This window comes from Erythrolamprus reginae, chromosome 1 (assembly GCF_031021105.1).
Source record: "Erythrolamprus reginae isolate rEryReg1 chromosome 1, rEryReg1.hap1, whole genome shotgun sequence".
Taxonomy (NCBI): domain Eukaryota; kingdom Metazoa; phylum Chordata; class Lepidosauria; order Squamata; family Dipsadidae; genus Erythrolamprus; species Erythrolamprus reginae.
Window position 1 is genome coordinate 140,226,477 of NC_091950.1, and position 102,704 is coordinate 140,329,180.

Here is a 102,704-nt window from a genome sequence, read left to right on the forward strand (position 1 = left end):
TAAGGGAAGGCTTGTGATACTGTTCATAGCCAAAAATAGTGTATTTATTTCCGCATCTCTACTTCACGGAAATTCGACTTTTGCGGGCGGTCTCGGAACACATCCCCTGCGAAAATCGAGGGAACACTGTAATTATTTCCCTTTTACGTGGACTTAATTTTTGTCGTGAATATCATGAGGCATATTACATTGACTGTTAGGTTGCTCACACGGTTAGGTGAACCCTAGGAGATAGGATCAGCAGGGAATCTATTGGCTACTTTAGACAGACTCTTTGCTCTCTAAGCCCGCTCTAGTTTTGGAAGACAAGAGTTTGCATCTTTCAAGCAAAGCTCCACAACTGTACTTACAAGCAGGTCGATCAGCAGTGATGGTCATAAGCAAAAATCTCTGTGACTTGCTGGTTGTTCTTTAGATGGCTTTTGAGCATGAGTTTAATGTTCTTCAGGAATAGAACTAAGTCCATGTCCAAATTAATCTCCCTCCACAAGCATCAGTTGATGTTAGCTAACTACATGTTAGCTGCCTTTAACTACATCCATAAACAGCACTGGCACAAAGTTTGACAGATGACTAAATTTGATAAACAACAGCTTTTGGTAGCTATCAAAATGTGCCTCTTTGAAAATTTGGGATTTAGAATAAGTAATATCTATTTGAAAATATATTTGATGATGATGATTAATATTGATATTGCTAATGAATAAGTTTTAATTTAAGAATTTAAATCTAATACAGTTATTTAAAAGCAATTATTTATTTATTTATTTATTTATTTATTTATTTATTTATTTACTTACTTACTTACTTACTTACTTACTTACTTATTTATTTATTTATTTATTTATTTATTTATTTATTTATTTATTTATTTATTTATTTATTTATTTATTTATTCAATTTTTATGTCACCCTTCTCCTTAGACTCAGGGTGGCTTACAACATGTTAGCAATAGCACTTTTTAACAGAGCTAGGCTATTGCCCCCACAATCCGGGTCCTCATTTTACCCACCTCGGAAGGATGGAAGGCTGAGTCAACCTTGAGCCGGTGATGAGATTTGAACCACTGACCTTCAGATCTATAGTCAGCTTCAGTGGCCTGCAGTACAGCACTCTACCTGCTGCGCCACCCCGGCTCATTATACAAATAAGTGAAAATTCTGGGAAAAGACAATTATATTATAGATTGGTATAAATTGGATTTGTTGAAACAAATTTGAAATAATATAATTGTAACATTAGAGGGAAAGACACAGTTTAGTGAATAATGAATGAAAGAAATTAGTGTCTGAGTTTTTGAATTTGAATGATACCTTCTTCCCCCTGTATTGTAAAAGATATCAGCCAGATATAAGATATAAAATACGTAATATTAATTGATACTTTATTTTTGAAAATGAGTAAATGTGGGCTTTTTTAGGGGCATTTAGTTACAAGTAAATAGGGGTTAAGAAAAACGAATGATGAATAAGGAAGTAAGGAAATGAATGAAGCACAATGGCTTAGAATTATTAAGCAAGGGAGAACAAGCAACAGAGGAAGTAAGCAATAGCTTTAAATTTTGATTGGAAAATGAAATAATTGGTGTAATCTGGGTGACAAAATTAGATAAAGGAGGTAGCATGCTGTAAATTGTTGATGTGGAGAAAAAAAATTATTATTTTTTACAAAAACGTGCCTCCTGGCCAATCCATATTAAAGAAAGTGACTGATGGGCATTTTCCTCTGGTGGCAGATAAATTTGGAGAAGGAATAAAACTGGAAGAATCAACGAGTTCCTATCCTCAGCAAATTCCTACACACCGTGAATAAGTAAAGCACTCTTTGCCAGCATTGTTTTGGGACTGAATAGGAGTGAGAGGAACTTGTATCTCACTGGTAGAGCTTTCTGCTGGGTCAGGTATTGATGGGTAGAGCTTTGAGAAGATTCCTAGGCAAGATAGTCTACTTAAGATAAATGCAGAGAGTGCCATATTCTATCCCACATAATAGAACTGAGGGGGAGCTTGTTGGGCTGAATGGAAGTTTCTATTTTTGCAGTCTGACAAAACAGCATTGTGTGGCCAGGCATTGAAGAAAAGAGTGAACCGTTTCTGCAAAGCATAAAAGGGAGGGGGTTTTTTTCCTGCTCCAGATGAAATTCTGTTGTAGTTTGTGCTTTGTTGTAGTTTGTGCTTTGCTGTATTAAATAGGATAGTTATTCTGCTGCTCTAGCTGGTATGATGAGAGGAGTTGGAATGTATTTATTTGCAATTTCCAGTATCAGAACAGTACAGCAAAAATGTTTCCATTTATTAAAGCTGTAATCCAATGCAATTTAACCCTCTTAGGAAGGGTGATTTAAAGATGTGTCAACAATTAGTAAAAATGTTACAGGTTGCAGGCTCTATCTTATTAAAACCAATGCATAGCATAGCTATTTTTCAATCAGAGTAGATATATTACCGTAGCTGGAAAAAATAGTTTTCCAAAGGCTAAATATTGTGGTTTGAGGTATTGTTTCTATATAATATCTACCATGACACAATAAATCATTGTGGGGGCCAGGATATTGTATTTCCTTCCTGAGTATCAAAATCAGTAATGGCAAAAAAACCCCCAAAATTTATTGAAGATTACATAGAAACAGAGACAGATTATGAACAGACCTATAACAATAAGGAAGTTTCTAAAGCTATAAAAAAGATTAAACCAGGAAAAGTGCCTGGAGCAGATGAATTTTCAGGTTTTTATTATAAGTGTTTTGAGGATGCACTTTTGCAACCTTTACAAAACACAGTGAATTCTATCTTACAGGGAGGAAAGAATGCGAGAGGGTTGGAAAGAGGCCAACATAGCACTAATACCTAAACATGAACAAGATTTGACTTTAAAAAGAAACGGTAAGCCAACATCATTTTTGAATATGACTAGAAGTTGTTCACAATGATTCTAGCTGATAGACTGAAATAATTTTGCAAGAATTCTTGAGGACCAATATGGGATTTTATCTAAAAGATTGTTCAAGGACAATATTAGAAATGTACTGGACATGAGCAACATAATGGAAAACGAGCCACATGAATTGTCTTAGATGGAAAGATGACCTTTGACAGCTTTAACTGGGCTTTGTTCAAATTTATGTTACAATTGTGAACAACAAGAAGGGACATTTTATCATATCTGGTGGACATTTAAAAAGAGCTAGAAAATTCTGTTTCTGACTATTTTAATATACAATTTAGTCCACATGTGTTTCTTTTGGGATTGATAAACAGTTGAGAAAAAAATCATGAAACATTATTCTTATACACTGTAACTACAGTATGATTATTGTATGAATAATTTTCTTGCCTACGTGTGTAAAACCTTACACTTTTTACAGAATACATAAAAAATTAAGAATTTATTATTTTGATACTTAAACAGGAGAGATTATGGAAGGGAGAGATTATGTTATAACCATAAAATAAGAGGCAAATTTATAATTGTGCTTATACTTACTGTAAAGAAGATAGGAAGCTACTTCTTTGTATCTTTTTTCTTTTCTATTTTTGTTTTACATTCTTGCACTTTTAGCTTTCTATTTGATATTTTTTTCTTTTTCTTTCCTTTTTAAAAACTTTATATTAGGTTATTTTTCCCATATGCTTCTTTCATATAGTTTTAAACACATGCATACACAAATGGATATAAAAACTAATATGAAGTAACAAAAAGGGAAAAATACATAGATAAACACATACATACATCTACATCTATCTATCTTCCCATGCATGCAGTGGTTTGCAATGATATGGGTGGTGTCTCTTTTTAATAACTGGATGTGCAAAGATAGTGAAAGCTGCTGAACTGACTGAAATGGTTGTGGTGTCAGTTTCTCATACTTTATTGTCAGCACAATTCTTCTGACAACCAATCATGTCATCTCCCCTCCCATCCTCCAGTGTAACTTGGGGTTAGTGAAGTAGGTCCAGCAATAGCAGCGGCATCTGCAGAGCAACTTTTATTATATGCGGAGTTGGCCAAAGAGCAAAATTATGGTGGAGTGAAATCTGCATCCAGCTCTATACAGTACTTGTGTAGCCTTGACCACTAGATGGCAATGAGCTGCAGGACATCTGGTTATAGGTAGAAGGACCTTTGAAGGCAGATGGTTTTGACCCTTCTTCTGCTGAAAGATGCAGGGAATTCTTTTAACTTTCACCCATTTCATGAACTGTTTTCATGGTAATAAAACATCATGAGAAATGCTAGAAGATGTGTGTATGGAAGACAGAAATCCTTTTCAACTTTATGGTTTAGATAGAACACTGCAAAATCATTAAAATCATTAAGCATTGCCCACAAGATCATATGCTGCAACATCTTGCCTGTCAACGACTACTTCAGCTTCAACTGCAATAACACAAGAGCACGCAACAGGTTTAAACTTAATATCAACCACTCCAAACTTGACTGTAAAAAATATGACTTTAGCAATTGAGTTGTCGAAGCGTGGAACTCATTACCGGACTCCGTGGTGTCAACCCCCAACATTTCTCCCTTAGATTACCCATGTTTGACCTCACCAGGTTCCTTAGAGGTCAGTAAGGGGCGAGCATAAGTGCACTAGTGTGCCTTCTGTCCCCTGTCCAATTGTCTCTCCTATATTTTATATATCTTTTCTCCCATTCATATATCATTTCCTCTACTCTGCATTGACGTATTCTATTCTCATATCTTTCTTCTATCCTTTCCCTGATATTTACTACTACATGTTTTTATTCTCCTTAACTTTCAATTTGTATTGGACAAAATAAATAAATAAATAAAAATAAATAAATAATCAAAGTGCCTTCTGGAAATCTCACATAGTCTCTTTCCTTTTTTTCTACTAATGGGCAAAGAAATTCTAGCATTGGTCCAAATCTCAGAATTCCATTATGTTCCCCTTAAATATTGTTTGCAGGGTTCACATTGATTTAAGATTTTTTATTTTCCTAAGTGTAGTAATTATGTTGGTGACTATACAACTCTGTATATGCATATTGAATTTATAGCAGTTGTGCAATTATAGCTTTTATCTTAATTTTAATAGCGGCTAGTTCATGCCCTGATTTTGGAAGGGGGGGAGAGACATGTTGCAAATTTTTAAAAAAAGTTTTTAGGATACTGCCACAAGAATCCCCATTCTGTGACCAATGACTGTAAGCTTCAATTTTCTATTTCAATACCTTCACATTCAGAGGTAGCATAATACCAATCATCAAACAGAAAGCTCACTGCATCTTTTCCTGTGAGGGTTTAGTTTATGTTTGAGCAGGCTCTTGTCTGATCTATCAAAGTTATTCTCATGAGTCAAAGTAGGATAAATGGATATGGCAAAGGTTGACCTACTGTAGCTTTGTGCTTCCTACTGTGCCTTTTGTGGAAGATCAGAAGCAGATAACGCTCAAATAATACCTCTGTAGTTGAGTGCCCTACAGCAACAGAGATTTAGAGAAATTGCGGAATGTCTTGGAAAGGAGGAGGAGGGACATGCATCCATTAAGACTATTTAATTATTAATACTCTTTTTTGTTCATTTGTCTGGCATGCAGTACTTTTTAAAAGGATCTTATGAAAACAAATTCTATAGTTTTATTATGTCAGGAAGCCCTTCCTTCTATGCCGGCTGAATCTCCCATCAATTAATTCATCTCAAGCAAAAAGGACATTGTTCATTTATTTTATTTTATTTATTTAAAGAACCGATGCAGCTGCCCAATTCACACGGTAATCCTCAGCAGCTCAGAGCAACCAATATAAACAATATCATTATCTCCATCCATTTGTTTCAAAGCATTATGCACATTATACATTCTTTGCTCCTGCCCATGTCTCTGGCTGTTATTTTTTTTGAAGATTGATCAGTGGAGCAGGGCTGCGTAGCAGTTTGGAAGCAATTGGGAAAAGTTGTTTTGGCGCACACAAGGGAAGATGAACAAAGCATTCTTCTAAAGCTGTTTAGTGCAGTCATCTCCATCCTCAGTAAAGGGCCCCTTCCAGTACGAATGGGATCGGTGATCCGTTAGGACTTTTTAGTGGGCTCTTGAGTTCTGTGCGGGTGGGCACTTGCCCAACATGTGTGCACGCACCCTCATGCCAAATTTTGCTTCTACACATGCGCCTGAAGCAAAATCTCACGTGAGGACATTTGTGTGGGCGAAATTTTGGCATTTTTTGATCTTTTACTGTTTCTGCGCATGTCCCGTACTGGTAGGAAAAGGGAAGTAGAGCCCTTCACTGCCCAGTATTGGTTTGTTTTCTTCACCAAGGTACCTTTTGTCCCCAAATCGAAAACACCAAAGAAGCCAACAAAATAGACCCTGAATTTCTTCAAGGTGGAATTGTTCCAAGTACACTAAATTGGCATGCGAGAGCCATGTCTAAAATCCTAAATTGCCAACACGATCTACCTCCCTCTGTGGGGATTGTTAAACTCTAGACAGGGGAGAACTGTTTTGAGCCCCAAAGACTGTTTTGTTCAGTTTTCTCCATTGAATTATTGTACAATGTTCAAATTGGTTTCCTCTGAATTGTACAAATCTTTTTAAGGTATCAATTCAAAGGGCTTAACTGGTAGAGATTCTTTTTCTCTCTGTAGAGGGAAAAGGTGACTTTCAATATAAATAAGTTGCAGTTGAGAGGTGATGTGCATATTATTATTCTGCACGAGACCACAGTATTTCTGCTGGGTGGTAAAATATGCAGTTCCCTTTTGGGCGTAGGTATTGAAAAACTATATAGATCTCTACTGACTCAATATTCACTCCCTGTCTTCAGAGTTCCCAATCTTCTGGTGTTGCTGAACATTCCTTTCCTTTGAAGTAACTCTTCCTGCCAATCATTTTAAATCCCTTATCATTTATATTGGGGGGAAAAACAGGAAAAAGATGACTGGGTCAGATCAAAGGCTACTATCCTGTCTCCCACAGCAGCCTCTAAGAAGACCACAAGGAAGACATCAGAGCACTTCATCCATCCCAGATTGGACTAATATTTTTGGGGCTGGTGGACAGTTTGTCAGCATGCAGGGGATGGACACACAAAATGGCTGCCATAAGAGGTTTGTCTGGATGTAAAATGGCTTCCCTGAAGGAGATGGCCAATCCTAAACTACCTCTTTCCCCAGAAATTGACTTTGCAGACAGAATTTGGGGAGTGCTAAAGGTATTGATGGAAATATTATGTCAGTACAGTACTTTGTTTTGTCCAATACATATATGTGTGTGTTTGTTTACAGTGGTCCCTCTATCTAAGAACACCTCTACTTATGAATTTTTCTAGATAAGAACCGGGTGTTCAAGATTTTTTTGCCTCTTCTCAAGAACCATTTTCAACTTACAAACCCGAGCCTCCGAAACTGTAACTGGAAAAGGCAGGGAGAAGCCTCCGTGGGGCCTCTCTAGGAATCTCCTGGGAGGAAACAGGGTGATAAAAGGCATGGAAAAGCCTCTGTGGGGCCTCTCTAGGAATCTCCTGGGAGGAAACAGGGCTGGAAAAGGCAGGGAGAAGCCTCTGTGGGGCCTCTGTGTAAATCTCCTGGGAGGAAACAGGGCCTCTACCCTCCCTGTGGTTTCCCCAATTGCACACATTATATGCTTTTACATTGATTCCTTTGGGAAAAATGCTTCTTCTTACAAACTTTTCTACTTAAGAACCTGGTCACGGAACGAATTAAGATTGTAAGTAGAAGCACCACTATATATATATTTGAATATTATTTGGTGCATGGAGCACCAGGACTACTTGGAGATCATTTTGTTTGTCTGACCTTTATTTTGTTTATGGTCTGTTCTCATGCAATTGATCTTGAAAAGAATACTGCTGTACTAATGCATAGCCCAGACTTTAAAGAAACAGTATGGAAACATCATTGACACTTTTGAACTAGGTATTGAAAATGATTCTTGAAAACAGCTAAGGAAACCAACAATTGGATAATTTAGCAAACCAGTCTATAGTTCTCATTTAAGGCACAAATGAGCAGGCTCAAATTATCTAACTTTGGACACTTGATGCAGAAACCCAGTTCTTTGAAAAAAGGCTGGGAATCCTGGGAAAGGTGGAATGGAAAAGAAAAGAATGACGAGCAGTAATATGGATGGATTTAGTTAAATTGGGGATGGGTACACTGATGGAAGACCTGAAGCACCAGCTTAGAGACAGATTATCATGAAGAAAATCTGCCTATGTTGGTGCTAAAAGTCAATGCCAACTTTATAGTGCATAATCAACATGCATAGGCATCTTATTCCAGGGGTGTTCAGATCAGTCCAATGAAGAAAACCATGCTTTGTGAGTGGGATCAGGAAGTATGGCATTAGGGATGAGCAAATGGAATGAATCCAGGTGCCAATCATATTGCAACATTCTATTTGAGGTCTCGGTGTCTTTTCCACTTGCAAAATCTGCCAAAGAACATTAAAAAAAAAAGATGTCTAACCCAAGGTAAAGCTTTGTCTCTTCCTTTCTTATCAGATAATTACACAAATGCAGCGGCCCTACACATACTCTGAGAATGACTAATAAGACTACATACAGTTTCCTTTAGATATATATTATGCTTATATTGTTAGAGTCTTCCTGTTCTAGCAACAGTGTACCTTACTCTGATCTGAGAAGCTTCACACTTGGCATTCAAACAAATGTTTTTTGAACAGTGTTTTGTCCTACTTCCAGCTCATGAAATCACAAAGCTGCACACATTCCCGAGGAAAACAATGATCTTGCTATGAAGGGGCTGAACATCACTACTCACACAAGAGCAAAAAGAAACTTTTCCATACTATAATTACTTTGGCATGACATACCAAATCATAATTAATCTAAATCAGTGGAGGATTCTAACTTACCTCGTTGCCGGTTTGCTTCCTCGACACATGGCTGTGCCTAGTGGCTGTGCGCATGGTTTGTGCATGCACAGTGGCAAAAAAATTAAAAAATTATTTTAAAAAGCCGAAAACAAGATGGAGATCACATACACAGCGCCAAAAAATCAGTTTATGCACATGTGCAGAAAGGGGGAAAGGGAAAAAAAATAAAAAAAAAATTCAAAAAGAAATTTGAAAAAAATTCAAAAGAAATCTAGAAAAAAAATTCAAAAAATTCAAAAAAAGAAAAAGGACCGATGGACCAGCACTGACCAAACCAGTTCTGTGGCATCATTGTGATTTCACCAGTAGGTTGCTACTGGTTCAGGCAAACTGGTCCAAACCGGGAGGAACCGACCTCTGGTTTAAATATGGCTTACTGAATTAACCAAGGTAGGCTAGTTCTTGCAGTACATAAAACCATAAACCATCCTTTCCAATCCATAATGGCAAAGGTTACACAGCAGATAAGTTACTAGGCTAAAGCCAGACAAATTACATTTTGTCAACAATAGTGTCCATATGACACTAAAATGGTAGCAAAGAAACATAAAGCTCTGTCTCTTTGCTGTCATTTAGTGGTTTTCTAGATTTTGTAGATGATACATTTGTTTGTAGATGATACATTTTGTTTGATGGCTCACTTAGGACATTTCCAAGTCGAGAGGAGTTACCAATAAAAAGAGATGGCCTAAATAACCTATGTTGTCTTTTTAGTAGAACAAAAGGTGGGGAAACATAGGAGAGCTGGATCCCTCCCTTACAATTTTATATACAGTGTTCCCTCGATTTCCGCAGGGGATGCGTAGAGATGCGGAAGTAAATACACCATTTTTGGTTATGGACAGTATTACAAGCCTTCCCTTAACACTTTAAACCCCTAAATTACCATTTCCCATTCCCTTAACAACCATTTACTCACCATTATTACTGGTACTCACCATTGAATAAGGCACTTAGTGATCCTGATATTTATAAACATAATTATTTATTAACAATAATTTTTTATTTATTTATTTGCAAAAATTATTAGTTTGGCTATGACGTATGACGTCATCGGATGGGAAAAACCGTGGTATAGGAAAAAAACCCGTGAAGTATTTTTTAATTAATATTTTTTGAAAAACCGTGGTATAGGTTATTCGCGAAGTTCAAACCCGCGAAAATCGAGGGAACACTGTATAGGGAAACCTAGTGACACACTTACTCTACCTCTCTCACAGATGCACAAACCCGATTTGAAAAATATACTAGATCAGTAATGGCAAAACGTTTTTTGCTCGGGTGCCAAAAGAATGTGTGTGCATGCAATAGTGTGCACGTGTGTGCTCACACCTATAATGCAATTCCTGCACATTGCGCACAACCCTCCTCCTGCATTCCCTTCACACGTTTGGGTGAAAATATCACTAAAGCCTCTGGACTTCCAGTGGGCTCATTGGGCTATTTTTCACCATCCACAGGCTCCGGAGACTTTCCTGAAGCCTGGGAAGGATGAAAACAGCCTCCCTCACCCTCCAGAAGACCGAAAATCAGATGGCCAGCATGCACATGCACCCTGGAGCTGACGTAGGGCCACGCCTTACGTGCCCTCAGATATAACTCTGCATGCTACCTGTGGCACTGTATGTGGTATTGTTTAGTTGACGGGACCCGGAGAAGACCCACTCTGTGGGACCTAACTGGTCGCTGGGATTTGTGCGGCAGAAGGCGGTCCCTGAGATAATCTGGTCCGGTGCCATGAGCGGCTTTATAGGTCATAACCAACACTTTGAATTGTGACCGGAAACTGATCGGCAACCAATGCAGACTGCGGAATGTTGGTGTAACATGGGCATATTTAGGGAAGCCCATGATTACTCTAGCAGCTGCATTCTGCACGATCTGAAGTTTCAGAACATTTTTCAAAGGTAGCCCCATGTAGAGAGCATTATAGTAGTCGAGCCTCGAGGTGATGAGGGCATGAGTGACTGTGAGCACTCCCGGTCCAAATAGGGCCGCAACTGGTGCACCAGGCGAACCTAGGCAAACACCCCCCTCGCCACAGCTGAAAGATGGTTCTCTAATGTGAGCTGTGGATCGAGGAGGACGCCCAAGTTGCGGACCCTCTCTGAGGGGGTCAATGATTCTCCCCCCAGGGTAATGGACGGACAGATGGAATTGTCCTTGGGAGGCAAGACCCACAGCCACTCCGTCTTGTCTGGGTTCAGTTTGAGTTTGTTGACACCCATCCAGGCCCCAACAGCCTCCAGGCACCAGCACATCACTTCCACTGCTTCGTTGACTGGACATGGGGTGGAGATGTATAACTGGGTATCATCGGCATATTGATGATACCTCACCCCATGCCCTTGAATGTGTGTGTGTGTTTGTGTGTGTGATTAGAACATTGCAAAATGTGGGAAGATAACAACCCAAACATAGTCAATATCTTATACAAGGCAGTGCAGTTCTGCATGCACACATGCACATACTTTGAATGGCTGACAGTTTCTGCCACACATTTGGCATCATAGCATAGCTACTCCAGGGCTTCAATCTAAAAACCTATCCCTTCCTTTCAGAATCTTTTAAGAGACAGCCAAACTTTCTTCAAGAGAAGCAGCATTGGCATCTAATTTCATCCATGAGAGAATCCCCAAAATCTTTTAGCAGTCTCAGGTCTTAAAGCTAACAAATTCATCAAAGACAAAACTGGCTTCTTGGTTCCTGGAAGACAGGTCCTGAAAAGGTGGCAGCAACATCCTAAGAAAGTGACGTGGATGGAACATTCTGCTCGTTTGGCTTATCTAGTATTTTGATGTTGCATCTTGGTTTGACGGTACTTCACTCTGTGTCAAAACAAAATCAAATGAGGAGAATCAAATCCAGAGTTTAGTGCGAATCCCAATCCCCCACAAGGTTCTCCCATGGTGGGGCAAGATAGAAATATGTGTCTTTATAATGGTGGGATGTTTCCCATTGAACAAGGGAGGAAAATGGTCATTGATGTTGCTGAAGCTCCTGAAATTTTCTGTTCTATTTCTTCAACGTTGAATCCTCAAAGTTGACAATGTGGAAAATTGTCTCTCTCAGTTCTCAGGTTATTGTTGCCAATGTTGGTCATCTTTCTAGGAAAGGCCAGGTATGAAGCTGCCTCCCTTCAGTAGCCCAGGTCCTTAGGATCACATGTGATGATGTTCACTACTGTCAGATGAATCATTTCCAGAGCCGGTCAAACCGTTTGACCAAGGTTTGGCAAAAACTGTTAAGCCTGAAGCCAAAAAATGAGAAGAATGATCAACTCCAGAACCAAGAAACAAAAGGCAACATCACAGAAGAAAAAGGTTAGGAGATTAGCTGAGAAATCTGGTGACCTAATTATCCAGCCACGTAATCTTTTGGAATGCATGGGAGAAAAGTATTGATATGAGAGATAAATGCTCTGACAAGCCCTTCCTGAACATCCTTTCCCATTGAACTAGAATTCTAGGAATTCTAGCCCCAACACATCTGGAGGGAAAGAAAAGGGCAAAGTTGCTTTAAATGATATTTCACCCAGCTGTGGCTATGTCACATGCAGAGGGCTGCAACATAAAGGACCTCTGCTTAGATGAGGATGACAACAACAGATTTTGTCTGAATTTTAATATATAGGAAAAAAATGATCCAATTTAGAGCTTCTTTGCTCTGCAAAAATCTGGACAATGGCTAGATAGAAACAAAGTGTTTGATGAACAATACACTAATTGACTAATGAAAGGCTGTGCACCTGCTTTTGAGACACCTGTTCTTCACCTGCAAAGGAAGGTTCATCTCCTTGTTGCTCCATGTGTTGCTGTGGTTTGTGGATATTCTCGTACCAGTCTGCCTCTCCAGAAGAGGTGCTATCACTGTCTTCAGCTGTTGGAGAAAACCATGAGTCTTTGAATGGAATCACAGAGCTACAATTTTTGCCCTTCTGAAGCACCCATGCAGTGTCCTATGAGTGCTGTCCACTGGCTGCTAAAGAACTCAGTGATTTTGAGCTGGATAATAGGAGATTGCAAAACAAAACAAAACCAACAAACTCTAAAGTGTGCAATAGGGTTCATATTCCTGGAGGCATCTGTAATATGGTAAATGATTTAGCTTTACTAGATAAATGGTCAAAGCAATGGAAACTGCAGTTTAATGTTTCCAAATGTAAAATAATGCACTTGGGGAAAAGGAATCCTCAATCTGAGTATTGTATTGGCAGTTCTGTGTTAGCAAAAACTTCAGAAGAAAAGGATTTAGGGGTAGTGATTTCTGACAGTCTCAAAATGAGTGAACAGTGCAGTCAGGAGGTAGGGAAAGCAAGTAGGATGCTTGGCTGCATAGCTAGAGGTATAACAAGCAGGAAGAGGGAGATTATGATCCCGCTATATAGAGTGCTGGTGAGACCACATTTGGAATGCTGTGTTCAGTTCTGGAGACCTCACCTACAAAAAGATATTGACAAAATTGAACGGGTCCAAAGACGGGCTACAAGAATGGTGAAAGATCTTAAGCATAAAACGTATCAGGAAAGACTTAATGAACTCAATCTGTATAGTCTGGAGGACAGAAGGAAAAGGGGGGACATAATCGAAACATTTAAATATATTAAAGGGTTTAATAAGGTCCAGGAGGGAAGTGTTTTTAATAGGAAAGTGAACACAAGAACAAGAGGACACAATCTGAAATTAGTTGGGGGAAAGATCAAAAGCAACATGAGAAAATATTATTTTACTGAAAGAGCAGTAGATCCTTGGAACAAACTTCCAGCAGACGTGGTAGATAAATCCACAGTAACTGAATTTAAACATGCCTGGGATAAACATATATCCATCCTAAGATAAAATACAGAAAATAGTATAAGGGCAGACTAGATGGACCAGGAGGTCTTTTTCTGCCGTCAGACTTCTATGTTTCTATGTTTCTATAACAACCTGTGATCTGACCAGCATTCTTCACTAGAGCCCATTAATTGGTAGCAAGAAAAATAATGACCGTTATGTGGGAGGAGCTATAAAACTATTCCTCAGATACATCTGAGAGAGTAGAATAAGAGCAGCAAAGAGATGCTGTCCCTTGATTTCAGGAGGGAGGGGAAAAAAATCAGGATCCATAATGCAAGAAAGAAAAATAAAGAAGTGCCCATAAACTCCAGTTCAGAGAAAATGATACAATGTACATTATCATTGTACGAGCTTGCCTAAAATTAAGACTCATCTGGGAATACAGGAGTGTGATGTCACTCCTAAATCAGCATAGACCATTTGTGTGTGTGGCGGGGGTGATTATTAATTTCTTTGTCTTCCTTTACACCCTTGTCCCAAACTGGTTTTCTCCTGATATATTGGACTTCATTTTCCATCATTTCAATTCTACATGGCAGCTGAAGTCCCAAAACACTGAGAGGACTTGAACTTCAAGAAGGCCGTTGCACATTCATCTTCCTAGACCTTGCTCACATTTTTTATAGTCCTAGAAATAGGGAAGTGAATGTAGAGGTGATTGACTATAATATGAAGGCAGGATGGAAAACAGCAGCTATTCTAGTCATGGTCATTCTCTTGATAATTTCTATTGAGAGGTATACTTCCTCAGATATTGATGCAATAAATAATCACCGTGATTAATATCTGAGAGTTGCATCTAACATCTAATACTTATTTCATCAAATGAGGATTTTATTTGATAGGGGAAATTAGCTGAATGGAGCCTGACTATGCTCAATAGTAAGAGAATAATGACTGATTATTGTTCTGAAGACATAAAAATGGAGTGAGGCAGGGAGGTCCAAATAATACGCATAGATTTCTACTAGTTGTCTAGGAAAAAGTATTAGGTTGATCCTGGTTCTGACTGGTTCTTAGAACCAATAGTGCTGGTGGTGGGATGCTCCACCCACCTACCCTGGATGCTCCGCCCACCTACCCTGGAAGCGTCGTACTAGCGAATCAGTGCTAAAATATTTTACAACCCACCACTACCCTGCTTAGCTTGTTATTTGTCTTTACATGTCTTCTCTAGCACCTTTTTGGCTCAGGTTATTCCTTCATAGTTAAAATTGAAAAACCATCTCCTCCCCTCCCCTACAATAAACCTGAAACCCAAAATAATGAAGTCAGGGCTTTAGCAATATTTGGACATTTAAAAAAAAATTCTCCCTAAAACATTTAAGTATTGCATGTGAGTAGTGATGGGCGAACCCAATGGTGTTTGGGTTTGGCAAGTTCGGATGAACTTTATGCAAAATTCAGCTGAACCCGAACCGAACCCGAACTCAAACCCGAATGGGGAATCCCTCCCAAGAAGAGATTCCAGGGGCGGAGCTTTGACATGTTTATTTTTACGTGAAAAGACCACCCTTTGCTTGCAGCGCCATTGCGGCGTCCTTTTTCGTAAAAATAACAATGTTTATTTTTACATGAAGACCTCCCTTTGAAGGAGCTGGGGAATCCCTCCCACGAAGATATTCTGGGGGTGGAGCTTTGACGTCACCGGCAGGTTGCTAAGGATGCCAAGGTGATCACTTCCTGGATTCCAGGAAGTGATCACCTTGGCATCCTTAGCAACCTGCCGGTGATGTCAAAGCTCCGAACGCCGAACATGGCCCCGAACTTTGCCCAAAGTTTGAAAAAAAATTGGGTTCAGGTTTGGCATACCAAACACCGCAAAATTTGGTACAGACCCGAATTGTGCGGGTTCAGTTCGCCCATCACTACATGTGAGATCTGATTTTATTTTAAAACAATGTGCTAGACAGAAGGTAGGAGATGGGAAAATCTGTATCAGTGTTCCTAAACTTGTGTCTTTCAGATACATATTTGGATTGTGTAGACTGCAGTTTCAGGCAATAGGTTAAAAGCTGGGAAATCAGTGAGCTCCAGTGTCCTAATGTATCTGAACGGCAAAGACTGGGAAACACAGAAAACAGTATATGGTAGTTATAACAGCATAGATACCAATTAGAAAGTAATTTATGAGGACTTTCCCTCCCCACTTCTGCCCATTTGAAATGACAAATACAAGGGATGAAAATCAGTGCTTCATCTCAAGGTGCTATGGTTTGGAAAAACATTTTCCTACCAAAACTTCCTACATCAGAGAAAGGAAAAAGAATAAAAAAATAATAATTGAGGAATTTGGAATTAGTTAAACTGGCCTGGTGCTGAAAAATAACCAATGGATTCTCTCCTCATCCATCCCAGAGGGAATATAATGTGGAAAGATATCTGGATATAGTAACAGTCAAGAAAAACTGGATATGGTACAAAAAGATAAAAATCAGCTCTCACCTTGTCGATAATCCTTGGGACATTTGGTCTCCTGGCGCATTGTCAGTTTGGGGAAATTGTGGGGTGGTGAAACCTGGTCATCAGTTGTTTGATAGTGAAAGGAAGCTGAAAACAAAGCAATAGTCCATTAAACTCTTAGAAATAGACCTTGAATTGGGTTGTCACAACCTTGCTTATTTCCTTAAAAGTTTTAGAGCTGGCAGATAATATCCCTTTCAGGAAATGAGCTATTGACCAAGCCTTATGATTGTATAGTTAAAACCAGTGATGGGCTAACAATTTTTTTACTACCACACTGTGGGCATGGCTTATGCATTTTTTTTCAACATCTCTCAGTGCAAATTGGGTGCTCTTGGGTGGAGTTCCAAATTTTGCTACTGTGTACCTGCCCATACCCGTAGGAGCCCATCACTGGTTAAAACCCTATTTAACATCACGCTACTGTAGTTCTCTAAATATATCAGATTTCTGATCATACTTGTCAACCTGCAGCATTTGCAGGGAATCACTGGTCCATCAGAATTGTCCTTGAGATGGAATGGATATTGTTTGCTAAGGGAGATGTTGTGATGGACTACAATAAAGTAACAATTTCCCAGAAATTAAGGAGGATATTCCAAAAAGAAGAACAAGATAAAGGACAACACAGCCAGAAGTGGGATTGGAGAGAAAGAAAAATATTTAATACAGTCTCTTTTTAGAATCTTCTAGGACAGTGATGGCAAACCTATGGCACGGGTGCTACAGGTGGCACACAGAGCCATATCTGCTGGCACGTGAGCCATGGCCCTAGCTCAGCTCCAGCACACATGTGCGCATCGGCCAGCTGATTTTTGGCTCAGATGGAGGCTCTGGGAGAGCATTTTCATCTTCCGTAGGGCCTCTGGAGCCTGGGGAGCATGAAAAACAGCCTATTGGGCCCACCAGAAGTTGTGAAATGGGCTGTTTCTGGTCTACAGAGGGCCTCTGGGGGGGGGCATGGAAGGTAATTTTCACCCTCCTCAGGCATTGAATTATGGGTGTGGGCACTTGCCTAGGCACTATAGTGTGTGCACATGCACTTTCAGCACCCAAGGGAAAAAAGGTTTGCCATCACTGTTCTAGGACCTAGAGTACATCCATTAGTGTCAGAGTAGGATAGATTTAGTCTGGCAAGCTTTTGTCTATTTGGTGTGAATAAATAAATAAAGAACTGAATTTGACCAGACCTAGGTCCAAATTCTAGGTCACTTTGGACAATGAAGGTTAAGCCTAAGTATTGAAGAAAAAGGGTCTCAATCTTTGGAACAACACAATATTCAGGTTCATATAAGTGGAGAGAAAGATAGCCATGGAGGATTGCTCACTATAGAAATTAGAGAGAGGCACAGGGGGCTTCTTGCTGAAATCATAGTCTTCATAATCAGAGTCAGAGTCTTCATGGGCTGCTGAAGGGGTCACATCTGTTTATGGAAGAGAGAAGAGAAACAATTGTCTGAGGAAACCAGCAGAGTTTAGAAAAAGTGGTACCTGATATACTCTGCTATGGTATAGGATTGGCTCTTTAAAAGACTGGAGTCACAATTTCAAAACAAATCTTCATGATACAGGTAGTCTTCGACTTATGACCACAATTGAACCTAAAAAACACCCTTCCAATACCCCTGGAGGCTCTCTGGAAGCCAAAAACTCCCTTGCAGAGCCTCTGTGTGAGCCAAAAATCAGCTGGCTGGCACACACATGCATGTTGGATCTGAGCTAGGGCAACGGCTCGCGTGCCAGCAGACATGGCTCTGTGTGCCACCTGTGAAGAAGCTTTTTAAAATAAATTCTTGATCTGAAGAGCAGTGATGGGCGAACCGAACCCACACAATTCGGGTCTGTGCCGAATTTTGCGGTGTTTGGTATGCCGAACACAAACCCGAAATTTTTTGAAACTTCGGGCAAAGTTCGGGGTCGCGTTCGGCATTGGGAGTTTTGATGTCGCTGACAGGTTGCTAAGGACGCCAAGGTGATCACTTCCTGGATTCCATGGAATCCAGGAAATGATCACCGTGGCGTCCTTAGCAACCTGCCGGTATACGTGACGTCAAAGCTCCGCCCCCGGAATCTCTTGGTGGGATTTCCCATTCAGGTTCGGGTTCGGTTCAGGTTCGACTGAATTTTGCGTAAAGTAAACGTGCCGAACCCGAACACCGTTGGGTTCACCCATCACTACTGAAGAGGCCCAGTGCTATTGCATCTTCTTTTAAATAGCAGAGAATACTTCCAGGAAGCCACATCAATTTTAAAGTTCTATAAATGTATAATCTGAAATGTAACAGTGTCCTGTTTTAGTATTAAGATAAGGCAGCTGAGTTAAACCCTGACTTAGTCATGTTTGGAGTAGATCTATTTAAATAATTGTGAGGAATTAATGTGACTATATTTAAGAAAAATTTCTGGCATTAATATACGGCCATAATGTACATTTCTCCAATTCTTTGTTATTTCTATGGCTCAGACATACATGCACAGAAATACACAGCAAACAGTGTATATCATCTGTACTGTTTGTTGTTTGCTCTTTGCTGGGAGGCAAACTGATGGGAGGCAGGGGTCTTTTTTCCTTGTTTTCCTCCCCCAAAACTAAGGTGCATCTTATACTCTGGTGCGTCTGTTACTCCAAATAAATGGTAGTTGGATTATCAAGGAATTTCTTTTTAGTGTTAAGTACTTTTTCAATTTTTATGATGGCTGGGATTTTATCTATGTTTATTGTTATTGATTGCTTTATCAGATGCTGTTTAAATTCACATCAAGGCTTGTCATTTAACACTTTTTGTTTGCTACTGTATTATGAACTGTCGTAGGCTGTCAAGACAATGCAAATATACATTTGACATTAGTTAAATATCCAGAGGTATTAGATCTCCTATTTTTTCTTCTTCTTAGCATTTATCCTGAAGATGCTGGGTGCCCTTTATCAAATCAACCAAGTGGTGGTTCATTGATTGTGACAGGAATTGACCAAGCAGCTTGTCATCTGAGTGTGATATTATCTTGCTAATATGTTGAAACAAAAGGAGACTTGTGGCATATTAACATTTAATCCAACTGAATCCAGTGAAACTCAGTGGATAGCAAAGCACACATTTTCATGAACATTTCTTGTTCATATTTTTTTTGTCCATCAGTAATTTCAGCAGGTTATTTTGGCCATTACTTATGCCTGTACTAGTGCTGTAATCACAAGAATTTCCTCAAATACATTCTAAATTTTGTGTATGCATATGCACAGCTATGCATGTGTGCCTCTGAGATAGTGTTGGTTCCTGGGGAACACCTGGACAAATCCTTGCATTTTTCTTGGCAAGATTTCAGAACAGGTTTGCTTTTGCCGGCTTCCTAGGGCTGAAAGAATGGTTTCCCAGTTGGCTTTGTGCATAAGGCAGCATTAAAACTCACACTCTCTCAATTTCTAGGCTAGTGTCTTAACAATTATCATAAACTGGATCTCATTCTGCATGATATAACTCTGCAGTATTCACTTAATAGGTTAGCCATGTTGTGAGCCTCCTAGAGTCACTGTGTGAGATAGATAAACATATAAATCCTGTAAATAAACAAATGGAATTGTTAGTTAATATTTATGTAACTGAGGTTGATTAAGAAAAGTTCACAGAACCTGCCTATATCAATTTATTTGCTGTTGGGTAAATATTTTTTTACATGACATTGAATTTATATTTGGTCTCAGTTGTTTTGCTTATATTAATGAAGTTATTCCTTATATATTTCCTCTATTTTTTAAAAAAAATTATCCTTGGATACAGCATTGAAAATAGAAAATTAAAAGGGTGCATGTTTAAGATTAAATATGTACCTTTCTGTATACAGTGATACCTCATCTTACAAACGCCTCGTCATACAAACTTTTCGAGATACAAACCCAGGGTTTAAGATTTTTTTGCCTCTTCTTACAAACTATTTTCACCTTACAAACCCACCGCCACCACTGGGATGCCCCACCTCCGGACTTCTGTTGCCAGGGAAGTGCTTGTTTTTGCGATGCTGGGATTCCTCTACTGGGATTCCCCTGCAGCATCGCAAAAACACAGAAGTCCGGAGGTGGGGTTTCCCATGGAGGGGAGCCTCAGGGGAATACCAGCAGTGCAAAAACGGGTGCTTCGGCTGGCAAAAGGGGTGAATTTTGGCCTTGTACGAATTAATCGCTTTTCCATTGATTCCTATGGGAAACATTGTTTCATCTTACAAACTTTTCACCTTAAGAACCTCATCCCGGAACCAATTAAGTTTGTAAGACAAGGTATCACTATACCTCCCATTTGCACCAATGCCTCTTTTTCTGAGTTTTTGGATCAGAATAGACACAGTTACCAATCAAATGGATTTTAATATATTTTACTTTTAACTGCTATTTTATTGCCTGAGTTAGTTTTTAAAGGTCCTTGTTTTTTCCTTTATATTTATTGATTCTTATATTTTTATATTTGCTCTCCAGAATCATGTTGCTTATGTTAGGCACCCATATCAATGCCTCAAAAGAGGAGATACTGATTTTAATAACATTTTAATCTGTGCAATTTTAATGTTTTAATATCTTAATTATTTTTCACTTTGTTTTGTAACTTACAAGCTGCACAGAGACAGCTTGTGAAGGGAGATGGGCAGCATACAAATGTAAGAAATAAACTAAAAATGGATCTGCTGATTGTTTTTTCCCCCTACCAAACATGCATTAAGCCAAGTGCTCTAACAGAAAGGAATGTTAAGCATTCTTTAACAGATGATGGTGGTTGAGAGTTGGGGAATAGAGTTGAACAGTGGAGATTTTCTACCCATACAAATGCTAACTTAAAAGGACAGATTTTCCCTAAGAACTGAAAAAATTGTTTGTTGGCTTGTTTGCCTGTCATTGTCCTGTAGCCCACTATGGTAAAGTGACCAGATCATGAGTTAGGTACAGCGGGACACCATTGGTGGTGGTGGAGGGGGGGCAGGATGGACGACTGACAAAACTCAAAATGCTCAAAAAAGCTTGTCTGTTCTTCCCCATGAAAACATAGCTGGCGGAGGGTGGTGGCTTCAATGGCGTCTGCAGGGCCCCTGTCTTGTAGGCATCGCTGGAGCGCTGGATGGAGACTGCAGTGGGAGTTGTGGGTCCCACAGCGTCAGGATAGGTTTGGCCTGTCGGTTTGGGCCTGGAAGCGGCTTGGCGGCTTGCAGCAAGCCCAGCACCAGGAGGGATGGAAGGACAAGAGCTGGAGTGAGTGAGCACGCTTCTGCAAACTGGCCACCCAAAAAAAGTGGGACTTTTTGAAAACAACGCACGACGTGGGAAAAAATCCTAAAAAGCGGGACTGTCCCACTAAAAGCAGGATGTCTGGTCACCTTACACTATGGACAACCAGGTCTGATTAAATTTTAGTCTAATTGGTCATAGCCGGGAGGGGGGAATTAATTGTCAGGAGGCAAACAGCAGGGGGAAAAGTGAGAAGAAATGTAGTAAAGAGAAGAAGAGAACCAGTTGAGGCAGGTAAGAGCTTTTGATACCTTCTGTTTTATGGAGGTTTAGGGACACCTCCCCTCCAGTGGTTAACTTCTGCACTCTGTGATTCATAAGGACGGGAACAGATACTGGAGCAGAAGAAATAACACAATCTGCAAATCAAATGCTTGCTATATAAGATTACTGGAAAAAGGGCCCCCGTCTCTTCTTTTACCCACAGGTTTTCTTGCTATCAGAGGCCCCATCCATAGTAAGATCATATTCATCATATACATGTGTCACAGATCTGTGTATTCCACTTCAACCTTGCTTTCTACTATACTAGTAACGTATCTGCCTACTTCAACTGAAAAGCACACAGCGAGAGATGCCAGACACTAGTAGGCGATTACAGCTAAACAGCACTTTGATTTTTATTTCCAACTGGAGCTTTGGAGCAGAAATGGAGCACATGATAGTTTGCAAGATGCTGAAGACACTGCAGCGTTTCCTGGAATATTGGAGCTATGTCCCAGGTGGTCTGCATGGGTGCATTTACTTTCCTATAAGATCTAAAGCAGCTTTTTGGCAATTAAATCTAAAGTGTTGCACAACCTTAAGCAGTACTGTCTTAAATAAAAACAAACACCTCTTTTATCTCTGTCTTCCAATGTAAATAAATCTGATCATGCAGATATGATAAATAGGAAAATGTAAAGCACCCTGAGAAAATTTATATCCCATGACAATCAGTAAGTGTGGTACCTCATGATTCTTGAGAAATGTATCTTTTCTTTTATGTAAACTGAAAGCATGGGCACCAAGACAAATTCCTTGTGTGTCTAATTATACTTGGCCAATAAAATATTCCATTCCATTCCATTCTATTCTATTAATAATAATAATAATAATAATAATAATAATAATAATAATAATTTATTGGATTTGTATGCCTCCCCTCTCCGTAGACTCGGGGCGTCTATTCTATTCTATTCTATTAATAATAATAATAATAATAATAATAATAATAATAATAATAATATATTGGATTGGTATGCCGCCCCTCTCCGTAGACTCGGGGCATCTATTCTATTCTATTCTATTCCATTCTATTCTATTCTATTCTATTCTATAAAAATAGTGGTTGCATTAAGTAGATCTGTAGAAAGGCTCTCAGCCTCTTGTCTAATCAATCCATATGCACATTCTTTCAGCAGATTGAAATTTCAGAAACTTACAACAGCACTGAGCTTACTTTGTTGCTTGTTATCTGTAGAAATTCTTAGCACAATTACTTTGTTCCTACAAAAGGTTTTGTGTTTCAAATCACAGTTCACCCCTGTGCAATGCCCTCTAAATAAGAGGCATTTAAAAAAGCCGTCCCACTATACCTGTAGTTCTGGCCACATTTTAATGTGCTTTTTAATCTCAATATTAATACTTTTAATTTCTTTATTTTTATATTACTGTTCTATAGCATTTTTAAAAAAATATAAGATGTCCAGGATTATATTTTGTGAGATGTACAGCTATATATAAACATGACCAATGAATGAATGAATAAACAAAATATTTCTTCTAAGCCGCTTCTGTCACTCCCCCAGCACTTATGATCCCCACTACAAAAAATATACCATTTTTATTCTGTCTTTTCAGCAGAAGGATAATAATAATCACAATGCTCAGAAAAAGGAGAAAACCCAGAATGATGCAGGTTATCCGCAGGTTCCGATCTGGTGATGTTGCTTTGGGGTCTTCAGGAGTTGTAAAAACTGCAAATGGAAAAGTTGATAGAAATGAGAAAAGGAGAGGGGGGGGGGGAAATCCCTGCTTTTTTAACCAGTGTACAGGTAGTCCTGGACTCATGGCCACAACTGAGCCAAGAATTTATGTTGCCAAGTGAAAAATTTGTTAAGTGAGTTTTGTCCCATTTTATGACTTTTCTTGCCACAGTTGTTAAGTGGATCACTGCATTTGATAAGTTAGTAAGCTGCTTGTTAAATGAATGTACCTTCCCCATTGACTTTGCCTGTCAGAAGGTTGTAAATCACATGACCACGGAGATCCTGCAACAGCCCAAAGTGCTCTTAATGATCATAAATCATTTTTTTCAGTGCCATTCCTACTTCAAACCATCAGTAAAAGAACTTCAGATCGTGCAGAATGCAGCCGCGAGAGCCATCGTGGGGCTTCCTAGATTCGCCCACGTTTCTGCAACATTCCGCGGCCTGCACTGGCTGCGATCGGTTTCCGGTCACAATTCAAAGTGTTGGTAATGACCTTTAAAGCTCTACATGGCATTGGGCCAGAATACATCTGGAACCGCCTTCTACAGCACGAATCCCAGCGGCCAATAAGGTCCCACAGAGTTGGCCTTCTCCGGGTCCCGTCAACCAAACAATGTCGTTTGGCGGGCCCCAGGGGAAGAGCCTTCTCTGTGGCGGCCCCGGCCCTCTTGAATCAACTCCCCCCCAGAGATTAGAATGGCCCCCACCCTCCTTGTCTTTCGCAAATTACTCAAGACCCACCTTTGTCGCCAGGCATGGGGGAGTTAGGATATTCCTTCCCCTAGGCCATTACAAGTTATGTATGGTATGTTTGTGTGTATGTTTGGTTTTTATAATAAGGGTTTTTAGTTGTTTTATTAAATTGGATTGTTACATGTTGTTTTTTATCACTGTTGTTAGCCGCCCCGAGTCTGCGGAGAGGGGCGGCATACAGATCCAATAAATAATAAATAATAATAATAATAACTACTGTAAATTGAGGACTACCTGCGTGTGGGGGGGAGGGGGGAGGTTTGGTGCAAATCTCTGCACATGTGCACAACCCTCCCTGCCCCTGCTCATATGTACAGGCCTCATTGAAGCCTGGGATGGTGAATAAACGGCCCAACGGGCAAACTGGAAGTTTGAAAAAATGCATTTCCAGTTTGCCCATTGTGCTATTTTTCACACTCCAGGGCTTAAGGAAGCTTCCAAAGCCTCTGGAGTGAAAAAAACAACACAATGAGCAAACTGGAAGTCCATTTTTCCAAACTTCCAGTTTTCTTGTAGGGCCATTTTTCACACTCCGGGGCTTCAGGGAAGGTTCTCTGAAGCCTCCGGAGGGCAAAACGGCCTTCCCCAAGGCTGAAAATCAGCTGGTTAGTACACACATGACACTGGAGCTTACATAGAGCAATGCCTTGCATGCCCTCCAATATGGCTCCACGGGCCACTTGAAAGCACGCATGCCATAGGTTCACCATCACTGCACTAGACCAAACCAGATCTCTTTTACTTTATTTTCTATTACCATTTAATACAATTATTACTCTCTTTCACCTCATATATAAAGTTAGTGTAGGACTCTTCACTCATGAGAATGTCTACAAATACAGTGATACCTCATCTTACAAACGCCTCGTCATACAAACTTTTCGAGATACAAACCCGGGGTTTAAGATTTTTTTGCGTCTTCTTACAAACTATTTTCACCTTACAAACCCACCGCCGCTGCTGGGATGCCCCGCCTCCGGACTTCTGTTGCCAGCGAACCACCCATTTTTGCCCTGCTGGGATTCCCCTGCAGCATCATAAAAACACGGAAGTCCGGAGGTGGGGTTTCCCAGTGAGGGGCGCCTCAGTGAAATCGCAGCATCGCAAAAATACAGAGGTCTGGAGGTGGGGTTTTGAGGACTTCGGTGCTTTTGTGATGCTGAGATTTCACTGATGCTCCCTTCACTGGGAAACCCCACCCCTGGACTTCCGTTGCCAGCGAAGTGCTCATTTTTGCGATGCTGGGATTCCCCTGCTGGGATTCCCCTGCAGCATCACAAAAACACAGAAGTCCGGAGGTGGGGTTTCCCATGGAGGGGAGCCTTAGGGGAATCCCAGCAACACAAAAACGGGTGCTTCGGCTGGCAAAAGGGGTGAATTTTGGGCTTGCATGCATTAATCGCTTTTCCATTGATTCCTATAGGAAACATTGTTTCGTCTTACAAACTTTTCACCTTAAGAACCTCATCCCAGAACCAATTAAGTTTGTAAGACAAGGTATCACTGTATTTCCTTTATTTAAAAAGAAAATTGAAAACAATTTCTTTAACAGAGAAATGAGAATCCAGGGAACAGAAAATCCAGAAGGAATCTCTAGTACAGTGTCAAAGAAGATGCCCATAAAATGTTGTGGCACTGTTTTTAGTATAACATACCCAACCAAGCACACAAACTTGGTCTGTAAGTACCAATGTCACCTTGAGGACATAGACTAAGTATGGGATTAGGTAAAGGATGCTTCGAGAGAAGTCTAGTCAAGAAGTAGCAATAACTTATATCCAGTGAAGGGCTACCAAAATTTTTACTACCACACTGTGGCCGTGGCTTATGCATTTTCTTTCAACATCTTTCTGTGCAAATTGGGTGATCTGGGGTGGAGCTCCATTTTCGCTACCCCACTACGTTTCCCCCCATCCAGGCAGTAGCCCACCCCTGCTTATATCTGAAAAATAATATGGAATACTACAGAAAAAACCAGAGGATTATTAAGTAAGATTGATTTTATCAGGATCCCCTGAAAGAACCCATGAATAAGACCAGACAATTTCACAATTGAGCAATGCAAGTGTTTTCCCCTGCAGCACCCAAAGAAAGCCATGATGAGACCAACATGGTAGGCACACAATGAAATCACATGCACATATGACACCTCTGCATTCTGATATCTGATGCAAGTATGCTAAACTGTGGCATTTATATGTTCCCATGCATGGGCCATCATATGCTTTGCCTGCAAACTATGCTGAAAACACTTTCAACAGCTGGAAACAGACAAGCCAAACCACAGCAGCCGAAGAGACACAAGTTGTTTATCCTACTCGTTTCTCAGTTTATCTTGGTTTAGAAAGGTGTCTATTACCACTGAAACCCTATATGGGAGGATAATACAAGATCAAAAGGTCAGATTCTCCTACTAGACTGTTGGGCAACATACATCCCACACTGTAAGTTCATTGTTGTTCCTCAAAAATTGTTCATTTTTTAATTTTATCTTACATTGTGCTTGTTTGGACATGGATTAATAAAAACTACGGTATTTGGTAGAAAAAGTAACATTAATAGGTTGAAGAATTTCTCCTTATTCACTTATTGCATTAACATATCGCTAAATATCTTTAGCCAGATATTCAGCTGCTGCCTTCAGATTAATATATGAACTATACAATAAGATATATGATTGTAAGCTACCCAGAGATACCCTGAGTAAGATGGGTGGCCAACACATTTAACTTTCCCCAACTTTGAAGTTCTTCTCTTTTCCCCTTTCCTTTTTTCTCCTCTTGTGAGGAGATGTCTGTACGCGTGAGATTTTGGTGTTTTTTTGCTTCTGTGCATGTGTAGAAGCAAAAAAACCACCAAAATCTCACACACTTGTGTGCCCCCTCACAAGATTTTGCTTCCTGAGATGCAAAACTTTGCGCATAGCATACTGGTAGCAGCAGGAGTGGCAACCAACGCCTGGTATAGCTATTAAGAGAATCTGGACTCACACATTAACTTTGCTTATCAGAAGATTGTCATAGCAGATCACATAACCTGAAGATACTGCAACCTTCACAAAGATGAACAGTTGCTAAGGCACCTAATGTTCATCACATGATCATGCTGCAATGGTTGTGTGACAGATGGTCATAAGTCATTTTTTTCAGGCTATTGTAACTTTAAATGGTCTTAAAAAGCACTGATGAAACTCAAGGACTACCTGACTATTGATTCAGGGAGTTGTTCACATGCCTTTATTATTCTAGGGATCATTATAATGCAGTACTTTTATGAAGTACCAATTCAGTCTACTGCCAAATGTCAATCTGATTGGAATTTAGCTTCTGGCTGTTTATACCACTAAGATGAATTGGGACTAAGCCAAAAGATACAGTTGAAAAATATTATGGCAGAAATGGGAAATATTTTTTTAAAAATAGTGTATGGGGATGTTGTAAGCTGCATAAAAATTTTGACTAGAGCGATACTCTGTTCAGAGAAACTATATTGTTTGTATGTTTTGTGAGTGTGTCTTAAAAAATAAAAAAAAATCTTTTAAAAATGATATAGTTGAGAAAGAGAGAAAAAATCACTGCTGAAAATGAATTAGCAAGTAGTAAGCTCTTAGTAAGTGGACAATCTACAACGACTTTGTTTAAGCAATTGCACAGGGTAGAATTGAAGTACTGTACTTTAAAAAGATTTTACTTACTGAGACTGGGTAGGTGGGAGGTTGAAGTTACAGTTTCTCTTTCTGTTGTATCTGTAGGAGTCTGGATACCCACTGAGCCTGAAATTATAAAAGGAGACAAAAAGCTAAAAAACCAAAATCAATTAACACCTGAGAAGTCAATCAGTGACAGATTTTTATTGAATTTTTTTTCAGTGAGCATAAAAATTAACACAAACTAATAACAGGTAAAGGCACACAAGAGAAAAAGAAAGGAACAAAGTCAAAATGCAAAAAGAAAGAAATAGGCAGCAGGATTTTCTGATTTCTCTTGCAGCAAACATAAGTACAAATTATAAAGTTATGTCTTACTCCCTGATTATAAAAGAAAGTTCACTCTTTTCTATTATTCATATTTGTTTTTTAGTCACTGAACCACAAATCATAAGTGATCCCCCCCCCTGATTTTATTCAAAAAGTCTCTAAGGGGTTTCTAGTCAATCATAAATGTAGACAGAGTTTACTTTCCCTGATTAAAGAAGTTAATTTGGCAGTCTCTACAAGTTCCATCATCTTCACCAACCAGTTTCAAATTTAGACAAATACAGATAAGTCGAGATTAAGCTTGCCCAGACTGTATAGTCTAAGACTCTAAGATAATTGCGTGCATCAAGAAGAAACAGAATTCTCCTGGGGAAAGCAAACCTTAACCCCAGTCCATAGAGGCTCAGCGGCTCAGAAATTACAGCACATATATGGGCTTTGCACCATGAACATTGTTGTATGGTTCAATAGATCAGAATCAATAAAGGAATGAAGCACATCAGAGATTTGGAGCAAAACAACCTTTCCAATCAAAGCCGGCTGAAACCTCCTACGGAGCGCAATAGCTAATATCATAGCAGGTTTCTCATTTTCCAAAAAAACTACTTTGGTTACCTTTGGCATAGTTAAGACTATGCATAGTTAAGTGTCCTTTCCAGAAAAACCAAACAACTTCATGGTATGAGTTATATATTGTAGCAAAAAAATATATAATCATTATCTTCATACAGAACTGATAAGCAAGCAGGCAGAAGAGATGGCATTGATGCCTCTGCCTTTTAATTTACAGTAATCCTTGCCATTTGCCAGTATCTATCTATCTATCTATCTATCTATCTATCTATCTATCTATCTATCTATCTATCTATCTATCTATCTATCTATCTATCTATCTACTTCTATTAATCTTCCCTGCTTTTGTGTTCTTCTCTTCTCTTTTTCATTTCTTTTCTTTTCAGTTTTAAAGGCACAGCCACGCGTCCTCTGTTTCCCTATGTGTTTAATTCTGCTAACTTGAAGTGTGGAAACAAAGAACAAGAATGTGCATGGATACTCACAGGTCTTGCAAAAAAAACCCAAAACCCTCCGCCCCACTTCATATTATAGGCAAAGAAAATTATGATAATTAGAATTAAAATAATGTTAGCCAGATGGCAAAGATAAGAATTGGTGGTAACTCTATATAATGATATGACACAAATTTAGTTATTGATAAGAATTTAAATATATAAATTTTTCCAGTATAGTTTATGTGATATACTTATGAGAAGTTTTCTTTCTGTTTTAGATATATATAGAACCTCTAGTAATTATATGAAAAGTTGATATTGGATTAATTAGTTTAATGGAGAAATGAAAGTTTGAATTAAAATTTACATAAAAGAGAGTTTAATATTGTTTATACTGATGTAATGCAATTTTTTAGTGTAAGATTGGAAAAATAGATCGTTATTTAGAGGTTTTTGATTTGATAATGTTGTATAAGTTTTATAGAATGTTTTTTAAGGGAGGAAAGACAAGAGCCTCCAATGAATGATTAACAGAAAAATAATTTTTTTATATATGTTTTATTATAAGCATGTTTTTTGTGTTTGTACTTATGTATTGTTTTTATTCTATGTTGGAGAAAAATAAAAATTTGTACTGGGGGAAAAAAAAGAAAATTATTTACCTGTACTCCTCTAGCTCTATTACTTCACATTTCATTTGTCTGACTGTCTGCCAAAAAACCATGGCAGCTCCTCTGAGGACTTAAGAACTGTCAAGCCACCTGTCCTCTTGACAGACCCGCTAGCATGGCTGTAGCATAAGTGCCAAGTAGCGGGGTGAGGAAGGAGCTCTGTAAGCAAGGAAAGGTTACTCCATAAGCCCTGCAGAGCAGCAATGTGGCTCAAAAGCAAACCAGATTCCTGGCTGGGCTCCTCCCTTTCCAAGACATTCAAATTTCAAATACTGAACACTAATGCTAATACACAGCCAGAGGTGGGTTCCTCCCAGTTCGCATTGGTTCTATAGAATCGATAGCAAACCATGATGTCACAGAGCCGGTTTGGTTGGTACCAGTCCGTGGATGCTTTCATCTTTTTAAAAAATGTTTGGGGTTTTTTTTGGGGGGGGGTGGATTTTTTTTTTACTGATTTGTTTTCTTTTGTGCATATGCAAAAGCCAGATTTCCTGCATTGTGCATGCCCTACCATTTTATTTTTAGCTTTTTTGGAGGGGGATTTTTGGTACTGCACATGCACACATATACAAAGTATGCACACACCTGCATGGGAGGAAGTGAACCGGTGGTGAGGTAAGTTATAACCCACTCCTGTACTCAGCGTTAATCAGCTCAGCTACTGAACTGGAATGATGCCACAGGGATACAAAGCCAATACGTAGAACAATGCAGGTATTATGTGAAAAAACACCTTAAGTGGAGGATGGACAATATTCCTGTTAGCAAGAGAGATAGTTGTATGAATCTCCATTATCCCCGAATGCTCAATACATGCCTTAGCTTGAATCGCTCAATAAATATCAGCTTGTATCAATGCAAGTAGAATGCCAAAGATCTGTCTTAGGTTTTGTGCTATATTTGGACTTGAAATAAAGCAACCTGGGGACATTTATCAAATATGAATATGACACAGAACTAAGTGACTAACGGTACAAAAGGCAGGATCAAAGACAGAATTCAAAACAATTCCGACAGATGGAACCCTGGGCCCAAAGCTATCCAGATGAAATTCAAGAGAGAAACATAGAGTTCTACAACCTGAATAGTAAACTATCCCAACCCTAAGGCCAGCTAGGATACAATAAATGTAAAAAAGAATTTAATTTTCCTAGAGGCTCAAGTTGAACCTGATCCCTTTCAGTCAGGGTTGAAACCCGAACATGGAAAGTTGGGAACTGAACCCGCATTGTCACTCTTGCAGGTTACTGATGATGAGGTTTTAAAAGGGGAAGAGTGACCCTGTACTGCCTTTAATACCATTGTCCATAGTATATGATTGCTTTTTATATTAAGGATTTTTAAACTGTTTTAATCAATTGGATTTGTACTGTTTTATTGTTGTGAGCTGCTCCGAGTCTTTGGAGAGGAGTGGCATACAAATCTAATAAATGAATGAATGAATGAATGAATGGAATGAATGAATGAATGAATAAATAAATAAATAAATAAATATTCCTCTGTGTTGAGGTGGGGGTGGGAACTAGATAAGCTGTAGAGCTCTTCTAATGCATTAAGAGACCTGGAAGGGAAGCAAATATTCAGAAACCATCACATAAACAAAAAAAGAAAGAAGCATTCTTTACATCCTGGGAAGGGAGAGAGTATTTAGCAGAGGCTTACTACTTCCCTGATTCACTAGAGCTGTGATAACGAACCTATGGCATGTGTGGCTGAAGTGGCACATGGAGCCATTTTGCCTGACATGGATGGTGTCGGACGTTCCTCTTCTGGGTCTCTGGTGTACATGCACACAGAATGATCAGCTGGCCTTTGTGGGTGTGGCAGTGCCAGAAACAAGAAGAGCTAGTCCCTTTATTTTTCCACTGTGGGCATGCACCACAGCCAGCTGATTGGTGTGTGTGTGTGTGTGGCAGTAACTGGAAGACTTCCTGGCTGGCACGCATGCACACACCGGAAACCAGAAGTTAATTTTTCGTGGCACACATGCCCCTTGGGCAACTCCTCTTTTTGATCGTGGCCCAGATGAGCGCGTTTTTCCTTTTTGATATTCGGTGCTGTGCCCGCACACTCCCTTTTTGGCACTCAGTGCTGAAAAGGTTAGCTACCCCTTCACTAGAGCAGTGTTTCCCAACCTTGGCAACTTGAAGATATCTGGACTTCAACTCCCAGAATTCCCCAGCCAGCATTTGCTGGCTGGGGAATTCTGGGAGTTGAAGTCCAAATATTTTCAAGTTGCCAAGGTTGGGAAACACTGTACTAGAGTATAAGGGGAAGGGGAGAAAAAACACAGCCAGCCTCTCAAGATTTTGTTACTGTAGCCTGTCTTAATAAAGTATAGTTCCAGTCCTTTTGTGGTGTTACTTTCATGCCTTGGTTTACCTTGTGATGGGCCAGTAATGAGATGCCACAGGCTCTCTCCTATCTTATGTAACATAAAACCACAAAAAAGTTGTTTAAGAATTTAGAGTAAGGTATAGAGATAATCTTGGAGAAACTAAGCTGAGATGATGGTTGCAACAGCATGTTGCCTGAGAAGCAGAGAAAGTATGAGAAAGAAACCGAGACTGACTACTCACCAATTCACTAGTATAAAAGGGAGGGACAGGAAAACCCAGTCAGGGTTTCAAGATTCTGTTGCTACAACCTATCTCAATAAAGTCTAGTTTCAGTCATTCGTGGAGTCTTTTTTTTCTGTCCTAACTTACCTCAGAGATATCATCAATATGCAGATGATACTCAGTCTTACTTCAGAATGTGTGGGTGGTGCAATAAAATTCTTGACCTGTGTCTGGAGACTGGACTGGTCTCAATGGAGAGAAACAGGTTTAAAGTTATGTTAATAAGATAAGGCAGTTGTGGTTTCAGAAGCAATTTTATTCTGAGGAGAGAGTGTGCCATCTTTTGCTCTAGACAAAGATTTGTGGTGAAATATTGCCGCTTAAAATGGTAATGCATTTGGCTGTGTTGGTAGAAACACAGGTCTTAAGAAGTAATTATTTACTTCTCTTCTGCACTGGTCAGGCTGCAGAGAGATTACCAAATCCAGTTTTAACATTACATTTAAAGAAGGATTTGAAGAATCTGGAAACCAAATTTTACAAGTAATGGTCCAAAGACCAACATATTTTAATCTGTATACTGAAAGAAGACATGATAGCCTAGATATGTATTTATTTAGAAAAAATATATGGCCACTGAATTCGTTCATGCTAGTTTATAAAATTAAAAAATAAAACCTGCAATATAAAAGCTAATTTAAAATCTAAAGTATTAAATTAAGCAGAGGACAGATCAACTGCATCTATTATTGCTTTAGAAAGCAAGATTAAAAGCATTACAAAGGAAACAGAAGATATTCCCTAAGCATTAGCGGAAACTTCCAGATAATAAAATATATCCAGCCTATTTCAGAAAATGAGGGTTTTTCTTCATTGGACAATCTACTGTTTTCCCCCAATAAATAAAACAAATTCACAAAAACCTTTTGTAATAATTCATATCCAACCTGGCACAAATCTTACTCTAACTTTTAACTGAAATAGCTACAAATCTAATTTAAATAATTTAAACAATCTTCTGACTGCTAGTTGGTGTTCATGGACAACCTTCTGCCTGCCTGCCATATTTAGTGTTTGTTTGTCCTTTAACTCTATGTTACAAATAACTCCTGGTTTTTTATGTTTGGGCTAGAGGGTCTTTTGGTTTACTTGAGATATTTTGGAGTCTTTACTTAGTGTGCTATAGTAAGCTGTATGTCTATTGGTTGTTTCTGAGATATTTTTGACGTGACAGTGTTACCATTTTTATAGCTTGTGTTAACTATGTTGCAAAGAGTGATCAGACACCTTTTGATAAAGTTGTATGTGTATCAATTTTGTTGGTAGATGTTGTATTGATGGTCTGTTTCCTTTTTCTGGCAATCTGGATTGCTCCACTGAGTTTATGTTCATCTGAATAAAGTTCTTATGCAGGAGGGTGAGTTGTTACTTTGATAGTGAAGCACCTGGTTACCGTGGGTGAATTTTTGATAGAGATCTGTTTTTAATTTGCTGCCATTTCCTGTGTTGATGAGGACATCCAGGAAGGGAAAGTGTTGTTTTCTTGTTCCCTTGTGAAATTAATCCTTTGAAGACCATGCTGATTGTTTCATGTGTCTTCTCTAATTATTTCTTTTTTTATTACAACAAAGGTGTCATCTGCATACTAGAGCCATACTTTGGGTGGTATGTGTGGGAATGCCATCATTTCTGAACTCTGCATTACTGCCTCTGCTAGGCATCCTGAGAGTGGGAGCCCGAGGGTGATCCTTTAACTTATTACTGTAGTTGTCTATCAAATTGGAAATAGCTAGGCAAAAGTTGATGAGATCCATGATTCTGGGTTTTCAATCTTAGTATATTTGGTTAGATTGGATATATTGTGTAATACAACTGCCAAATATTTTTTTTTGCTAGTTCTTGGTCTAAGGATGTAGAGAGTGCTGTAACATTGAATGATACCATACTCTCATCTTCTCCTATTAGTAGTTCTACATCTTTTCTGAAGAAGCTTCAGTGGGGAATTGATATCAATATTTATCTTCTGATTGACATAACAAAGAATCTTATCTGTCTCTGTTTGGAATTTTCATGCCATCCAGACACTAAAAGCCTCCAGCCACTGGGGCAGGCCCTTCTCAGTATCCCCTGTTTATCTCAGGATGGAGATATTGATGATGCTTCACTCAATGCCAAAGAATGGTCTTCCCTATCACTTTCATGTAGTTGTTAAATAATTTGGATATGAGGGTAGAGCCCTTTGGACCGACAATACAAAGCCTCTACTCTTCACTTTCATCCATTCATGAGTGAAGTGGTTCTCAACCTGTGGTCTGCAGACCTCTAGGGGCTACAAAGGCTTGAAGAAATACAGTACTGTATTATGATTTAAATCTTGAGTTGAGTCTTTGTGATCTTGGCCATGGTCTTTGGCCACAAAAGGTATTTAAAGGGTTCTGTGGTGAAGAATTGGTTGAGAACCATGGCATTAGTGCAAGTAATGAAACAACTGCTCAGGGGAGAAAAGAATCCATGTAGAACAACAGTGCCCTCCACCACTTATCCCCCCTGTTGTGGTTAGCTCTGGCCCAGCTCCTGCCCCAAGGACTGTGGATGTGGGGGAGACATCCACATGCTGCAGGCCTGTTTTTCCCCCCTGGTGGAATCTGATGATGAAGGCTCCTCTGACCAAGAAGACATGAGTGACAGGGAGGAGGAGAGTGTGGCAGACAACTCAGAAGGAGATCAATTATCTAGCTCCTCCTTGGATTCAGAATAAGAGTTAATGATACAGCCACACATGCGGAGAGCGATGCATAGGCAACAACAACTGAGAAATTATTATCCAAGAAAATGAGGCCACCTGTGGTTGGATGGGGCTGTGGTAATTAGTGAGGCTGCTATAAATAGCAGCCTGTGGGTTTGGCCATTGTGGAGGATTATCTGATTGTTGTGTTTCGTGCCTGCCTTACTGACTTTGACTTTTTGTGTGCTGATTTTCCCCCGCTTTGAAACTAAACCAGAGCAAAGTGTGTTTCACTTTGTGAAAGAAGGACTGTGAATTGCCTCACAGCTGCAAGCTAAGTATCACAGAACTGATAAGGGACTTGTACAAATTACCAGTTTGTATGGAGATGAGTGCTCTTTGCTATACCAAAAGAGGGCTTAGTTTAAGTGAATTTTCATTATAAAGAACATTGTTTTGAATTTACAAACGTGTGTGTCTTAAATTTGTACCTGTGAATTTTTGGGAGGAGTCTACCAGAGAGCCCGACAGAACACCCTCCATAGGCAATTCAAAAGGATATTATGACCTATAGTCTTGGATGTTGCGCAAATGGTGGAGAAGGTTACACTTCTATCCTGTCTTGCCATAGGTCACCAACATAAGCAATCTGTGCTATCTGGATCCCATATTTAAGCCTGAACCCCAATGAACATTAATTAAACATGAACACAAACAAAGGAAATTTAGTTAAGTTCCATTCACAAACCTGAACAAATCACACCGGCAATTTCCTTGTATTCACAACCATGGCTGCTCTTGGACAGACAGTCCCATAGATGCAATTTGTTCCCCAAGCATTTCACTTCAATCATTTGGATGCGTCCTGTCTCATTTTGGAAATGCAAACTATTGAGAGACCGAGAGGCTGAACCACAACCAAGTTGTCGACACACAACTTCAGCATTAGCCAGGTCCCAGTTGTCACCACATGCTGTGCCCCAGATACCCATAGCTTTCAACTCGACTCTGCCTGAACAGTTGCTTCCTCCATCCATCAGACGTAATATTTGAATTTCTGCAAGATAAGAAGTTGAGATATTAAAAAGACAATTAGAAGTCGTGCAACTTGAATTGCAATGTAACAGTCTTAACAGCGTCAATCAAAAAACACCTAGTGCAGCTATTCTGATTTTTTTCCTTTGACAGATTTTTGGAGACAGGGAAGGACGGAAGAGCTGTGGGATAGTTAGAAATACATGAAAACGTCTTATTTTAATAAGACAATTGTATTAGTAGGGATATGATTTAAGAGTTACATTAGAATTAGTTAATGTATGAAGATTTACTATATAAGGTAAAACAAATTTCTTCTTTTCATTTAAAGTAATAAGCTGATTTTAAGTATTTTTGAATGTATTCTTTTTTCTGTATTGAAATTTTACTTCTAGAATAAGCGGGGAAGATACAACCCCACTTTTATGTTTAAATGTGTGTTTGTCAGTTTTGTCTATTTTAAGAAAATTAATAAAATATATTGAAAAAAAAGAAAAAATAAATACATGAAAACGTCATGATGAAACTTCCACCTGGATCCATCTCAAACTGGTGTGACACGTGTAATATTTTGAGGATTTCTGAAATAAATGGATGAATGCCTAAGAACAGAAAATTTATTTATGAGTCTGTGGTTTTTTTCCCCCCTTACTACTATTTGAAGCTATCAATCCTGGCAAGAGTGGAGAACAACAAAGGGATGACATTTGCTGCCCCTGTTATTGATCTCTGTCCTGCCTGTACTACTTTTGTTTCATGTCACTGTCAGTCATTTGCCTTACCACTAAGGCAGTAGGGCACATTTATTTATTTATTTATTTTGTCCAATACACAATAATACACAATGAAGGTTATAGAGGATATACTCGAGTGAGATGTATTAGAGAAAGAATAGAAGAGAAAATATAGGAATAAAATGTATCTATGAGAGAATAGTAGACAGGATAGAAGAGAAGATATAGGAGATATAGGAGAGACTATAGGACAGGGGACGGAAGGCACTCTAGTGCGCTTATGCACTCCCCTTACTGATCTCTTAGGAATTTGGAGAGGTCAACCGTGGATAGTCTAAGGGTAAAGTGTTGGGAGTTAGGGGATGATACTACGGAGTCCGGTAATGAGTTCCACGCTTCGACAACTCGATTACTTAAAAAAAAAAAAAAATTATTTACAAATATACAATGAATACATATAATTGCGATTGACAATAAAAACATTTCGAATTACAGAAAACAATAATCATGTCGGATTGTAGTCTAAACAATATACTTTGACATTAGACCAAGACAAATAAACAAAAAAAGTCGGTAGACGTACAAACATACAGAAAGAAAGAAAGAAAGAAAGGAAAGAAAGGGAAAGAGAAGAGTAGAGGGAAGAAAAGAGTGGGCGGGTGTACGGTAGATCTGTATTGAGATTATGAACTAGATATGTTTTCAGCAGCTCATTTCCTTATATTTAATATTTGAAATTATAGATAAGTAAAAGAAAGCATTGAATAAATCAAGATAAAGAGGTTTTAAGAAAGCCAGTCCAGTTTTAGAGTACATATCAATGTCTCATACATCTATTGAGAAAGAAGGAAAGATTTAATACCAGATTTGTGTCTGTTTGAATATATACAGTTCTTGTCATTTGTTAGGCAAGTTGTTCTTTTTTTTCTAACCAACAGTAGAAAGGATCCCAACAGTTGTTAAATGAGGACTCAGTATTGTTTCTAACTGCCATAGTTAACTTAGTCATTTCTGCACAATATTTGATTTTCCCTACTATTAAGTCATCTTGGGGTATATCTTCGTTTTTCCACCATTGCTGAATGCTAATCTGGCTGCTGTAGTTATATGAATAATTAGGTGAACTTGATTTTTAGAAAGATTTTGTCTTAGAATGCCTAAAAGAAAGCATTCCGGGGTTTTATCGATTTTCAAATTTAAAATTTCATCTATCCAAATTCCTATTTTTTTCCAGTAGGTCTGCGATTTTTTACATTGCCACCATAGATGGAAGTAAGTACCTTGTTCTTGATGACATCTCCAGCAGTTGGATGATAATTTATTGTTTAACTTAGCTCATTTTATTGCAGTAATATGCCATCTATAGAACATTTTACATAGCCTAATGTAGTTCATACCTTCTTGATGGTGTAGGAATAAGGGAGGAAAACACAATGTTGGTAACAATACTGCTAAGGAGACTTTACATGTGCCCCACTCATGACCTGGGGACAAGATGGAAGCTCTATCATAAAAAGAACATGTTGCAAGAGTATATTTGTGCCACAGTTAAGTACAAGTGGAAGTAAACTCTAAATGCCTATCGAAAGAAGATAGTAGATCATCTTTATTTCTCTTAATATTATCTTATAACCATTCAATGCATGATGAATGATCCATAAGGTATATTTGTGTATTGAATCTGAATGAATGGTTTTTAATGTTTTAGTCTTTTTAGAATGGTTTTAGATTAGTTATTTATATTAATTGGATTTCAGATATCTTATTGTATATTGGGTTTTTTAAATATGTTGTGAGCCGCTCCAAGTCTGCAGAGAGGGGCAGCATACAAGTCCAATAAGTAAATAAATAAAATATTTATTGATTGATTGATTGATTGATTGATTGATTGAGACTTTCCTTTTCTAATTTCCTATTTGCAGGCAATTACTTGATAGTGAAAGTCCAATTTATGCAACGATGTTCTACTGCTCATCCCAGTAGTAACAGCATGGTACTACATTTATCCCATGCAACAACAGAGGTTGAATATTCATTAATCAATAGAACAGAACAAAATAGAATAGAATTTTTTATTGGCCAAGTGTGATTGGACACACAAGGAATTTGTCATTGGTGCTTATGCTCTCAGTGTACATTTTTAAAAGATACATTTGTTAAGAATCATAAGATGCAACGCTTAATGATTGTCATATGGTACAAATAAGCAATTGGGAAACAATCAATATTAATATAAATTATAAAGATACAAGCAACATGTTACTGTCATAAGTGGGAGGAGATGGGTGATCAGTGTCTGCACATAACAGCAGAATGAAGTAAATATCAGATGATAAACAGTTGACTCTATCATGTACCAAAGTTCCTGCTAATAAAAAAATCCTACCCATTAGAAAAACAATTATTTAAAGTTGATTAACACCCCCAAAAATGTCCAAAGATATTTCACCAGAAGAGCCCTTCACTCCTCCACTCGAAACAGAATACCCTACGAAACTAAACTTACAATCCTGGGTCTAGAAAGCTTAGAACTATGATGCCTTAAACATGATCTAAGTGTTGCCCACAAGATCATATGCTGCAATGTCCTGCCTATCAAAGACTATTTCAGCTTCAACCACAACAACACAAGACCACACAAAAGATTCAAACTTAATATTAACTGCTTCAAACTTGACTGTAAAAAATACGACTTTGGTAATCAAGTTGTCGAAGCATGGAACTCATTACTGGACTCCATAGTGTCATCCCCTAACCCCCAACATTTTACCCTTAGACTTTCCATAGTTGACCTCTCCCAATTCCTAAGAGGTCAGTAAGGGGCGTGCATAAGTGCACTAGTGTGCCTTCTGTCCCCTGTCCTATTGTCTCTCCTATATCTTTTCTTCTATTCCTATATCCTTTCTCTATTCTTTAGTTGATATATTTTATCCCTATATCTTGTCTTCTCTTCTTTTTCTGATATATTTTACTACGAGTATATCCTCTATAACCTTCATTGTGTATTGGACAAAATAAATAAATAAAATAAATAAAATAAGTTTTTAAAAGTTGCCGAGGTGGAAAAACACTGCTCTATTATTATTATTATTTTATTTTTTCAAAAATAGTTTATTTATTTATTAATTAATAAAAAGGGGGAAGGGAAGTATAAACAGGAAGAGAAAAAAGGTAAGGGGAAAGGATACAAAATCAAGGGGTTTGGAAAAGTGATAGTACTATACATAGTAATACATAAAATTCTTTGAATCGATAATATATTTCTCAAACTATGTAAGTAAAAAATATCCTTACTGTTACCATTTATATCATATATTATATTTGTAATTCAAACATTTAATTTCCAATTTCTAATACGTATATATATATATATATATATATATATATATATATATATATATATATATATATTTGTTTTCGTAAATTTTCACGGGTATATGTATGTAGATTGTTCTGAGTTCGGGTTTTGCCCTGTGTAATATTTTGCATGTTTATGCGACGTTTTGGTGAAATCACATCCATTTTACAACAGCACAAAGCTTGGAAACTTCAGCCTGATGATGGTGGATAAATGATATAATTAAGGAAGTTTAGAATTTAGAAAATATTGAGGGGGTGGATCTGTGTATAGCGCAGACATTTTTAGGTGATACAACATTATGTAAAAAAATAATAAGGGGTGTATATGTATAGTATAATACATGTATTCTTGTGTGTAAAAAAGAAGAATGTGAGAATTGATATGAAAATTAGTAAGTATGATTATTTTTTTAAAAGACAAGAAAGTGTGAAGAATGTGAAATGCTATAGCCCATTGTTTCTTTCAGATATCATCATCCACTTCATTGTGTGTTGATTGCCGCCCCGAGTCTTCGGAGAGGGGCGGCATACAAATCTAAGTAATAAATAAATAAATAAATAAATCAAGCCATCTAAAGTACAAAGAAATCAATTGCTTTAACCGCACAAGGTGATCCATCTAAAATAAGTTCTGATAGCAGCAGAATCCAATTGTCGGAAAATCTCTCCAACCTGAATTTTAACTGAGAGACATTCTCATGACAATGTGGTGCTGTTGCTGTTGTCAAAATGTCTTGAGGATTTGAGAGGGTTTTGTCTGCTGCTCCACTTAAGAGCAATATTCAGACGCATTCCTCCTCCCTTTCCAAAGAAGTAAACAATTGTTTAAATGCTTAAAAAAAATACTTTCCCTTATAATAGATGGGACTTGAGCACAAAGCAGCAAGTGACAATCAATTCTGCTTTCTACCAAAGCTTTTAATAGCTAATCCAAGTATGAAAGGACTGTGGAGAAAAGGCATATGTGGAAATTGTATATTATGATTCACTGCCCTTCTATCACACATATGCACACTTCGGTTGGATTGGCAAAATGAATGCTCCCAGGTAGATTAACTATTAGCCAGTTCACAATATAGGGTGTCCTCGACCAACAGCAATTTGCTTAGTGACTGCCCAAAGTTACAACAGCACTGAAAAAAGGTGACTTATAACCATTTTTCACACAACCATTATCACATCCACGTGATCGCATGCTCCAAATTGAGACCCTTGGCAACTGACTCATATTTACCATGGTTGCAATGTCCCGGGCTCATGTAATCACCTTTCGTGACCTTCTAGGGAGCAAAGTCAATGGGGAAAGCAGTATCAGTTATCAATTGTGTTACTAAGTTAACAACTGTAGTGATTCACTTAACAACTGTGGCAAAGAAGTTCATAAAATGGGCCAAAACTCACTTAACAAATGTCTCACTTAGCAACTGAAATTTTGGGTTCGATTTTGGTCATAAGTCAAGGACTACCTCTATCTCAAAATGAGAACTTCCAAGGACCACTTTAGCTTAAGTTGTGTTAGAAATCTCCAGCACCACCCAATGAGTCCACAGAAAGGTCACTAAAAAAGAAATAAAAACCACTCTCCCTCTCCACCCAGCCCCAGTCCTCTTATCGGTGAGGTTGGGTAAACACAAACTACCACCCACACAGCTTCCTGCCTCTTTGATAAAAATGTCAGTGAGGTGAGTATGTATAGAGCACAGGTAACCTCAAATACCACTGCTGAGGTAGACGCCTCTGCCTGGGAAGAATCCTAGTGGGGTATTTTTAGCTATTTTTGTCCAGCAGATTCCCAGGTGCACACCGAGCACTACTGCACAACTGAAAATAGGGGTTGCATTCCTGGAAAATGCCGCCATCATTTCTCATTCAGCAGTTCATTTTTCAAACAGGAAAACAGCTTATATTCCTTGACAGTCAGGAACAGATGGGGTGGATGTAGTCAAAATCAACCAGTTCGTCCCCATCCGATCTCTATGTACATGGATTTTGGGAAGCAATGGCAGGGCCATGCGGACTTCTAAATCAACGACACATCATCATATTTTGCAACACTATTGTTCTGAAGAGTCTATTATTATTATTATTATTATTATTATTATTATTATTATTAATTATTTATTAGATTTCTATGCCGCCCCTCTCCGTAGACTCGGGGCGGCTCACAACAATAACAAAGACAATGTAAGAACAAATCTAATAATTTAAAAAACACTAAAAACCCCATTATTAAAAGCAAGCATACACACAAACGTACCATGTATAAACTGTATAGGCCCGGGGGAGATGTCTCAGTTCCCCCATGCCTGATGGCAGAGATGGGTCTTAAGAACTTTACGAAAGGCAAGGAGGGTGGGGGCAGTTCTGATCTCCAGGGGGAGCTGGTTCCAGAGGGTCGGGGCCGCCACAGAGAAGGCTCTTCTCCTGGGTCCTGCCAAATGACATTGTTTAGTCGACGGGACCCGGAGAAGGCCAACTCTGTGGAACCTAACCGGTCGCTGGGATTCGTGCGGCAGAAGGCGGTCCCGGAGGTATTCTGGTCCGATGCCAGAATATCTCCGGGACCATCAACAGTCACAAGAAAGCAGTCAGACAAAGGAGATGCCTGGGAGACCACTACATCTCATTCTGTGCCCCTGAAAACACTTGTGCCTCTAGAGATGATAGTGAAGAGGTGGGTTCCTGCCAGTTTGGACCACTTCTATAGAACAGGTAGTGGAAATTTCCCCCTGCTCGCCGAAGTGGCAGTGACCCAGCCTTGCCACGCTTCTGAACCGGCTCCCTCGATGGTTCCCTTGGCAACACCATAGGTAGTACCATCTTGGGTTTTGCTTCTGCGCATGCGCAGAAGCTGGGTGTTTAGCACTGTGTAGGTGTGCCTGCACAAAGCATCTGCCTGGCATGTCAGGAAGTGAACCAGCAGCGAGGTAAGCCAGAACCCAACCCTGTGACAATGGTGTATGGGCAGTGAAGGGCTCCCCGTCGCTGGTGCTACTAGTGTACTCCTGGGGACCTGCTAGTGTCTGTCCAGTGTGCATGTGCACACCGATGTGAGATTCAGCTTCTGTCAGGGGTGGGCTGCTGCCCGGACGGGGGGGAATGCAGTGGGGTAGCAAAAATGGAGCTATACCCCAGAGTATTCAGTAATTTGCACTGAAATGTGTTGAGAGAAAATACAAGGCATCCTGTATAAGCCATGCCCACAATGTGGAATGCAGTGGGGTAGCAAAAATGGAGCTATACCCCAGAGTATTCAGTAATTTGCACTGAAATGTGTTGAGAGAAAATACAAGGCATCCTGTATAAGCCATGCCCACAATGTGGTAGTAAACATTTTAGTAGCCCTTCACTGGCTTCTGTGCATGCGTAGAAGCAAAAAAACACCTCAAATTGGTGAAATTTCACACACTATGAGCATCCTTGCACAAGATTTCACTTCCTGCGCATGTGCAGAAGCCGAATCTCATATGGGCATGCGCAGGCACACATTGGGGACGTGGAGATTCATGTGCATCTCCATTTTTCCTATTGGGACAGTGTACCAGACCGTCCATTCTGCAGCCCAATACTGTTTACGGGACATTAAAACTTGGAGTGTAAGAGAAAAAGAAGAGAAAAAAGAAACAGAGAAAATGCAGAGTGAATAAGACGTTTTTTCCGAAGTGGAGAAGGATAAACAAGGAACAAAGAGACTAGAATTGAAAATGAGGTGATAATCACTGCCATCCATGGGCATATTATTTTTACAAGTTCACCAAGGAGAAGGTGTAAAGCAGTGCTTTTTCTTTGATAAGTTCGGTAATGGAACAGCGAAAGAGAAGTTTTTCCTCTTCCCCCTCCTCCTCCTCCTCGGCGAACTGGAAAATGTTCTGCTACTTTTCCCTTCTGACTGTAGTGATAGGAAAAATGATAAAACTGTAGTTTTTTTCTTCTTTTCTCATTGGGTAGACGCTGACAGGAAAAAGTCAGCTATAAGGGAGATTCAATGGAGAATGTTCCTCCTCAAAAGAAATGATGAATTTTCAAAGAATCCCCTACAGAAATGAAATATAAATTGTGATAACAAAGTAAAAGCAGTAACAAGAGAAAACATAGAATAATTAAATAATGATAGACTATAAATGTGTATTATTATTAGAAATATATAAATTGGTTGAATGTAATAACTATGATTAATTCTACTACCTTGTTTTCCCCCAAATAAGACATCCCCTGATAATAAGCCCAATCGGGATTTTGAGTGCATGGCAATAAGGCCAAGCGCTTATTTCAGGGTTTAAAAAAAATCATAAGTCAGGATCTTTTTTTCCGGGAAACATGTAGTTTTATTTGTATTAGGTGCCACATAGTTCGCGCATTGATACACACATGTAAAACAAAATAAAAAAACTTGAAACAAAAAGAAATGAAAGTGATTCAAACTTGTTTTCTTTACACAGATGGGTAAGATAAAGAAATCAGGGCTCATGGTAAATCCAGCTGGGAAAGTGCATCAGGCTATCATCTTAGCCAAAACAGAGAAAATTCAGAAAGGCATTTCTTAAGCCTGCTTCATTTCCAGTAATCTTATGAATAGAAGCTGAACAGCTTTATGATTTCAGTACAGAAAAGCCATAACAATAAATTAAGGAAAGGGAGGTCATAATAAATGCTGTAGAGAAGTTGAAAAATGGTAAAAATGCAAATAAAGCATTTGGAACAAATTATTAACATGCAAGTAGTCAAAAAAGTGAAATATTTAGGAATATGGCTCACAGCTAAAAAGGCGACATTAAAAGAAGACAATTACTGTATACAAGTTTAATAAATCAAATTAAAGTAGACCTAAAAAATTGGCAAAATTTACAACTTTCATTAATAGGTAGAATCAATTCGATCAAAATGAGTGTCCTGCCCAAGCTCCTCTTTCTCTTTTAGACAATTCCAATAAATCCAGCTAAATTTTTTTTAAAGAATTGGATAAAGTAATATTAAAGTATATATGGTTAGGTAAAAAATCAAGAATCAAATTAAAGGCACTGCAAGATGTGAAAGAAAGAGGAGGTTTGGGTCTACCAAATTTTAAATTATACTACTTAAATTATACTACTAGTGCAACATCACTAGTATGGATTAAAGAGTGGCTCACATTAGAAAACAAACGTATATTGACAATAGAAGAGCACGATTTATTATTAGGCTGGCACGCCTATCTCTGGTACGGAAGAGATAAAACTCATACATACTTCAAAAAGCATATATTAAGAAATTCTCTCATCCAAACATGGAAAATAATTAAAAAACAACACAATTGAATTAGAAAAATGGGAAAAATTATGGACTAATAATTGGCGGATGACAAAATCGACTGCATTCAAGGAAAACCAATTAAAAATGTTTTACAGGTGGCACCTATCACCAGAAAGACTATCAAAAATGTTCCCCAAAACCTCCCCATTATACTGGAAGTGCAAAAAAGAAAGAGGCACGTTCTATTACCAATGATGGACATGCGTACAAGCAAAAAAAAATTGGAATAAAATAACAAACTGGTTAAAAGAAATAGTAAAAGAAGAAATTGAAAAAATACCAGAATTATATTTATTTGGTATTTTTAATAAAAAATAGAAAAAGAAGTAAGATATTTAGTTATACACATATTAACAGCTGCCAGGATAGTATATGCCCAACAATGGAAAATAGACAAACCACCGGAAGAAAATATAATAATTAAAAAAATATTGGACTGTGCGGAGATGGACAGGTTATCTAAAAGATTAGAGGGAAAAGAAGATTCGGATTATTATAAAATATGGGCAAAATTTTATGATATGTTAAAGAAAAGAGCAACAAAGAAATAAATAAAACTTTATGCAAAGGAACACGTCGAATAAAAGAATTGAAAAATTGATACTATGTGAAAGAAGTAAAATTCTCTGATCGAGCACCTAAAAAGTGGGGAAACTTTCATTTCCCAAATGTTGTATGTGTATGTTTCTGTGTATGTCTTTTCTTTTTTATGTTATATTTGAAAAAAACAAACAAATAAAATAATTAAAAAATATCAAAAAAAGAAAGAAAGAAAAATGGTAAATATGCAAATACCTGCATAGGGTAGTATAATTTGAAATATATTATAATTCATAAGTGATTGACTTATGGAACAGCTGAGCAACTACCAGTAGGTTAGGTTAGGTTAGATTTATTCGATTTATTTGCCGCCCCTCTCCACAAACTCGGGGCGGCTCACAACAATAATAATAGTAGTATTGCACAAAGGTTACCTCAATGCCTATAAGCATTGGAGAATGGTGATATTACAGGTAGCCCTCAACTTATGGCTACAACTGAGCCCAGAAATTATGTTGCTAAGTGAGTCATTGTTATGTGAGAGTTGCCCTATTTTATTATTTTTCTTATCTCAGTTACTAACTGAACAACTGCAGTTTTTTGGAGTATAAGATGCACCCTTTCCTTCTGGAGGCAAGCTATTCCATGGATTGTTCCACTGATTAATTGTTCTAACCACTGATTAATTATTCTAATAAATAAAAAAACCCAATTGCTTAATATTAAATTACAAACTAAAACTCATATCTATTGCTCCACTTCACTCCAACCTGGTGCCCTTTTCAGTTACTTTTTTTTTCTATTTCCCAGTGGATCGGAGTGACTGGTGAAGCAGAATAAAAGTGAGACCCTTTCCATTCTTCCTACACTACTTTTCCCCTCCCTCTCCTGCCCATGAAAAGCAATCTTGTGGATAAAATTAATTGCTGGTTTGAGGGGGGGAAAGATAAGAAGCAGATTAAGACCGTTTCCTTATTGGTATTTTGCAGCAACACCCATCCCTTACAGTGCCAAAATAATTGAAATAACAAAGGCTTTCAACCATCTCCGTTTTAGATGTATATATTTTCAATATTTTTTTTTCTGAAAAAAAGAAAAAGAAATGGTAAAATAGTATAAATCGCTAGTGAGGAACTGGCCCAAGAGATCATTCAAAAGAGTTCATAAATGTAGAATTTTACAATGTGCAACTTAAATCAGGAAATTACTTGCTGGCATGTGCATCTCCAAAGAGTTGAGTTAACCATGTCATCATGCCCCCAAACATTTATCTGGATGGTACATAGAGATCTAAGTAACAATGAAGGAACATAATGGGGATGTAGCAGTGTACGGTCCAAAACATCAAACTGGCCACAATGAATACATGAATATAGAGAACAGATGGAGCTTCTTCAGTATTTTGACCCTACCCTATAGACATGTGAAACATTCCTTATTTTTACATTCTCTGCATCAGGGCTCCACGCCAGCTAGGTAATATTTGTCCTCTAATAGAATAGAATAGAATAACAGAGATGGGAAAGACCTTGGAGGTCTTCCAGTCCAATCCCCTGCTTAGGTAGGAAACTGTACACCATTTCAGAGAAATGGTTATCCAACATGTTCTTAAAAACTTCCAGTGTTGGAGCATTCACAACTTCTGGAGGCAAGCTTTCCACAGATTAATTGTTCTAACTGTCAGAAAATGTCTCTTTAGTTCTAAGTTACTTCTCTCCTTGTTTAGTTTCCACCCATTGCTTCTTGTTCTACCCACAGGTGCTTTTGAGAATAGCTTTACTCCCTCTTCTTTGTGGCAACCCCTGAGATATTGGAACACTGCTACCATGTCTCCCCTAGTCCTTCTTTTCATTAAACCAGATATACCCACTTCCTGCAACTGTTCTTCATATGTTTTAGCCTTCAGTTCCCTCATCATCTTTGTTGCTCTTCTCTGCACTCTTTCTAGAGTCTCAACATCCTTTTTACATTGTGGCGACCAAAATTGAATGCAGTATTCCAAGTGTGGCCTTACCAAGACATTGTAAAGTGGTATTAACACTTCATGTGATCTTGATTCTATCCCTCTGTTAATGCAGCCTAGAATTGTGTTGGCTTTTTTGGGAGCTGCTGCACACTGCGGGCTCATATTTAAATAATTGTCCTCTAGGACTCCAAGATCCCTCTCACAGTTACTACTGTTGAGCAAGGTATCACATATACTGTACCTGTGCATTGGGGGGGGGGGGGTTGTGTGTGTGTGTACCTAAATGTAGAACCTTATTATTTTTCACCATTGAATTTCATTTTGTTAAATAGCACCCAATGATCAAGTCTGTCAAGATCCTTCCATATCTTGAGCCTATCTCCTGGGGTGTTGTCTATTCCTGCCAGTTCAGTGTCATCTGAAAATTTGATGAATTTCCCATCTATCCTTTTGTCCAAGTCATTAATGAAGATATTGAAGGCCTAAAACAGAACCTTGTTATACTCCACTGCATACTTCCCTCCATGTAGGTGCAGTTTCATTGAGCATTATACATTGAGTGCAATTGTCAGCCAGTTTCAAATCCATCTGGTGGTGTAGCTGTCTAACCCACATTTTTCAATTTTATCTAGTAGTAGGTCACGGTCTACTCTTTATCAAATATTTTACTGAAGTCCAGGTAAATTATATTTATAGCATCCTCTTAAAGCAAAACATATCGTAGGTTTAAAAACAGTTCTTCCTAAATAGTTTCCCTTCCCATGTTTTTACCTGGTTTTGCAGTTGTTGTGGTGGTGCTGCTGCTGGTATTTCTGAGAGCAGGAGATTTGCTTGGCTTGGCTTGGACTGAAATTAAAACAGAATTTAAAATGAAATGTCACTAATATGTCACCAGAGAAAAACACTTGCATCCTTAACCTAAAACAATAGAACAGCCATAAATAATCTGAAAGAAAGCTGCTGTATCTAATTTAGAACTTGTTCAAATTTGCGAAACTATATTTGGTGCATTTTGAGTAATACTCTTTTTTTAAAATCTAATCTTATAGTTGGAATGTTTTTGAAGGCTTTTTCTAGTTAGCGGTACTATTTGTTCAACATGGATTAAATTGGTCTTATATGCATCAAAGCTTTCAATTTCTCTAGTGTTCAATCTGAATAAAAAATTTGAGAGGCTAGCAATTATGTTTCTGCAAAAATAATTTAATGGACTCACAAGAATTATTCATTCTGACTATAAATCCAAAGTCTGTGAAATGTGTGGCGTGTACACATATTAACTATAAATATATTAAATATTTTTTTAAATAAATAAATCACAAATATTAAACATTCAATGGAGACAATTTGCAAAGTGAGGTGGACAGCAAATTGATTTAATAAATAAATAATAAAAACTACAAAAGAACATTATAATGTATAAAAGGTAGCAATTAAAATAGTAACAATTCTGACTTCCGGGGCGGGGCTTGGTCGATGCGGAGCTGGTGAGTGAACCGCTGCTCTCCCAGCACGACTTTTATTGCCTTTAAATATAAGATCAGACACCCAACTTGGAGGGAAGGGTGTCGTAAGAGGTGGTTATGCTGTGCCCGATGTGAGAGTCGCTAGCTCACACCGGCACAAGCTTTTTTGAACCGCCAGGACCGGGCAAAAAAGAAGCCAGCGTTTGCTGGCCCTGAGACATGGCCGCCCCGTAAACATCGAGGAGGAAGTGAGAAGAGATCGGTGAACCTCAGCAAGTACCCTAAAATAACATATTTTGAATTCGGAAACTTCTTGTGTACCAGAACAACTGTGGGAAAGACGATAAAAGATAGAAAAGCTCAAATTGAAAGAAGCGGCGATTAAAAGGTTGAGCGACAGGAGAAGCAAGAGACAGCGTGCGGTGACAGGAGAATCGGGTGTGTGACAGGAGAGCTGGGTCGAGGGGCGGAGACGGAACGGAGATAGATTGAAAAATCAGGAACTAAAAATCGAGAACTAAAGACGGATATAACCGGGGGATGATATGATTTTATTTCACGAACATTTGGAATACCAGGAACACCAGGTGGAATAAGAGCAGCGAAAGCGGGGATTTAAGAAAAAAAACCTCCCCCGGTGTGAGACGTTACATTTACGTGTTTAAGCCTCCCCCTCTTCCGGAAACATAGAGCTACGAAAGCAGGAAGCAGAAACAGCAAGATAACATCGTGGAGATCTACGCCCCTTCGTTTTGTTTAGCTGGTTCTTTTGGTCTATCTGGTCTATCTGGTTTGCGCTTGCCTTTGGACTACACAACGACTTAAAATCCCATAAAACACAAGAAGGTATAGCCTTAAAGAGACAGGAATTTGACTCAATCAGATATCAACTTGACTGGGCTGGTTTTTTTTTTTTCAACGTCATCACAGCAGACCCTCCCATAGGAAACTAGAAATTTACGCGAAATTAAACTACCAGACACTAAGCTACAATCTACTAAACTGTGAATATTGAATGTGGGACTGCTAAATTCACTTACTTTTGCAATAGTCTGGACTAAAGCCAATATTAGGATCAAGAAACGTATACTGGACAATATATAAAATTAGAGGAAAATAAAGGACAGAAACTAGACTGGACAGGAATACAATTAGATGAAATCTAACTAGATGAAATCAAAGTAATTGCTGTTATTAACTAATAATACTAATAAATGTAATTAACCAATCAACTAACAAATTAATTAAGTGATTAATTGATGTAAGGACTTGCCAAAGCTATAACTATATTATTATTATTTAAACCTCTACCTCTACTCTTAAAAATTGTTCATATATAATATTTATAAGGATTTATTCAACTATTATTTAACTACTTAACTACTCAACTGTTGATCTCTTAACCATTAATTAATTAACTGTGTATTATATATTGTATATTGAATATTGATTAAGTATTAAGTATTAAATACTATAGCATTAAGTATTAGATATTATTAGATATTAAGATATTAGATATTAAGGATTAAATATTAAATATTAAGATATAAGTTAGAATATCAAGCATAAGTCTGAAAAGAATAAGCTAAGTTAGATTAAATACTGTTTAAATATTGAAACACCGATAATAATTGAAAGCATTAATTCTACCCTTTCTCTTTTTTGAAAAATAAGTTGTATAAATTGATTGGTTCGACTGGTTATATACTGAATTAATTGTTAAAGAGTAATTTGACTAATTGATTAGATATAGAATAGATTGATTAGATATTGATTTAATTATTAGAAGGTTAAAACTTATTACAAATGGCAACTCAACAGACTTTAACCAAGTCAATGAGAAGGGGTAATTTAACCCTACTATCACCAGCTGTGCAGAAATCCTCTTCAACTTCCGATATAGTTACAGGAGAAATTAAGGATCAGGCACCCTCGCTTCAAAGCTTACAAAATTCCCTAGACAAAATTCAAGAATTTATGATAAAACAACAGGAATCCGCTAATCAAACCCAAGAAACTATAATTAAAAACCACCAAGAGACACAAAAAAAATTTGAGGAAGTAAATGAAAACTTTGCCAAATTTAACAGTATAATAGAAGATGTTAAGGAAGCAGTAGACAGACAGGAAATTAAAATTCAACAAGTGGAAGAGACAACAGAAGCGAACAAGTTGAGATTAACTAAAAACGAAGAAGACCTTAGGAGGGTAAATAAAGATTTAGAAGGGGCCATTGCCCAATTAGAATTCGAAAAAGCCTCATTCTATCTCAGGCTACAAAATATACCCGAAGAAAAAGGGGAGAACCTGTTTGCGACTGTAGTTGAACTCTTTGCGGAAGAGTTAAAAATAAATGATAGTGAACTAATTAACCACGTAGACGAGGTATACCGAGTGCAAACCAATTACGCACGTCGCCACCAACTCCCCAGAGAGGTCCACCTTAGATTTACAAAAAAACCCCTGAGAGACGAGATATACAGGAACACCAGAGGGGTCTTAACGTACAAAGGGAAAGACATAATTGTGTTAAAACAAATACCTAAAAGAATTAGGGAACGAAGGAGGGATTACCACTACTTCACAAACAAATTAATAAAAAACGAGATACAATTTAGATGGCTAGTGCCAGAGGGGGTGATGCTAACGTGGAAGGGGAAGAAAATAAATATAGAAACACTAGAACAAGCAGATAAATTTATTCGAGAACACCTGAAAAAAGAAGGGGAAAGCAGCATAGAACTGGAGACAACAAGCCAAGAGGAGGGAGAGATAGAGGAAGAGAGAACAGACAAGATAAGCAAGGGGAAAGGGGAGAAAACAGAAAATTACAGAGAGCTTAGAAGCAGCAAAAGGGCAAGATAGTTGACGAAGAATGAATAAGGAAATTAAATTATTTTCGGTGAATATAAACGGAATGAACTCTCCTCAAAAAAGAGGACAAACATTTACAAAATTAATAAAACAAAATTTAGACGTAATATGCCTTCAGGAAGTTCATGTAAGGAAAAAGGATAAGAAAGTATTGGAACACCCGAAACTAGGGAAACTATTCACATCACTTGCAAACGAAAAAAAAAGGGGAATTGCACTATATATTAAAAGCTGGTTAAATCCAAAAGTAATTGACAGTGATGAAGAGGGTAGAATACTTATAACAGAAATTGAAATTAATAAAAAAAAAACAAATTTAATTGTGATTTATGCTCCCAACAAAGACCAAAAATCTTTTTATAAAACGTTGTACCAAAAAATAATAAAAATTGAAAAAGGAAACATCTGTGTGATTGGGGACTTCAATATAATAATAGATTACGACAAAGACTATAAAGGTAAAGAAAAGAGTAAAAAGAAAAAAACAATACCAGAAAAACTCAAAGATATTATAGAGGAATTTAAACTAAAAGACACGTGGAGGGAAAGACACAGAGATGAATGTAAGTATACTTATTATTCACACCCACATGACTCATGGTCCAGATTGGACATGATATGGACAAATATAGAATTACAACAAGAGATAATATCAGCAGAAATAGAACCCAACTTTTGGGCAGACCACAACCCAGTAAGTATTATAATTAGAGGAAACCAAACCAAAAAAAATAGATGGACAATGAATACAAAAATTATACAAGAAAATAAATACAAAGAATTTTCAAAAAAAGAATTAGATATCTTTCTAGAAAAAAATTGGAATGAAGACACAACCATACAAAACATATGGGACACAACCAAAGCCTATATAAGGGGGATAACCATTGCATACAATAGTAAAAAAAATAAGGATAAAAATAGGGAGATGAGAGAAAATCAAAAAGAATTAGAACAAATAGAAGCCGAATGGATAAAAGATCCAAAAAAAATCGAACTAAAAGAAAAAAGAGATGTAATTAAACATAAGATAAACTTGATAGCACAGGAAGAAATAGCCCAAAAAATCAAAAGTGTAAAACAAAATTACTTCGAACACGCAAACAAACCGGGAAGGTGGCTTGCCTATAAAATTAAAAAACAGAAAGAGAAGAAATATATCCAACAATTGGAAGATGAAAAGGGAAAAAAACAAATCGATATAGAAGAAAAAAAAGATAATACAAAACTATTTTGAACAGCTATATAGGAATGATGAGATAAAAGAGGAAGAAATAGATCAATATTTGAACGAGATTGAATTACCCCAAATATCGGAGACTAACATTGATAGAATGGATAAAACTATAACTATGACAGAATTAGAGCTAGCAATTAAAAAACAAAACAATAACAAAACCCCAGGAGTAGATGGAATACCAGCCGAATATTACAAAGAAATATATGAACCAGTCAAAAAATTATTACTACAGATGTTGAACGAGGTGTTAGACAAAGGAGCAATGCCTGAATCCTGGAAGGAAGGGTTAATAACACTAATACCAAAAGATTTGGAACAAAGATATTTAATAAAACAATACAGACCAATTGCATTACTAAACTCAGATTACAAAATCTTTACAACAATATTAGCAGAAAGGTTTAAAGGGATAATTAATGAAATCATACATCCGGACCAGAACGGCTTTTTACCAAACAGAAATATAAAAAATAATTTGAGAAACATTATAAATATTTTAGAATACTATGAGGTAAACCCAGGAAAGAATTTGGCATTAATATTTTTAGATGCGGAAAAAGCATTCGATAATTTGAATTGGAACTTCTTCATTAAACAACTGACCAAAATGAAATTTAAAGAAAAAATTTATAAAAGCAATCAAGACGATATACTCTACACAATCGGCAAAAGTTATAATAAACGACCAATTAACGCAAAATATAAAAATAGAAAAGGGAGTACGGCAAGGATGCCCCCTTTCCCCATTAATATTTATTTTGGCCATAGAAACCTTATTAAATCAGATAAGGTTAAATAAAAATGTTAAAGGATTAAATTTGAAAGGACAAGAATACAAAATTCAGGCATTTGCCGATGATCTAGTATTCAATATAGAAGATCCAATTGAATCAGGGGAAGTTTTATTAAAGGAGATTACTGAATTCGGAAAAGTAGCAGGACTTAAAATTAATAAACAAAAAACCAAAATACTGACAAAAAATTTAACAAATACAGAGAAGAAAATATTAGAAGACAGATTAGGCTTACAAATAGTAAAAACAGTTAAGTATTTGGGAATAAAATTAACAGCAAAAGCGATCACAATAAAGGAAGATAATTACACGGTTTTAATGAAAGAAATAAAAAAGAAATTAGAAAAATGGAACAAATTGCCTATTTCGCTCATAGGTAGAATCTCAACAATAAAAATGTCTATCTTACCCAAGATTCTATATCTATTTAGGACGATTCCAATTATATTAAGAAAAGACTTTTTTCAAAAACTAAATAGAATGATTACAAAATTCGTCTGGGCCGGAAAAAAACCTAGAATTAGAATACAATATCTACAAGATAATATCAAACAAGGAGGATTTGCACTACCAGATTTCGAATTATATTATACTGCAGCAATTATGGATTGGTTGAAAGATTGGTTTAAATTGGAAAATAAGAGACTTCTAATACTGGAAGGACACGATATGAGAATAGGGTGGCATGCTATCCTGTGGGAAAATAAAGAACAAACACATAGTTACTTCAAACAACATATAATAAGAAACTCGTTATACACAACTTGGAAAAAAATCAAAAAAATGTACTATCACCAAACTCCCAAATGGTACTCAAGCTTAGAGGCGACGATATATCCAAACTCAAGAGAACTAAACAAAATGTTAAATTATTATCAAACATTAGAAAAAAATGGGGAATTAAAAACTAGGGAACAATTAGAAGAAATTGGAATCAAAATCGACTGGTGGGCGTATAACGTAATTAAATCAAAATATCAAGAAGGGAAAAGGAAGGAAATACAAATAAAAGAGATAGAATTAGATAAGATAATTTTAGGCCAAGAAAAAAAAATGATTTCCAAAATATATAAATATATGCTACACTATAAAATGGAGGAACATATCGTTAAAAATAGTATACATAGTTGGGGCAAAAATTTTGGTTATAGCATAAATTTAGATAAGTGGGAATCAATTTGGACCAAGAACTATAAATTAACAAAATCTACAGCTTATAAGGAAAACATATACAAAATGTATTATAGGTGGCACCTTCCACCGGCAACATTAGCCAAAATGTATAAAGGAACAAGCCCAAAATGTTGGAGGTGCAAAAAAATGGGGACATATTACCACATTTGGTGGACCTGCTCAAAAATGAAAAAATTCTGGAACAAAATGCAGAATTGGATAGAAGAGATCTTACAAATGAAGATAAATAAAAAACCTGAAGCCTTTCTCCTGGGAATTATAGATCAAAAAATTGAAAAAAACAAACACTACTTATTAATTCATATATTGACAGCAATTAGAATAACGATAGCTCAAAATTGGAAGCAACCCGAACCACCTGAAGACGATTTGATAATTAAAAAAATATTAGACTGTGCTGAATTTGACGCACTAACAATTAAATTAAAAAACAAAGAGGATTCCGAACACGATAAAACCTGGATACATCTTTATAACTGGTTTAAGAAAAGAAATAAAATTCAAAAGAAAAAATCAAATTAACAATACTTTATATCCTTTTCATTACATAGAAAAAAAAAATATACAAAAGACATATATACAAAAAACCTTTTTATAAAAAAAGATCTGTATGACATTAAAGAAATTGAATATGAATAAAAGAAGGCGGATAAGAAAGAATTAAATGATTTAAAAAACAGTGACAACCTACAAGAGAAAATGGTATACGCTGAGGACACAACATGCTTCACCAGAAAATAATTTAAAATCAAAAATCATTCAAAACTTACCTCCTGAAGGGAATACAAGTACAAATATTATAAAATATGCTAAGTGAATAGTTATTGTTATTAATGTACTTAAATAAGCAATTAGATCTTTTTTTAAAGAATATTTTTGTTTGTTTGTTTGTCATGTTTGTTTGTTCGTGTATTTGTTACGCGTTGATTTAGCCTTGTATTAATATAAAACATATATTGTATGTAAATGTGTATATATTTGTAATAAAAAATTTAAAAAAAATAAAAAATAAAAAAATAAAATAGTAACAATTCTGTCTCTCTCTCTCACACACATACCCAAAATAGTTTAATTCTGATTCATATCACTAGAAGGCAAAATCAAATTTTGCTCACATTTACTTTGGCCATGAAATACAGGGGAATTCACTGGAGAAAGCAATTATGTTTGGAAGAGTTAGCAGTAAAAGAAAACCAGGTCGTCAAAGAATATGTTGGCTGAACACCATCAAAGCAGGCACCAGCCAGAGCATAGGACAAATCAAAGAAGTAGTGCAAGATAGGAAGATGTGGAGACACCTGACCCATAGAATTGCCAAGGGTTAGACACAACTGAATGGATATCATCATCATCATCATCATCATCATCATCATCAATTTACATGAAATAGTGCTCAGTGTGAAAATGAAACTGCAATAGAAGTTCACATTTATTTTAAATACTTTCTATTTCAGATTTTTATTCCAGTTTATCTGTATAGTATAGTCTGTATAGGAGGACAGAAGGAAAAGGGGGGACATGATCGAAACATTTAAATATGTCAAAGGGCTAAATAAGGTTCAGGAGGGAAGTATTTTTAATACGAAAGTGAACACAAGAACAAGAGGGCACAATCTGAAGTTAGTTGGGGGAAAGATTAGAAGTAACGTGAGAAAATATTATTTTACTGAAAGAGTAGTAGATCCTTGGAACAAACTTCCAGCAGACGTGGTTGGTAAATCCACAGTAACTGAATTTAAACATGCCTGGGATAAACATAGAACCATCCTAAGATAAAATACAAAAAATAATATAAGGGCAGACTATTGTTTTCTTTATTGTTGTTAGCCGCCCTGAGTCTTCGGAGAGGGGCGGCATACAAATCTAAATAAACTAAACTAAACTAAACTAGATGGATCATGAGGTCTTTTTCTGCCGTCAGTCTTCTATGTTTCTACCTGCTGCTCAGAACCAGAGATATTTTGAAAATTGAGTGCCAATCTATTATCAGGGAGTACTATAATAATTAAATACTGCATTACTCCAGAATAAATACGTTCATTATTAGGTCATTTTTTCCTGCAAACAGCTCAGAGGGTAATCTTTTAAAAAATGACCTAATCAACTGACCTTCTGTGTGACTCCACACAGTGCCCCAGTAAGGCCTATTTAATGATCAGAGCTGCATCAAGCAGAGCTTAATGAAATTACTTTTAGAGTATATTAGTAGTCTCTGCCATTTGATACCCCGGTTCCATTCAGCCCATTATAAACGGCACTCCGTAAAACGAACATTGTATCTGTTTATGTTGATTAAATGTACATCATTCAGTGTTGCACTTTGGAGACATTCCCAGAGGTGGAATATTCTTGTAATTCTGTATATACATATTTGTATATGCTGGCCATAAGATTGGTGGAAAATCTTATGCTGGCCATAAGATTGATGGAAAAATATTATATGTTTGGAAGGACTATTATTTTCCATACTGATCTATAGCCTCGCTAGCTTCCCACACTTCCATTAAGTTTGGAACTAAGACGCCTTAAACAAGATCTAAGTATTGCCCACAAGATCATATGCTGCAACATCCTGCCTGTCGGCGACTACTTCAGCTTCAACCACAACAACACAAGAGCACACAACAGATTTAAACTTAATATTAACCGCTCCAAACTTGACTGTAAAAAATATGACTTCAGTAACCGAGTTGTCGAAGCGTGGAACTCATTACCGGACTCCATAGTGTCATCCCCAAACCCCCAACACTTTGCCCTTAGATTATCTACGGTTGACGTATCCAGATTCCTAAGAGGTCAGTAAGGGGCGTACATAAGCGCACTAGAGTGCCTTCTATCCCCTGTCCTATTGCTTTCCTATATCTCCTATACCTTTCTTCTATTCCTATATCTCTTCTTCTACTCTTTCATTGATATGTTCTATTACTATATCTTCTCTTCTATTATTTCTTAGATATATTTTACTATGAGTATCTCCTCTATAACCTTCATCATGTATTTTACTATGTGTATATAGATATATACCCACTAAAACCCTCATTGTGTATTGGACTAAATAAAATAAATAAAATAAAATAAATAAAATAAATAAAATAAATAAAATAAATAAAATAAATAAAATAAATAAAATAAATAAAATAAATAAAATAAATAAAATAAATAAAATAAATAAAATAAATAAAATAAATAAAATAAATAAAATAAATAAAATAAATAAAATAAATAAAATAAATAAAATAAATAAAATAAATAAAATAAATAAAATAAATAAAATAAATAAAATAAATAAAATAAATAAAATAAATAAAATAAATAATAAAATAAATTCCAAGAGAAGGCCAAGGAGGAAATTCAAAGTACGCTGTTTAGCAGTGAGATTATTATTGGCCCTAAAGGAGAGTCTGCCCTTGAGGAACAATTGGAGGGTTTTTTCCCCCCTTATTTCAGGTAAACCGTGGCAGGCTTTAGCTTCTATTTTCCTATACCAACCTCTCCGCTTCCTTTATTATTCAAGATGCTTACTGCTCTTTATTAACAACAAAGCAGGTCCCACTGGGAGATCATTCTGAAATTTTTGCAGTGTTAGCATCTGAACTCAAACTAAGTATATGCATGATCTGAAATTAATTTAAATGACTGACATGACCTGAATGGCATTTCTACAGAGTATGTAAATATGCATGCATTGTGAAAAGTAGATTTTGTGAAAATTAGTTCTGATGTTGTCAGGGAAAGTGAGAGCAAATCTGATCATTGCAAACCAGATAGAAATAGGTCAGTTCACTCAAAAGAAGAGGTCAAGTCATCTGCTATTTAGGGAAGGGATAAAATGAAACTCAAGAAGGTTTCAACATTCTCCATAATTAAGTTGGACAGTTGAAATTCATAGCGTGGTGGCTTTCCACATTTTTTAAAAATAAGTATAACTCATCCACAAAATTCTTTTGGAATTTTTTTTGTGTCGCCTTCCTTGCATTATTCCAGTCCAGTATGATTGGGAGATAACTAACAGTCCACCAATTTGGTTTAGTGTTGGAGGTGCTGACTTAGAATTCAAAAGATTGAGAGTTTTAGTTCTGCCTTAGGCCTGAAAGCCAGCTCTCTCCCTGCCCAACTGCCAGGTACAAACAACCAGATCCACATGTATAGAGTATAAATTAGCTATTTTATGGTTCAATGCCTATTTCACTGCAATCTTTTCAGGCTGGTAATTTACCTCTGTGAAAAAATAGATAAGGTGCAATAACATTCAAGAGAGGGTGGATCTTGCCTTCTTTCACATAGCAATTCCAGACTGATCCCTGCTTGATACCTCCTTCTGTCTGGGACAGGCTCTGTAAGGGATGGGCCTGAGGACAGGATAAAATCAGGTGTGGGCTACTGCCTGGATGGGGGGGAACGCAGTGGGGTAGCGAAAATGGAGCTCCACCCCAGAGCACCCAATTTGCACTGAAAGATGTTGAAAGAAAATGTAGGGCGTCCTGCATAAGCCACGGTAGTAAAAAATTTGGTAGCACTTCACTGGATCAAATACATAATCAGATCCTACCTCTCCTAAATTTATATCTCTTATTTATTTATTATTTGTATTTATATGCCACTCACTCCAAAAAGGACTCTGATCGGTTAACTATAATCTTAAATACACCAATGATAAAAATATAGCAATAAGATCAGCAATGCAATAAAAACAATGGGATCTGAAGAAGGCCGACTCTGTGGGTCCTTACTGGCCACAGCAAGGTATGAAGGAAGAGGCAATCCCGTAAATAGTCTGGCCCTGAACCATTTAGGGCTTTGAAGGTAATAGCCAACACCTTGAATTGCTTTTGGAGACTGACTGGCAACCAATGCAGCTTGCGTAAAGTTGGAGTAATACAGGCATACTTTGGTACATCTGTTATTGCATGTACCGCTGCATTTTGCACCAGCTGAAGTCTCTGAATGCTCTTCAAGGGTAGCCCCATGTAGAGCGCATTGCAATAGTCAAGATAAGAGGTGATGAGGGCATGAGTGACTGTGTGGAGTGCCTCCTGGTCAAGGTAGGGCTGCAACTGGTAGACAAGTCAGGCTTGTGTGAAAGCCCCCCTAGCCACAACTGAGAGATGTTGCTCTAGCCTCAGCTGTGGATCTAGGAGGGCACCCAAATTGCGAACCCTATTGGAGAGGGGAATTGCTTCCTTTCCCCAAATGTACCTAAATCCAGTCTCCCTTGAAGTCCATCAACACTTATCTGTCACCAATTTGCCATGACCATAATAGATCAGATTCTTGTATAGGCTACACGGGAATAAACTTTCCTGCCTCTTGTCCTTTTTTTAAGGTAAAGGCATGATATAAACCCAACTTCATTCTCCGAATTAGCAAAACATTTCTTTTTAGTACTGCATAAATAATAATATAGGAGGAAAAATGTTGAATTTACTGATCTGAAGCAAATCACCACATTAGAAACATAGAAACATAGAAACATAGAAGACTGACGGCAGAAAAAGACCTCTTGGTCCATCTAGTCTGCCCTTTTACTATTTCCTGTATTTTATCTTAGGATGGATATATGTTTATCCCAGGCATGTTTAAATTCAGTTACTGTGGATTTCCCAACCACGTCTGCTGGAAGTTTGTTCCAAGGATCTACTACTCTTTCAGTAAAATAATATTTTCTCATGTTGCCTTTGATCTTTCCCCCAACTAACTTCAGATTGTGTCCCCTTGTTCTTGTGTTCACTTTCCTGTTAAAAACACTTCCCTCCTGAACCCTATTTAACCCTTTAACATATTTAAATGTTTCGATCATGTCCCCCCTTTTCCTTCTGTCTTCCAGACTATACAGATTGAGTTCATTCAGTCTTTCCTGATACATTAGTATGCTAAGTACAGTTTCTTTGTAATCTTTCATCTCTTTTACATTTTTTAGACCTAACCATACCATGTGCTCTTTGTTGCATTTAATCTTATAATTATAAAAGCTTATATTAACAGATATTTAAAAACTAATTAAACATTTTCTGATCTAAAGCAAATTACCACCTTAGTACATTAAACAGTTTCTCTGTAATCTTTCCTCCAGACTAAAAAACACTACGTATTGCATTTAATAAGTTTACAGTAACTTACTTTATATTAACAGTTACTTAGAAAACAACTAATTAAACTGATAAATGAAAAAGTCTTTGTGTCTATTTTTTTCGCATGGTTGGTTTCTATCCTTTCCCCCAACCTTTCTGGCTGGGTGGACTGGCGGAGGCGGTAGCAGCAGGGAGAGAGTACGATTTCATGCGTGCACACTGTTTTCACAAATGTATGTTGTTTGCATACATGTTCGCCCACCACTTCCGTGGCCCTGTTCTGAATGGGCTTTGGCCTGGCACAGGGCCGTGGACCAGGGGTAGGGGGACCTCCGCTTTAAAAGGCAACATTGGAGCTGAATGGACAGAGAGACACTGAGTATTGTTTATTTATTTATTTATTTATTTATTTAATTTATTTAATTTATTTATTTATTTTGTCCAATACACAATACATATTGAAGAGAATAGGCATGAAGTATTATATATATAAAGAGAAAATATAAAAATAGAGGAGAAGATATATGAAGGAAGAAAAGATATATGATATATGAGATAAGGAGATACAATTGGAAAGGTTACGAAAGGCAGGCTAGTGCACTTATGTACGCCCCTTACTGACCCCTTAGGAACCTGGAGAGGTCAATCGTGGATAGTCTAAGGGAGAAATGTTGGGGCTTAGGGGTTGACACTACTGAGTCCGGTAATGAGTTCCACGCTTCGACAACTCGATTGCTAAAGTCATATTTTTTACAGTCAAGCTTGGAGCGATTAATATTAAGTTTGAATTTGTTGCGTGCTCTTGTGTTGTTGCGGTTGAAGCTGAAGTAGTCATTGACAGGCAGGACATTGCAGCATATGATTTTGTGGGCAATACTTAGGTCGTGTTTTAGGCATCGTAGTTCTAAGCTTTCTAGATCTAGGATTGATAGTTTGCTTTTGTAGGGCATTCTGTTTTGAGTGGAGGAGTGGAGGGCTCTTCTGGTGAAGTATCTTTGGACATTTTCTAGGGTGTTGATGTCCGAGATGTGGTATGGGTTCCAGACAGATGAACTGTATTCAAGGATGGGTCTGGCAAAAGTTTTGTAGGCTCTGGTGAGTACTGTGAGATTGCCGGAGCAGAAGCTGTGTATAATACATGACCAATTGGTATGAATGGATAAAGAAAAGAAAAATTAAAAGACAATGTGAGATAGAATTGGATGAGGAGGCGACAGGGAAATGCAATGTATAATGTATAACTAATTCAAGTATTGATATGAATGTATATATGAGAATGTTGATCTGCTTGGAAATGTCAAGATATGAAAAATGTGAAAATTAATAAAAATCTATTTTAAAAAATAAAAGGCAACTGAAAGTTTGTAAAAATCGAATAGTGCGGGACCCCATCAATTTAAGACACAGTTTACTAATCTTCATCATTTTCATCTTGAAAATAATTCCATCCTACATTTCTTTGACTGAAAAATCAAGTGAGTAATAAGTTCTCCTGGAGAAGAGAAAGCAAATGCCTTTTTTTAAAAAAAATTGGTCAATACTATCACATATTCTTGAAAATGAGTATCTTCTCCTCAGATAGTTCTTTTAACTTAGATTGATGGCAATACATGTTTCTCTTTGAAAAAAAGTTAAAAGAGAATATTTTCTCTGGACGTGCAGCAGAGCTCCAGTCAGTAGTAGCCTGGCAGCACCTTTCCCAACTAATAAATTTTATTAAATGGCTGCAGCTCATAAAAGCTTACATCTTTTAATAAAAATGGCTAGTCAGAGAAAGTGCTACCGGAGTCTCCTGCTTTTTGCCACCAGCAATTGACATGGTTCTCCTCCCGCAGCAGCTCCATGTCATCTTAGCCTCATAGAAACATAGAAACATAGAAGATTGATGGCAGAAAAAAGACCTAAAATAATATTTTCTCACGTTACTTCTGATCTTTCCCCCAATTGTGCCTCCTTGTTTATTTATTTATTTATTTATTAGATTTGTATGCCGCCCCTCTCCGAAGACTGTTCTTGTGTTTACTTTCCTATTAAAAACACTTCCCTCTTGAACCTTATTTAACTCTTTAACATACTTAAATGTTTCGATCATGTCCCCACTTTCCCTTCTGTCCTCCAGACTATACAGATTGAGTTCATTAAGTCTTTCCTGATAAGTTTTATGCTTAAGACCTTCCACCATTTTTGTAGCCTGTCTTTGGACCCGTTCAATTTTATCAATATCTTTTTGTAGGTGAGGGTCTCCAGAACCTCACCTACAAAAAGATGTGGCAAATAATGCACACATAGCTTTCTGGGGCCAGGTAATACTGCAGCCTTCTTTAGATTTATGCTTCCAGAAAGAAATTTGTGGGCCTTGAAATGTTGCTGGACTATTTGGAATGACTGAAGTCAGATTTGAAGGACAACTTGGAGGAGGATCTATTGGTCTACACCAATGGTTCTCAACCTTTTCTTCACCACAGAAACCCCCTCGCCCCGTTTAAATAACTTTTTGTGGCCATGAACCATGCCATGGCCCACCAAGATGTAACTCAAGATTTAAATGATAGCACTCCTTCAGGCTTTTACGGACTCCCTGTGGTGATATTGTAACCCCCCCCCCTGGGCTTCATTGACCACATGTTGAGGGCCACTGGTCTATGTAGTTGAGAAAGGCAGAAAAGAAATATAATTAATCAGTGAAATGTTTATAATGCATCTCACAGGATTTAGCAATTATTTAGGAAACAGCATGAACAACATACTGTAAAATAATGCACACAAAAGAAAAATGAAACTTTTTTTAAAAAAAGAAAAATAAATAAAATGGCATAATGGCATAACTCAATTTTTCTTAGTGCTAAAATTTTACAAAGAGAAATAGACAACAGCTTTCCATCTTGAAGTGACAGTATTGTGATCTTCTGAGTTCTGATAAAGACTTCAACTTTTAAAACTCTTAAAGCTCTTAAAATTTCCAAACATTGTTCCCATAGTACTCTTTACAATCTGATAAAGTAGAAGTAGAAAATTGTGGATTTGTTATCAGAGGAATTTTTCCCTGAACAATATGTGTTGCGTGGTCACAATGCCAGTTCCATTCCAACTTGGCAGGCTGTTTCTGTTGTACTGCCCCTATTGTGGCTTCTTTCCCCAGAAATAAGATTGGCTTCATCACTCCCGAACTTCCGAAGGCCCCTTAAGACTTGGTGTTGCCAGCAGGGCTGGAAAGCCCAGGGGAGGGATGAGTTTGTGAGGTGACTCCCCTATTATTGACATCCCTTCAACTATTATTCTCTTTTCTTGTTTTATTTTTACTTATTTATTAAATGTATATAGCCCCTCAACTCACACATAGGTGGCTCTTGTCTTGCTGAATACACCATTTTGGTTTTGGGTTTATAGTTTTTAATTCTTTTTCATAATTATTAGACAATTGTTTTTTCTAATGATTATCTTACATATTTACTGTTTTACTCAATGGTTATATGCCATTCAGAGTCACTTATTGTGAAACGGACAGCCCAATAATTAGATAGATAGATAGATAGATAGATAGATAGATAGATAGATAGATAGATAGATAGATGATAGATAGATAGATAGATAGATAGATAGATAGATAGATAGATAGATAAATGTAATGGTAATGGTGCTTTAGTAAATAGTTTGACAGTGGTGAGGGAATTGTTTAGCAAAGTGATTGCGTTTGGGGAAAAAACTGTTTTTGTATCTAGTTGTCTTGGTGTGCAATGCTATATAGCAGTGATAGCGAACATTTTTTCCCTCGGGTGCCAAAAGAGCGTACATGTGCACTATCACACATGTGCGAGTGCCCACACCCATAATTCAATGCCTAGGGATGGCGAAAACAGCTTCCCCCCACCCACAGAGGCCCTCTGGAGGCCAGAAACAGCCTGTTTCCCAACTTCTGATGGGCCCAGTAGGCTCGGGTTTCACCTTCCCCAGGCTCCAAAGGCTTCCCTGGAGCCAGGGTAGGGTAAAAATGCTTCTATGCTACCCAATCCCGAAGGACTATTAGTCTTCTCATAGTTCCTATCACCCATCTCCTCCCACTTATGATGGTAACTTCTATCCTTATGATTTATATTAATGTTGATTGTTTCCTGATTGTTTATTTGTACCCTATGACGATCATTAAGTGTTGTACCTCAAGATTCTTGACAAATGTATCTTTTTTTTCATGTACACTGAGAGCATATGCACCAAAGTCAAATCCCTTGGGTGTCCAATCACACTTGGCCAATAAAGAATTCTAATCTTCTAACTTAATTAGTTTAATTGCTAAGAAACAGTGTGAAACAAAGTTATAACGGAACAGAAAAAGGCATCTTATGACCATTTTTGCACACTTAGACCATTACAACATTTTCCCCAATGAAACATGATCAAAATGTGGACACTTGACGACTGACTCAGATAATAATAATAATAATAATAATAATAATAATAATAATAATTTATTGGATTTGTATACCGCCCCTCTCCGCAGACTCTGGGTGGCTAACAACAATAATAAACACGACATGTACAATCCAATAATAAAAAACAACTAAAAACCTCTATTATAAAACCAAACATACACACAAACATACCATGCATAACTTGTAATGGCCTAGGGGGAAGAGCTATCTCAACTCCCCCATGCCTGGTGGTATAAATGAGTCTTGAGTAGTTTATGAAAGACAGGGAGGGTGGGGGCAGTTCTAATCTCCTAAGGGAGTTGGTCCCAGAGGGCCGGGGCCACCACAGAGAAGGCTCTTCCCCTGGGGCCCACCAAACAAGATTGTTTAGTCGACGGGACCCGGAGAAGGCCAACTCTGTGGGACCTTATCATATAAGATATATGATATATAATATGTGAAATGTGATATTTGAAACGTCCCAAAGTCTTGTGATCCATCTTGGCAACTTTCTGATGAGTCAAGTCAATGGGAAAGCCAGATTCATGTAACAACTGTGTAACTAACTTAACCACTGCAATGATTCACTTAACAACTGGGGCAACAGAGATTGTGAAATAGGGCAAAATTCGCTTAACAACTGTCTTGTTTAGCAGAAGAAATTTTGGGTTCAATTTATATAATAAATCAAGAACTACTTGTAATTCGGGAAAGCTGGATTTATTGTAACAATGTACAATTAAAAGATACTTGATACGACACCTGCCTGAATCTCCCCAACGGAGGTACACTTAAATTTGGGAAACCTGCCATAAATGAAGATATTCTCCAAAGCTACATGAGTGGAGAGCACTAATACATCTGCATTTGATAAAGCCAAGTTGGCCATTTCATTCCAATCCTCTTTCTGTCCATGTTTTTAATGGAGAAATTGGAACAGTATTAATGTATTCCAGAACCTTGGTTTTTGAGCAGTCCCATTTTCCCTTGTCCCGCTATTGAGTTTATTTGATATTCAAAGGTTGATAAAATGCTGTCTGATTTCCTTAGTAGCAAATTTATGGTTTCCCAGGCCTGTAACACTGTTTGCTCTCAGTTTGCAATTTAATGAATTGGTCCAATTTCTAAATCAAATCTGCACAGATTTCCAAATGAATTTGGGGGGAGAAACATAGTTGTACATGCAGAAAATATTGAAAAATCTTTAAATTGCCTTAAAATTTTTTTTAAAAAGATTTATGTTTTTAAAAATTATTTAAATAATTTAAAAATCATTCTGTGTCTTTTTTTTAAAAAAAAATTCCAAGATGTAGAACTAAATAGATTTTTAAAAAACCAATAGAACTTATCTACTATTGGAACCACTGAAGTGATGTTGTAGCTGATGTCCATTAACTTGCTGAACATTAACTTGCTGTCCTTTTAAAACTCTTATGTCTATTGTTTTTTTCCCTAAACTTTAATTGGGCAAAATGGTGCATCATAGGGCAACATTTTTTGAAATGAAACACCTCCAATGGGGTCACTTAAATAATGCATCTAAAATCTGGGGCCCATGACACCCATTCAACTGAAATTTGTGGAAAGTTTGAGCTTTTTAGTGCTTCCACGATGCCATGTTACCATGTGAAAGAATTTCCAACACTCCTCGCCACCTTCCTATAACAAAAATCAATGAAGAAGCCAGAAGGAATTTGGAACTCACTCCTGCTTCCACTGCTTTTTCGCTTGCCTATAATCATTTTATTTTTCTGCAAAGAAATACCTCTGAAACAATGACCCAATGGGTCACAGGTTGTCTAATGTCAAGAAAAAGCCTTGGTTCTGATCACAGCAAAAATGTAATAACCGATTTGGAAAACCTGTGGCTTTGTAGACTGCAATACCCACTAGCCGCATCCAGCATGGCAAGAAATTATAGTCTATAGAATTATATACAATTTCATAGCATAATACATATAATATATAACTATATTACTATAATATTATTTATAAATGTCCATATAACAGTATGAACAGCATAAATTGGAAGGCTACAGTTTCCCACTGTTTAGAAGCCACGATATTATATAACATATAGAAACATAGAAACGTAGAAACGTAGAAACGTAGAAACGTAGAAACGTAGAAACATAGAAGATTGACGGCAGAAAAAGACCTCACGGTCCATCTAGTCTGCCCTTATACTATTTCCTGTATTTTATTTTAGGATGGATAGATGTTTATCCCAGGCATGTTTAAATTCAGTTACTGTGGATTTACCAACCACGTCTGCTGGAAGTTTGTTCCAAGCGTCTACTACTCTTTCAGTAAAATAATATTTTCTCACATCATGTATATAGACACAAAGCTACAGAATGACTTTCAAAATAAGTAATAATAATAATTTAATTAAATAATAATAATAATAATAATAATAATAATAATTTAATAGATTTGTATGCCGCCCCTCTCCACTGAGAGTCCTCCAACAGGCTCAGACTCAACCCAGACAAGACCGAGTGGCTGTAGGCTTTCCCTCCTAAGGACTTTTTGATCTGTCCCCCTCAGATAGGGTCCACAACTTGGGTGTCCTCCTGGACCCACGGCTGAGTTTTGACCATCACATTTTGGCTGTGCCCTGGTTCGCCAGCTGCAGCCCTATAAGATTTGATTGGGTTTTATATAAATGGGTTTTATTGGGGTTAGTTTTTTAGCGTTTATATTCAACTTCTTTTTTATTGCTGCATCTTTTTGAATTGTTATTATGTTGTAAGCCACCCTGAATCCTTTGGGATTGGGTGGCATAGAAGTTGAATAAATAAACAAACAAATTTTAAAAATGAGTACGGAAAGACAATTGCGATATCATAGAAGGAAATTATGAAATATATTCAATATATATTTTATGTCGTATAATGAATATGATCGAAAATTATTAATAGTTTTGGGAGGGTTAATTGCTATTATTCATTTGTTAAGTCAAATTTCTTGGCCGACCCTGACCAACATTTAGTTGCAGTCTACAGCAACCATCAAAAGCCAAAATACATTCTGCTGCAGATTACTCTCTCCTAATTCCCTTGAACATCATGCAGGGATGGGGAGAAGAGAATTCTCAAATATGGCAACAAGCAAACAATAAGAATCGTACATTAATCATGTTCCAAAATTTTCTTGCCACTGGGCATACCCACCATAGATGATAATATGTGTCATGAGCTATTTTACACTTCCAGCATGTTGAGTCTGAATTAGGGTATATTTTGGCAAATCTGGATGGGGTGAAGTGCCAATGATAGAACATTTTATACAAGGCCGATAGTGTCAACTTATAATGGTCCCTACGTACCGGTAATTTCTCCCAGTCTTCTAATTGAATGGCATATCCAAAATTCTTCATCCACGCTAACACATTTTCTTTGACTATTTCTTCTTGTTTATCATAACGTGAGAGGTAATTGTACATTTTTATTATGAATTTGCTGTTGGGTCCTACCAATATTTTAGCTTTTAAGTTTTGTTTTTTGTTTATACCAAATTCTACCTAATTAGGAATTGGATAAAGGAAATAATAGAATACGAAGTAGAATTAAATCCAGAAACATACTTATTACGAATAGTCGGAGGGTAACATACAAAAGTAAATTATTATCTCACTAAACATGTATTAACAGTCGCTAGACTAGCCTTCGCATAGACACGGAAGGATGAAAATCCCCTAAGAGAGAATATGGAGATCAAAAAAATGTTAGATTGTGCAGAAATGAGTAGATTTACCTTAGAATTACAGAACTGTCAGGAGAAAGAATTCTTTACTGTGTGGGAAAATTTTTATAATTGGCTCAAAAATAAGTAAATATGTAAGTAAGTAAGTGCAAATATTAACACTAACGGAAACTATTATTGTGATAGATTAATAATGTGATCAGAGGGACATACAGTATATGCATAGAAATGTTTATGTCAATACTACAGAAATATAAAATGTATAGATTTATGTTTTATTATTGTCTTTTTTGTTCCTGTATTGTTTTTAAAAAATCAATAAAAAAATTTTTTTTTAAAGAATTGTACACTAATTCCAAAATACTTAATGTATCATCTTTCTATCTTGGCTGAGTACCTTTAAATAGAATAGAAAATGGAATGGAGTAGAGTAGAGTAGAGTGGAATGGAGTGGAATGGAATAGAATAGAATAGAATAGAATATTCTTTATTGGCCAAGTGTGTTAGACACGCAAGGAATTACAGTATCTCCAGATTACATACAAGCAACAAAGGGATGAATCATAAATCATAAAATACTATCATAAATCATAAGATAACACAAGATTGTTATCAGCATCAAACATATTTTTCCTATTTCCAGAATCCCACCCACCCATCCAATCTCTAATTCTATTTTATATATATATAAAATTCCAAACAAATTAAAAAAACTTATTTTTTTTCTTGCCAAGGGGCCTATTTCTTGAAGGAAATTTTATTGGGCAGACCTGAAATTAATTAAATCACAATTTTCAAATGAACAGGTTTGTTTTAGGATTTAAAAGATACTGATATCTGGCAGAATCATGTGTCTGAATCACAACCCAACTTTTTATATTATTATTATTGTGATTAAATATGTTTAAATGATCTTTTGAACCTTATATATCATTCTAAGTAAGGGTTTTTAGCAACAGGGCAACTGAATCAACCAGATTGTCTTTATTTCTTCGAATATAATGGTGCTTTGGCATCAGTCCAAAATTTGACATGGATGGCGCATCATCAAAATACATATTGTTAAATCAGATAGAAATAAAATCTCACTTGCTTATTTTCATTGCTTCTCTAATGAATTAAGTATGTCCAAACAACTCTAAAGCTAATACGGAAGAAGTGGCAAAGAAGACAAATGTCATTGACTTGTTTGGTTAGAGGAAGTTTCTATGAAATTCTCAAGCCTGCCGTTACTTAACTGTACCAGAGCCCTTGCAAAACTGCATGGGAAATTGAATTTTTATAATGTTTAAATCATCCTTTATGTTTGTTCCACTTGTATAAATGCCAAGGATTTTATGAGCATGAATGACTGATGTTTGTATTCTTGCAAGCCATTCATTCTTCAAACAGAAACCTAGGAGATGACAATATAATTATTTGCACACAATCACTCTCTCATTTAAATGAGTTAAGTTAGCAGGAGATTTACACATGCCAGTATTGGATTTTATTAGATTCCATAACAGGCAACAAGCGATTTATTTTTTCCAGTGAGATGGACTCCTTTTCTGCTCTAAAGTAACTAGGTCATCAGGCAAGTGCATGAAGCCATGGCTTGAAGAAGTGCTGTCACAAATCATTGGCATAGAATTCTTGGCAGTACTTATCTTTGCTGGGCCTCAAATCATGTGGTATTTTTTCTGCCATTTCTATTTGTTTGTTTGTTTGTTTATGCAATTGAAATGCACAAATCTTCAATTTCTGTAGATTATGGCAAAAGACGCTTTTGATGACGTGACAAATGATCCATTGATAGTAACTGCCGAGTTTGTCTTAACTTGGAAATATTTTTTGGATATTTGTTAAGAACTCTGACACTAAGTACCTCAGCTATATCCCTTGGAATGTCTACAGAAATATGCATTTTATTAAACCAGTATTTAATAATGTAATTATTAAAAATAAAGGTATATTTATTTTTTGTCATACTCTAAAGTGAATAAAACCCATTACTTTGGCGGATTGTCACATAAATCTTTCGACTCAGGATCATCTTGTAGAGGAGATGGGTGGCATAAAAATTGAATAAACAAACAAACAAACATTTTTAACCAGTACATACAAAGTTTGAGTATTCTTTGATTAAATATCTCTGTCTCTTGCTTTTCTGTCTCTACTAAATTTAGCTCGATTGATTTCTTTCATTCACAGCTTACTAATATGAATTTTATGTCTCATATAAACCTAGATTTTTGATGAGTGAGCAGACTTAGCATAATACTGAATCTCCACGACTCTTAAGCACTTCTGTCCTGATGTTTGATCTTGAACTGTCAATAAATTTAATTTTAAAAAATTGTACGCTGATGGCAATTGTTATTTTGCAACATATGGTCTGAATTAATTACTTCAGTTCTCATTTCAAACGCTTATCCCAATAGATAATGCCTGCATGCCTCAACTATGACAAATATATGGTCACATTTAGATTAAATCATAACATTTACCTATCTTGTGCTCCAAAAAACAGTTGCAACCAGAATGTGAGACTTGGCCCAATATGGCCTTAACCAAGACTATAATTGTTTGCGAACTGCTCCTATAAATTCTGCTCGGAGAATCTCGTTTCACTGGATCCGCCAGATCAGATCAACCAGATGGCACCCTTTCTGGAAACATCAATATTTTCTTGCAGCCCCTCCTAGCTGGAATTTTCTATTCAAGTTTAAAATGGTGATTTTGAAATGAGTGGATGTCAATTTATAGAATTCCCCAGCCGGAGTATAGCTGACTGGGAGCTCAAGGTCATCCATTTTAAAGTTGCCAGGGCTGAGGAAGACTGGTTCAGAAGAGTGAAATTTCCACAGAGCATACTAGAATTGCAAAACCTCTGCTCTAACCTGGAGCTGATAACAAAAGGCAGATCTTTACCAATCAAATACTTATAAAATATAAGATAGAAAACCTGGAAGGAATACATCTGGAGCCATTATTTGTTGTGAGCCACTCTGAGTCTTCGGAGAGGGGTGGCATACAAGACTAATAAATAATAATAATAATAATAATGATGATGATGATGATGATGATGATAATAATAATTATTATTATTATTATGACTACTACGACTACTATTATTGTTATCTCTATTATTATGCAAAACAATACGCTGATGGCCTGAAAGGGTAAATTACTTTCGCCGTAGCTCTATGAACAAAATTCAAACCCACAAATCATCATTAAAATACTTTCTCAATATCTCTTTAGTCTCTTATCTGAAAGAAACAGAAGATGGTACAAAACTAGAATCGCAATGGTTCTGGTGTTCAGAAAAGAGAGGCACTAATATTAAGGGGAGCAGGAACTGAAATCTTGCCACTCAGAATGGACCCTGGACTCAATCTGTCAGTAACATTAACTTTCCTATAATTGAAGAATATTGATTATAATGTTTCAAAATGTTGGTTGTATTATTATCAGCAAATTATTATGTAAGCTTAATAGGATTTGATAGATTACAGAGCCGTTGTGAAGCATACATAGCCATAGGGCTGAGATGATCAGGTGTACTGTCTTGAGTACCATTTGTTGGGGGTCAGGGATAGGGAGGGTCTTGCCTTCTCTTTCTGCTCAAGATCCACATAGACAATTGGTGGGCCACTGTGTGACACAGAATGCTGGACTCGATCGGCTTTGGCCTGATTCAGCATGGCTCTTCTTATGTTCTTATGTCTTCTAATAACAATTAATTAAGAAAAATAAATCTGCTACTGTAAAACAAAGTACAACAGGACCAAACTGTAAGTGATAGTTTTGTATCTGTGTAGCTAGTTACAAAAATAAAAGTTAACATGGAGGAAGAGGCTACATCAGACGGAAAGTTTGTGTGTGCACTACAAGTATCTGATTGAATTATCCCACCTTCACCCACTATTAGCAATGGCTGGAACCAATGAGCAATTTCCTCCATTTTATAAATGGAAAAGGAAAGGCTTCCTTTTGATTGAAAGAAGCGAAAAGATTTTTTAAAAAAAATGTCATTTCATCCCCAAATACATCAGTTATCAAGATTCTTCATTTGCTAGTGGGTTCACTTTTAAAAGACATCAATTGTACACTACAAGGGCAAAGGGGGTATTAAACCGCCTCAATTTCTAACCTGGCCAGTAATGAAAGCAGCAGTAATCTGTAAAATGCAGAAACCTTGCCAATCACCCTGAGCAAATTTAAGATGAATCACAATTTATTTATTTGTTTGTTGGATTTATGCCGCCCTACTGCTGGAGGACTCTGGGCAGCTTATAGCAAAGACATCTAAAAAAACTGTTTAAAAGAACAATTTAAAAACCCTTATTAAAAACATTCATATTCTTTGTGGCTGGAGCTAAAAGATGTCTCATTTGGTCAATGACCCCAAGCCTGCTGGTACAGCCAGGTCTTTAAGGCTTTCCAGAAAGCCAGTAGGGTGTGGGCAGTACAGATCTCAGGAGGTAGCTGGTTCCAGAGAGCTGGTGCTGCCACAAAGAAGGCCCTCCCCTGTGGCCCCGCTAACTGACACTGCTTAGCCGGCGGGACCCAGAGAAGGCCAACCCTGTGGGCCGGAGAAGACCAACCTGTGAGTTCTCCTCATTATAGAATTATATCCCCCCAGAAATATATTTTCAAGTAATGTGCTCAGAAACAGGTTAAAAAAATCTCATTCTTGTATGAGATACACAATTTGAGTTTTTAAATAGCAGCTGAAAAGTGTAACACAAAGCTGCCAAAATCACACCTTTCATTCTGGATTGCTTCCTTTATGTTAAGAACACAACTGACATTTGGATTCAGTTCTTTAAAATCTCTGCTTTCTACAGGCATCTACAGAAGAAAGTGGGAAAACATGGCCAATTGCTCTGAATGTATATTTGTAATGTTTCATTAGGCCTCCAGTTGAGACTAACAATAAACTTTAATGCCTCAGCGTAATAATATGCAGTTCTGCCTCCAAAAGAAGCAAAAAGAAGCCCTTATCACCTCGAAGTTCGGCTACTGTAACGCTCTCTGCATGGGGCTACCTTTGAAGAGCGTTCGGAGACTGCAAATAGTGCAAAATGCATCCATGTGAGCTATTGTGGGTCTTCCAAGATCTGCCCACATCTCAACATCACTCTGTGAGCTGCATTGGTTGCCGATTGCTCTCTGGACACAATTCGAAGTGTTGGTTATGACCTATAAAGCCCTACATGGCTTAGGACCAGATTACCTACGGGACTGTCTTCTGCCTTATGTATCCCAGCGACTGGTCAGATCCCACATGGTCAGCCTTATCCAGGTCCCATCAGCCAGGCAATGTCGTCTGGTGAGGTCTAGGGGAAGAGCCTACTCTGTGGTGGCTCCAGCCCTTTGGAACTATGTCCCTCCAGAGATTTGTACTACCCCCACCCTCCTGGCCTTTCACAAGGCCCTGAAGACCCATCTTTGCCGGCAGGCATGGGGGGCCGTGAGTGTCCAGAAATAACTCCAACTGGTGTTGTGAATGGCTAAATCCAGTTGTATGAATGCGGATGACTGAAAAAGGGGTTTTACATTTTTGTAGCTTTTTAATATTAGATTTCTGTTTTTATATTTGTATTTATTTTGTTGTAAGCCGCCCTGAGTCGGTTGAGAAGAATGGCATAGAAATCTAAATAAATAAATAAATAAAATAAACAACAACCACCACCAAATAAAAGACTTAGGCCAAAGAGGAATATAATCATGAAAACCAATGGCCGAAGAGAACTTCATTCAACACTTTAAGACTGACCTTGTACCAGTTATCAAATGCTATCCCAGACACAGATTCTTGGAGGATCCCAAAATCTGCATGTTTGTAAGAATTCCGTTTATTTCCCCTCTTATTTGTCCATAACATTATTTAATTTACTTAATTTACTATTTCATTTAGCAATTATTGTCCTTAAATATCGTCCTTAAGATGAAGGTACATGGAATCACCAAGGGAAGTAGCTTGGAAAAAAAAAGACTGAAATGGCCCTGCTGCTACTTATTATTTGGTGCACATGTTAGAGATGGACGGTATTCTAAAATTTATGCTATGCTGACACTGTAATCACAATGGTTTGTTTTCTACTTATGAATCAAATAATAAAAAAGGAATGCAAAAGGGATATGCAGTTACAGCATGTTATACTGTAAATAATCTGAGGATTTCTAGCTCCATCAAACTTTAACTTCCAACATCCCAGTCCCATTATCCAGGGGGACTGGAGCTTCTGGGAGTTGTGATTCAGCAACATACAGTTAATGTAATTTTTTGCATTATGAATTGATAGCCATTAAAGTACAAATAGCAAAGAGGAGAGGCAAACAGAATTCTTACAACGAACACAAATTTTGAAGTCTTCCAAGGATCTTATTTGGATCGGTGCTATTATCAGTTAAGGGGTAAGGATATGTTGAACGAGCTTGTAGAAAACAGAAAATACATTGAAATTCTGAAAATTATATCAGCTGAATCTATCTACGTGGATTCTTCCTAACTGCAAAAAAATAAAATGGCAATGGTGAAGTGAAGTAAATTGCCCCCCAAATGAAATCCACAATTTCATTCCCATCAGATCTCTCACCCCCTCTGCCCCCCGTCCCGTGCTCTCCCTCTTTCTCCTGAACTATCAGGAAAGTGAAATCTGGAACAGTCGGGTGCAAAAGAGTAAATGTAATTTATCTAAGCTGCCCTGAGTCTGCGGAGAAGGGCGGCATAGAAATCCAACCAACCAAATAAATAAATAAATAAATATGTCTCTTTGTATTCAGAAAAGGATGAGAATGAAATAATTGAGATTCAATGCTTAAAGAACAACTTTAATTATGCGGTATTTTTAATATTTTGGGAAAATCATCACTATGAGAGTGGAGGAGAAATGGTAGAAGATTATAAAATCGCTATGGGAGTGGAGGAGGTATGGTGGAAGTTTATAAAATAAACTCAATGTTTGATTTCACCATTATCATTTAAGAATCACCTGTCAAAATTAGCTGGCAGTAGATTCAGGACAAAAGAAAATAGCCCCTTATGGAATTTACTATCTCCACGATAATTAAATAGCTCTTAAAGGAGGGTTAGGCAAACACATAGTGATGAATAAACCTAATAACAGATATTAATAAAGTAGCTGCTAGAGCTGAGCTGGCAGGGATTGCTGATTCCTAGCCAGGAAGAACTCGAGAACATAGTGGTGGAGAATCTTTGTTGGAATCCTCTGCTTGTGCACTTTCCAGCAATGGTTTGTTGGCCATGGTACTGGATAAGATAGATCCTTGCCCAAAACCATTTAGCTTTTTATATGTTGTTAAGCAACTCCTTCAGAAGTCCCTGCAATCTGCATTTGAGGCAATGTGATAAACAGGCTCTAAATCACCCCTCTTTAAATATTAACTTTTCAAAGAATGTAGCCTGTTCTCTTCTTCCATTTTTCCTAACAGGGACCTTTTTTCTTCTTAGTGTGAACAGTTGACGTGATCTTTGAAATCTGAGCAATGAAATAATATTGGCGATTAAGGGCCGAGTAGGAGACTTGCTACTCCATTGCCTTTTCAGTTTCACTTCTGTAGCTGAGGGCCATTGAAGAATTGCAGAAGAAATTAATAGAGGGTCTTTCGCTATCCTTTTTTGGCGTGGGATTAACCAGGAACCCTTCCATGCAATCTATTTGGGATCACATCTGTCCTGAGCAGACCAAAGAGAGCGGAGAAGCAACAGCTCTAGGTTTCGTGTTCAAAGTGTATCTGATGCTAACAATTAACAACTTCATTGTGAAAGGCCAAAATGAAGAAGAAGGTTTCAATGATTAATAGCGAGACACATTGACTTTGATCTGAGGCCTCATCTAAAAGTCCTTGAGAACATACAACAAATAATAGAGTCAGATGGGACCTTGCTCTAGCAGGAGGCCCTATACCATTCCAGTCCATTTTTTTGAAAGCTTCCAGTGATGGAGCAAACACAACTTCTGAAGGCAAGCGATTTAGAAAAAGCTAGAGGAGTGAAAACAAACAGAAAGTTGGAGAGGAATGAAGATGCAGAAATAAGCAGGAATGAATAGGTACCTTTTCTCACCGCCATTAGGGAAAGGGCCATAACGAGAACCTCCACCAGATCCATGTCTCTTGAGTGTCTATTCAAAACAAAAATCTTCAGAGTTGGGCAAAAAAAAAAACATTATTGAAAAAAAATTCCCCCAGCAAGCTTTGTATTTCCTTCTCCTGACGTTGTAACTAATTTCCATATAGCAACATCCCTCACTCATTTGTGGTTTTGCTCAACAATAAAACTGTCAAGATGGTCCTAGACTGGGTGGCAGCTCAAGGAAGCTGAAAAATTACAGCAGAATGAGGCAAGAGCATTCAGAGAGCGGAGGGGGAAACAAAATGAAACTCTTTATCAAATGATACCTGCGATCAAGATGCTACAAAACAAGCTTTAGGACTTCCTCCAGGAGAAGCGATGAGATACACAGGCTTGATAGCTTTATCTTGGTTCTTTTTATCAGAAATGCACAATTTAGCTGTTGCTTTTCCTCTGCAATGAACTTACTCCCTTTTCTTTTGATGGGCTGAATTTTAATGAAGATTGTTGATGTCAGTCATGAAATTATAAAATTCTAGGCATTACACTGTATTTTTGAACCAGCCGTTTCTATCCTTTTTATCTTCAGATCCTTAGTCTCTTTGGTTTGACATTTGCTCATTCCCTGCCATAAAACTCAAGAGAAACTATTTGGTCGCTAATTGAAAAAGATGGGTCCTTGAAGCCAAGCTGAAATGTGTTTGGGCAATTTCTGGAGATTCTTCAATTCAGCTCAAACCTACCTCCTTTAATGATTTCTTTTTTCTGTAATATCATTTTTACCGGACTGCCCATGTACTAGCTTTTAATCTACTGCTCTACGCCAAAGAAATCAGCAAACACAATGTGTGGGTAAAAGATCTCACCATATGGTGGTTCCCAAAGTGGGATGGCTAAGTGGGGGGGCACTAAGAGGCGAAGGATAGCAGAAGAGTGCTGGAGGTGGACTCCTTGCAGGGCACAATTCTGCCTGGGGCTCTGTCAGCTGCCAATCAGCAGGCAAGCGCAAGGCCATGTGCAAGGCAATAAAGCATGTTGGGGTGGCCAGGAAGGGAGGTAGCAGCCTTGGCATGGGTTGAAGGCGGCCTTTTCTACAGCATCCTCTCCCCTCTTTAGATCGCCCTGCAGGCCTCTGCCTTTGCAGAAATGGGGCAGGCAGTTTGTATGGAGGATTAGTGGGGGGATGTGCAGCCCTCCGGGATGGAAAACAGGGCAACTGAAGGCACAATGGGCTGTGCTGCCCCGGCCTTGCTCAACCACACTTCTTCCAGCCCCTCCACCCCAGGACACTATGAACGAGACAATCAGTTGCACCTCCCTGCCTGGACTTTGCCAGATCCTGTTGCACTGGTGGAGCTGCCCTGCCCAGCTCTACCAGATACTACTTCCCACAAACTTCCCAGGAGATGGCAGGCGGGAGCTCAGCTTACCTTCCTGGCAAGGCTCAAAGACTGCCCAGCATGTCCATCCACAGGGCAGCGCCATTCTCTCTGCCCCACCTGTTCTGATTTCAGGCTGATTTGTATAATACTTGGAATAAAGGAATTCTCAACGCATCTCATATCCTCTTTATTTTCTCCTTACATTTCAACAAAGCATGCAGTTTTCTTTCCTTGTCATTATTATCTCAGCAATTAAGTAGATAAGCTTGGAAGTAGCACGAAAGACATTCCACAAGTCATTCTAAAATTTATGGCTGATTAGGGCTAGCCAGGAGTCATAAAGAAACAAATAATAAATCACACATCATGTTTATGCTTCGGAGCAGATTTTCGGGATGCAGCCATTCTTTTTTGCAAGATTGAACAAATTCAGCGTCTCTTCCGTTTCAAACTCGGATGTGACATAATTAATTAATTAATTACTCTCTAATATCTCCACCCTATTTCTTCCCGGTGTTTCTGCAACCTTTGAAAACGAGCGTCCTTCCATCTGTGGTCTCCCCCATTTGAGTCACTCGAACTCATCTCTGTGTCATTAGCTCCAAGGTCTACACTAACATTGCTAACTGCCGGTAGAGCAGGGAGATTTATGATCTCTAAATCCCAGTCATCCTCCAAATCTGAAAACTCCTCAAGCTGCAAGGGAGTACAGACAACACCATCAAGGCCCCTGCCAGCCCAGAGACCATGTTCCAGGATGGCATGTTCCAGGATGGATCGGGACTCACTGCTCACAGTCACTCATGCCCTCATCACCTCGAGATTCGACTACTGTAACGCTCTCTACATGGGGCTACCTTTGAAAAGTGTTCGGAAACTTCAGATCGTGCAGAATGCAGCTGCGAGAGCAATCATGGGCTTCCCAAGGTATGCCCATGTTACACCAACACTCCGCAGTCTGCATTGGTTGCTGATCAATTTCTGGTCACAATTCAAAGTGTTGGTTATGACCTATAAAGCCCTTCATGGCACCGGACCAGAATATCTCCGGGACCGCCTTCTGCCACACGAATCCCAGCGTCCGGTTAGGTCCCACAGAGTTGGCCTTCTCTGGGTCCTGTCGACTAAATAATATCGTTTGGTGGGTCCCAGGGGAAGAGCCTTCTCTGTGGTGGCCCCGACCCTCTGGAACCAGCTCCCCCCTGAGATTAGAACTGCCCCCACCCTCCTTGCCTTTTGTAAACTCCTTAAAACCTACCTCTGCTGTCAAGCGTGGGGGAACTGAGATAACTTCCCCAGGCCTATACTGTTTATGTATGGTATGTTGTGTGCATGTTTTTTAAATTATGGGTTTTTAGTTTTAATTATTAGATTTGTATTATATATTGTTTTGCTACTATTGTTGCGAGCCGCCCCGAGTCAGGCCAGAGCAAGGTTGCTACCACCGTTGCCCCTCTTGCCTTTCTGGCTTTGTCTCTGGGACCTTCATAGGCCGGGAAGTGTTGGGGTGAGCACCTATGGATCTCTGCTAGCCTCAGGAGTCAGCCAGCATCCGGGCTGGTGGGGGCCTTGGCAGGGCATGGAGAAAGTGACGTTGCCTGGAGAGCTGGTGGATGGGCATGCCAGGCGGTCTCTGAACCTTGCCAGGAAAGTATGCCGAGCGCCAGGCACAGCACTTTCTTCCTTCTCCCAGAGCAGTGAAGAGAAAGAGAGAGAAAAGGAAAGAAAATTGGAAATGGCATGGATGATTCTCATGTGCATTTACACATTCAGGGTTGTCTTCACTTTGTCTCATCCAGATTTACCTGCACATTTTATAAGCCATAAACTTTGTGTCAGGAATTCCCCGTCTTTGAAGTTAGTGAGTAATTTGGAATTTTAGAAGCATCTCATAGCTGCTGTCACAAGATAGTTGCCCTGGGGGAGGCTGCTTTCTACTGCAGAAGAAAGAGAGGGAGGGAGAGAAGGAAGACAGAAAGAAAGAAAGAAAGAAAGAAAGAAAGAAAGACAGAAAGAAAGAAAGAAAGAAAGAAAGGAAGAAAAAGGAAGGAAGAAAGATGGGAGGGAGGGGGAAAGAGAAAGAAAGAAAGGAAGGAAGAAAGAAAGAAAGAAAGAAAGAATAAAGAAAGAAAGAAAGAAAGAAAGAAGGAAGAAAGAAAGAAAGAAAGAAAGAAAGAAAGACCTGGGAAACTGGTATCACTTCATCAAGCCCATCAATCTCATTAAGAACTTTTATTTATTTTATTTATTTATTTATTTAGTCCAATACATAATACACATCGAAGAGAATAGATATTTAGTAATATAACTAAAGAAACGAATAGAAGAAAAAATATAAAAGTGTAGGTGAACAAATTCGAAAGGAAGAAAAGATAAATGAGATAAGGAGAGACAATTGGATAGGGGATGGAAGGCACACTGGTGCACTTATGCACGCCCCTTACTGACCTCTAAGGAACCTGGAGAGGTCAATCGTGGATAGTCTAAGGGAAAAATGTTGGGGGTTAAGGGTTGACACTACTGAGTCAGGTAATGAGCTCCATGCTTCGACAACTCGGTTGCTGAAGTCATATTTTTTACAGTCAAGTTTGGAGCGGTTAATATTAAGTTTGAATCTATTGCGTGCTCTTGTGTTGTTGCGATTGAAGCTGAAGTAGTCATTGACAGGTAGAACGTTGCAGCATATGATCTTGTGGGCAATACTTAGATCGTGTTTTAGGCGTCGTAGTTCTAAGCTTTCAAGACCAAGGATTGATAGTCTGCTTTCGTAGGGTATTCTGTTTCGAGTAGAGGAGTGAATGGCTCTTCTGGTGAAGTATCTTTGGACATTTTCAAGGGTGTTGATGTCCGAGATGTGGTATGGGTTCCAGACAGATGAACTGTATTCAAGGATGGGTCTGGCAAAAGTTTTGTAGGCTCTGGTGAGTAGTGTGAGATTGCCAGAGCAGAAGCTGCATAAAATCAGGTTAACAACTGTAGAAGCCTTTTTGGCGATATTGTTGCAGATCATTTGATATTAGTATTCCAAGGTCTTTTACTGAGTGGGGGTTGGCTGTGAGATTTTGTTTATTCAGTTTATATATGAGGTTTGGATTCTTTTTGCCGATGTGGAGGGTAGAACATTTGCTGGTTGATATTTGAAGTTGCCAGGTGTTAGACTAATCTGAGACAAAGTCGAGGTCTTACTGGACAGTGAAGTAGTTACTAAATTTACTGAGTTTACTAAGTTAGTAGTTGCTGAGGTTCTTCATAAATGACTACCAGACTTTGAAAACCTAGTATCACTGGATCATATTCAACAATTTTGTTGAATTAACAAAAGATTTCTAAATTGGATTTTGAATAAATAGGCAATTAATTGTTACAGTTTTTAATTTTACTGTGACTATCTTCCTTCATGGGTCATGCAAACCCAGTATTCCAAACAATGCTATTTATAGGGAGTGGGGATGGAGGGCACTGAGTTGTAGGTTGTGGACTGGAAAAGTTTGGAAACCACTGATATACAGTAGTTTTAATTTTAACTTTGGCCTCTAGTCCCAGGAAGCTTGGAATCCCTGGCAGCTTTGAAATGCTGCCCTCCAATGGACTTTTATCAGTACTACAGAAACACATGGGGGAGGACACAGATGTCATGTTGACAGGTTGAAACCTCTATATATCAGAGATCTTCAAACTTGTCAACTGTAAGACTCGTGGATTTCAACTCTGAGAATTCTGGGAGTTGGACTCCACAATTCTTAAAGTTGACACATTTGGGGACCCCTGCTCTATATCCACTTATTTCTTAGCACATCTGTTCATTGGAGAATGGCCAGTGCAAAGCAGTGGTGAATTATGAAAAATGCTATTGTCTCCTCACCATCTAGGTTTTTCTTTCTTGGCTGCCCCAGTGCCAGATACCACCTATGCTCCAATATCTGGGATAAATGGCCTCCCTCCCTCCCAGCTTTTTTCAGAAGCGCATGGAATGCTATTATAGTATCTGGCTCTGCTGACGGGAAGTGTTCCCTCTGCAAAGCCTCCATATGTTCACATTGCAGGCACAATATGGGCAAGGGAGAGAAAACAGAATGGGCTTGATTGAAACCAGGGAAGGGTATAGCAGAGCTCAAAATGAAAGGTGCGTTGCTGGGTTCCAATGACTGGACCTCAGGAATTGCCAATTAATTTGTCATTATTGGATATAGCAGATGGGCTTTAATCTCAGAACAGATGCTGATAATTGAGTCTATTGTTCTTATGCAGTTCTACTTTTTAGATTGCTATTGTCATGTCCAAAGGGAAGCTCATATGACAAAATATGCAAGTCATATACATCAAAAACCATGGCTTTGGCCATTGCATGTTACCCAGAAATGGTCATGCAGAAGAATCCCAAATCCATATATTCTTATTCCATGTTGGCCTCCGCATTTACCTATAAACCCTTGTGGATTATTTATGGTCAAATTAACATAATTACACTTATTGTTCTCACAATATAATAATAATAATAATAATAATAATAATAATAATAATAATAATAATAATAATAATAATAATAATAATAATAATATAATGTAAGAACAATAAGTGTGATTATGTTAATTTGACAATAATAATAATAATAATAATAATTATTATTATTATTATTATAATTATTATTATTATTATTATTATTATTATTACTTTGCACATTTACTTTGGTAAGGTGTCTGCTGGCTCCAAGGTTAGTATTCCATGTCGTCAATAAGAACTGTAATCATTTACATCAGAAAGTCCTTTCAATTACTTGAAGTCATTTTGTTAGACAAGTATGTACGGGGACCCACTTTTTTGTTGTGCTAGTGATTTGGATTGTTGTTTCTCAGCTGCCTGTATTCTATTTTTTATCATGTTTTAATTTTTTTAAATTTAATTCTACTTGAGTCCAGGATTACTAAATGAGACAAATAGTGCAGGGGTTGGGTTTCTCCTGGTTCGGACTGGATTGCCCAAACTGGTAGTGATCTGCTGGTGATGTCAAAATGGTCTCACACATCCAGTTCAGTAGGTGTTGGTCAGTGAACTGACCGAATTCTGAAGCATAACACACCAGACATCCTGATTGTGGAGAAAAAGAAAGTATGGATCATTGACATCGCAATCCCAGGGGACAGCAGAATTGAGGAGAAGCAGCTAGAGAAATTAGTGAAATACGAAGATCTAAAAATCGAGCTGCAACGACTCTGGCATAAGCCAGTGAAAGTGGTCCCAGTGGTACTTGGCATGCTGGGCACAGTGCCAAAGGATCTCAGTGGACATTTGAAAACCATCGGAATCGACAAAATCTCCATCTGTCAATTGCAAAAGGCCGCTTTACTGGGATCCGCACACATAATTCGCCATTACATCACGCAGTCCTAGATGCTTAGGAAGCACCCGACTGGTGATGAAATACGAAATCCAGCATAGTGATCTCGTTTGCTGAGTTGTATTGACATAATAATATAACGATTTAACTAGTGTAATCCCATTGGTTTATGTATTTTTGTTTATTTATTTATTTATTTTCCTGTCCATTATAGAACCATGATGTAAAAAAATAAACCTGGTAATTCTGCCTCTTTGCAATCTGATTTTTCAGGGAGTTGAATTCATGTTACCAGGCAGATTTTAATTGGTAGATTCTCATGCCAAAGTGATTTTGACACAAAGGCTACATCTTACATAAAAGAAAGGTGAGAAGTATGTGCCACTAGTTATGCTTCACCCAATCTCTTTAATATATCCACCCCTCCCAGAGTGTGTTGGCCAGAACTTGCCTCAGTGAAGAATTTTGACTTGCTCAACAATCCAACCACACAGTGTGGTAAAGTCCTTGTGAAGAGCTAGTGATTAGCCTTGATAAAGTTCAAGGCAGAGCAAAGGTGATATTTTGAAGAGTGGGGCTTTTTTCTTCAATCTCAGGAGCCTGTGTTTTTGGTTCATGTGCTAGACATGTACTAAATGAATATTCAGCAAAGCAACCCGCCCACTCCCTTTTGCAATTTAGAAGTGGGACTCTACTTTGCTTTTCTAGTTTTGCTTCAAGAAGGCATTTATGTTCAAGCCTTATAAAAAACTAAGCATATTTTTCAAAGATCTGTACTACCTTGGTGGACAGCACACATTTGATTTAGCCTGTCCCAGGTGACCTAAAGTAGAAACAAGTTTTCATACAACAGATGAGTAGGCCAGCAGAAATTGAGTTTTGCTAAATTTTGCTGAGGTGAGGAAAGGCTCCATAAGAATATAAGAAGAGCCAGGCTGAATCAGGCCAAATCCAACGAGTCCAGCATTCTGTGTCACACAATGGCCCACCAATTGTCCATGGGGATCATGAGCAGAAAGAGAAGGCAAGACCCTCCCTTTCCCCTGACCCCCAACAAATGGTACTCAAGGGAATCCTGCCTGCCTCAACCAACATAGAGGTGGCACATGGAGATCTGTTTCAATAACCACCGATACACTTGGGATCCATGAATCTGTCTATTCCTGCCTTGAAGCTATCAAGGCTGACAGCAGTCATGACCTCTTCTGGAAGTGAATTCCATAAACCAACAACCCTCTGGGGGAAGAAATATTTCCCTTGATTTGTCCTCACTTTCTTACCTATGAGCTTTAGGGAGTGCCCCCTTGTCCTAGCATTGTGTGATAGAGAAAAGAATTTTTCTTTATCCACCTTTTCTATCCCATGCATGATTTTATACACTTCGATCAAGTTCAAAACATGAACCTGTAAAGAAGTGCTTTTTAAATGTGGCAACTTTAAGATATTTGGATTTCAACTCCATAATTTCCCAGTCAGTACACTGGCTAAGGAATTCTTTAACTCCATCCATCTTCTATGAACTGTGGTTTATTAGTTCAGTCATGGCAATTGCCTATTAGGCATTTTCACAACTGATTTAATATCTTGCCTACCTGTTTGTCTGCATTCCTTCCTGCTGGTTGCCTGGTTTTAAGTTCAAAGATCTGTTGTCTTAGTTATCCAGTTTTGACACTGTGGGTGGAGAAAGTCTCGTTTAGAGAGGGAAAAGACATTTTTGAAGTATTTAATAAATTACTATGGATGCAAAGAAATGGACCAGATTTTCCTTCGGTCTGTCCCAATCTTTCCCATTCTGTTGACTTCTTTAGGCATTGAACTTGGAACTCTAAATACATTACACTCGAAAACTCTCCTCCCTGTGTGACCAATGGGTTTGCTGATTGGGAGTTTGGAAAATTGCCATATTTGGGAAGTACAAAATTCAGACTAACACAGCGAGAAGTGGGTTCCTCCCAGTTCCTCCCAGTTCACCCGAACTGGTAGTGACTCACTGGTGACAACATGATGACATCACAGGACCAGTTTAGTCGGTGCCGCTCCATGGATGTGTGTGTGTATGTATGTATGTGTGTGTGTGTATGTATATGTGTGTGTGTGTGTGTGTGTGTGTGTGTGTATATACACACATATATCCCTTAATTTTCAAAATTCAGCTTAAACATGTGACATATATATATATATATATATATATATATATATATATATATATATATAATGTCACATGTTGGTTTTTTTGAATTTGAAAATTAAGGGAGACTAGGATAGATCTATTTCGGCCTTATTTTGGCCTCATCAGCTAGCCATAACCACTGGGACTTGAACCTGCAACCTCTGCCTTGTAAGGCAGAGAATTATCCTCTAGGCTACAGTATCCAATCCCTTCAGCTCTGCACTAGGGAAGGGTTACATATTTTTGTGTCGAATCACCCTGGTGTATTGAAGGAACATCACAGCTCCTTATTGGCCTCTCGACTCAACCCAGGGCCATTTCCAAGGCAGTTAATTTTTTTTTTATTGATAGCCAACAATTCTATATATATATTAATTCTCTCTCTCTCTCTCTCTCTCTCTCTCTCTCTATATATATATATATATATATATATATATATATATGTTTTGTTTTGTTTTGTTTTTTATGTCGGATCACCCTGGTATATTTCAATATATAAATTGAATTTATTTTTTCTTCTGACGTTGCGCAGAAGCCGAGTTTGCAGTCACCATCTTATTTTTGGCTTTAAAAAAATATTATAATTTTCATATTTTTTGTCACTGCACATGTGCGGCACAGGAGGAAGCAAGCAGCAGCGAGGTAAGTTAGAACCCATTCCTGAATGCAGCCTAACACTGGTGCAACTCCAGTGTATCTTGAATCACATTGCAGCAGTTAATTGCTACTGTCCAATCTATACTGTTTTGTAAACATGCTTCACTTCTATCCTCATGAAACAGATGTAGGTACAATATTGGCACATGGTTGGTTCTAAATGAGCATAGGATGGTTCGCTTGCCAAATTATCCATTATTGGTGCAGCTATCATTAATTTGGTTCTGGGCTATGCAGGTGTATAGATTTTGTACCAATAGGGACACATCCCCAATTACATACAATCTGTTTTGACAGCATCAAGCTGTTTGGAGGATGTAACTCAGCAGAACAAAGAGCAACTTTTGCCAAGTGATGATTTGGAATGCAGTTTCTATGTCAGATGTTTTCCCCCACCCACTTCATCTTTCTTATTTAAATTAGTTGAGAAAATGCCTGCCAAGATTAAGGTCAGATGTGTGAGTAGCAAATGTCTCTTGAACTTTGCTTTGCTTTAGGCCTCTCTTCTTGTTTTAAAGAATTGGTTGTAATTTTAAAGCAACACATCCCAAATGGCATGTATTTTCCAGAACTCTACATATCTGGGCAGTCTCCTGTTTTAAAACTTTAAAACATTGTTTAAAAGGCAATGAGATATTAAGACTCAGTGCCATCGTTCAATTAGTAGATCATGGGGAATTAAGGGCGGGGGTGTTGAAATCTGATCACAACCCATTTCAAAAGCTCAGGAGGTACATCAGAAGGTCTTGAAAGCTTAGAACTACGGCGCCTAAAACACGATCTAAGTATTGCCCACAAGATCATATGCTGCAACGTCCTCCCGGTCAACGACTACTTCAGCTTCAACCGCAACAACACAAGAGCACACAACAGATTCAAACTTAATATTAACCGCTCCAAACTTGACTGTAAAAAATATGACTTTAACAATGGAGTTGTCGAAGCGTGGAACTCATTACCGGACTCAATAGTGTCAACTCCCAACCCCCAACATTTCTCCCTTAGACTCTCCACGATTGACCTCTCCAGGTTCCTAAGAGGCCAGTAAGGGGCGTATATAAGTGCACTGATGTGCCTATCGTCCCCTGTCGAATTGCCTTTCCTTATATCATATATCATATATATTCTCTCCTTATCTCTTATATCATATATATTCTCTCCCTCCCATCTACTTCTCTTCTTTTTTACTTTCTATCTTTATATATATATATATATTACTTAATGTCTATTGTCTTCCATATGTATTGTATATTGGACAAAGAATAAATAAATAAATAAATAAATAAAATAAAATGGCATCACAAGGGAAGGGTTAAATCAAGAGAGTCTTGTGTCCTTCGAGGAGGTGGCTGTGTCTTTCCCTGAGGAGGAATGGTCTCAGCTGGATCCTGACCAGAAAGCATTGCATTGGGAAGTCATGTTTGAAAACTATAGGAACATGGTCTCTCTGGGTAATAATGGGCAGCAAGATCAAGATTCCTGTGAACTGTTCCAAGTGTCCCAAGCTAAAAATGGAACAGAGAAATTTGGAATTCAAATGGAATTCAAAAGCCATGAGAGAAACCAGTCAAAGACTACTAATGCTCCGATGCTAGACTTTCTTACCCAACAAGAGAAAATAAGAAAAAAATATACTGGGGAAAATCTGAAGCTAATTAATCCTAAGGTACGAGTAAATGAACTCTATTTAACCCAAAACAAAGGAGCCGATGATATAAGAAGACACACCGGATAAAATTACAGTGGGACATTCATTAATTGTGGCATTTGAGAATCAGTTTGATTATTCTGAATGGTGGACTTACTGCTCAGTGACAAAAGATGGAAGTCAATTTTGTCAGACTTTCAGCAGCAAAGGAAATTATTTCCAAATTGTTGACTGAGTTGTATAGTTTTAAAAATGGGTTCAATGTGCTTTTTTTAACATATTGGATTTGTGATATTGTATTTTGTTGTGAGCGACTCCGAGTCCTCAGAGAGGGGCGGCATACAAATCTAATAAATTAAATTAAATTTAAATTTAGTTGTGAAGTGGCTTAATCTGCCACAAAGATCAGCAGGTATGATTGGGTCTGATCTCTGCATCTGATATATTTGCCCCACTTTGGATATAAGGAACAGGATGATTGATTCCCCTTTAAACAAAACATTTAAAAATCAAAGTGTTGCTTGTCTGCAGGAAGATGGAGTCAGGGAGAAAGGGTCAATCCACTGTCAAGCATCATGCCTGATTTTCCAATCTGTTTGACTCGGAAAGATCTAATAGCAATAGTAGAAAGAAGCAGAGAGAGAAAGCAGCCTATCTAGACAGGTATGTATCTGCAAAGTGGCTAAATCAGCCTTACTGATTATAGTAGAAATGTGCTAGATGTGAAACCTTATAATTATTTTTAACAGCTCCCACCCCAAAATGGTCTGCATCTATATCTTACCCTCTTCCATATGTCCCTCATTGCGGTAACCTCACAACTGTCTTACATTACCTCCCCAGGGCTTCATTCCCATCCCCCAAATGTCACTCTTGATTATGTATTAATTACTCATCAGCCAAAGTGTGGAGGCACTGTGCTTAATACCCAGCTTGAATGTATATATTTCCCAGTTTGTCATTTAACTGCCTCCAGCAATGGCTGCCTTTATAAACTGCCTCATTAAGTTTAATTTAGTCAAATGCCTTTGCCTTGTTAAAAAAAAAGTAGAAGATGGTTAACAAAGAGAACAAGTACTTCAACTGGTCAATGCTTATTTTTCAAAAATATAGTCACAAGTTGGAAGAGTGTGTTTTAATATTGTAAACTGCCCAGACTTGCCTTGCAATAAGATGGCTAAATAATATAAATATAACTAATATAAACATAACTAATATAAATATAAACCATATATTGTCTGTTGTCTACCAAATATAGCTAAGGTAGCAGTTCATTGCCTACTGTCTTGAAATGTAGGACAGTATTTTTGGAGTAAGGCATATTTAATGACTCCAAAATAGAACATTACAAACTCAGAGAATATATTCAACTGTCGAAACATGTATTTAGAGTACATGTTTATTGCACAGTACATAAAAATGTTAGAAAAGCTGATTTTTTTTTTCCATGCTGCTGTGCTGTGCTTTACTGGAATAGTAATGACTTTAACAGATTTAAAAGTAGTGATTTTACCTTTATTCTCTTGCCTGTAATGAGAAAGAGGGGAAAGAACAAGGATAAGTTAAGGCAATAGAGGAAGCAATTGAGTGTGAGTTAATTTGTGTAAGGGGAACCCTAAATGAGGATTCGGATTTTCATTTTCACTTTTTATAAATTGGGAGACAGAAAAAAGAATGAAGAGCTAAGGCAGCAGCAAAAATATTTTTAAAATATAAATCAATCTTTTGCATGTTTTGGGGAGGGAGGGGTTTTTATTGATTTATTTTGTTTTCTGATGGATGGGAGAAAGCAAAGTAAACTAGATAAAGCATTTTAATAGTAAAAATCAATGTATTTTGGAGGCAAGGAGATGGGTGGATTTTAATTTCATTTTAATGGAAAAGAGGAACCGTCCACTTCCACTGGTACAGTTTTACTTCTTCAGATTTTGCTGTTGTTTGTTGTGTGTGTCACTCATTACATTTTTCTGGGAAATTTTAATTGACCAGAACAAAATGTTAGGATATCTGAGGGATAAATAATATCTTATTAAAGACAGGCTATCCTGGATACAGGTTTCAAACGAGACCAGCAAAATTAAAAAAACAAAGGAGAACAATGGAGATATTTGAATCTAAAGGTAAAAATATACAAAGAGAAGCCAAAGACAAGAAAGACACTTGTGTCTGGAAAGATCTTAGCAAAGAATGTCAGAGGGCTCTTAGAAGCAGTATTAAACGACCTTTGTGAAGACATCAAAGATGAAAACAAATACAAAGAAAGAAGAAAAGTCTTCCACAAAATGCAGAAAGCTCAAACCCTGAACTGATAGAAAAAGAACAGTATAGAACAAATAGTAAACTAAGTGTTTCAAACAGATCAAATAAAGATGGAAAGGAAAATTCTGAACAGCAGAGATGTCCACATCCAAATACCTTAGGATTTTTTTTTTACTTATCAGATGTTTCAGGACTTGGAGCTAAAGTTGGATCAGGACTCCAGTTATTACCAAGCTAAAACACTACAAAAATTAATGGAATGTATATCTATCAAAATCTGGCAAGGAATAGAAGAAGAATCAGTAAAAGTTCTAAGCAAGCTCTTGCCAGCAATTTGGGGAACAAAACAATGGGCAATAGATTGGAAGAGGTCAATCCAGGGATGGGCAGCAGGCAGGATGGGGTGGAACACAGTTCTACCAGTGGAAATGTACTTATTTATTTATTGGATTTGTATGCCGCCTCTGTCCGAGCACTCAGGGCGGCTCGCAACATAAATGAAGTTGTGTGTCCAGCTCCAGCTGACCATCCCACCCACCCACCCTCCTCCTCCTCGGAAAGCAGCAGGAAGACCAGCACCGGCAGGAGTTGCAGGGAGCCCATTTCCTCCCCCATATTTTCTCAACAGCTGATTGGCACCTGTTCGCCCAGCTACCCAGCCTGAGGCAGGGGGTGACCCAGGAAGGAGAGCGTGGGAAATGCAAAGCAAATTGTTACCCCAGAGAGCGACACTGGGGAGATTGTAAGTCGGGGATTTAACAGTTCATTTGAATGATGATGATTGTTGAAGCCACTCCCAAATGGCCAGCAAGCCACTCCTACCCTGTCACATGACCATCAGGCCACACCCACAAAATAAGCCATATCCACAGTGTGGAAGTAAAAAATTTGGCTGCCCATTACTGGGTCAATCTACATATTGAAAAGAGACTTAACCCTGCTGTTCTGTTCGAAAAAAGTTCCTAATGTTATGTTCCCGGGTCACCCTGACCCGGACCGAAAACTCTTCATTTGCAGTGCTTATGTTTGGTCTTTTTGAAAGCTTTTTTCACCTGGAAACATGTTTGAACATTTCTGCACACAATGGAATGAAAATTGAACTGAAAAAATTAATCCTTATTGGTTTATTTTGCACATAAATGTGCCTTCCCCCCCGTTTTTGTGAAAGTTTTTTCAATTTATGGATAGTTTTGCTTGCAAAATCCATTCTATTTTACTAAAGTTGGTGTGGGATTGGTAGCTTGAACATTTCTGCACACAATGATATGAAAATTGAACTGAGAAAATTAATCCTTATTGGTTTATTTTGCTCATAAATGGCCCCCCATGCTTATACTCAAATAGGCTTATACTCGAGTAGGCTTATACTCGAGTATAAAATGATATGGTCTTATATTCAAAAATAAACCAATAAGAATCATTTTTTTTTCAGTTCATTTCTATTTTTCTTATGTTTAGGATTGTTCAATTTAGTATATCAAAACTTTTGAGTTTATTGATAATTTTGCCTGCAAAATGCATTCTATTTTACTATTCTATTTTGGTGTGGGATTGGTAGCTTGAACCTTTCTGAACATAATGATATGAAAATTAAACTGAAAAAATGATCCTTATTGGTTTATTTTGCTCATAAATGGGCCCCCATGCTTATACTCAAATAGGCTTATACTCGAGTAGGCTTATACTCGAGTATAAAACAATAAACCAATAAGAGTCATTTTTTTCAGTTCATTTATATTTTTCTTATGTTCAGGATTGTTCAATTTAGTATATCAAACCTTTTGGGGGAAAATTCCTTAGGGATTTGTAGCCTTAAAAAATATAAATTGACACGAAATTCAAAAAGGATGGGGGGAGGGGCTTTTTGATCAAAATAAAAATATAAGTCTCAATTTTTCCAGTTCAATTTTCATATCATTATGTTCATAAATGTTCAAACTAGTTTTCCAGTGGAAAAAGTTTTCAAAAAGACCAAATTCAAGTACCTAAAAAAAATCATTTTGATCCGGGTCTATATGACCCGAACAGAGTAAATGTGACTTTTTTTTTGCCAAGAAAAAAATTTTTCCCCCACCCCCACAAATATTTTTTTGATGATCAGCATTGTTAAATTGAGTAAATGAATGCGTAAGATTTTAAAGAATATTTTGGATTTGGAGCATAAAAAAATAAAAAGTGAAAATTGTTGCAAGCAGCCAGGGGGGGGGGGAGGCCTTATTTCTGATGTTAAAAAAACAGTAAGAATCATTTTTTTCAGTTCCTTTATATTTTTCTTATATTCAGAAATGTTCAAGGTACCATTCCCACACCAACTCCAGTAAAATAGACTGCATTTTGCAAGCAAAACTATCCATAAATTGAAAAAACTTTCACAAAAACGGGGGGGGAGGCACATTTATGGGCAAAATAAACCAATAAGGATTAATTTTTTCAGTTCAATTTTCATTCCATTGTGTGAAGAAATGTTCAGACTACTTTCCAAGTGAAAAAAGCTTTCAAAAAGACCAAACATAAGCACTGCAAATGAAGAGTTTTCGGTCCGGGTCAGGGTGACCCGGGAACATAACATTAGGGAGTTTTTTTTTTTCAGCAAGAAAGAAACCTCCCACCCCCCCAAAAAAAAATTCTCATAGAGAGAACCCCTGAAATGATGAAAAGTCATGAAATTTCAAGTTTCAGATATGCAGGGAAAAATTTTTACAGGGTCTCAAACCTTGATTTCGGGTCTCACAGACCCGAACAGAACAGCAGGGTGGAATATACATACTATTGTATTCTATGCTTACTATTATATGCTACCAAAATAATGCTCAGAATCATCCAACACACTTTAGGAAAATTGAAGAATAAGAAACATTATTGCTAACACATGGTAGATAATTGAAAAAAGTCAAAGAATACTAACAAAAAGTCAAATTGTACTTCATTGATTATAGAAAAATCTTGGATTGTATGGGCCATGTTAAACTGCAGAATGTGCTTAGAAACTTCCCAGTCCTCATGAGAACCCTATACACAAGAGACAGGAAACCATATTTCAGAACATATATGACAAAACAGGTAATGGAGTGAGACAAGGCTCGCTATCCTTATTCGTTCAAACAATATGCTAAATAGTTACCGAGGGAAGCTGGATGAAAAGGAGATGACCCTGGTTTAAGCTAAAGGAAGCAATATCATTAACCTGCTGATGACATGCTGATTGCTGGAAATGCAGCTACCCTGCTGGCTCTAATAATGCAAGTCAGATAACACGGTGGAAAACAATTGGATTAAAATTAAATATAAAGAAAATCAAATTAATGACAGCAGGTAGAAAAGCTAGCTTTAGAATTGACAACGAAGCTTCTGAAGTGGTAGATAGCTGCTGCCTTTTAGAATCAACTATCAATATTAGTTTAGTTTAGTTTAGTTTAATTTATTGTCATTGCATATGGTACAATGAAATTAAATATGTTAAAAAATCACTATTAAAGAATATTAATATTAATATTATTTATTGTATTATTATATCAATATTAAAGAACCAGCAGTCAAGAAATATGTCATAGTAGCTCTTAGCAGAAAAACAATTGAAGGCATTGGAAATGTTATTCAAATTATTCTGATATATTTATGTTTACAGAGATCAAAAACAATAGGCATTGGACTTTCCTTTGACATTCTAGGTCCTCATTTTACCAATCTCAAAAGGATGGAAAACTGGGTCAACCTGAAGCCAGTAAGAATCAAACTCCTGGCAGTTGGAAGAATTAGCTTGCAATACTTCATTCTAACTACTGCAGCACCATGGATCACACACCAATTCAAAGTTCTTACGGAAGGTCTAAATGAACAGACTTAAACTATCATATTTTGCATATATTATATGGAGACACAGCTTTCTTGAGAAATTTATATAATGCTGGGAAATATGGAAGGAAATTGAAAAGAATGACCAGCAACAAGGTAGATGGTCTTAATTATACTGGCAATGGGCACACCTATGACAGACAAAGGATTTGGTTGCAAAGGGCTAAAGAAGGTCTACCTATTTCAGGACTCCCCAAACTTGGCAACTTTAAGACTTGTGCACTTCAACTCCCAGAATTCACCAACTAGCTATGCTGGCTGGAGAATTCTGGGAGTTGAAGTCCACAAGTCTTAAAATTGCTAAGTTTGAAGACCTCTGATCTGTATGGGCTATCTATATGCTGAGAACCAAAACACATCAATGAATTAATATTTTCTACTCTGGTGACTGTTAAAAAGAAAACAGGGACATCACTTTTTGAAAAACCTGATCATCCACTATATTGTACTTCAGTTAATTAGAGAACCAATGAATCATTGTGCAATCTGAATATTAAAGTTGTATATTGATTTTGTGTTTGCTATCTTTTCCCTTTCTTATTAAGATAATTCAGTGCAGTTGTTAAGGAGAATAAATTAAATATAGCTTCAAATTGCATTTTAATTAAGGTATACAACATTGATTTAAAACGTGTTGGTGAACTAGCTAACAAAGAGAGCAAGCCCCCCTCCATCACCCTTTCTTTGGCTTCTGTTCCTCCCATGGTTTTAGGTTAACTATGAGCCTCAAGGTATTATATATCTATCAGTTCTTCATCTTTCTATATTGAAACTTTTTGCCAAGATGCACAGATTACTCTACTTGATCGAATTATCTACACTTTGCAGTTGGTCCTTGTGTTTTCTTGACAAACACAATTACATTGGTATTTGATGTATTCATTTTCAGATCCACATTTCTCATTGTGCCATACATCTATGTAAAGTTCACTGCAAACCGTTTAGGTTTTTATTTATTTATTCATTTATTTATTCATTTGTCCAATACACAAATACATAGGAAGAAAAATAGACATGTAGTAATATATATGAGGGTAAAAGTGAACTTAGAGGAGAGGATATATTATTATTATTTTTTATTATTATTTGGATTTGTATGCCGCCCCTCTCCGAAGACTCGGGGCGGCTCACAACAAGTGTAAAACAAATCATAAATAATTCAATTAATTAAAATATTTAAAGATTTAAAAAACCCCATATACTAACAGACACACACACAGGCATACCATGTATAAATTAAATGTGCCCAGGGGGAGATGTTTAGTTCCCCCATGCCTGACGGCAAAGGTGGGTTTTGAGGAGTTTACGGAAGGCAGGAAGAGTAGGGGCAGTTCTGATCTCCGGGGGGAGTTGGTTCCAGAGAGTCGGTGCCGCCACAGAGAAGGCTCTCCCCCTGGGGCCCGCCAACCGACATTGTTTAATTGACGGGACCCGGAGGAGGCCCACTCTGTGGGACCTAATCGGTCGCTGGGATTCATGCGGCAGAAGGCGGTCTCGGAGATATTCTGGTCCGATGCCATGAAGGGCTTTAAAGGTCATAACCAACACTTTGAATTGTGACCAGAAACTGATCGGCAGCCAATGCAGACTGCGGAGTGATGGTGAAACATGGGCATACCTGGGTAAGCCCATGACTGCTCTCGCAGCTGCATTCTGCACGATCTGAAGTTTCCGAACACTTTTCAAAGGTAGCCCCATGTAGAGAGCATTACAGTAGTCGAACCTCGAGGTGATGAGGGCATGAGTGACTGTGAGCAATATGAAAGAAGGAGAATATATAAGATAAGTGAGAGAAAGGAAAGACAATTGGACAGGGGACGAAAGGCACACAGGTGCACTTATGTACGCCCCTTTCAGGAACACAACATTATTTGCATACAATGTACAAGTAGTACATTGTACAACCACAATTTGAGCCTGAGATTTCTATTGCTAAACAAGACAGCTGCTAAGTGCAGTTTACCCCTTTTTACAACTGTTCTTGCCGTAATTGTTAAGTGAATCACTTCAGTTGTTAAGTTACCTAGTAACGTGTGAATCTGACTTCCCATTGACTTTGGTTTTCAGAAGGTCACTAAAAGTGATCACATGATCCCAAGGCATTGCAACCATCATAAATACATGCCAATTGGCAAGCGTCCGAATTTTTAACCTGTGACCATAGAGATGCTGCGAGAAATTATCATAAGACACTTTTTTCAGTGCCTTATAACTTCGAACAGTCACACATCTGTGCCTCACCTCCTGCCCAACAATGAGACATTTGTTAAACATTACATTTCCCCCCACATACACATATTACTTGAATGCCATTATCAGTTATCACTTTCAACCGCCAATCTGCACATTTCCTAGAAATGGGAATATCCAGTTTTGGAAACTCAGAGAATTTAAGTTTTAAGAAATGTAAAAACAATGTAAATAAAGAAAAAAATGAGATAGTCATGGGGAAATATATAATAGTTAAAAGTGTAGATGCTAAATCTACACTTTTAACTAGCATGGAATTATGCTCCTAAAAATGGATTTTGATATTTCATTGTGAGCTTCAGCTTATCCAGTCTGGGATCTGTCAAAGAAAATAATTCTATTGTAAATGGAAGGAAATTTATTCTGCTATTAATGAATGGATTCAAAATACATAGTCTATCAATGTTTACAATCCCTTTATATTCAAATAAGATGAAGCAATATGTTTCTACCTTTAATGACACATTTAGGGATTGAAGTAATCTTTCACTGAAATGAGTTTTTTCTCCTCGATTCTTTTTTTATTTTCCTTTGTGCTCACTTTACTTTAATCACTGTAATGTATGTAGGTGGTTTTTTATTTTAACTGTACAATGATTGACAAATTATCTTTTTGATTTCGTTCTTATTTATACTTCCCTTATTTAAAATTCAGTTCTATAGTTTCCAACACGTTTCATAATTTCAATCTTATTCCCTTGGTATAAATCCATTAGCAGTCAATGCATTTCTTTCTCATACTCATACAGCGTTCAATTACCTGCTGAATAGCAAATTTTGGATTCACATATTCTCTGCTCAGCATTAAGATTCACCTTCCCAGATGTTCATTGCTGCCTCTGAGACCTTTTCAGTTAGAATTATGCCAAACACCTCCCCAGCTTCATTCTTTTGACCTTTCCCTTTGTTTAAGGGGTTGCGGAGGTACACATACAATTTTCACACATGTTAAAAGGTCACATAAGCAAGAGATATTCATTTATCAACTTTCTAAAGTTGATGTGTCATGTACTATCTTTCAACATTGTAATTGGATGCATTGGATAACTTTGTTTTCGTCCAGTTTTTAATCAATTGGACATTTACATAGATATAGCTTTTGTTTCATGTTTATGTCTTCAAGATAACCATTTTCACTCTCCTAAGGATCTTTAAGCATTCTTTTGCATCAGTTTTATCCCAAAACATTTAATTCTTAATTGCATTCACTTTGCTGGAAGCTCTTTTTCTAATCTTTTTTTTCACCTGCTTTCAAAACACCTTTGTCTCCCAATCAAGTCATTTTGTTTGTTTTTTTCAGCATCTTTGATCTGAACCACTCCTTATTCTCTTTTGACTATTGTGAGACAAGGCTGCCATACCAAAGATGAAGCAGGCACATAAGCAGGATGGACAAAAGCCAGCAATATTATCTGAATCCTATCTAGAGCAGCAGCCCATAGGTGGATTCCTCCTGGTTCGCATTGGTACTATAGAACCGGCAGCAAACTGCTGATGACATCACGAAACCGCTTCTCTTCGTGCCAGTCCTTGGACAGCGCCATCTTTTTTGGGGGAAATTTTTTTTGGGGGGGGTCTTTAAAAATCACTGATTTTTCTTCTTCTGCGCATGCGCAGAAGCCGAGTGCCCTGCACTGTGCATGCACCGCCATCTTGTTTTTGGCTTTTTGGGAGGAATTTTTTTACAAATTTTTGGCACTGTGCAAGGACCCTCAGCAACGCTGGGCCTTTCTAGAAGTAAAACTGCCTCTCCCAATCTGGAAGCCAGAGTCATTCTTCTCCACAAACACGTGGGGGGGGGGGAACTGAGAGAATAAAAAAGGCAAATGTGGGAGAGCAAGTAGCAGGTCCTCAAAGGGACCGGAGGGGTAGGTGCCTCAAAAGATGGTTCCCCACATGGGATTTCTTGCATTTCTACAGCCAGTTGTAGTTGTGTCGAGATATCATCGAGGCTTTCCCCTTCTTTTAGCGCCTCTCAGTCCTGGAATAAATCTGCACTTAAAATGCTTCCGAGGTTGGTGGGTTGGCCTTGTTTCCAAGCCTGTGGGTAGCAGGGGATCCCAACGGGCACTGGAAAGGCCCTGGTGCCATTGCTGGCTTTGAAGGAAACCCAGAAACAGAGTCAACATGTTTGTGCAAAATAAGTGTTTTCCTTTGGCTTCCAAGAAGTCTAAGAGCTGGCTTCCTGCTGTCCAGCACCCCCCCCCCGAAGAGTGCCTCTGCTGATGGGCAGTGGGCCAGCAATGCCCAGGAAGGGCAAGGTTAATGCACTCCCAGCTGTGCCCTGCGGTGTCTCTGGTAATCTAGGAGACACTTTGGAAGGCACTGGCCAGCAGGGAGACAGAGAGCCAGCCCAGCAACCTTTGTAGCCACACAGCTGCAAGGTTTGCTGGGCCAGCTTCCCTCTCCCTGCTGACCAGCACCTCCCAATAAAAGTTGCAGGCATGGCCTAAGTGCTAAAGCCCACTGCAACAATATCGCCAAAAAGGCGTCTACAGTTGTTAACCTGATCCTACGCAGCTTCTGCTCCGGCAATCTCACACTACTCACCAGAGCCTTCAAAACTTTTGCCAGACCAATCCTTGAATACAGTTCATCTGTCTGGAACCCATACCACATCTCGGACATCAACACCCTAGAAAATGTCCAAAGATACTTCACCATAAGAGCCCTTCACTTCTCCACTCGAAACAGAATGCCCTACGAAAGCAGACTATCAATCCTAGGTCTAGAAAGCTTAGAACTACGACACCTAAAACACGATCTAAGTATTGCCCACAAAATCATATGCTGCAACATCCTGCCTGTCAATGACTACTTCAGCTTCAACCGCAACAACACAAGAGCACGCAACAAATTCAAACTTAATATTAATCGCTCCAAGCTTGACTGTAAAAAATATGACTTTAGCAATCGAGTTGTCGAAGCGTGGAACTCATTACCGGACTCAGTAGTGTCAACCCTTAACCCCCAACATTTCTAGACTATCCACGATTGACCTCTCCAGGTTCCTAAGAGGTCAGTAAGGGGCGTACATAAGTGCACTAGCCTGCCTTTCGTCCCCTGTCCAATTGTCTCTCCTTATCTCATATATCATATATCTTTTCTTCCTTTCATATATCTTCTCCTCTACTTTCATATCTTTTCTTTATATATAATACTTCATGTCTATCCTCTTCAATATGTATTATGTATTGGACAAAATAAATAAATAAATAATAAAAATAAATAAATGGCGGGGAAGGTGGGGGTCACTCTGCAAGCTTTGTAGCTGTGTGGCTACAAAGGTTGCTGGGTTGGCTCCCCCTCTCCCTGCTGGACAATGCCTCCACCATGTGCTTTGCAACTATTTTTTCTCTCTCTGTGCATATTATGCAGTAGCTTTTTCTCATCCTCAATTTTGTAGCTGTTAATTGTCTTGTGTGCATAGTCTCTTATCTGTTCCTTCCTTTAGTACATCATTCTTCAAGCATTTGTCTTCATATTTCCCATTAACATTAAGTTCACATCCTCCCATTGCATTTTGCAGCATAATTATTTCCACTGTGTTCCAAACAGCATCTTCATCTTTTTCTCTTACGTTCACTTTCACTTCATTCACCTGAGAAATTATTCTTTTGCATGATACATTTACAGGACTCATACTGGGTTTTTCTCAGCATTGTTCTATTGTTCTTTTTTCTTTCTTCCTTTTCTTAGAATTATTTGTATTCTTAAATTCCTATTAACATCTCTACCATATGTAGCTAAAACTTTATATTCGAAACAAAATGAAACTTTCTAGGCAAATATTCACTAGCCATTATTTTTATATATTCTTGGTCTCTGAATGATTAAATCACTGTTTTCTATATTTTGTCTTCCTATTTCTATCCATCCATGTCACCAATGAATAACTACACCCTCCCCCGACACAAACTGATTTGCAATTTTTCTAAAAATTCTTTGGAGTGTAACATGCAACCAACACCAATCTCTAAATTTCTACTTTTCATCATATACATCAACCACAGCAATATAGATGATACCAATTTATACTTACTGACATAGATTTCATTTAGAATTACATTTTCACTTTCACTCTCCTACATGCTTTCATCAGTTCAATTCTATGTGACATAATCACTTTTATTGAGCTCTATTCTATGTTTCCTATTTCTTTTAGCTTTACAGACACAAGCTTTTCTTTTTGTTGTTTCATTGGTTATTTCATGCTGTTTGTTATTTATTTCTCTTATGTTCCAAGTTCAAGACCATGAACTCACAGATAGTGATCTCCACTTACCATCACGGTTTTGAGTCCTTCACATCATGCTTTTTAGTAAAACAGAAAATATATGAATCACCTTATTAACTTTGGTCATACCTATTCTACATACAGCACTCCTTCCTAATAGCACCATGTCAGTTCTGGTCAATCTTTGTGAGCATAACACAAGGGCAACCAAAACTTAGTTTTACCACAAGTATATTCATGCTATTATGTGCCATGTTCTAACTTACCTTGATGTCAGTTCACTTTCTCCCATGCTGCCAAAAAAAATCTGATTTTTTTTTAAAAGCAAAAACAAGATGGCGACCACATGCACCATGCCAGAAACTGGGCTTCTGCACATGCTCAGAAGAAAAAAAATCCCCCCTATTTTTTTTTTAAAAGATGGCACCGCCCACAGACCAGCACTAACTAAACCAGTTCTGTGACATCATCGTGACATCACCAGCAGGTCACTACCGGTTCGGGAGAACTGGTCCAAACCAGGAGGAACTCACCTCTGATCTAAAGCCAGTCTAATCTAGAGACTGACAAAAAAGACTACACATATTATGGCAATTATAGAGTCTGCAGAGAGGGGCAGCATACAAATCCAATAAATAAAATAAATAAATTAGAAGAGCCAGTAAGTATATTGACATATTCAGGACACAGGTACAATACTGTATATAGTACAACCTCGGGTCACAAACGCTTCTTACCATGACCAAATCAGGTTTGGACCAAAAAATTCCCAAATTTTTTGTTTGATGGCCGATTTCCCCTTCTGCACCATTTTTTTTTTGTAAGTGCCAAATTTCCAAAATTAGTTTTGGGTCACGGCCAAATTGGGTTGCAAACGTTGTGATCAGACATTTTACTGCATATTCCTCTTTTTATTATGTTTTAACTGTGCAGAAATGGAATTTAGATTCTATGAATATTTTTTTCTCTCCTGTGCCTCAAATAGTTGCATGATCAGCAGAAACATAGCTGACTTTGTACATATCCATACTA

The 102,704-nt window shown here is 37.7% G+C and overlaps 1 protein-coding gene across 1 annotated transcript; it reads right to left on the reverse strand.

The window, feature by feature from the left end:
* Positions 1-8,275: 8,275 nt before the first annotated feature.
* Positions 8,276-77,967, reverse strand: CD6 (CD6 molecule). The gene is made up of 9 exons (XM_070745146.1): positions 77,864-77,967; positions 48,815-48,889; positions 35,868-36,176; positions 27,868-27,945; positions 21,699-21,782; positions 17,510-17,605; positions 16,164-16,268; positions 12,655-12,759; positions 8,276-8,415 (listed from the first exon to the last, which is right to left on the reverse strand). The coding sequence occupies exons 1-9, from the start codon at positions 77,916-77,918 to the stop codon at positions 8,276-8,278; spliced, it is 1,047 nt and encodes a 348-aa protein (XP_070601247.1). The 5' UTR covers positions 77,919-77,967.
* Positions 77,968-102,704: the final 24,737 nt, after the last annotated feature.

Excerpts from the sequence above, each read along its gene's own strand:
- CD6 (XM_070745146.1), bottom strand. The coding sequence starts at position 77,918 with ATGGATCTGGTGGAGGTTCTCGTTATGGCCCTTTCCCTAATGGCGGTG. Across the intron at positions 21,783-27,867 it reads CTCCCACCTACCCAGTCTCA|TATCTGTTCCCGTCCTTATG; the intron begins GTAAGTAAAATC and ends CTTCTGCTCCAG. Across the intron at positions 8,416-12,654 it reads AGATGAACCTTCCTTTGCAG|ATTTTGCAAGTGGAAAAGAC; the intron begins GTGAAGAACAGG and ends GTTCTTTGGCAG.